Here is a 125,820-nt window from a genome sequence, read left to right on the forward strand (position 1 = left end):
CGGGTCAAACGTGGAATCTGAGATGAAGCGAAGTCTGCCGGAAGGCTGATGTGCCCCCTCCTCCTCCACCACCACCACCACCAGCACCGCTGCGGCCGGAGAGCAGTCGGCCGTCTTTCGTGTGGCACGCGGAAGCTTCACCTCTTTGCTAAGATTTAACCGTCTCTGTCAGGGTTTGCGGTGCTACACAACAGCACATCTCTCTATGACATCTCAATGAGGGGGTGCATGCTTAGATGTCAAAACAACATAGGAATGAGACAGTGAATGGCTATCCTTCTCTATTTGACATGTGAATGAGTGAGTGAAAGGCTGTATGTCTCTATATGACATTTAAATGAGTGAGTGAATGGTTATATGTCTCTCTCTCTCTATATATATATATATCTAATGTTTATACAATCTTCTACTATTATTTATTATTGTTAAATTTTTCCTCTTTTCTTGTAACTCTGGCACAACAATTACCTTCGGGATAAATAAAGTTGTTTTTATTCTTATTCTTATGTTACCTGTGAATGAAAGCGTGAATGGTCGTATGTGTCTATATGACAGGTGAATGAAAGGGTGAATGGTTGTACATCTTTACATGTCATATAGAGGTACAGCCATTTAATGAGTGAGTGAATGGCTTTTGGTGCGTGAATGAGAGAGTGAATGTCTCTATTTGACATGTGAATGAGCGAGGAAATGGCCTGAGGTGGTGCGTGAATGAAAGTGTGAAGGGTTGTATCCCTCATCTGGCGACCTGTCCAGGGTGATACCAAATGATAGTTGGGATAGGCTATAGACCCCCCCTTGCAACCCTTAGTGAAGATAAGCTTTATAGAAGATTAATGAATGAATGAATAAGTCTGTGGAGGTTCCCAGTCTTCTAGGATATGGTGAATTCTTATCAAAATCTCCTTGTCTTGGCAACTAGGCTTGAATTTCTTCCCTTGAAGACGTTTCACCCCTCACCCGCGAGGCTCATTCGGTTCTAGTGACCTATGGGGGGTTTCCGAATATAATTTCCGAATGTAATATTTTGGGCGGGTTTAGATTATGGTGGCTTGTTGTGTAATTAGAAGATTTGATCTGCAGAAACTGGGTGTAAGGGGGGTATGTTATGCAAATGCGGGTGTCATTCGTTTGAACAAAAGAGCAACTTAGTCGGATAACCTGGATCGTAATGTGAAAAGGTAAAGCTAAACAAAAGAGTGAAACCTGTTGGATCACGTAAACTGAGCCTCATGTTGACGTTGCCCTGGGCTGGTTCTGGCGGTGTGTCTGTCTTGGTTTTTTGGAGGGTGCAGATGTGTGCAAATCCATCTTGGTATTGATCCCAGTACAGCATTGTGGGTTTGTGAAAGGTTGTGTCAGAGGCCCCCTCCTCTGTTCAGAGATGTTTCTTCTGTTCTGACAAAGATGGCCTCTTTGACTCCTCTCTCGAAACATCTGCCTTCTCTGACCAGAATACAGACATTGCTGTCCTCAAACGAATGGACGTTGTCCTTCAGGTGTAGGTAGAGTCCCGTCCAGAAATGATGGCTCTCCTGTGTTGGGTCATCCGTGTTGTGCAGAGGTTGTTTGGTCTCTTGATGTAGACATTGTCACAATCCGCAGTGCAAGTGACAGCATACGCCATCTTCTCCATCTTGTGCCTGGGTGCTTTGTCCTTGAGGTGCACCAGTTTTTCCTTCAGGGTGTTGCGGGGTTTGAAATGTATCTGTATGCGGAGTTTCTCCGAAACACCAGCAACTTACGGTATGACGATGTTTCTTCGCTTGTTGTTGTCATCTTCCTGTCCTACGTTCCTGCATCCGGTGGTTTCTAATTTGCAATGAGAGAATATTTTGTCCATAATAACAATGTGGTCCCTCTGCAGTTATAAGGTCATGTACAGGTGCACGTGTGTTTTGCTATAGTGTTATCGAGGGAACAAGGAGAGGGAATTATGTAAATACCAAAGTAATAACATAAATATCATCTGATATATATTTGCCTATAATGGCCGAAGAGAACATGGAGACTCCACATAGAAAGGGGTTGAAATTGAACCTGTGATGATCTAAGGTTTGACACAGGCGGCCTCTTTGACTCCTCTCTCAAACCAGCCGCCCTCCTCCGGGTCTAGAAAGTGGACACTGCAGTTTCCAAGGACACGCAGACACAATGAAGGATCACGATGACCTCGATACTAGGGCAACCTCTGCACAAACACCTCCAATACACTGGAGGGGTCAGGATGCCACGGCCCACCGACACCTGAGGTACAAGGGCCGCTCCTTCAAAGGTACATCTACGCATTAGCCTTCAGACTACCTGATGAGGCTGAGACTTGGGGTAAGTACCCAAAATTCATGCTTTCATTCCCAAAACGACAGGCACATAACTACATGCATATTGCTAAGTACTCCCCATTCTACCCTGTTGCCGCACAACAACTCACTCATTGACATAATGGGCCCTCTTAACTTGGACCAACGACCAACAGCTATATATCACAACTTCCCTGGTAGCCTCTTGGACAACAGTTGCCATGACGAGAGTTGACATTAACTGTGACCTGAATAACTGGGAGCCTTCGTAGACTTGCGATCATTTTCCTGAACACGTTATTTTAAACATATACTGTGCTGCTGGGACATTTTCCGACCAGATCAAACTGGGAGGGTGAGATTGCGACTCGTTGGTCAATATGGCCGTTAGTTTGAAGGTTTTTAAGACTCGGTTCGTTACGGGTGAAAGGAATTCCACATTTCTGGAAAAAAGATCACAGTTGGGTAATCTCAACCAATCCATGGTCATCTTGATCATCTTTTATTTTCATATTATTCCAGTTTCACATATTCATAAATCAAAAACTGTCCGGATTCTAGAAAGTTTTATTTTATTTTTATTTTTATATATTTTTCTATTTTTCTATTTATTTCTATTCATTTATTACTATATTTATTACCATTGTTTTGATTATCAGTATTTTCCTGTTTCTTTTTGACATCTCTCGCCAATTCCAACAAATAATGTCACAGTAGACAAACACTAAAACCATGTAAGAGGCTCTCCAAGACTATTCGCAAATCGACGGTTCTTTGAGCGTTAACCAATTTCCATTATTAATATGTAATAACGTATTGCATAAGCATTGGAGCCGTTGGGCGATATGAAGATTATGGTTGTAAACGCTTCACATTTGCGTGGATGATGACTCCTGACCCACCGCACAAAGAGGGAAGCTTCAATTACATCCCGAATTATTCAGAAAAAAAATCTGTTTACTTGTCAATATACAAAATTTATAGCTCAGTTGTTTTCATTCTCCCCATTTAATGTTTTCCGACTTTTTCATCAAGGCCGGGGGTGGTCAGGGGGATAAGCTTGATTTGATTTTCACTTATATTCTCTCAATTATGTTCCCTTAATTATTTATTCTGCATTTTGTGCCCTCCTCCCCACCCCTCAATGCAAAAATGTGCAAATGCACCCAAAATCAATTAGCCTTTGAAGAAATTAATGTTCTCCAGTCTCTCGGAATAAAATGACTCATTATGTGTGTCTGTGTGTCTGCGTGTGTGTATGTGTGTGTGTATATGCATACAGTACATATATATATACATATATATATATATATCATTTATTAATTTTATTTTTTTCCCTCATCTTGACAGCAGCAGTGAGTTGAAACCGTGTGTTGTGTGTTGAATTAAATTGTTAATTCAACACAAAAGTTGGAGCTTCTGCCCTCCTGACAGGAATTTTAGTCCGGCCGTTGCATTTTATTATTAATGCCAGTTCTGATTTTGTAACTTTTGACATGTTTGCTATGGAGCTTCCTTTCTGTTTCTCCTTTATTTTTATTTGATTTATTTTTTTTTATTTTTTTTTTACGTCCTCGGATGATTTATGCGGTACAGATGTATATGTTCTTCTTTCTGACCTTTTTTTGGGAGGGGGCATCCTCTGAAGACATGAACATACCAAATATCGATCAGTGGGCTGTCTTTGCTCCGATGTACTTTACTGTATCTGATGGAGAGAGGATGGAGGCGGGGGTAATCCGTGGACATGCAGGTTTTTTCGTTTCTTTATTTTATTTATTTTTCAGCCTTATGTATGTGAAATGTAGATGAACTCACATGTTGAAAACCCCGTCGACCGCTGATGCTGTGGCCGACGAAGCTTCCAGGAAGGCGCCGGAGTGCCTCACTGTGAGCAGACCGGGCACTGCAGCTGCGAAAGCCGTCTCGAAAATATTAAAAGTTTTAAATGCTGGGAGGGGAAAAAAAAAAATTAATTGATTAATTGCTGCATTTCTCACCTTAAAATGTGCACAAAAAAAAACAAACCAAAACACCCCCAAACAAGCCAGACCAAATGGCATCTTGAATGGTTGTCAAGTGAGCTTTTATTTTAATCTTTAATGTCATGTTAGCTTTTTTTGGCAACATAAAAACAAGCAAACAACAAATAAATCAACTAATAAATGGACAAACAGGTAGATTGATAATACATTATCATTATGTAAATGAACGACAGAATGAATAGATAGATAGATAGATAGATAGATAGATAGATAGATAGATAGATAGATAGATAGATAGATAGATAGATAGATAGATAGATAGATAGATAGATAGATAGATAGATAGATTAAAAAACTTAAAATCCCCATGAAATAATTACCCACTCTGTGAAAGATTGTAATTTGACTTGAATGTTATTAATTGGTGTCACTTAATGCAAAGATTTCCATTAGCCATGTGTAATCACCCATTCCTGCCTCTTTTATTGACATTTAGCACAATACGCACCGGACCCCGAATATCAACCTGATGGATCTTATTAGCCACGTCCTCCAAACCAAGGTGAATTAATCAAAGCAGACGTGATTTATACACCCCACCCCTTACGTTCTACCCCCCCCCCCACACACACACACACACACACTCTCCCTCACACACATTGGCGCGGATTCATTTGTCTCGCTGATTAATGATGAGAACCGTATTCTCGGCAACACCAGTAAATTAAAAGAGATGGGGGACAGAGAGAAAGAATATCAGGGTCCATTCATCCCAATCAAATTTCACAGTTGGTCCAATTCATCCCACGCTTTTATTTGGATTGTCTCCTACCGCCCCAACACAAAAGGGAACGAGTCATTCGCCGCCCCCCCCTCCCGAGGCCTCGCGTTTCGGCGATCCGAGGAGGGGGACGGGGACCCCGCGAACTGGCAACCCCCCCCAGGTGCGCTGTCCTGTTACCCCACGTCTGTTTTCATAGGGTAACAGCTCACAAGCTGCAGCCATGCTGTCTATATGAGTGAGTTTTATAAGCCTTGCATGCACGAGTGTGTCCACACACACACACACACACACACACACTCCCTCTCTCTCTCTTTGTCTCGGAGGGGTTTGCTTCAAACTGGAGTTGCCAGATAAGATTGACCACTTCCAGCCGTGGTCAATAAAGAAACAGCACGCGTCTCGAAACCGTGCCAGACACCCGGCGTTAAGCCATAAAACCGCCGTGTCGTAAGCATTTAACACCCCGACAGCCGGGGGGGAGTGTCATATCATTATTTACAATTTGATAACAAATAAAACCAATTTAAATGTAGGATTATGGCTTTTAAAATTTGCATCGCTTAACTCTTAAATACATTTTTTACCCCTGTGTCTATCAAAGAATGATTGATTTCTTGAGCTATCTTTTTTATTTTATTATATTTTATTAATCCCTTGCAGGAAATTCTTCTCTGTATTTAACCCATCACAGATAATGGAACAGTTGTAGTACAATAATATCGGTTTTGAGTCACTGGTGCAAATGATATTTATTTCTGAATATTTTTATTTTATTTGATGCCACTACGGATGCCGCAAGCGTGTGCTGGGAAAGGCAAGAAGGCAGCAATATCTCAAAGTTGGACATTATTTATTGTTCATAAATGCGTAATCGATTGATTGATTCTTTCATTAATTATATTTACCACTTGTCCTGCATTTGGGGGTCACATGATGGGGGCCTATCCCAGCTCATTGGACGAGAGTCGGGGTTCCCCCTGGATTGATCACGGGGCCACATGTAGAGATTTTATGTCATTTATTTCATATTTATCTATTCACACAGGTAATTTAGGGTCTGCATTTTGGGGTGGTTGGAAACAAGAGAAACCACATGTAAACCCCCATGCTGGAAGTCCACCTTCGCCGTGCAAGAATCAAACCAGCAACCTTCAGGAAAAATATTTGGAGGATATATGTGGAGTATTACAATATTAGCCGTACTTTACGAAGCCTCTTACTCACTGAAGTCTCTGTTCGTGCAAACGTATGCGGCTTTAACTTCTCGGCTTTTTCCATCGATGCAGCTTGTTAAGATCAAATAGTTGTCCTGAAGTATCCACCCCGACTTTTCTGTTACAACCTGTTACCACGGCTGCCGATCATTTTTTTTTTTTCTCCCAATCACAACCCTCGGCGTCGGGCGAAAAAACAGGAAACGTCCCGAAAGTTCGGTCGCCCGGAGATCTGAGAAGGGTTTGGGTCGCATCTCCCTTATTAATGTAGCTTCCCCTTCCGCTGTTTCAAAATCAACCGCGGTTTCATCTCTTTCCATCGTTTCATCTCTCCCGCCGCCTTCAAAGTTGCCCCGGCCTCGTTTCACATCAAAAAAAAAAAAAAAAAAAGATCCGGGCGGGAAAACACGCACCTCCGCCAGGAAGCGACAGGAAGGAGCCTTTCCGAGGTTCCCCGACCTCCCGATCCTTGATCTGTGCGAGGGCTGTTGTCCGTCGGCGACTTCGGGATCGGCCATAAACCCGCCTAAACGTGCCCACACCAAAGGCCTTTAGCCACGGTGGATTAACCCGAGGCCGGATCTGCGGCGTCTGACGGTGGAGACGAAGTTTCCATCTGATTCCAGGTGAAGATTATTTTCTCTCAAAAGTTGAGCACTTAACTACTCCAAAGTATCCAGGCCAGCATTTGATTCACCCTCTCATATAGTGGCATACAACCCCTCACGAAAAATACATGAAGGGATGAATGAATGAATTTCGTGAATAAAAAAAGGTACTGAACAATACAAAGAGAAAGCGGCCATTGGTTTCATGGGCTGGAAAAAAAAGTGTGTGAAAATCCTTATTAAATTCTAATTTTGCCCAATGACATTGTAGCGTTTAATACCGCTTGTTCACTTCTCCTATAATCATACTTTCAATGTTATAACGCTATTGTTACATACTTATTACCGCAAGATATCATCTATCCATCTTTTCTAACCTGCTAGATGACAGTCGTAATTTTCAAGTGTCTCTAGATGCTCGGCTGCATTTTCAGAATATCACTTTTTTTTTGGTAATATGTCATATTTGGACATACTACAAGTAATAATGTTTCTTTATTTCAAAACCTGTTATATTTTATAGATAAAAGGGGGCTAAAGGGGATTTGAGGCTCCTCAGCTCCCGACACGGTCGGCTGGACACAACAACAACCCGTCGAAGACCCCAAGCTTTTTTTTTTCCGACGGAGAAAATGAAAAGGCATCTGATTTGGACGCGGGGAAACACAAAACAGGTCTGGAGAGTGTTTCCTCACGATGCCGCCGTCAGAGCGTCCACTTGTCGACCTCCCGTTCCCCCCGAAGTGAGCAAAAAAAATTAGCCACTGACAGCGAACGTCTTAAAAAACGCCCCAGATCGAGAGGCTGGAGGCAAACAGGGGTTTGGCCTCGGTGGGAGGAGGGGCCGTCAGAAGCGCTCTGAGACGTAAACGACAACAACCGACGATTCCGCGGTAGCTATTCCATCTGCTTCTTCACCTCGTTTTTGGTTCCAAAAAAACCCCACGAGGGGTCTCTTCTGACTCCATGTCCTTTTTCAAATCTTTTGAAAACAGCTGGCAAACGGCGGGGAGACCGACCATGCTGTCTGGTTTTACAGACATCGAGGAAAAGTGATGTTGAGATTCAACGGAGAAAAGAGACAATCGGGGATTCGTCCATTAGAGAGACTTCACATGCTAGACGTTCGCACAAGATATCGATGAATGAATGAACGGCCGAACGACTGAATGAATCTTGCGTGAGTAAAAAAGTATTAAATGATACACAGAGAAAGCAACCATTGCTTTCATGGCATGAAGAAAAAAAACTATTTAGTTATCCTTACTAAATTCTAATTTTTTTTTACCCTCACGTTGCACCGTACTACTCAAGTATTATATTCTATTCCATTCTAGTGTTTTAGTCCTCTCGTCACAAAAATGACACTGCAAGCCATACAATCCGCAACCCTGACTGGAGGATAAGTGCAGTTAGTAATGAATGAGTGAATGCACTTGATTTCGAAAGTCAAAAATATCGAGTAAAACCTGGTACCCTCTCGATGTGTGGAGACGACGGCGATTTTTTCTCTACAACTAACTTCCCTCTAAAGTTCATAGGTTTTTACTATATACACTGCTCAAAAAAATAAAGGGAACACTTGAAAAACACATCCTAGATCTAAATGAATGAAATATTCTTATGAAATACTTTGCTCTTTACACAGTTGAATGTGCTGACAAGAAAATCACACAAAAATGATCAATGGAAATCAATTGTATCAACCCATGGAGTTCTGATTAGGAATCACACTCAAAATTAAAGTGTAAAAACAAACTCCAGGCTGATCCAACTTTGATGTAATGTCCTTAAAACAAGTCAAAATGAATCTGTGTTGCTTCCTGAGTGGACACTATGATTTCACAGAAGTGTGATTGACTTGGAGTTACATTGTGTTGTTCAAGTGTTCCCTTTATTTTTTTGAGCAGTATATATATACATTTTTTTTTCATACTAAATATGCAGTTCTTTCTTCTGATGATGCCTTTGGTCAAAATTGCGCCTATACAACATTTAATTTTTAAGCCGTTCCACGATGAAAGGCCGTCTGACGCCGGGTGAATGTCTTTAAATGCCGAATTGTTTTGTTTTTTTGTATCTGACATGGGGTCGGAAAAAGTCCTGGCTTGAAACCGAGGTGATCTCAATAAGCCACTGATCTTGCCTCAAAATGAACCTGGCCCTTTAAAAAATTAAAAAAAAATAACTTGAGAATTTTTGTTCTTTGTACTCCATTAGCCTCAGGGTTGGTCTCCGTACTGCTGAAGGTCTTTTGATTTTTCAAAAAAAAAAAATTCCCAGCTTAAAGCCCCCCTGGTGACTCTCAGCTTAGAGATGTTTTTAATTTTTGCCTCTAAAATTAATCGAGCACGTCGATCATCTCTCCGCCATTATCTCGGATTCGGCAAAACCGGCAGTGTTGAAAGTGTCGCCGCATTGAAGCTGTTCCTGTCGGACACGTGACGTTCAAATAACCTTATTTCCCATTTTAAACCCATGCTTGTTACTCTTGACAGTTGCCTGATTTCATTTCCAGATGCCTCAGTCTAGTTTGTCGCCAAATCACCTTATATATTTTTTCTTTTTTATCAACATTTTTGGAGTGGATTTTTAATTTTACTACAGGTTTTCCCGGTCTGAACATAAATCATTAAATGTATTATTCAAATTATTTTCAAGGAAAAATAAGCATTTTCTAGGGTGGCGACCAACCAAAGCATGCTGTTCTGTAAACTGGACTCTGTTATAGCCTTTATCTCTGCATCTCCTGAGCAGAGCATGAATTAGCATCTCGCCTTGTCTTTTCACGCGGTGTTACTCTGCGCCATTGTGTTTCTGGGAATTATATGTGAAAGTTTTTAATCTAATCCAACACCTCCTATGAACCAAACCTTCTGCACCCTCTAAAATAACTGGCACTGAACCTTAGTAGCAGAGGAAGATGCTAACCAGGTTAATAAGAGTGTTGGGAGGGTCATAAAGCTTTAAAATATGTATAAATAACAAAATAAAAATATGATCGCTACTTTACGGCTTTTCACCTGGCCTCTGTCCCTGAAAATATATATTTTTTAGAAGCATCATCTGCCAGGTAAACGTTGCCACGGCAGCGCGACCCGAATGCACTCCGAATTGGAGAACTTGGCGGGCAAATCGCACATCATCGTCCACCCTGCTCTCATTTCGAATCATCTGGGAGCCAAATGACAGTGCCATACTCAAAGAGACATACTCAACAATGAGGCGTCGGTTTGTGTATATGTGTGTGTGTGTGTGTGTGTGTGTTGGGGTGGGTCACATTCTTGACATATTGGATTGACCCAAAAAAACACACAAAAAAACAAAAACACCACCGCCACTCCTGCCTCCAGCTAACGTCATTTTTTTTCCCAAATGCAACCCCCAGCCAGATAATGGGTCATAGATATTTAAAATAGATATATATATAAAATATATAAAATAGATATATAATAAAAATACTATTGCGACTTCGCAGATTTTCTTTCATCGCAACGTAGCTCCCACTGTGATAAACAAGGGACAACTATATAGTCCTCCAAAAGGAGGGGGAGATTGTATCTTCACCCGGCTGTCGACATTTATTCATGTTCTCGCCTCAAAATATATATATTTTTTAGATTCATCATCTTCAAGGCAACCGATGCGTCCGGTTCATGTTGCCACAGCAGCGCGCCCCGGATCCACACCCGGGGTTGGAGAATTTGGCAGCGGAATCGCTCATCATCAGGCCGCCCTGCTCTCATTCTGAGTCGTCTGGGAGCCAGACGACGCCACCATACTCAAAGCTCAGCGGTACAACAACAAGGCGTCGGTTTGTGTGTGAGTTGGGGGGTTGTGTGTGTGTGTGTTGGGGGAGTCACATTCTCAACAAATATTGGATTGGCGTGCAAAAAAAAAAAAAAAAAAAAAAAAAAACGCCACCGCCGCTGCTGCCTCCAGCTAACGCTATTTTTTTGCCAAATGCAACCCCCGGCTAGATAATAAGATGGCTAGCAGACATTTTGTCAATATTTTTCGTCTTGGCTCAGAGCGCCTGGCCGGCTGCTTACTGATTGATGTGTTGACTGATTTTTTTTTCTTTTTTTTTTTTTTTCCACTGGAGCTTTGACCCGCTTTGCCAGACTGCGAGAGGGCAAGTAGAGGCGCGTCTGCTGGGAGGCGAGAGAGAGAGCGAAGGCCTCACTAATGCGAAGCAGTTCATTAAAATCAGACACAAAGCATCTACCCGGGTCGGGGTGAGGAGGGGGAGGATGCTGCTAATCAGCGGCCCCCGCGCTTCGTCCGGCGATATGTAAAACGGAGATGGTACACTTCTCAAGTGTGATCTTGTCTTGGGAGCGGCGGCGGCGTTGATGCTAAGGAGGCCGTGCGGATGATTTGTTTTCCAGGAGGATGCTTTGAGACTCTCGGCCTGCCATCTGATTAGCATATGCGGCATTATTCATGTCATGAATATACAAGGGGGGGGAGGGGGGGCGCGGAACAAATAAATACTGACATGCATCCAGGAGCTGATAAATATCAAATGGTGCACACATGGCTTCAGATTTTACCATTTCATAATTCGAACATTCGTGCTGCGAGGTCCCCCCCGGCCGAGGTCTAACGTGGTTGAGCAGCCGTGTGAGGAGACCAGGACGTCTTTACAGGCATCATATTGGCTTCCTCACTTCAATAGAGTGAATATCGTAGTTGTGTTTTCCAGGATGGCCACCGAGGGCGGGGGGGGGGGGGTTCTTTCGTATGAATATGCTAGCGTTTCAAACAGATGTTCAGATACCGGCGCCGGGGCGCAACGAAACGGAAAAAAAAAAGCACATTTCGAACTCGTTAGTTAAACGAGATGAAATAAATTAATAGAGGTCAGTGCTTTTTTTTTTTTTTTTTAAATCATACATTCTTTGTCTTTTTGACAAATCAGTTCATTATTGTTATTGATGCTAGTGCACCAATCTATTCAGAAGTCTGGAATTGTAACATTCTCATACATTAATGCTGAATAACCTCTTCTCAAACACACTCACACTTAAACAGTTTCATACTATAGGGACTCTTTGCAGTTCCCAGCACCTTTTCAGGAATTAGACCGTTTCTTCGTGCATTCGGACACCAAAGGGACCAGGGACCTCTAGTCCTGCTCCGAGGCAGAGTCCTTTTACTCTTACAACGTAGGTGTTTGGTAGAACTCATAAGCCATTAATCAGCATCACAGATATACTGAAAATAACCGCTTTCGTCCGACTCAGATGCCATTCTTAGAACTACCCTCCTTCAAGGGAACCTTTTTTTCTTGCATTGATACAGGCGGTAAGGGACCAGTAAAGCATCTGCAACATGCACCTTTAGCACCACGCTCAAAAAAAAATGGTGATGAAGAAAAGGGAGTTGACATGGACAACATGGAGAGTAGAGTTGTCACAAGTTCATGTTCTGCATGGCTGGTATAAAAACCATGGACTATCAGATGGGATGTTTTAATTTTCTCCCTGTGCTGCTTCGCTTTGTGTAAAAACCTGTGCCAGTAGCAAAATGTGTACTTATTTTGAGGGAAAATGTTTTTTGATCCACCGTGAGCCCTTGAAACCCCTCTGTGGTGTAGCAGGCCAGAACAACCTGGACCTCTTTTTCAGTCAATTCTGGTCGCAAGAAAACATCTGACCAGTGACCACAGTAGTTTTTACATCATGGCACTCCACGGTTAGCAAGAAGTAATGGCCAAGAAGTAATTGTCTTGGGAGTTCCCCTGAGCACCTTTATCCTACGAGTACCTTCCTAAGACTGTGACTTGGAGTTGCAGCTAAACTTGTTCTTGTCACTGATGTCCCTGGTTCCTTTGCTGTCATGCAAACACATCAAGAGACAGCATAGTTCCCGAGAAGGTTCTGGGAACTGCAAAGGTTCAGTGCAGAAAAAATGCAACAAGTCCCTACAGTGCGGAAAAAAAGGACATCGGCACTTTGGATGCGATGAGTCCTACGAAAGATCACCTACTACAGGCTCCGGTCAAGTAAGTGGCTACACTTAAATGATCTGCGAGTTCATCTCTTCTATTAAATGTCTCATCAATGTACACTCTGTCCTTGGGCCGGCCAACTCCCACAAAAGCAGCGGGACTGTAAAACAACTGAAGTGTCCTCCACCCTCAGCTTGACACTCGCCCAGGGCTGTAGTCCAAATGAGCTTCATGACAGCAGTTATCCCAGAGCCTAAAGAGGAGCCGCGTCACTGGCCAAATACGGTCAGTGGCCCGAGAAAATAATTCACCTGGTCGGCGAATCCTGTGCAGCGCGCATATGGAAATTGAAGCACCACGGGGAACACGATAGGCCGCCAAGATGCTACTCATGGACTCCGCTTCAGCATTCGATGCTGTTCTCCAAAATAAACTAAAGCTGGAGGATGACCACTGGCCTCAGCGGCAAACTCTGCAAGACTTCCTCACTAACAGGATAGGAAACCTAACTTTAAAACCGCACCGCTGTGAACACTGGTATCCCACAAGGATGTGTACTCAGCTCCACGCCATATACTCTTTCTGCTTCAGCTCACAGAGGGACAGAACCATCCTCCAATTTACTGATGGCACCAAGGCCATCGTTCTGGTCGCCGGGGGTAAGGAAACACCAGGAAGAGGTAAAAAAGCTTGTATATACGGTGCAACAACAACAACAACAACCTCACTCTTAATGCGGAAAAGATCGAATGGATTTGATGCGAAGCACAAATTTAAGAGAACTCAAAAAAGTTTGTCTACAATTCACTCTTTTTTTCGAATCACCCTTTTTTTCGTCAAAGTCGCTGGGAGAGAAACGGGATGTGAACGACAGTAGTCTCAGTTGACGGAAGTGTTCTTGCTCTGCGGACCCACGGCGTAAAAGACCCGAGTGTCCAAAAATGACTTCACTTAATGCATCACCGAGCTGGCCTGGCGACCAGACAAAATCTGCCAATCTCATTTTCATCTGTCTGCAAATCTGCCACCCCTCCAACCACCACCTTCACCTGCCCCCGCCCTCCCTTCAGATGGATTTTCCAATGGCCTCACCCCTGCAGACATAGTCACAAGCAATTATGACAAAACCAGATAGGTATTCCCTCACCCCGTTTTGTAAATGTATAATGGGCAGAGCAAGTGAACTCGATAACCTGGATCATTTATTTATTTTCAAATGATGAATTAAAACTGACTTTGCTCTTTTGCACTGAAGAATCGCACGTTTGACGGCTCCCCAATACTCGGTTGCTGCATTCTGGATGACGTTTTTTTTTTTTTTTTTCATTTATCGGTATTGGCTGCTCGTCGCGTCCCGCCCTACTCTAATCGGTTGTGACGTCCGGGACGCCTTTTCCTCCGGTTGGCCAAAAGTCGAGCTTATTGTGTTGACAACGGTCTGAGGCAATTGTTATTGGCCCAGAAAATCCACTCCCATCCCCCCCACCCCCAAAAAAAAAGAAAATCAACAGACCACTAAGCAGCTTTTCGATGGAATGAACGGAGGCCCCGCCACGGATGGCGCATCTATATAAATCCATCACAAATCCATATAAAAAAAGAAAATTTGTGCAAGGGGGCGGAGTTGGAGGGGGGGGGGTAAAGCCATGTTTACCCCGTCCTCATTACCACCGCTGCCTTTGAGCAAGGCCCCAAAACCCAGGGCCCTCCGGTAAAGCCGCTCAGCGGCTGCAGATCAGACCCCGGGGTCGTCCTGACGGAGTGAGCCCCGGAAACCGTGGGAATGTGATTGAGGGCATTCCTTTAAAAAAAAAGGGGAGGCTTTCTCTCAGCGAGCGCACTCCGAGTAAATAAAGGCAAATAAATAAATTAAAAAAAGTCTAATTGGAAAGGCAGTCAGAGCAAATAGAGCCATTGTGATGTTGCTCCGTTACCCTTTGAGTTCACTGTAATGAGAGGGGTTGAGTTGGCGTTTAATGGAGGCACATCTGAGGCGGCGCCGGCTTGAAAGAGTTCCCCAACACCAGAAAAGTTTCACTCGACAACAGGATCCGTCTGAAACTCGAGCGAGGGACCAAAGGTAGAAACTATTCTGCACTTGTAGTGCGAGCGCATCACAGAGGTTATTAGCCCAAAGTCTGGGGTTGTTGCCTTTGAATCGTTAAGTAAAGGGTGAGTGTTTGAAGCTCCTTGATATAATGATCATTGGCAACTGTGAGAGTTCAAAGTAAATTGGCAAGGGTAAAAAAGGCTTTTCTGCCACTGAACAAAATAGAGAAATCAGCCAACTATGTTTAATAGAATATTCATCAGTGCTCAACCAGTCTTTCAAATGGGTTATCTAAGATAATGGCTGCACGGGTTCATTACCTCCTTGTCAAATTAAATTTCTTTTTCTCCTCCAGGCAGATTGGAAAGTGATTACAGATCTAACCAAAAGAAGCCCCCAACTTTTGCTCTGTAAAATCGGGAAAGGGCTACAATGACGGCAAAATTAGTCTATTTCATCTTTGGACCTTTTGTTGAAGGCTGATCTGTTTCCATCAAAGCAGATAATAATGCGGCGGCGCTGTCACATGTCTCGGTTTAGCTTTTGTTTTTTTTGCTTTTTTTTCTCTCCTTGAGTTGTACCATTGTGAATTAAGCGTAAGTATTCCTCCTGTCTTTTTTTTTTTTTGTGCGAGTCAAGCGGCGATTACACCAGTAACAGTGAGTCAGCATCTTTCGGGACATTGATTTGGCAGCCCCGCTGTTGGGGAAATAGGACGAAAAGTCATGACAGAGGCAAACAGATCAATCTATTTTCGTTCTGACAGGATGTACCGTTCGCCGAAGAGGCCAGGGTCCGTGGATGTTTACACGTAGCCCGGAATCGGGTTACCACTTTTATAAATGAGTGACCGTGAGGTTTGTTTGATCCGAAAGATGAACAAACCTTTCCTCCGCTCCTTATAATGGAGTGTTGTTCGTTGCCAGCGGTAACACCCATGGGAAATCTATGAGGAACACAAAGAAAAACAGACCACTCCACCTTTGCGACGATCCTGTGTGAAGATAGCATAGAGTCCGTGTCCGTCCTGTGAATGATGCCTGCGTCACACAGACGACAGCGGTCACATCGCCGTGTCGACTCCATCAGACAGATAAGCGCTGCGAATTAAGGATGAAGTACAATGAGGAATGTCTGGATAAAAGTAAATAACATATACATTTCTTTTGATTCAGATCCTAATCAATCATATTGTCAAACTGTTGCAGCGCAACCTCACATAGTGTTATTAATATCACAGTATCTGTGCATCAGTAATGTGTACTTGTGGACTCGGCAACTTACTTAGAGCTACATCAACAACGTGATTTGATTAGTAGCAGATTAACACCACCATCTTGTATTCTGCAGAGGAAATACTTTCTTCACTTTCTTGAGGTAGCAAGAACAAAGTTGGTTTCATTCATGATTTGTAAATGCGTGGCACCAAGACGGATTTATCTTGGACATGGATATCTAGTTATTTCTTTCATTTACTCCGGCAAATAGCATGTTTACAGCACCCTAATGTTTTCGAGTGGGCAAATCCAACAGAACCCTTGTCTTTTGGGAGGCTGGGCAGCAGGACACGGCAGAAACAATGCCGCTTTTGGCGTGGCTGCCCTGGAGGGACGGAGCCGGTGAACGTGTTCCAAATGGATTCGCTGTTTGCTGAGCTGCGGTAGCCCATGGGTGATTCTGCTCTTTGTGTGGTCTCTGGGATCAGGGAGGTGAGCACGAGGGTGTGCAGCCAGGTCTGGCCGGAGCACCGCTGGCGTGCCGTTTATCCACCGGATGGGGGGGAACCAACAGACATGCTTAATTTGATCCCGAACGACTCAACTGTGATTCTAAACTTGATGAATCTGGTCTACCGATGAAGTCAGAACTACCTCGCCCAGTTCGTTACATGATGACGGGGGGAAAACATGCAGCGAAACGAGCAACCAGGTTATGCAGAAGGTAAACAAAGACGGAAACTTTTTTTTTTAATCACGCAAAGGTCAAATTGGACTCAATAAACAAAATCAAAGGCTAATGCGGGAGGACATTTAAACACCAGAAGCGACACAGTCTCACTCCCAAGGCTGCGAGACCGAAAACAATTGACATTTCAAACTCAGACGCAGAGCTCTGGGGGAAGTCCTCACAGACGCCCCTCCATACGTCAAGCGCGCTAAACATCGGAGGGATTTCCCGGAAACAACAATGCAATAACAGCAATGCAACAAAAACAATAATGTTGGTGGTTGTTCCAGTTTCTAATTCGAGGATTTAGCCACTGCAGCCATGAGAGCAGAGCTGGGATCAACCTCCTCCCATCACTCTTCCTTTTCCTTACACACTGTCTGACCTTTGCAAATTTGTTATTGACACCCTTCACAACTGAAAACATTCAAGCACTTCTTTCCAGGAATTTGCATTCATTCATACACCTTACTAGATGTGTTAGATAGGTTTTCACACCTGGATGGGCATCGGCTGAACAAGGAGGACGATAAAGTAGAAGGAAGGCCGGTTTAACAGGGAATGCTTTTTATTGACACATACTCATTAACCGCACCAAGAGTTTCTCTCATGGTACTATCACTAGCTAACACAAACTCCGTCACCACTTTCATCCGTAGAAGTTACCCATCACTGTGTACATCGCAAAAGCGGCGATGACAAAACTGCTTTTACCAAAGCCCTTTTCAAACTCCTGACCAATCACACAATATTTCTCAGACACCGGGCGAGAAAAAGAAGTCCCGAACTCAGTTGCAAATTTTGTTCTCTGAGTATGCAGAGGTCTTGGGTACCCACGCGAAATTAAGTTCAACACCAGCTGATGAATTCTAATTTGGACTTTCTATTTCTGACTGAATCATGGCTAAATAGTGATATTCTGACATATGCGGTGGGATTGGGTTAACTTGGTTTTAGGGAAGACAAATTGACAGGAAGTGGGGGTTTTCAGCACTGATTTACCTAGGAGATGTTTTTTAAATGTGCTGAAAATAAGTACGCTGTTAGAACACGTGGCCATCAATGTAGAGCCGTAGAGTGGTTTGGCCTCCTGGGGGCGCGACAAAATCGGGCACAGAAATTTACCTTCAATATATTAATACCAGTTATTACTATTAACTCTTGAAATGGGAACACTCACATTGATTTAAATGTAGAACAATTAATATTTCTACAAATGATAATACTCTCCCTCCCCCTCTGGCTGATTGTTATCTGCTACCTCTTATTTACCTTGTATTTATTTATAAATCGTTCGGCACGTTATCTCATAAATTAAATACAGCGGTAAAAACAATGCGATTTGATTTTTTTTTTGTAAGCGTGTGGAAATCGCCAATGAAGTTGGGCGCCATCCAAAATCTCGCCCAGGGCGCCAGATCGGGTTGGCGCTCCATTAATGTAATGCTATCAATAATTTAATAATGTGACACTATCTAAGGCTCCATCACATAGCAGTTCATTTTAACAGGATTTAAACAACTGAATTGTAAAAATAAAGATATATTTCTAGGAGACCATGATATTTGCTGGACCAAGGCAGCCGAAAATACCAAATACCAAAAATAGTCCAATCATAAATATGATTTATGAGTAATAATCAAAGCACCAACAGCACTTACTGAAATCAGCAGAAGTGCAATGGATCTGATATTCATGAACAGACATGAAAGAGAGACAATAAACGTATAATTTAATCACAGGCTTTTCCTCCGACCATGATATGGTTTTGAAATGCTAGAAACTTGAAAATAAATTGAAAAAAGTCTACAATGCTGGTGCAATGAACAGACTTCCCAAACATCTGCAAACATAAAATGACACAAAATGGAAATGAATTACAGAATATTAAATACGGCAACATTATGCAAATCGACGAGGTAACCACCTGCTGCGCTGCGATGATGAAAACACTTACAGATTTAATGTAGAAATTCAGCCGTTGAGACACCCAAGATGTCACAGGCTTTTACCACGGCTGAATGAAAATATTTGCCAACTAATGAAGAAAAGAGTTCTGGCGCTCACACATTCATTAGTTACAAAAAAAAAAAAAACAACACACACAAACAGACCCACTTATTTTCAAAGGGTTAAGAAATAAGGTAATTAAGGAGTGGCGTGCTGCAAAAACCTGCTACTATGTGCGAGTCACTGCAGATTTAGAAGGAAAGAGCCCACTGCTCTGGAAACTACCAAATATTACAACTAATTTTTGACTAATGGTGCTCCTTATCTGAAAAAAAAATCTGAATTAATGACAATTAGTAAACAATAAGGTGGTAATCGCAAATGATTTAATTCATTTTCATGAAATTGTTCTTTATCTGAAAAAAAAAATCTGAATTAATGACAATAAGGAACAATAATGTGGAAACCGCAAATGATTTAATTCATTTTTCCTAAAATTGCTCGCAGTACGGGCGGCAAATTTCTGCCCAGTTAGAAGACATACCAAGAGACATCTTATTGTCTTTTCCAATTTAAAACAACAATTTGTAAAGTTCTAATGTAAATAAGGCATTATTACTGTATTTAACACACACATAAGGCGCACCTGACTATAGGGCGCGGGTGTATAATCCACGCCCACACTTTTCCCTTTAACATTCTCATGGTGTCCTCTACCACGTTCGCCTTACAACAACAACAACAACACACACAAGCATACAAGTTTGCGTATTTAAAAATAGAGCAGTTTTTGTGTCATTTACAAAGGTAAGAATATATTCAACCTTCCATCTGCACTGCTACTTGGAAATTATTGTGTGTGTGTGTGTGTGTGTGTGTGTGTGTGTGTGTGTGTGTGTGTGTGTGTGTTGTACGTTTACAATATATTCACACATACACTCACATGGTATATGTGTGTATATATACACATATATACAAGATATGTACTTATATTTGTATAGATACACGTATCAATTGAGTCGGATTTCTGACTGATATCATCTGGGTTATTTAGATTTTATGGACTCAAAAGCCCTGTGATGTAGGATTTGTTCAAAGTATGAATTTTGATGCTGGCTCACGCCTTTTTAAGAACACAGCAAACAAATATGTTTTTTTTTTTTTTTTTCTGAAGGGAGTTGGGTTCTGAACAGGTTACGGTGAAGCTCAACTCTCCAGAAGCTGTTTAGTTAAAGTATTCATCACACAAAGCTTTGGGCTTTTTTTTAACCATTATAATGTGCTTTTTATCACTCGCACTGGGATTTGATTCATGAAAAATGAAATGATTGGACTGTGAGCAGACTGTGTTGAAAAAAAACTTCTATATTCCCATTCACATGCCCAGGCACACATAGCTCAGTGTTTATTCAGACTTTGCCAAGTGTCACTGCTCTCCATTTCAGTTTGTTGTGACTGTAATTAAACAGGTTCTCTTTTTCTTTAAGCCTTTCCAGCTAGCGTGTAAACAAAACAGCACAAAAAAAATGCTGGAAAAAAAATACACACCAAACCCAAAGATGCAAAGTTTAACATTAGCTGTATAAACTTGAATCAGAAGAAGAGGAAAACTTTCTAAAGAAGGTGAAAGTAAACAGGTTTTATAAAAATCCACCTGTAGGGGTGTGAAAGGACCCGGGGGATTAAAAGTCAAACTGCAGGGGTTTCACTTTTTAATCTAATTTTATATCTCGGATAATTCGCTACTCCTCTGGTTTTTGCCATGTAGATTTATTTTTATATATTTATTATTTCAATTATTTTTATGATTAGATATTTGTGTAAATTATCCATGAAAGTTTTTCATTTACTCATCTGCGGAGGTTCTCTGTGATCCAGGTCATGGTAAAATTCTTCTGGCAACCGGATGCTGCCATAACAAGAAGATTTTTCGACCAGGATTTAAAATGTATTTCAACCCCTGCCATGACGCCCAAACCCTCTGCACCTTCTAAGGTATCTTGCATTGAATCTGAGCTGCTAACCGGGTTCATAAGAGTGTGGGGAGGGTCATAAAGCTTTAAAATACATGAAAAATACAATAAAAATATGGTCGCCCCTTCATTGGATTTTCGTTTATTCACAGATCATAACAGGACATACGGAAGTTAACGCTCCCATTCACATGTTTGAGCAATTTAGGGTCTCCAATGAAGCTACTGCATGTTTTTGGACTGCAGGCTCCCCGATCGAAATCCAACCCAGGGCTTTTCTTGCTGTGAGGTGGAAGGCCAAACCGCTGCGCCTTATTCATTTATTTAATTGTATTCCTACATGGATAGAGATCCTGTAGCAGGGCGGGAGGATATCTCCTGCGGTCCAGACTTAATTTTTTTTTTTTTCTTCAACTGAAAGGCTGCCGAGGTGAAACGAGACGTTCTCCATTCTGTCTTTTCAGACGCCGATAACGGCGACAACGGATTCATCGGCCTCATCCTCTTTCAGCCGGATTAAAGGGTAAAGCGGTATTGTGCTCTTCCTCAACCCCCCCCAGTTGAATCCCCCCCTATAATAAGAAGTATTTGTCATACATAAGGCATCGTCTCCCTGGATTTCCCTCGCCATGTTAACATATCAATACCCAGCACATTTTTTTTTTTTTTAAGTATTTGTGGAATCTCGCCCCCGGAACTGCCTCTTTTTTTAGGGGGAAAGTTTTGAATAGAGCGGCAGCCCGGGAAGGTACCCCCCCCCCCTCCTTTTGTGCAGGCACACACACATCTCTCAATCGAAGGGTGGGAAGCGCAGAAAATAGAAAACGGCGCCTCTCTCGCCAAGCTCCAGATAACCTGTATGTTCGTCAGCTCCTCACAAGTCAAAAACGGTGGATGTGTCACTTCAGCAAAGTGGGATCCAAAAGTGGGGTGCAGGCAGGGGAACGTTCAAATAGATTTGATTAACGTGCCGGGAGGGGGGTCGGAGGGTTGCCTCGGACGAATTGGGGTATTTTCATGTTTCTGCTCCATATGCGTCACCCGGGCTGCTTTTATTAGGGACATTAATGTGATCCAACGGCCTAAATTCTTCCACCTTTTACAAAGATAATAACGTTTCGGTTCAATTCCGCAAAGACCCCGTCGAGCGGGTGAAATATGGTCCCGATCTAATATATAAAGTGCAAGTGCCCTTCAAAACACTCCAAGGGACGCCGAGCCTTCACACAGGGGCTGAAGTTATTAGACTTCGTGGAAGAATTTGGACTTGATAACCCTTAAAACTGTCAGGAGAAAAGAAAGACCTGAATACGCAAATAACCTGACAGGGAAACTTACACTATCTATCTATCTGAAAATATGCACAAGAAAAAAAAAACTTATATATATAAATATACCGTAACTTTTCGGATGATAAGCCGCAACTTTTTTTCACTTAAACAACGATGCGGCTCATATATGTTTATGCTGCTAAAACACTTATCCTTGTCCCATCGGACCGATGAAATGATCGGGAAATTCTGAGTCTTTTCAACTCCAACACCGAAGAAGACGACTTTGGCGGATTTAGTGCGCAGGAGGAAGTCCAAGATATGCAGCTTATATATGTATATGTATATGTATATGTATATGTATACAATATAATTAATTACAATATGTAATGTTTAAAAATGTCCATGTCATGTTTAAAAATCCAAAATATGATGCATATATATAAAATGAGCAAAAATTATTTGATACTTACACAAAAAGTCACTTAATCTGAGCATATTTTCAGTATTTAAAGTTACGGGCCATATTAAGGACAAGACCAGGATGAATTTATTTCTTTCAACAATATTATGATTATTACTTTTGAGCAGACCTCTCATTTTTATCACCACATTGACCCCCCGTGGTCAATGCTGTTAACATAATAATACATCCCGACCGTGGCCCAGGGGAGGAAAAGTTTTGGGTTTACTCTCATACTCTGGGAACTTTCTGCAGTTCCAAGAAACTTTCCAAGAAGTAGACCTTTTAATGTGCATTGAGACAGCATAGGCAACATGAACCTCTTTTCCTTGAACCATTTCAGTCCCTACTCTGAGCACATGGTATTTTTACAAATCTATAAGAAGTAACTTCTCATGTCCGTTTGGCCTCTTCTCCGCCTTGGTTTGTTTTTGATTGTTACACCGCAAAACTAAAATGTTCCCCTGGAGGAGGCTAGTTCCTGGACGGAAATTCAACCTAGACAGGGAACCCTTCCGTCCAAAAGTAGCTAATGTGACCTCAGGGGGCGGCTGTTGCTCAGTTGGTGGACTCAGCCTCCCTTCCAATTAGAAGGTTGGTGGTTTGATTCCTTGCTTTTCCTTTCAATCTTCTCCCGGTGGCCTGGTTTCTCACCATTGGCATGTGAACAGATGAACAAAATCCAGAGAGCACTATATAAAGCTACCCATACATCAGAACAATTTAACAAGTTTTGGAAAAGACTCATGGAAAACGATCATCTCTCTAGCTCTCGATCACTATCACTTGCTCTCAACTAAAGACCAGTTTAGCTGCATTCTAGTCCCAGACTGAGATTTTACAAAGACTGAATCTTACAGGGTCAGTATTTACAAAACTACAACTAGATTCTTTCTGCAATTTTTCCCACCTTGCAATGTTTTCACTTGGTATTTGCAGAGCCTCTAAGTTTACATGCTCCAAGCCGGACTGTTCGGCCCACGAACCCACAATCCGCTTCTCTTTCTGGACGCTCCATATTGATCGGGACGTCCTTTGCTGTTCCCGTAAATCCATACCGCCGACAAATACCGTCTCTGCCAACAATACCGCTCGGGTAATTGTTTCCTATTTCCGGTTCTGTTGGAGCTCACGCATTGGTCGTTGATTGTGTTACATCTAAAACATCTCCGATTACCAGCTTGTACTTAACAACTGAGATGACGAGAGCGCGCTGTGACTCCAGGAAGACTGTAGTAAGACTGTCAGGGTTCACAGCTGATCCCCGTCGTAATCTGCGCCAGCTGCAGCAGATGCCGCTAATCGAGATCCCTATAAAGGGCAGCGGCACTCTCTGCCTGGCGCCGGGGGGTTGTGGTCTTCATGGATTACTGTGGGACCCTGCCACGACCCGGACCTCACCCCTGCCAACCCGGACCTCACCCCTGCTATGACCGGACCCCAGGTAGGACCTCCTTTCCTTTCCTTTCCCTTCCCGAGTCACGGCCGGGCCCAGACGGCCGGCGTGACCTCTGTTCCCTTCCCGAGTCACGGCCGGGCCCAGACGGCCGGCGTGACCTCTGTTCCCTTCCGCAACCCGTACTGTTGAGGCCCAGCCTCTGCCGTTCTGTCTGCAACTCGTCCTGTCTGCATCCCGTACTGTTCAGTCTGCCACCCTGCCTGGGGCCCGTCCCGTCTGCAACCCGTCCCGTCCAGTCTGCAACCCGTCCAGTCAAGGCCCAGCTTCTGCCGTTCTGTTTGCATCTCGGCCTGTCTGCAACCCGTCCAGTCCAGTCTGCAACTTCAACCGAATAAAAGCGCTTTCCACCCATCTCTGTCCCGAAGTGTGGTTCCCTGCTCGAGTCCGCCCCAGCACATCGTGACAAAGACTTGAGATTTCCTTCCAACTTTTAGTTTTAAATCTCTGTCTGCAGAAATCATAAGGTGTTAGCCCAGCTTAAGGTGGTAATCTGAGCTGTTCTAGATCAGTCTTTTCTTAGTCTCAGGCTTACAACAATATCAAACATGTTTAATATCATCACAAGTCTTTCAGTCCTTTCAGTGACGTACCACATTCAATAACCAATGGATGAGCTCTGACAAAACTGGAAATTTGGTGGAGAAACAATCTCCAGGACAGTATTGGCAGCAAAGACGGTATTTGTTGGGGTTATGCATGATTGGGAACGGTGAAGGACTTCTCAAATCCCCACTGGAATGAGGCGGAAGCGTCAGCATTCAATGGAGTCCCATGTTCTGAGCCTGGGCCGGACGCTTGGGTTGCCCCTTCTGACGGATTGGTGAGTGAAAAGGTCACCTAGGTCAGGCGTCTCCAACCATCGGGCTGTCGGTCATTTAGTACCAGGTTGCATCTTGAGCTTACGACAATAACAAACATGTTTGATATTATCGTAAGTCTGTCAGTCGGTACATTCACGTAACACAACCAATCAACAACCAATAGATGAACAAAGCAGGAAACAGGAAACAATTACCGGAGCGATATTGGTGGCAAAGACGGCATTTGTCGGCATTTGTCAGTTGTGTTTCGTGAAAGTATAGACTGACAGACTTGTGATAATATCAAACATGTTGGCTATTGTTGTAAGACAAAGATTTGTAAAAGACTGATCTACGACTTCTCTAAGATGGTAAAATTACTCACCTACACTTAACGGTCGAGTTGACAGGAGTGTGCCGGAACCCCGGTAAGACCAGATTTCCCTCCATCTTTCATTTCTAAGTCAGCAACTGTAAAAATTGTAAGATGAAAGTCCAGCATTACTTGCTGAAAAACCCCTTGAACCTTTGAATTTTATTCTGTCTTTGCTACCCGGCACCAAATGATCGACGGCCCGATGATTGGGGATCTCTGACCTAGGTGACCTTTTCACTCACCAATCCATCAGAAGGGGCAACCCAAGGCTCAGAACATGGGACTCCATTGAATGCTGACGCTTCCACCTCATTCCAGTTGTGATTTGGGAAGTCCGTCACCGTTCCCAATCATGCATAACCCCAACAAATACCGTCTTTGATGCCAATACTGTCCTGGAGATTATTTCTCAACTAAATTTCCGTTTTTTTCAGAGCTCATCCATTGGTTGTTGAACATGTCATGTCACTGTAAAGACTGAAAGACTTGGGATAACATCAAACATGTCTGATATTGTTATAAGCCCAAAACTGCGAAAAGACTGATTACCAAAAACAGCTCAGATTAGCACCTTAAGTTGGGCTTACACTTTATGAGTTTTTAACAGTCATAGACTTAAAATTGAAAGTTGGAAGGCAATTTGTTGAAAAGTTTAAAAAAAAGATAATAAATAAATAAGTTTGCACATAAAATCACGGCATCGCTTGTCCACTGGGAAGGTCCGGGGGTCCATTGATCCCAAGGTTCAGTGTTCCCCACTCATCCACTGGGAACATTAGAAACAGTCCAATGCCTCTCAGATACAGGGGCAACCCAATGAAACACAATAAAGGGTCCGGTCCCCTGACTCGGACCTAGTAAATCCTCTATGCCCTGGGAATACTAACATATCAAGAGTAGTGAACCTTGAGGACTCTGGCATGACTGTAACCAATCAGAAAGCACATGAACGAATCCAGTTCCAGTCTGGGAACTTCTTGATGACTGTCAAAAAAGGCCATAGAAAGAGGCCTCATAATGGAAAGTCGGAAGGAAATCTTAAGTCTCAATGGAGTCATACCAGAGTCGCAGCCGTTACGTATAAGGTGATAATGTGAGCTTTTTTAGATCGGTCTTTTCCTGCTCATAACAATATTATGGCAAGTCTTTCGGTCTTTACAGTGATGTAACATAATCATCAACCGATAAAGAGTTCCAATAAAACCAAAAACAGGAAACCTGGTAGAGGAACAATCACAAGAGCGATATTGGTGACAGAGACGGTATTTGTTGGCGGTATGGATGAGCATGGACGGCAAAGGATGTCCCGATCAGTGTGGAGCATCCAGAAAGAGGAGCAGATGGTGGAGCTGTGGGCAGAACAGCCCGGCTCGTATGATGTCAGCTCTCCAACGTATCACGACCGAGCGGAGAAAGAAAAGCGACGGATTGAAATAGCAGAGACTCTGCAAATAACCAGTAACTACATTGCGCGGTGGGAAAAAATCGCTGAAAGAAGCTGGTCGTAGTTTTCCACAAGACTCTTTTCAAGTGTTTAAACTTTTAAGATTGAAATTGGCGTTATACTTAACAACCGAGATTGCCGATTCGGTACAACGCCAAAAATGACCTCCCGAGTTTCAGATTTTGTCTGCGACGGTGAAAATCATCCTTCCATTTTATTCGGACTTCACCTTGTTTGCTTTAAATACGCCAACTTCCTTCGCAAGGATGGAACCGGAAGCGATGTCAAAAGCGTCGCCCGGAAGGCCGTCTTATTATCATCATCGTCCGGCGAACTGTTTCTCGAGTAGCCTGCATTCGCAGTGCAGAGATCGGGGCTGTGCAAGGTGGGTGCAGGGGGGGGTTGTTCTAAAAATATCCGCGCACTTTCGAATCAAACAACTAACACATTAAATGCAAATTGCCTTCTGGACACAACATGCTCCACCCGCTCCACTTTGATGATTAAAGTTCCCTCTTCACACAGGTGGCACCTCCATCTCTTTGAAGCCGGCTTTCTGTAGATGCTGCACATCCTGGGAGGCACAACCTGATGTAATTCTTCCGCAGAGGTAAAAAAAAAAATTTTTTTTTTTTGGAGGGTTGGTTCAATCGAGCTTTTCAGCAGCGTCGCCCTCCTTTGCCACTGAAGTCGTCGGCCGGAAACAGGTCGCCTTTAATCGGAGCTTTAATTTTGAGACTTTTCACTTAATGAGCGCCGTTCCTCTTTGATTCTTTCTGCTTTTTTTCTTTCATCCTGAAATGGAAATTTTTTGAGCGATTAAAAACATTTGTTTGTAACCGAAGGAAGTGCATCTGGGTTTATGAAAAACATTTTTTTTTCTTTTTTTAATGCAAGAACCACTTTGAACGCTACCGTAGTTGGATTTTGCCTCTTTCTTTATACATTTTGGATTTACAACCCTAATGGTTTTAACCCCCCATCCTCCTTCATGTTTTTTTTTTCTGCATTTGTTTTTGCTCTGTTTTAAAAAGCACATAGTTTGGTTTTGCCTCTATTTCTGTTTTGGTGAGGACCAAGTTATCACAGCGTCATGGTTACGCCATTACAAACCCCCCACATGTTCTCACCCCATGTCTGCGTGGGTTTCCTCTGGGTTCTCCGGTTTACTCCGAAAAAAAAAACAACAAAAATCATCCACACCTCAGAGAGCCTAAATTGCGCCAAACGTGTGAATGAACAAGTGAATGGTGGTACATCTCTATATGACATGTGAATAACGGGATGAATGGCTGCGTGTCTCTATATGTAATCATTTCAATTGTGTGAATGAGAGGGCGAATAGATGAACGTCGCTACTTGACGTGACTGAAAAAATGAGAAGGTCAAAAAAACTTAATGTCTGCAACTGCACTTTTTCTACTGCTGTCACTTTGAACAGTTCGGTTGAAATATAGAGATATACAGATTTTTTGATGCGGCCATGACGCTCCAGCTTTGGCGAAAAATTACATTTAAGCGGTTCTAATGTGTCAGGACGTGACACTAAGGAAGTGAGGTTCATGGCTGGTGAGGCACGGCTACCGTGACAACCCCCCCTCCTGAGTGCAGGAGAGGTTGTTTCGGGAATTAATGTCAGACCAGAGAACCCAGTTGATAAAGTCATCGGTTAATTTGAACCGCAGCAAACACTCCATTGGGCTGTGAGGAAATATTTTTTTGCACGGAAAAAGATATATAAAAATACAGATATTGCTTTTTGTTTGTTTTTTCTTTCGTCTTCTCCTTGTGACAGCCTGCATTCTTTCTGCCCCAAGCTCGGCTCGGCCTTAGAATTAATGACAGTCAAAGAGGAAACAAAAAGTTTGTTAGGAAATGCTAAAAAGTTAGAGAAGATAATTTTCTGTGTTATCCCCAGCTGACCTTTTGACTGGTCCAGAGCTGCTGCCGTTGCTGCAGACACAATCAGTGAAAGGGGCTTGAGACAGATTTTTCAAAATAAAAAAAAAATTAAAAAAAGACAAACTAGGAAGCTGAAACCGCCTTAGTTGATGTGAACTCAACAAACTTTGGTCGTCAGAATCAAACTTGAATGAAGCCCGAATCGCCCCGGAGCAAAAACACACTCATTTCCATTCACTTTTCAATTTATCGGATGGCAGCACAATTTTCGGGGGCGGGTCGATACCTCGAAACTTTCTATCTCAACAATCTTTTTCTCCCGTTTGCTTATTCATTCTTTTTTTTCCCCTCCCTTTTATCACTTCACTCCCATGTTTTGGATCGTCACTATGTGGCGTCGACAACGTTAGAGTGCCGCTGCCCAGCCGGGATGTTAATCCAACCTCACTTGTTAATTCACATTAAAATGGGTGGTTACAATAGATCGCATTCACCCGTTCACTTATGCACTTACAGCAGTAGAGCCGACAGGTAAGGCGTTAACCAGGAAACTTGGGGTTCAGTATTTACACTTTACACGGAAGGGCCGTGAATCCACCGACCGGCCTCTGTCGTGCATTGGCGTTGCACGATTACAGCGCGGGTGTGCCCAAGATCTCCGCGGCGACCCTCTATGAGGCGGCGATGGCAGAAAAATGTCCTTCTCTCGAGGCGCAAAATTCATCCGCTGTGACGGACAGGTTTGAAAAAGTGCTGCCCACGAAGGTGAGATCCGCCCATTTACAACGAGTGACATTCACACACTAATTGATATGATGAATAAGCAGTAATATAAATGTCCATTAAAGTGACTTCTGCCGGAAAACGAAACCGAGGCCGGTGAGATGGAAGACAACTCGCCGATTGAAGTCGATCCCCACGTTTCATTCGGAAAAAAGGCCTTTCAGAAGTTTATTGCATCCATTCAGTCGTTTTGATTTGTTTATTATGTGATAAACAACTAGACTGAGGTGGAAGCATCAGCGAGAGGTTTCAAAGGACCGCATTTGACGGAGTCCCGTGTTCTGATCTTTGTTTCGGACCCTCGGTTTGCCCCCAATGATAGATTTGTGAGTGAAAATGTCATCGCAGTCAAAGGTCCCTGACCCCCAGGCTGTGGACCATTTGGTACTAAGGATGTTTTTTTTTTTTCATTAATCTTCCCTGTATTTTCATTCTGGAAAAGCGTCCCTCCTGCCTGCGCCTCACTCATGCACTCGACTCAGTCAAAATGTTTTTCGGCAAGTAAGTCGGCAAGCTAACCGTGACTATTATTGTCAGCAAACAAATGTCACCGGGGAGCTTATTTGAAAAAGGGAGAATGAGCCAACGAAGAGAAACCAGAAGTGCAAACAGGGTAGCATTTAAAAGAAAATACCAAGAGTCCTACTTCAACAGGTCAATCTCATCCCCCCCAACCCCCGTCTGCAGAAAAGTTGTCCGCGATGAAAGGGGTCAGTGACGCGAGAAATGTTCGCTACTGCAAAACTCCAGCGAACAAATTACGTTGTTAGCGGCTTACGATTTATTTCTTCCAAAGAAAAAAGTGAGTAGGGGAGCTGGAACTAGTTTGAAACCAAACTGCTGTGGTGCAAGGTAACCAGTATATATTTTAAGTATGATATATGTATATAAACGTATGTTTAGCGTTTTTATTATTGATAGATCATTTTGTTTTCCAAAATTGGAGTAAGAGGGGAGGGAACATAGGGCTGCGTACGGGGATTTGGAAAAATAGGGCAAACACAGAAGATTTTATTTATTTGGGCCACCCACCTGGAGCTGGGATCTGTCCGAGGTTTCTGTTGTTTCCTCGTTGCTGTCTCCAAGTGCTTACTCATGGGGGAATTTGGGGATTTCTGTAAATACCTTTAAGAGTCAAGTCAGATTTTATTTACCTATTGAGCGCACCTGACTATAAGCCGCACCGGCTAAAAATAACTAAATAAATATATGTGTATATATACAGGCTGCACTTGTCTATAAGCCACAGTTGTCCATGTTGTAACATGAGATATTCACACAGAACCTTTATTTTTACTTTTAATTAAATACATACTGGTAACATCCACAAATACGTACTAGAAGTGCTTTTACCTTTAAGAATGAAGTCAGATTTTATTTACCGTAATTTACAGACTCTGAATATAAGCCGTACCGGCTAAAAATAACTAAGTAAATATATATGTGTGTATATACAGGCTGCACTTGCCTATAAGCCACAGTTGTCCATGTTGTAACATGAGATATTCACCAATAATTAATAATGATTAAATACATACCGGTAACATCCACAAATATGTACTGGAAGTGCTTTTTTTCCGAACAGTGCCTGTACCAGGCTGATGAAAAAGATTAACAATAAATAACACAAGGAAAAGTCCATCTATCCGTCTACTTTATATCCGCGATTTGTCCCACTCAAGCCGACAGCTATCTTCGTCTTCCTCCGCCGCACTCAAACCATTGAAGTTGTGTGTCAGAATTGAACAGCCTATGAATTTTACAGTAATTTAATTGGTCCGGTGTGACAAGGCTAAATGTTTTGGCTGCGTGAAGCTCCTCAGCCCCCCAAAAAAAGCCCTGCAGTGTACAAACCATGTGAAAAAAGTAGCGGCTTATAGTCTGGAGAATTATAGCATTTAGTGGAGAATCATACCTCCCTTGTCTGATGACGCTCTACAGGTGTGGACAACACTTGTGATAATCTGTGCAATGAGATCATTTTGGCCTGTCCCTCTCTCCTCCCGCCCCAACCGGTCGAGGCAGAAGGCTGCCCACATTGATCTGATCGGGGTTTCTGCGCTGTTAAAAGGTTAGTTGTTTCGCTCCTGTCACCAAGCACTGGCGCATAAGGAACTGTCAGGTTTCCGATCATCTATAAGGGTGGTGGTTCAGACCTGCTCCACATGGAAAGTGCCAAGAAAAAAGTATGTTATGATTTAGCACCATATTAGTAAAACGTGACTTGACTTAAAAATAACAGTAATGCTAACAGTTACATGCCAATAGCGGACATGATACAATAGCAGCTTTGACGTTCATTAAAGAAACAACCGTCTGGGAACATTAATGAGCACTGATGTATACATGGAGGTTAGCCCGCCCTTATTATATTCCCCTCAGTTATAAGGTGGTTAATTTATAACCTTTATTTTAATACCCAATGTAATTTTGCTTGAGCAACACAGGTTTTCATGTTGTGTCCTAACACACCTTTAAATCTAATAAACATCTGTTGCCTAATATCCACCCGAACGGTCTCAGATATCGATCACTTGACCACAATGGACAGGTTGGGCCCTCGAGTTGGAAGCCACTCTATATGCTAATCTGCTATTTGGTACCAAATTGAGAATAATAATAAAGAAAAAGAAAAAGAAGCAAATTATAGGTTAGCTAAGTATAGTGAATGTAACGTAAGTTCAGCCTTTTGAGAAATTGGTTTTGCTTACATCTGAATGGCCTCTACATACAGATGAAATAGAATAAAATACAAACCAAAAAAACTTTGCCAAAAGTCAATATGGGTGCTTTTTAAAAAGCAGTTATAAATGATCATACCGACTGGCAGCGTCTGCTGACATAGTCTGAGCTTTAAACCAGGACACAATTGTAGAAAGTAAATAGCAGATCAAAACCTTTTTACTCCGAGGGCTCCAAGCTGATTGAGGCCTCTTGTGGCAATTTAAGCGAATGTGTAGGGGCCGAAGGAGGATTCATTTTAAATCTTTGGCAGTCCCGGCCGGCGGGTAATATAAACATGATAATGAAAACGGATCAGATAGAAAATTGGCAGTGGCCACTACTTAAGAGAGAAAAAAAAAGAATGGAGGATAGATGAAGGCAAAGAAAAGAAATGGCATGAAGTAAAGTGCTATTTTTTTAAATTAATAACCGCCCTATAGTCAAGAAAAGTGATTTAAAAGCAGCATTAATGGCCGATTGTAAAAGCATATTAGATTTATGGAAATAAATGCACAGAAGACAGAGGAGAAAGCATGCTTTTTTAGTCAGGGGGGGATTTTAAGGATACAAACCAATAACTGCTTCGGCATGGTAATGAAGTTGTCTTTAACCTTTAAAAAAATCTAAAAAGATAAATCAATAAAAGTAAGGATTAATGGATGGCTATGATCTATATAATAATACCCCCGTGGCCTGAAATATGAGCATTAATATGCCCAAAATTACATTTGTGCTATCAGAAGAATATCCCCGCAGTGCCAGTGATCGAGTTAAACCCAGTGTGTGAATACAGTCTTTTGTCACCGGCCCGCTAGCGACACCTAGTGGCCGAATGAGTGTATAACACCCAAACCACAACTCAAACACGCCTCCACGATGCCTTTGGCTATTTTCTATTTGCCATTACTTTAGTCTTTTCTGTTTTTTTTAATGATGGACAACCAGTGATCACATTTTTTCAAAGATCTAAGATCAGTAAAATATATCAGAAAAAATTCATTTTTATAACATTAAAATTGTAACGCTGCTATGACAAAGCAATTTCACCTATGGGGATCAATAAAGCTTATCTTATCTTATCTTATCTTATCTTATCTTATCTTATCTTATTTTGTGGAGTGTGAATATAGGTCGACGAATCATGGATCCTCTTTCATATCAGAAAATCCGAATGCATTTCATATTTACTCAGAATGAGAATTTATGTTCAACCAGAAAGTTTTAACTATGAGGCTAATAACTTTAAAAGGGGGGCGCGGGGTTAAAGGACACTTTTTGTAACTTTAACTGAGGAGATCGTAAAGGAGGTCTGGACATCTGTCTATACGTTCTACATGAGACTGGATCACCTCCAAAGCGGATTTAAATATAAATTCGAGGTAGAACATGACTCTAATTCCGGGTTTGACCGGTCGGAGAGGCGCTCTCTGGGTGCGGGGCGTTCACTGCCCCATGCGGCGGCCCCGTCCCGCTATCGCCATGATCAGATCCGCCAATTGGCCAATGGGGGATCATAACAATCCTGCCGTGATCGGCAAAACGCGCGCCTATTGGATAGCTTTGACGTGACGTCATCTAATAAGTCCACAGTGATTGGCTTCGCAGCCGCCTTCAGTCACTGCACGGCCGGAGTACAACTAGGCAGCCGCAGGTACAGTTTGCGCCACAATAATAGATATATCGTAAAAAAAAAATATTTAAAAGCTTGGCAAATGTATGAATTGTGGTTGTTGTGAGTTTCCGAAGCTCCTTTTTCCGTCTGCCCACCCTGCTTATTCTATTTCTAACGCTGTTGAACGATATTTAGGAACAGTAAGCTAACGATTCAAGTAAATGTGACACAGTAGAAGCAGCTTATATGAATACATGTATATATACATATTTAAGTGTACTATAGTTTAAAGGTGTGATTCTGGAATGAAAAACTACCAAGAAAAGAGTGTTTGAATAAAAGTAGAAATGCAGATACAGTCTGGGTTCAATGTTTTTGCTAATTGTCAGGTATTTAAAAGAGATTGGAAAATACTGAGTTCTCGTGTGATTTCATCCAGATATCTGATTTATTTGTAAAGTGTTTCACACAGGAACTGATTTTATTTAATCATGGTACCTTTGGGGTTATTCATGAAAGACTTTTGAGTCAAGGCAGGGTACTATTGAAATAGTAGTGTTTACATTTTAACTTGCCATGGTTTGTCATTTTTACAAACAAACTGCACATGTTTATAGTTTAATCTCTTATCTCTTATATCTTACCATTTTACTTTGCCCACAATTTATTGACACATTTGACTTTGCTTTCTTTTTCCTTTTATCTTTTGGTTATGCCCTTAATGGCACTGATGTGGGACATTACTTTAGTTTTGTTGTGCTGTATGACTGTGAAATGACAATAAAGACATTTTAACTTCTCACTGAGATGATTTTACTGAATTTTCACCTGTGGTATTCACTCGATGGACTCTTATCGCCTCTACTCCAACAGAGCAGCCAGAATGGATCTCGTATTGAATATCGCTGACTTCTACGTACTCACGCCATATGTCTACCCGGCATCGTGGCCGGAGGAGGGTGCCTTGCGACAGATCATCAGCCTGCTGGTACTGACAAACCTTGGCGCTGCGGTGCTTTATCTGGGCCTCGGAGCCATCAGCTACTTCTTCATCTTCGACCACAATCTCATGAATCACCCACATTTCTTAGAGGTACGGCTGCCCCGGCTCATTTTATGAAACATCGATTAATAATATCATTGCAAATGCATTGGAGCAGCTTTAGAATACCCAATATGGATTATCAGTTATAATAAAGTGTACACACAACCCTTGTAATGTTTATGTTTTTAAAATTTGTAGATTCTTTTCTAAACTGGTTATTTGCTGGTTCAACTGTGATTTTCATTGTTTTAACGCTAAGTAAGTGCTTTCCATTTGAAGTAATCTGTGTTCATTTATACTGTTCACGAATGAAAACAATAAAAAGTAAAAGTCATTTTGTTTCATTGCGGTTTGAATAATGACCTGGATGTGTATGAGGAGTTTTATAATAATAGCAGACATTTGAACATCTGTTGTGGGTGTGATTACGGCATCAATCATGCTGTTATTAAACACTACCCATGCCCTCCACCCCCTTAGAATCAGGTGCGGAGGGAGATCAAATATGCGATGACGTCGCTTCCGTGGATCAGCATCCCTACCGTCGGTCTTTTTTTCGCCGAAGTCCGAGGCTGCAGCAAACTGTATGACGGCGTTGACGATTCGCCACTTGGTGAGCTAGGCATCACGCCGTCGGCAACTTTCATCTCTGCTGTGGCGTTTTTGCCCTTGGTGGTCTGACCTAGCCTGTGTACCGCAGGTTGGCCCGGCCTCCTCCTCAGCATGGTATCCTTTCTGTTCTTCACCGACATGTGTATCTACTGGATCCACCGCTTCCTGCATCACAAGCTCATTTACAAGGTGAGGAAGAACGACGGCCTTTAGACAAGGGTGATAGAAACTTCCCTAGAGTCAAAACTGAGTCCAATCCATTTGAGCAACCTTTGAACTGAAGTGTTTCCAGAAACAAATATTATAAAAATAACCACGGCTGGCAAACAGTTCCATGCAGGAACACACAACTGCTGCTTTTGGATAGAAAATTTCTAATGGTCCTGCTTGAATTTTGTTCTGGGAGCCACCCTCCTCTGGGGGAAACCGTTTTAGTTTTGCATTCACACAGGCAGGAAGGAACCCAACCAGTGTGACACAAGCATCTGTAACGTGCACCTTAAGTGAACAAACCACTGCGAAAAAAGACAAGGACGACATGGAGAGCAAAATTGCCCCAGGGTTTATTTTCTGCAAGGCGGGAATAATAGCCATGGACAATTAAATGGGTTGAAGTGTTTTTATTTTCTCTCTGCACTGCTTCGCCATGTGAAAAACCCCTCCATTAGCTCCCTCTATTTATTTTGGCAAAAATGTTCATGTCCCTCTACATGGCCAGGAAACCCCTCTGTGGAGCAGAGTAGTTTGGACCTCATCACCAGTCCATTTCTTGCTGGTTCTGGCCATTTTGTCGCAAGGAAACAGCCGTCCAGTGATCGCAATAGCTTTTGAAAATGGCGCTCTTCAGTCTGCAAGAAGTGTCTGATAGCAGCCGTGGTGTAGGAGTTCGGCTTATCGCCAAGCACCGAAGTCGTATGACTTCCTTTGGAACTGTTAAAAACACCCTGCTTTGGAGTAGGCGCTCAAATGGTTGTAGGAACTGATGTCCATGGTCCCTGGTTCCTCTGCTGTCCGAATGCTCGAAGTGGCCCAGTTCCTGGAAAGGTTCTAGAAACTGAAAGATTTCTACGGTGCAAAAGCAGCTATTGATAAGTGCTAAATGTCCATGTATCACCAATAGTTGCATTTAAATTTTCCCGCTAAAACTGGCCAAAATATAAATCTCGCTGTGCCACACTGTGATGCAATTAATAGCCGATAAATATAGTCAGTATGGGAGTCGTTAAACATTGATGAAGCTATGTAATGGACATTTACACTCTTGCAGCCGCCGAGTCAAAGCAATCAAATAAATGCTTGTCTTTGAATCATTTTGGCATCAGTTGCTACTCTGGTTAGAACCATACCGAGATTATATTATCCTTCAAAAAGTGATTAAAAAGAGATCCGCACTTCCTTCTGCACCCTTCCTCTCCACGTCTCCATGAGTTGATCTCTGCCCTTCGACCCCACCAGCTTTTCCACAAGCCGCATCATGTGTGGAAGATTCCCACGCCCTTCGCCAGCCACGCCTTCCACCCAGTGGATGGCTTCATGCAGGGGCTCCCATACCACATCTACCCCTTCCTCTTCCCCCTCAACAAAGTTCTCTACTTGGCCCTTTACATTTTCGTCAACGTTTGGACCATCTCCATCCACGACGGCGACTACCGCGTGCCCGGCGCCTTGACCAGCGTCATCAACGGCGCCGCCCACCACACCGACCACCACCTCTTCTTCGAGTACAACTACGGACAGTACTTCACCCTGTGGGACCGGCTGGGGGGCTCGTACCGCCACCCGTCTGCCCTGGTAGGGAAGGGCCCCAAAGACCTGCTCAGGAAGCTTCAAGCCGACGGGAAGTTAGGTGACAATGGCTTGAAGGCCAAAACGACAAGGTTCACGGCCAGAGACGTCACACGTAAGGAGGAGTAAATTGGAAAATACAACAAAACTGGAAAGAGAGTCATTTGAGTTCACGAACTTGCCAGAAAACAAGGTGGAGGAGTCGTCGTGGAAGGTGTGTATGAAAGATGGCCGTCCCCGGAGAGACATGGACACTTTCGGCGCCGGGGTTAAACATGTCGTTACCGAGGAAACAGCTGCTGCTTTTAAAGGAAAATCCCTGTTTTTCTTTTTAATTTTTCATTCTTATTCTGATCTGTAGCAGATCACTAATTTGTGGCTGTCTTCAACACACACACACACACAAGCGTGCCACATCAATATTTTCAAAATAAATCACACAGATTTATTAAACCGCAGCATTGATTTTATGTGTTTTTATGATTTCCTGCACACATTTGGGTTAACAGTCTTAAGAAGGACTCTAATTTTCGCAATTATCCGCCTGTGGAAATATTCCTTTAACCAATTACAATGACTAATACGTCTCATCCTGATTTTTTTGTTTTTGTTTTTTCTGTGAACGATTATCCCTTGTATTTCCCCCTGAGATGTTCTATGTCTTTTTTGTATGATTGAAAAAAGGAAATGTATGTAAAATTCACATCTTATTACAATAATAAACATGAATTTTGTCAATATTTTTTTTTTCCTAAGGATTTTATTAATGCAAGCGTAAGCCTGGATGTAAGCAGGAAAGTAACATTAGCTTTGCTTTTGATTTTAGACATTTCTGTTTTTTCCTTCTTAGATGAAATACACTAACCTCAATGACAAACATCACCGATTATTCAAGACATGCCTTCAATACAGAGTATGTGTGGATCATGCAGCAGCGTATAGCAGGAAATGTATCGTATTCACTTTTATAGACCACAGCTAGCAGCTATTATTAGCATCAGCAGGCATCTAGCTTTCCACCACTCACTGCTCTGCTTTTTAGTGCCAAAGTGGAGTGACATGGCTCCGCCCTATTAGTTTGCAAGCAGTATTGATTACTCACGAAGGATATCAAGTACAGCGGAGAGTATAAAAAAACAGGAGCACAGACATCACATGTTTTATTTTCAGAAGATACATGTTGGAATGACAACTTCGCCCTCAACACAGACAAGGAAGGTGAGAAGACCTGAGTGAAGACCTCACCCGGCCTGGCTTAGGAAGTTAGACATGTCCCCTAAGATCCTCAACAACTTCAGCAGCTGCATTTTCTAGATCATCTTGATCACTGTAGGGCAGTCAACTGTCACAGACCCTAAAGGGCCTATAATGAGCATTGAAGACAGCAGAGAAGATCACCAGGACTCCTCTCTGCAGAGCATCCACCTCCACACGAGCTATGGGAGAGCTTCCCCCATCCAACCTCAGCCATAAAGTACCTCAGACTACCTGTGAGCTTACATACTGTGCATTTGATAGTAAACACTTAAAATCCTGATAAGTTCCCTCTAGCGCTATGCAGGAATTCTGGAGAATGATGTCCATATGTGGAATAATAAATAATAGCAGGCATGGCTCATATGTACACACTTGTCCCTTTTGTGAGCAAACCAGACTAATGCTAACAATCAGTTCTAATGACACAGGAGGACAGTAAGCAGCCTGCCATTTGTGTCAAAGTTCATTTTCGCTCCAATAATTGGGAATTGCTATTGATCAGGCCTGGACTGTCGGACACGGAGAATTCCGATGCATTCCCTTTTAAACGGGATATTGGCATTTCTCCATTGGAATTGCTGGATTCTGAGTTCTCAAGTTGTCAGGACGACAAAAAAAGTGAAGGAAAACCATTGGCTAGCTGTGACACGCTACTATTAGCCCCTTCCACACTATAGGAACTTTTAGTTTCTTAAACCTTTTCAGGAACTAGGCTGTTGTTTTCATACATTCGAACAGCTCAGGAACCAGGGGTCATGTTCCTCTATTCCCTGAAGCATTGTAGTTCCAAACAAACTCGTATTTCGAAGTTACTTGGCACCGTGAGAGGAGGCAGCCAGCAGCAGCATTGTAATTTTGTAACGTGCCTTTTAGTAGTATGTGTCTTCTTTTGAATTCTTTTTCCTGATCAATAAACCCAGAGCTACGACTGGTCCAAGTTTTTCTGGTCCTCCTGTTACTTTCATTAATCTTAGTACATCTCATCTCATCTCTCATCTTATATGACAAAGGTGCTTGGTGATTGGTCGAACTCATAAGCAGCATCCATTACCAGATACTTCTTGCAGACCGCGAATTTTCAAAAACAAAACGGGCAGAACCTGCAAGAAACGGACTGACGAAAAGGCCCAAGCTCTTCTGGCCTGCTACGCGACAGAGGGACATGGGCATTTTTGCCTAAAAAAAAAGATGGGGCTAGCTAACGGCAAGGTTTTTCACTCTCCCAAGCAGGGCAGGGTGAAAATAAAAACACTTAAACACATTTGGTAGTCTGTGGTCATTATTTCCACAGAACATAGATGCAGCGGTAACTTCATTCTCCACGTCGTCTTCCTCTTGCTGATGGCCACCCCCCAAAAGAAATAACAAACGGTTTTAACCACCTGAAGCTTATAAATCAGAAAATGACCAAATCAATAAGTCAAAACGCCCCATGTCTGAAATGTTCCCAGTGGAACACAAAGCCACATGGGGGGAAGAAAACCAAATCATTTCCCGACTGTATCACATGGGGCAGGAATTTATAAGGAGAAAAAGAGGCACCACAATAATTGCATCAGCTCCTCTGAGATCTAACAGCAGGGTTACTGACAGCTTGAGATTATTTCTTCAATCCCATGCTGTTTAACCTTCATCAGACAATTCCAGACCCACTGACTCATCGATCTCAGGGGACAAAGCTTTGTTCCAATCATCCCCGCATCGGGACACAGATCTACTTTTTCCTCTCAAAAAATTAGCTCCAGCGATATAACAAGTGATATTAGGGCAGAAAAAATTATGATCACTGTTTGCTAAGTTCATTAATATTAGTTTTGATCGGGGGTTGCAGATCTGACACCGAGTCCAGCAGCTAAGAACCACACGGACTTGTGATAAAGCTCAGAGTCGTGCAGAAGTTTTCAGTTGACACAGCTGTCGTTGTCTGTGTCGGGAGTGGACGGGATGAGGAAACAGGAAATAGATCTAGGACTTGTGTCAGTAGAGGTTCTCAGTAATCCAGGTCATGGTTAGCTCTACCAGTGGCAACAGGACTTGATTTTTCTCTCTTAAAGACGTTTCACCTCTTATCCAAGAGGCTTCTTCAGTTCAACTAGACTGTGGGGAGTTTCCTAATAAATTCCCCTCGGGGTTGGGGGCTAAATTGCTATGGTTCGTTATGTCAATAGGAGAGCTGTTTTGCAGCAACTAGGTCAAAGGAGGTTGTTGTGTTAACAAAGGTACAACTTTTGGGGACTTACCCTGATCAAAATTTGAAAGGGTTTGGCCAAAATTTTCAGAACGTGAAATAAAGACAAAACACCCATCGGATCATGTGGACTGAGGCTCAGATGGCAGTCAATGGGGTCCGAACTGCTGTTGCTGTCCTGTCTGGTCATTCTGCCCTGATGCTATGCGGATCTTTAACTCTGCAGGACCAGCTCTTATCTGTATGCCTTTTACTAATATTCTATGAATGGTCTCTTAACTAAACTGCAGTTACTTAACTAAAGCTATGTACTGCTAGAACTTTATATTTCCCCCTGGGGATGAGTAAGGTACCTAGCTAACTCCCTCCCTCCCTGCCTGCCTTCCTACCCACCTACCTACCTAGGTAACTCCCTCCCTACCTACCTTCCTATCCACCCACCTACTTACCCACCTATCTACTTACCATCTACCAAGCTAACTCCCTCTCTCCTTACCCACCTTCCTGGCTGACCACCTACCTGCCCATCTACCTACCTAACCACCGAATTACCAACCATACCGTCCTACTTACCTACTCACCTAGCTACCCACTTACTTACTCACCTTCCTACATACCTATCGACCTACCTACCTAGCTACTAACCTACCTAAGCCACCTTCCTACCCATCTACCTATCCGGCTAATTACCTACCATCCCTTCCTTCCTAACTACCCACCTAGCTATCCACCTACCTACCTACCTTCCTATCTTGTTGAACTATTTGTTGAACAAATGACTCTGGTAAACTGTAATTTCCGGACTATAAGCTGCTACTTTTTTCACACGCTTTGAACACTGCAGTTTAAAAAATTATGCGGCTAATTTATGGCTTTGTTTGGGGGGGGCTTACAAGCTTCGTGCAGCCAAAACGTTAAGCCTCGTCACACCGGACCAATTAGATTATTGTGAAATTCGTAGGCTGTTCAATTCTGACACAAAAGAAGATGACTTCAGTGGTTTGAGTGCGCCGGAGGAAGACCAAGATAGCGATCAGCTGGACCTTTCCTTGTGTTATTTATTATTAATCTTTTTCATCAGCCGTGTTACGGGCACTGTTCGGAAAAAAACACCTCTAGTACGTATTTGTGGATGTTACCGGTATGTATTTAATTGAAAGTAAAAAAAAAAGGGTTCTGTGGGAATATCTCATGTTACAACATGGACAACTGTGGCTTATAGACAAGTGCAGCCTGTATATATATACACACACATATATTTATTTAGTTATTTTTAGCTGGTGCGGCTTATATTCAGGTATGCTCAATAGTCCGGAAATTACGGTAAATAAAATCTGACTTCATTCGTGTATGTGTATATGTGTATATATATGTATATATATATGTATATATATATATCCCAATTGGGTTCATTTATATGTGTGTGTGTGTGTGTGTGTGTGTGTGTGTGTGTGTGTAAAATATATATATATATATATATATATATATATATATATATACATATATATATATATATACTTTTTTTTTTTAATTCGAACTTTATTCAGTTTTAATTTTATTTTTTTTTGGCTGGCCCTTTTTTGGTCAGCTATGAATATTTCACAACAATGACTTTTTCCACTCTAAAGTCTTAAATATCAGAGTAGATCATCTGCAAAGACAGAACTAGCAAAGTGCAAAATTAATGCAGTGCATAAAGAATTCTGTAAATTCTGTAAATGATTGCATGTAAATTCTGTGTCGTATGTCCTGAAGAACATAGCAGCTTCCCTACATCAAATATGCTAAAGTGCACATATGAAAAAAAAAAAAATTGAGAATCAAGGGGCGTTGTCTGCAGATGGTCAAAAATGGCAGATTTGTCCCCATGCGTGCAATTGTTTGTCTGTTGATATCAGCAGAAGAAGAATGGCATCCAGAGGAAGGATCTCATGGCAGCTCCCGCTGCCAGGCCAGCCAGTAATCCCACTGCTAGATTATCCACAATGCCGTCATACGGATCCCTCTGGATGAGCACGTGGTGGGTTCCTGCCAAGAAACATGGAGCAATGAAAAAAGTTATCACACTACGTAACATTCCTCTTGGGTTGTTGAGTCATTAATTCATCCATTATTTATAGAGCTAATCCTTCACTTGGGGTTATATGGGGTGCTCTCGTCTAGGGGATCCCAACCCCCGGTCCCTGGACCGGTACTGATCCACAAAGAATTTTTTTTTTGGTACAAATGATAGTTTTTTCATGATCTTATTTTGAAAAACGACTGTTTCCGCCTTTGTCTTACTGCCATACTTAACTCTGTTGCGCCATTTCACATATCAGCTACTACAAGCTAACCCTTGAAAAAAATGAGCCAGACTACACATGCAGCGGAATCGATAAGACGTTTCTCACAATCTCATAGTAACATTAAATCAATAAAATAATAATAATAGAGTGGAAATTAAACAGTAAATATAAAACTATAAGATGAAGTGTGTGCAGATACAGACTGCTGGAAAGATGAGGTAAATTTGAATATAGAGAGTAGCAGCAGAGGTGTTTTTGTAGTTTAGTGCAAAATAGCACCATAATGGTATATGGTACAATCGCAGCACGATTTTTTTTTTTTTAATAATAGCAGCATGATGTTTTTTTCTGTGACAGTGCAAAAAAAAGTGGTACTATTGCGATATATTGTCAGAGTCCAGTATTTTGGGTGCTAGAGTCGGGGTGGGGGGTTCCTGGGTTGGGATAGTGGGGGGAGAGTTGAGCATCCTGACCGCCTGGTGTTGTGGTTGAAGACGTGAAAACAAGAAAAAGAAATCTAGATCACCTGGTCCCGGCGCTATATAGACGGTGTGATGGCCATCGAGGGGTATCGCCTGGTAGGAGTCATCATAGGGGTCGTATGTGAAAACCTGTGGAGCAAAAACAGATTTGAGCACTAGTGCGCGGCGCGCCGACCTCCTGGTTCCAGCCAAAGAACGCGCATCTCTCACCGGGCTCCGTCTCGTCTCCAGCAATGTCAGTTTCCATGCCCTGGGATCGAGACAAAAATAGGTCGTGAAGGTCAAAGAAGGTCAAAGAAGGCGATGCCGGCTACATAGAGAGGCCAATGCGAACGAGAGAGGTTTGGAAAGGAAACTTACACAGATTCATCCTCGCTGTTTGCACATAGGTTGACCGTGGAGCCGTCTCTCAGGTGGACCATGATCAGGTTCTCCCTCGGGTTGGTCTCAGGCGGCGTCACACCTGCGGTCACATGGCCGCTTTCAAAAAACACTTTCAAAATGGCCCGTTGAGAAAAATGGTCAAAGTCAACTATATCCTGATGATTCCCGAGTGAATATCTTAACAGGTTAAATGCTAGAATGAACCACTGATAGCGAAGCCAATATTTGCTAGCCGTCATTACGCAGGCAACGTTTTTGGCGAAAGCCGACGTCTATGTCATTAGTTTTTTTCTTCTTTCTCGCTTTAGACACCAGTTGTGTCCAGATCCAGCAAGGAACAGACTCCAAGTGCCCAATGATCAAGTTACAACGGAATAAATATGGTGCTTGGGCCACGTGAATAAGAATCGCCTGTATTTTGTTTTGGTTTTCAAATGATAATACGGTTGATTTATTTTTGGAAAATAAGCAGCGGAACAGATGGTTCCACGGTCGTGTTGAGGGTTGTGTTGGGTCGTATCTGGTTGATGAGTCTCCAACGCTAACCCCGTACCCATCCAGAAGTTGCTTTTACTGCAGTAGCTGTAATTTCCGCAGAGAGAAGAGGCTTAAATGCTCATCGAGAAAAATGGGAGACGTTTATATGTGATTTGTTTTGTTTGCCAATTTGACACGGTATAATACACCGGTGATGTGAAGTATCGTAAGGGCCCGGATCCTTGCAGCTAAAGCAGCTTTTATGGTGGAGCAATATTGAATGTGTGAATTATATTTAACATAGGGACACGACTGAAGATTGAGAGTAAAAGGCCCCTTTGTATGTACATAGAGCAGTTGTTGGTGATTGAAAACTGAATTGACTTTGGAGAGTACTCCATGGAAATGTGTTTTGATTTGAAAAGAGAATAGAGATGGTGCTTGAGGTAAATGCATACAAACGCGCAGAAATCAACAAACTGTTAAATGGTCCGCCGCCATTCCCATCTCACCTCCCCCTCCCTTTCCAAGGTGACATCACAAAGGTTAAGTGGCATCATAACTTCCAACGTCAAACTTCATTGCCTGCTATATTATATTATATTATATTATATTGTATTATATCTTGTCTTATCCTATTCTATTTTGTTTTTTTATATAGCAAGATGCTTTAATTGTCTGAGTCTACAACCATGAGACATTCATTCAGGTCCTTATCATTTGTTGATTTTTTTTATTCGCAATTTATTCCTGTTTTTTTTATGTCCCGTTAAAATAAGGGTTTTAATATCCATGTATTTCACTGCTCTAATCAATGTTCGCATTTTTTATTTGTTTTGTATTATATTAAATATATTTATATTATTTTTTTCATATTGCCCTTGAAAATGTGCTCCTTCTAAAAGCGGATGACCCAACCAATGAAATAAAAGTCAGCCAATCAAAATGCTACCTCCACACTCCAAGCCAGCACGCACGTCGATGCAGGTGGTCTTGAGGCCGATCCGATGCTCCAGCTCTCGCCGGTTGTCCGTCTTGTAGAAGCAGAGGCTCCCGTCGATCCAAAGGTCGCACCAGTTTAACTTCCAGCGCCTCAGGACTGAAGCTGCACATAGGATAGGATGGCGAGGAGAGATCAGTGGATTCAGCTGTGAGTGTGTGTTTGTGTGTGAGTGATCAATAAACATGAACGTCAGGTTTGCAGGTCGATGCCATTCATTAATTCATGCTGCTGGTAACGGACATCACATCGATTGCTTCATCGTCGAATTCAAAGCAGAAAACAAACAGGAGGGCTGTTCATTTATTCATCCTCCTTCCTCCATCATCAGCTTTTCTCTTTTCTTTGTAGTTTCGAACCCAGAGACTGAAATATTGACTTCGACAGCGCCCCCCCACATGACGCCGTCGATTTCTTTTGCTGTATTTGTTTTTGTCAGCTCTGTTTGTACATTTCAAAAGGAACCGCTGATAAATCATCTAAAACAAGGAGCATGTCAGATAATGAGTGAAGAAAGAAACATTTAGAAGAGACTAAAATAAACGCAGAATATGTTATTTTTTTTAACACTTTTATCACCTGTGTTGTTTATTCTCCCTTGTGTCTTTTTATTCATTCATTATCTGTACCGCTTATCCTGCACTCAGGGTCGCAGCGGGCCTATATCAGCTCTCATTGGCTGATAGGCGGACCTGTCAATCACAGGGCCCAATACAGGGACGTGCAACCATTCACTCTCTCATTCACGCGTCATAGAGAAACATTCACACATCATTTAGAGACATGCAACCATTCATCCTCTCATTTACGTCATATGGAGACATACAACAATTCTTTGTGTCTTGCACGTCCTGTACAGGCATTCCACTACTCACTCTCTTATTAAAAAAGAAAAGCGTTCACCCTCTCATTCACAAGTAAATGCCTCCATATCCCATGTGAATGGACGATATGGAGGCAGACTTTCTCAGCACCCTGACATATTGTTTGCCCCGATCTTCATTGAATTAATTAACTGAAAGTACTAAATACTGAAAAAATAAATCCAAACCCAAGATAAATTAAAAAAAAAAAAAAAAAAAATCCTATTCACTGTTTATCTCGTGAACGTTTTGCAAAAGAATAAAACACATACTGCTCTCGGTGACTGATCTAGTTGTTGCATGTTTCATGTTTCCATGGCGACTGTGATTGTTATGGATACACTGATGTTAGCATTGGCTGCTTCATAGAGCAGCTAGCAGAAGTGAACACATATTTAGCATATATCCAAATTTGTATTAATCGCAAGCTCAAAACCGCAAAACATGAAATAACAAGAATTTCCATTGTAGAAACAGAAATGTTACTGTAATGCTGGATTCTGTTATAGATTAAGCTTTCCATAAAGATTATGTTCATATTGCAAATAAATTAGTTCAAATTTTTGAATAAGGATTTTTGCCCATTTAAGACTTTAATGTTATCGTATTGGTTTGTTGGCCTTTTAGCTTCCAGCTAGCGTGGCTGAAGATAGCTCAGAGGCTTCATGCAGGTGCAGATCGGAGAGGCCCCGTAAGCCACTTACCATCCAGGCACTGCCCAAGACAATTAATGTGATTATGACATGTGACAGGGTCGGTTTCATAATGGACACAGATTTCACCGTTGAAAACACAGGCTGCTGTTTACGCTCGGGATCACTCAATTTGTGCAAAAACAAACAAACAAACAAAAAAAGACAACATACATTTCTCCATTGCAGAATCTCCTCATTTTAAGCTAAAATAAAATGTTCAATAATGCATTTGTTGTGAAAATGTTGTGTTTGATTATACTGTGATAGCAGATAGCAATGACATTGTATCTGTTGCTATGTACACAGTTACCATAAATTAGAAATAAAATCAGTTTTAGTTGCATAATGAATGTTTTATTGCTATGCTCAAAAATGTATTTATTATAGTGTGATTACAAAATGTATGTATGTTTTATGTCTTATTCAAGTACGTTGACTGTTTCATGGTTTCATCGCCATCAATTGTATTTTATTGTTATCAGTTGGCCATTAGTTAGTCAACAGACACTATAGGCAATATTGTTCCCTCTTTTTTATCACTGAGTATCTTATTTAAACTTATACAGCTTACCTCTATTTTATCATTTTTATCATAATTTATTGCCAACAGTAAAACAGTGCTCACTGATGACTGATCTGGATAGGTGAGTAGTAGCAGTAGGTTACTGCAGCTTGAATGTCATGCCAGAATTCAAAAGTTATGGTGTTATTACTACAGTGTAATGAAACATTGCCTATACATACTGTAACAAAAATGTAGGTTTTTATTTAAAATAGGTTAAAATTATTTAAAGCTATAACTTATTTGTGGTACCAATACGTAACAAATGTATTTTCATATATGCATTGTGTACATGATTTTGTATAACCTGTTGCAGATCTATTAGCAAAAATATTAAAGGCACTAGTTACACAGTATAGTTTACATGGTTTTAAAATTAATCCTGTTTTTTTATGTTTAGATGAAAAATGTCGATCAGTACAAAATATCTTCAACACCGTCTTTTTTTTAATTTCTATCCACAGTTTCCTGCCTTTAAATTTTTCAGTGTCATATTTTGTGTTTGTTATATGCAAAAATGTATACATTTTGTTCTTGGACCAAACAAAAAGTAAAGCATAAAATACACTTACTTTGTCTCCACAACCAGCCTGACCTCAGGAGCGCCATGATGCTTAAAATCCAGGAAAATCAAGATATAATGAGTAAACCAGCTGATTATAGCTGCTCTGCATCGGCTTGTTTGACCTGCTCCTCTCCTGTTGACATTCTTTCTTTCACAGACAGGGCAATAATCTGGCTCTGGGATATCTGAAGTGAGTCAGTGGATTATTACGGATTAGGAAATGTTGGCGACGCCCACTATCTTAATTTCCCTCGATCTTTCTGGGTCCATTAGACCCCAGGCGATGTCACACTGAACGTGATAATGCTGAATATTAAAACTATTATGAGAGGAAAGTTTTTTTATGTACTCTGATTGAAATGCGTATTTTATATAAAATGTTAATCTGGACAAACAGTGTGAGGATTGACCAAATTCAGTCGTCAGAAGGTCAGTTATGAGAGACTTCAGGATTAACAGTCAGAAATTGGCAGCCAAATGTGCTTTTAAAGCACTTGCATAAGGAAGGAGAGAGAAAAAAAAACTGACTAGAAAAAAATAGACGCGATCAATAAAAGAATAATGATGAAACCAATTTAGAAGATGAATTAACAATCATACAAGTTTAGAAAAATCAACGAAAAGTAATTGAAAATCCATGAGTAATAAATGTTTGATTTGCTGTAAAAAGTTTGCCTCAAACAGGATAAGAAAAAACAAAAACACTGTAGTTTAAGTTTAATAGGCTATCTATGAAAAGAAAAGGGTACCAAAAAAAGAACAAGAAAAATGTGATATATTAGTCTTTGTCAAAATACATTCTTATATTTTCCGGACAGGACCGGCAACCTGGCCTGAAATGAGAGATTGTAATTTTTCCCCAAGATATCAGACCAAGAATTAACAAATTTCCTCAAAATAATTCCATCTTGTGATGGACTGTGATATAACAACTTTTTCACTGACAAAATATTCTTGTTTTGGTCCAGTGTTCCTGTCATTCTCCATTAAAGATGCCACGCAACATTTTTACACGACGCTTAAAAATCCAGTTGTATCTCTATAACTGTCTTACTCAACATGCAGAGGACATTGACATTTGTGCTGACCCTTGTTTACATTTATACATTTTCATAACTACAATATTTTGAAACGTCTTTCACCACTTTGGAAAGTAAGATTTACAGTGGTCCAAGCCTCCAAATGCAGTTAATCTCATGTTACTCATCACTATAAACAATAATAATAATAATAATTGTTATTATCATTGTACAATAATAATGATTTTTATTATTATTATTATTATTATTATTATTATTATTATTATTATTATTATTATCATTATTATTATTATTGTACTACCAATAGTGATAATAATAAAAATAGTTCCATCATTACTACTGTTGATGTTATTTTTGTTGTTATTTTGTTTTGGTAGCCGTACACACGGTGGAACAAGACTCAGACATTTAAACTACGTCACTTCCGGGAAAGTGGGCGTCGCTTATTTTGTCATCTAACCGAAGAATAACAAAAACAAACATAGCGGCGAGGTGATTCGGGAGTCGGTGAGTTCGATGGACTGCACGTTTGTAGCAGCGCTTTTCGAAATATGACGTTTGCATTACTTCGGTAAAGAAACGTCGGTGGCGAGTCTTTAGCAGCAGCGTAGGTCTCCTTACCGAATATTATTGTGTGTAAAGTTAGCATCGGCGCTGTGCGGCGAGCAGCCTCCAAAGACTTTTTACGGGGTGACAGCAAGATTGCCAGCCGTAAAACTATTTTATATTGTAACATACGATGCTTACATCGCAGTTTTTAATTTAAAGCGCGATCATTTTTGCACAATATGAGCCATTTCCAAGCTGCTCTGGGTGCTCGACAGCCACCTTAACGAGCCGTTCATCTGGCCAGAGGAACGTCTCAGCCAAACTCCGTTGAAAAATACACAAGTTAAACACTCCCTTCCATTCTTTCCAAACTGCTTTAACAGGAATTGAAATAATCTCGACATATTCCGAAGCGAAGTAAACAGCCATGATGATCGGCCTCCACGCATCGCCTGATGCCGCTTGCTATTTACGAAATATAGTTATCTTATCAGTTCAGCGTTTGGTTACATTATCATGCCGGATGGCTAGAGGCAGCAGAGAGCAGCTTTGACGCCTTTAAAGCAAGTGGAGGTGGGGGGTAAATAGTTTGCACTATTTGAATCTACTTTCAGAAAAACCTTACACAAATCGCAAGGAATGCAACGGAAAAACCTGACATAAAGGTGCATAGTTTAGAGTATCATGGCCGGATGACACCTGTTCACCTGACTGCATGAAAGGGGGCAGGAGGCCACCTGTCACTGATACACGACCCTCTTAATTATCAGAAGACCTTCATGAATCTGCTAAACTGCAAAGTGCAAACCACATCACGATGTTGAGATTGTGGAAGACGATTATTCAAACAGTCAACAGGAATTGAAGAACTGGTGAAACATCAGTCAGTGATTCCACCTTCATTATTTTAATCCCTGTCATGGATCTTTATTGCTTCTTGTAGAGAATGCGCCAGATCTCGATTCAAACCTTTAAACCCGCACTTGTGCAGGATTTAATCGCCAGGCTCCGACTCTTGACACTCCAGTAGCCAGAAAAGAAAAAAAAAAACTAACCAGGTGTTGGGGGAAGGGTGGCTCATCGTCTCACACTACCCGAGCAATGGAGTTTAAACTCTCCCGGGTCACAGCCAGCAAAATTAGTGTGGAAGAGACTTCTGAAAAATCGTTAAAGCTCACAAATGTTCCTTTCCCATTAATGCTAGATTTTAATTATTTTTCTGTTCTCAAATTTTTGGCCAAGTAATTTTCTACTTCGCTAGAATTTTTTGAAATATTTTTAACTGCTGTCTTCTGCATTATCGTTTTATATTTGATTAAAGCTCTTTCAGTGTCTTGTACGTTTTCTTCCTGATCTTAATCTACTTTCTTTTAACTCTATAAGAGAGTTTTAGTTTAATTATTTCTGCAATTATTTGTAGTTTTTTTATATATCAACATTTTTTTGCACTACACATGTTCAGCTAAATTTGAAACTGCTTATTTCAATGAAAAAATGAATGATAGAAATTGGGGAAAAAAAATAATCGTAAAACGGGAATCATAAGTATCTTATGCATATTTTTATATTATACACATTTTCATAATCAACACATATTTTATTCATATTTTATTTTGTGTTTCCGTTGTGGCTAAAAAATCTGTTTTTGTTCATTTTTCCCAGGTCCAGCACCCCAATGAGCCTGCTTGCAGGACAAACGGTACTGGCAACCTACAAATTAACAGTTTTTGTCATGACTCATGAACAATATTCATGAAATATCTGGCAACCTATCTGTTGAGGATACTGTGCATTACCTGCTTCATTTTGAGGCTCCTCTCCCTCAACGTTCCCATCGTTTTCTCTCAGCAGGCGGGAAGAAGCATGTGATCGGACCGAAACCAGCCGCCTCCTTTGGTCTCCACTTCATCAGAGGTACATTTCCCGTGAAAGCAGAAACCGTCTCTGACAGGAGCATCAGAAACGGTCCGTCATCTCGGCCGCCGTTTGACGCGATCAAGCCGCTCATGTGAAACCGATAGGACTGATCGGGCCCAGAGCGCTGAGAGCCGACCCGGTTTTGCTGCAGATGTAATTGATGTCACGGCTTCAGATTGCATCTGCATAACCCATCGGATAATGTGACTTGACTTAAATCCAGAAGTCTAGTTTTCAGTGGATAAGAGGTGAACTGAGTCTGAAGGAAAAGAACTATATCCTTGTATATGTCATGGGTAATTTCCATATTTGGATTGTCCTGGAATTGTCCATGTTTTAGATAACTCCTTCTAAGTGTACTTATGTATGCAGGTGGGTGGCGCAGTGGTTAGTGCCTCCACCTCACATCAAAACAAAGAGAATAGAGAATGAAAAAATGAATGCATTAAGGCTCAATTATGCTCACGTTACGTACGTAGATAGGTACGCCTGTTTCAAACATCATCGCCCAAATTTTTCCTGCATGTACTTTTGTTGCCATGGTTGTTAAGCAGAGCATCCGCTAGCTGTCCAGGGCAGTCCAGAGTTCCGAGGTCACATTCAAAGAGAAAGAGAAACAAACAGGCGGTGTAGGAGACAACGGCGATCTGTGCAGCCATTAAATCTATGTTTGCATGTAGATGGAGAATAATTCTCTCTTGTGATACTAACGCCATGATGTCTTCTTCTCTATCACCGTTTCTGGTCGCGCAACACTGCTCCCGGTGACTTCTAGTGGTACTGCGCCGTTTGCCGTGATTAGCTTTGTATCCGCTACCTCCCCCAAAACAGAATTGCTCACTAAATGAACGGAGAGGACAGTCAGGCTCCATCCAAATGTTTATTGTAAATATGTAACACAGTTTTTTTTAACTATTTAATGAAAGACAGGTGGAAATTGGGTAGATAATTGTGCAACCTCTTTCCATTTTTTAGCAGCTTTTGGTATTTCTCAAATAATTTAAGCACACAATTAGTAGATTTGCTGGCCCCCATCCCCCCGCCACTCAGACCCTCCTCAAGATTTCGTCCTTCATGTCTCAGTCAGTGGTTCCCAGGCGGTTATTTTTAAACCGTCTTATCCAGCGGGAGAGTGTCAAGCGATTGCGAGTGAAAATGCACAACATGCTTGACAGGGATCTAAATTTGGTTGGCCCCGAGGACAGCCAGAGCGGATACTGATGGTGCACGTGCTTGCGGTGCATTAGCCATTGCTCTACCAAGGTTTTATGAAATCAGGTTTACTTTCCCAGTTCATTTAAAAAAATTAATTCGTAAATGAACACAACTTGGCCCAGTCTCCTGCCTCCTTACATCCTCAGACTTTCTAATTTTCTGGCTGCATTAATTCCAACAAACTGACAGTGTTTCCATTTCATAAATGTACACGCTATTTTTAATAGCTTACCTTTGTATATACAGTGGCCCCTTAAAATATGAATCACCTGAAAAAAAGGAATTTTTTTTTAAGATGTGAAGCACGATTTGAGCAAATTTTAATCTTAAAATACAAAATAATATCATCATAAGGGTACAAGAGCAAGAAAATCAAACTTTGAAATTTCTGCAGTTTGCGCCAAGTGAATTCCCACAACTTGAATACGCTTCATGAGGCCGCCAAAGCTTCCAGCATCCTTCAGCTACTTCATCCTAGTTGTTAATACAGTACAATTTTATATCTTGTGCTTATTTTGTGTATGTTTTTTTTATTATTTATTGTGAGTTTTGGGGTGTTTGGAACAATTTAATATGTTTTCTGTTATTTTAAATGGGGAAAATTCATTTAAGATATGAAAAAAATCAACATATGAACCATAGTTCTGGAACGAATCAAATTTGTATCTTAAGGGACCACTGTATCTATATTTATTGTGCAGATACATACAACCACTCATAAGAATAAGAATAAGAACAACTTTATTTATCCCGAAGGAAATTGTTGTGCCAGAGTTTCAAGTAAAACATAACAATAATAAATAATAGTAGGAAATTGTATTAACGGTAAAAAAAAAAGGGGGGGGGGTAAGAAATACAAATAAAACTATAAAGTGTATATCCACCTTCCTGTGTCAAAGTCAAGGCTAAAAAGTGTTTTAAGGTCTTCATGTACACATTTACATCATAGAGACATGTTGTTTGTGGTGCAGTGCGATGGTTAAGTCTGTGGAGGTTCTCAGTCATTCAGGTCATGACGAATTCTTGTCGTAATCTACTTGTTGTGACAAATGGAATTTAATTTCTTCACTTGAAGACATTGCACCCCTCATCCAAGAGGCTTCGTCAGTTCTTACGATCTGTGGGGAGTTTCCAAATATAACTGCCAGGGTTTTGGGCAGGTTGAGGTTATGGTGGCTTGTTATGTAAATGTAAGAATTGATTGGCAGAAACGTGGTGTAAAGGGGTAGTCATGCTAATGGGGGCAAAGGAACACCTTTTTTGGTATTACTCGTTTTGTAATGTGAAAAGGTGAAGCCAGACAAAGCAGTGAATCCATTAGATTACACGGACTGAGGCTCGTGGAGTTTCCGCTGGTTCTGGTGGTGAAGCTGGCAGTCGTATTCGGTAACTCCCCACAAGTCATTAGACCTGAAAAAGCCTCTGTGATGGGGGGTAATGAGATGAGATGATGAGATGAGAACAACTTTATTAATCCCGAAGGAAATTGTTGTGCCAGAGTTTCAAGTAAAAACATAACAGTAATAGATAATAGTGGAAAGGAGGAAGAATAAGAAATATAATGAAATATAAATTGTCTTAGCTGTTAGCAGTAACTACAAAGATTGAAGATTCCCTACGGCTGAGGGAAGAAAAAGTAAAGTAAATTCAAGTCTAGTTGCCACGACAAGAAGATTTCAACAAGAGTGCAGAGGTTTAGCACCTCCTCCTGAGTCCTTCTGTTGAGGTTGGACTCATGGATGCGTTCAGAGCGCACGGCAGATCCTAGTTACCGACAATCCGTGAAGGCTCAAAAGCTATAACTTTTAGCCTCGCTGGTTGCCGGGTCATCCACGACCATCCTCGCTCCATCCGCGCCACCCATATTAATCGCGCTCACACTCGTTTCCGTTTCCCTTGCTCACCTGCATCCCTCTCCCGGTGATGTAAACCCGTTGCATCTCGCATGGCGGCCAGTTCCCAGATTTTGTCCAGGTTCTTCCCCCTCTTGCTGGCGTACGCCAACGCCACTCGTCTCGCCGTGACTTTCCCTCCTCAATGTACGCTATCACCTTCTGCTTGTCTCCCGAACGGGCTTCCCTCAGACTTGCTTAGAAATCAGGAGCCTTGTCGACGTCCAACGCACAGCCCCAGTTTCCTGTTCCAGCGTCTGCTCACCTGTTCACATACCTTTTCTCCGAACACTATCTTTTCTGGTGCAGGGTCTTGTTTTGCCGCCTGTTGTGTGGGTTTCCTCCAGGCTCACCGCTTTCCTCCCACAGACCCTGAATTACCCAGACATGTGAACGAGAGCGTCAATGGCTGTGCTTGTCTACATGCGGCTCTGCGATCGACTGGCTTCAAGTGCCACCCTAAAGATAGGATAAACAGCAGATTTTTAATCAATATGTAATCAATTATTTGTTTCGGTGCACATCAAAAACGTCAGTTGGATCAAGAGTGATGAAGAGATGCAATAACTTCAGACTCACTCTTAAATATGATATATTATAAGGACTTTGTCTTTATCAACGGGGAAATGCAAAGGGGAAGTGGCAGTGTCCGTCGGCCAAAACTGTAGAGAATATAAATACTGTTACGAGTTCAGACAGCTTCTGGTAATTGTGTCAGCATGTTCTCGCCGCTGATGGAAGCGGGTCAAGCTTTAGGGCTGAAAACACTAAAATTAGATTGTCTGAGCTCTCCGATTGCGATCCACTTTATTAGCCCGCGCAGGGGGACTCCAAATTTTTTTTAAAAACACCCTGAGATAAACAGTAATACAACACAGAATCAAGCCGCAGGAAATAAGAGTTCATAAAACTAGTCAAATAAGGCAAAAAAAACAGATGAAATGCTCAAATTTATGCCTGCCCTCAATAGATTACAGTATTTCAAAAGATTCTGGTGTATTTTTTTGGATGTTTTGCTGATTGTTTTATAGTTTTAAACCAAACACAAGAAGGGTGCGTATAATTCAAAATTTGAATACATCCCTTCTTTCTGGCTCAGGTCCGGAGTGATGGAGTCGTCCTCTGATGAAGAGGAGATCCGCACCTTCGTGCACGTCCTCAGTGAGAAGTACAACCCCGAGAACTTCCCCTACGGCCAAGGCTTGGGTGTGGTGGTCCTGCCGAGCCCCCCGGGATCCCCTGTCAAAGGTGAAACTAGATCCGCCAGATGAGGGTTAAAAAGTATTTGAATATAGAGGCCACGTTTAGGTATGTCCATCTGTTATGGCCGCCATACTGGGGGGGGGTCACCGTTTAAGTCAGTGTTTCTCAATTATTTTCTGTTTCCCCCCCTTCTTTGGAAGAAGAAAACATTTTGCCCCCCACTCTCTGCCGCGACTATAAATAGCATCATTAGCCGATAAAACTGTGATATGTACGGTCATGGCCAAAAGTTTTGAGAATGACACAACCATAGAAACATCTGGCAAACACCTAAAAACCCTGAAGGAACAGACTTTGTGAAAGTGTTATTCACTAAACTTTTGGCCATGACTGTACACCTTTGCATAACATTGTATCCTTATTAACTTTAAAGAAAAGAAAAAAGAAAGAACTATAGATCAGCTTGCAGGAAATAATAACTCTATTCACATGGTTTTTTTAGACTGTAACAGAAAGTTTTTAAAGTCCATCAATTTGCCTGAAATAAAATCGTTATTTAAACTCTAAAATTTTGATCACAGGATGATTTTTTTTACACACAGTAAACACACCGGTCTTTCCTCATCTACCAGCATAGTAATAGTGAAGCCAAGCGCTACATACGCTACCTATTTCCTCATCTTAGCTTCTGGGTGACTTTCGACATTATTTCTGTCTCTCATCGTCTTTCTTATCATCCTTGTTAAATATTTTTCTATGGTGTCTCTTGAAGGTTTATTCACCGCACTTCATAATTCATAATGTACTGTGTGCTTGGTGCAAAAAACACTTTTACATCATAGATCTAATACTCTGCGCACACTCTAACAATGAAAGTGCCACTGCCACCTGCTGTGGATGTGCAATTACAGTTTATTCTACCACAGCAAAAATAAGCATGTTCCCCCGGGTCACACGTGCCCCCCTGGCATTGCACCCCACTATTTGAGAAACAATGGTCGAAGTTAAGGTTTGAGCGGATGATTGTTTTATTGTAGAAGAGAAGTATCTTGAAGAAAGACTTCGAGACCCCGTTACATTTCTCGGGTCCCGAGTTATCGCCACCCCGTGTGACGTCTCGTCTGTCCACAGATCGGCTGTTCCTGCCCAGCGCATTGGTCCTCAACGGCTGTGGAATCAACAAGGCGGGCAACAGATCGGACATCGCAGCATTCTGCGGCCACGTGGTGGAGTTGGATCTGTCCTACAATCAGCTCAACGACTGGGGAGAGGTGGGGTACCCACAAGGCTCTTTGATTGAAGATCTTTTAACCACGTCAGTTAAGCCCAACTTTAGTAATTTTTTGAGTGATTATGGATTTCAGATCAGCATATTCCCACTTCACACTTGGACGCTTTTAAGTGCAGACCTGCTCTAATCTTCCCCAAGGGCCCTTCAATGTCACGAAATCCAGCGGTCGACGGAATGCTGATGTCCGCCAACTCACACATGTACAGGAAGTCCCATCTACTACAATGTTTGCAAAAGAATAAAACTTAAAAGTGGTTTTAAGGGAAACTGTTAGGATTGGGCTTGCGGCACTCTTGCGCTTTTCCCGGTGCGCGAATAGCCATGCGTTGGGAGCGAACCTCTAGCGCTTGTTACCGGCAATGAAGGAGAACTCAAAAGCTGGAGCTTTGGTCTCCTTGGTTGAGTTTGTCGTGCGCCCTCAAAACTCGCTCTTGTTCCGCTAGTTCTTGTGCTATCGATTGCTTTCGGTCCTCTGTTTCCAGTTCTGTCGCATTCACCGTTAACGCCTTCCTCACGCTTCTTTTTACACACCCTCTGTCTCCCATACCACTCTTGTCTTGCCTGTTGGTCAAGGTCAATCATGCTGAGTCTGTATGGGGGCACATCCTTACATCCCTCATCCTTCCCTCTCCTGTCGATGTATGCCAGTGCTGTTTGCATGGCCACCTGTCCCCCAACTGGGTTTCTCTCATCGTTGCATACCAACGCCTACAAGCCTTGTCACCGCCAGAACCCTCGCTTCACCAGCTGCTACCCAATATCTAACGCCTAGGCGTGTAACGCCACCAGTGTCCTACTGGAACCACAGCCAGGCATCCATCTACCTAGCTTCTTGTTCCTGCCCTCTCCTGTGGGAGTAACTGTTCTTCTACTATTCACCTTTTTGAGTCTCCTGTCCCGTCAGAGGATGCCTGTGTCGGCCCTGACCGGGCTCTCGTTCCGGTCTTCCCCTGTTCAAGTAACTGTTCGTTCACTGCTGCCCCTCTAAGTAAACTGTTTTTTGGGACCCTCTGTTTTGGTGTGGAGGCTTCTGTTGGCGCTGGGGTCCGACCCCAGTGCCACAACAGAAACACAAAACTCCATCCATCACAATATGAACTGAAGATAAAACATCTGATGAGTCATTCAAAGCCAGTCGAGGACTGTTTGATCATTTTAAAAAAAGGAGCGGCGTTCAATCTATGCCTAAATTAAGCTTAGTGATAGTGTGGCATAGTGTGCAAGTTACATTTATCAATATAACATAGCATTCAGTGTGTAGTAAGTTAACCGATCGAGCACAAAATGAAAGAGTTCCCAAACTGCTGCCACTGACGTCTTTGTCCAATCTTCAAGATAAAAAACACCTAATAAAACAAGTTTTATCTCTTTACATCCTCTTCTATTACATATTCTTTTTTATACATTATTTGTTATCAATAAAGTACATTTATCTTATTTAAAAACAATCGAGAATGGAGGGCTGGAATGGATTTCAATTCAATTCAAGGGGGGAATTTAATACACAAGCAAAATGAGTTTAATTTGTTCGTTCACAGAACAAATTAAATGTATAAATCTAGGTATTCCTGTATTATATTTTGATTGCACCCTATCTGTCCACTGTTTTTTTTTTGCATTACACTGTTAAAGAATATAAGTTTCATCCCTCTATCTATCCCACCATGCAGAAAAAGTAGCGATGGTGAAGGAGAGCTGTGTTTACTGGCACTTGGATAGATTTGGAGTGCATGATTCAATGTCAGTGAAGGAGTTTTACATACTTCATGGAAACAGTATCAATCCTTTCAATGCTGGACAATATTTAATACCAGCAAAAGTCGTTAGCTGTGTAGTTTTATGGATTTCATTCATTTTCTGGATAATCCATGTATTATCTGCAATAGTTGCAAGAAAAGCTTCAAAAATATGTACCGTAATTTCTGGACGATAAGCCGCTACCTTTTTCACGTAAACAACAATGCGGCTAATATATGGACTTTTTCGGGTGGGGGACGCTAACAAGCTTCACGCCGCTAAAACGTTTATCCTTGTCACATCGGACCGATGAAACGACCGGGAAATTCTGAGTCCGTTCAACTCCGACACCGAAGAAGACAACTTTGACGGGTTTAGTGCGCAGGAGGAAGCCCGGGATAGCGATCGGCTAGCTGGTGCGGCTTATATTGAGGTGCGCTCAATAGTCCGGAAATTAGGGTATTTATGTTTGTAGATCAGTGATGTCTCATTTGGCTATTTATGAAAATTGCATTAAAAATGTAGAATTTATTATTTTATAATTTATAAATTATAAAGAGTTATCTTTGTTTCTTGGTTTGATCCTGGTCTTTGCGAACAGATCTGCTCCATCGTGTCCAACATCCCCCATCTGGACTTCCTGAACCTGAGCATGAACCCGCTGAAAGACGTCCAGCTGGAACCCTGCATGGCCGACGTCTTCTCCAGGATCCGGCGCCTCGTCCTGATCAACACGCACGTCAGCTGGGACACCGTGCACACGCTCACCCGGAACATACCGGAGTGAGTGACCAAACAACCTGATTGGTTGATATTGACGAATGCGCATCCCGAAAGCAAGTCAAGTCACATTTTATTTGTTTATAGCACTTACTTTTAACGCGGAGAATTCTCTGACAGATTGCCGCTCAATGTGGGCGGCCTTCTGTCTCGACCAGTCTGAATAAAAAGACGGAACAATGATATGTTTAATAATCATAAAAAAATTGCAGTGGTGGACGCCCCACCGAGGCCACCATGTCACATTGTGATCTTTGAAATTAGAGAAGCAGAACGGTTTCCAGGATTTTATTTTCAAGCCAATGCATAAAAGTTGCCTAGGGGTGTGCTGAGAAGCCTCAAAGAAGCAGACTAGATAAAATTGTTTCTGATACACGCCGGTTTTCGTTGTCTAGGCTGGACGAGCTTTTCCTGTGCCTGAATAATTACCGCACGGTGACGGAGTCCAAAGCATCGTGCCCGTCGCTGCGGCTGCTGCAGATCACAGAGAACCACCTCCAGGATTGGGCCGAGGTCAGGAAGTTCGGGCTGATGTATCCCGGCCTCGCCACTCTGGTCCTGGCTAACAACAGCGTGGCTTGTGTGGACGACACCGGCGAGACCCTGCAACGGCTCTTCCCCAACCTGCGAAGCCTCAACCTCAGCAACTCAGGTCGGAGAGGAAGAACTGCAGATCGTCGATATCCGATGGCGCGATATGAATTCGACTTTGTTTTGTGATTTAGGGCTCGGCAAGTGGGAAGACATCGAGAGGCTGAACTGTTTCCCCAAGCTGCAGGAACTCAAAGTAAAGGGCATTCCTTTGCTGCAGCCCTACACCACCCATGAGCGACGGAGTCTCCTCTTAGCACAGTGAGTCCGGGCACATTATCTGCGCCTTAACAAAAAAGGACAATAGCATTTTTCCTCCTAAACTATTATTTCTAGCTAAATCTGAGCGGCTGTGGATCAGTTGACAGAACAGGTATGGTGGCAATATGAGAGTGGAGACGAAAATTATCGTGTGATTGATTTGAAGTGGGCATAGTTAATGCAGAATGGCATAATGGAAGTGTTACTGACGCTTTTGCGCTAGCGCGGGGGGTTTTACAGTGATGGATAATTGTGAGGATCCGCTGGTTGGGGTGGTGAGGAAGTGTGAAAATCTATCTAACACATCTGGTAAGGTCTATAAATTTTCAAGATTCAAAGCGTTTATTGTCACATGTTTCCCTGTACAGTGAAATTCCTACTTTGCTGTCCGCAGTACATTTGGATACGTATTGATAAGAAATAATGATAATGTTAACATTATTATAAATATGAACAGTGTTGGCAGTGCAATAAGACATTTGAGAGCAGCTTGGTGTGTGACTCACAAAGTGCAAGGATGTGTGCAGTTTAAATGGGCAGTAATTACATGTGTGAATGAGCGCAGCACTGGCTGTGCTGCATGTAAAGTGCAGAAAAAGAAGAATGTGTCAGATGTTTAAGAGTCTGATGGCAGTCGCGTAGAACGAGTTCTTTAGTCGTGTCGTTTTACACTTCGCACTCCTGTACATCCGACTGGAGGGTAGGAGTGTGAACCGTCCATGTTGAGGTTGGGCCTGGGCCTTAGCGATGGAGGCAGCTCTCCTATGGACTCAACGGTGGTAGATGCTCTGCAGAGAAGGCAGCGGGGTTTTGCCGATCATCTCTGCAGTCTTTACCACTCGCTGCAGGCGTCAACGTTCCAGGACAGTGGTGCTGCTGTACCACACAGTGCTGCAGCTGGTCAGGATGCTCTGGACAACGCAGTTATTGAAGCTAATGAGGATCTGAGGTAACATACCAAACCTCCTCAGCCTCCTCAGGAAGTACAGCCAGTGTTGAGCCCTCCTGACCGTCTGGGTGGTGATGAGGGACCAGGTGAGGTCCTCGCCTATGTGGACACCCAGATATTTGAAGCTGCTCACCCTCTCAACCTCAAGACCTTTGAGAAACAGTGGCTGATGAGGTCTCCTCTCCCTCCTCCTTGGTCTTGTCCGTGTTGAAGGTGAGGTTGTTGTCCTCACACCACTTCAACAGACTGGCCACCTCCATCCTGTCGGCTGTTTCATCTCTGCCGGTGATGCGTCCTATCACTGCAGTGCCTTCTGCAAACTTCAGGATGATGTTGTCCTCATGGGAGGCGACAGTCATGGGTGAACAGGGTGTTGAGGATGGGGCTGAGGACACATCCCTGAAGAGTGCTTGTGTTCATGGTTATGCTGGCTGAGGTCCTATAACCTATCCTGATTGACATGAAGATGGCTGGCAATACTTGGAAATATCGAACTTGAACATTGTTCACAAAGCAGGATTTGCATCACAAAAGATAATGATACCATCACAACAAATTTGCAAAGGCCAGCGGTGCGCTATCGCTGAATTGCTGTTGTATCAGTCAGAGTATGCGTGACCTGTCCGCCAGTGGTCGGGGCCTATGAGGACTTCCTAACTATGAAGAGTCATGGCATTGTTCTCGCCACCTCAAGAAGAAAAACAAATTTCTCACTTCCTGTTGAGGACATAGAGGCCTTGATCGTGTTTGCAACAGTCAATCAGACTTCAGTTTTGTTTTGTCATTTGTTCAGAACAATCAAATGGAATCAGCCTCAGGTGTCTTAAGATCTCAAAGAAGAGCCTTATTCAGAGTCTGAGTCAATAGGTTTTTTTTATTTTTTCATTGTCTAATGTGTACCTGTCTACAGGCTGCCGTCAATCCTGGTGTTGAACGGAGGCGCCGTGTCTCATGGAGAGAGAGAGGACGCTGAGAGGTTCTTCATCCGGTACTACCAGGGCTGCCCACAACATGAGCTTCCAGACAGGTAAACATCATGCATCTACATTTAGTTTTTTTTCTTATATAAATCACTTTTTTGACCAATTACCAATTTGACTAATTACCAATTGACCAATATTTCTCAAATTGCATCAGATCATAGCAAAAAATACACTTTGTTGTCATTTGAAGTTTTGTTTTGTATATAATCTCTCTAACCAACTTTCAGTAAAACCGTCTCTTGTTTTCATGTTGGGCAATCGTGTCAGAATATCTCTTTAACATGATATTTAAATGAAATGGAAAAGAGAGAGAAAGCAAAACAAAAATCTTAGTCGAATACTCAAAAAAAAACACAAAAAAATATCTAACTGTTAGCCTGCAAGGATAACATGAACTACAAAATACACAACGTTAACAGCACTGCTAACAACTACCACTCCCTTGCTGGTATTCAGCCACTGACAGATCTACACTAGTAGGGTTTGACTGACTTTGGTTTTGGGTTTCATGATAGTCTAACTTGTACAGTAAATAAAGCTAAATAGCAGCTAGCTAAAGGGTACGCTGATGTTTGTATACGTATTAGTCAAACTTATATTTCTAAGAGTGAACTTTTCCTACAATCCAAGTTTGAATGTTTAGCCAGGCCTTCGTCTCCCACAGCAGCTTGCAGGTATTTGCGTTAAACCACAAGCTGAATATATTTCTATATTAATTGTTGTTTTTTTTTTGTTTGTTTTGGTGACAAGAGCTTCATGCCAATGTATAATGACCGTTGACTTCAAATATCAAACCAGCCTTTAATATCCCAAATCAGGCTACGACACATGATGTCTCGAGGAAGACCAGAGAGAAGATTTATAGACGTAGTGAGAGAGGATATGAAGGTAGTTGATGTGAGAGAGGAGGATACGGAGAATAGGGTTAGATGGAGAAAGTTGATTCGCTGTGGCGATCCCTGAAGGGAAAAGCAGAAAGAAGGAGAAGAAGAAGGCTATGACACATAAGGGAGCCTCACCTACGGCTTTGCAACCTTTTGTCTCTGGCATTATGGCAGCATGTGATATCATTTTTGAGAAAGCACTTCTTTGGTACATATTATTGCCCATGTTTTGTTTTGTTTTGTTTTGTTTTGTTTTGTTTTGTTTTGTTTTTCTTACAAACCACATTCCACTTAACCTGGGCAGAATGCTGGGGAAGGATTTGCGAAGGAAGGTGTCCCTCACTGGGCGCTGTGGTGGTGGTGGTGGTGGTAGTGTTGGGGGGGTCTAACCTTTGAGAGACAATGCCACCAGTCTCTCACTGCTCAATGACTCCTTTGTGCGGGGAATTCACTTGATTTGAAAAGTGATACAGAAGGTAGCAGGTTCATTTTTTAAAAAAGTATAAAACCTACGGTATCAACCGCAAACCTCAGGTCGGGGGATTTTGCTTCCCGTCATCACGGCCCGTGATGTTCTCAACCTTAAGACGTCAAAACAGTCATGACATTATGCATGTGAGGATCCTGGACATGTCACAACATAAAAGATCATGCATGAAGCATCAATCTGTGCCTTGCTCCTTCTAAGCTGCGGTCTTGGTCCAAGGCCAGAACCTGGGTGCAGGTCTGAAGCGATGGATCGCCGTGACTGCGTGCGGGTGTTATGGGGAAGTGTTGATACTCCGGGTAAGAGGTGAACACGCTGCTATCCCCTTTCCTCTGCGAGGGAAGTGGGGTGGGCAGCAGTGGCCCTGTTATCCCAGAGATCAGAGCTAGCAGGGCGGGTCACAGCCTCTCAGGTGAACGGATCAAACACCGCCCAGCTTTGAGTAACAATAAATGCAAACCATAAATCCAACAGATCGCGACCAATTCACCCATCATTGCCTGGATAAAGGCGCAACATAGAAAGTACCTCCCTTCATTTGTTATTTGAAGTTTTTAATTCTGCAAACAATGAGGTTTGTTCATTTATCGGATAGAACGCGGTAGTCTTGCATGGAAAGAATTGTGTAAATGGGACAAATAGGAACCGAAAGGTCAAAACAAACCACAGACTGGGATGTTGCTCAAAATCTGGCTTCGACAGGTTCACGTTCAGTCCCAGAAGTTTTTTCAAGCTCTGGGAGCAGACATGGCCTGAGGCTTTTTAGTACGCTGTTATCTCTATCTTTTGCGCTCCGCTTTTTTTTTTTCCCGATAAGGTGCTCCTGATTTCTCCCATAATCACCAAATGGAAGTTCGCTGTCACTCCAACATTCTACGTAAACTCATTGATCAGTGAAGAGTTTGACTTCATGCATGTCCCATGACTATCAATACTTTATATCACAATCATCGTGTTAGCGGGGAGTTCAATCTCATCTCATCCCTTTGCCATCAAGAGCCATGCCACGGTGAGATGGGTTGAAGTTAACCTGACCGTATGGTGATTGTCACTATTCTGAAATAATTTGCTGTCCAGAATGATCTGAGGTAACTCAAAAGGATAGGATGAATTATCAGTATACATTCCCCCACTGTGCTCCATCTGAAGAAAACACGGCAACACTTACATATGCTGACGATTGTCTGATATACAAAATCTAAAACTAAACTTCTTCAAACTGAACAAGATTGAAGTTGCATTGTTGCATTTAAAAGTAGTCGTTGTAATCCGGTGTTTGGCTGTATGGCAGAGGCATGAATTTGGGGCTCAATATTGAGGAATTCTGGTGAAGAATTGGAAATATGGCGTCTTATCACCTCTATTTGCCCCATTATGCCATGCTTAGCACCGTAAATGAAGTCTCTTAGCTAAGTGGCCCCTGTTTAGAATGGCACTTTGTCTGCTCTGGCCTGAGAGTAGAATTCCCACAGGGGGGCCTGCAAGTTTTGGCTAGAAACCCAAAGCCGGGGGGATTGGCTTTGTGGCGAAGTTTTGGGCAGGGTAGGTAAATTGCTTTGATTGGCCCAGCTGTTACAGCGCCTTTGAAAGCACAGACCTTTTCTCCGGGATTTTATTTTATCGTCACCCGGTCCTTATCTCAAGCACGCATTCCCCTGAGGCGGCTGAGAGCTTTCTCACGGCAGGCAAGAGGTAGAGAACCCGGTGTGTCTTTGCCGTCCAAACAAAAGTACACCTGTTATAATGGCCCCTTTTTTTTCTTTTTTTTTAATTAGTGCGCCAATTTTAAAACAGAGGGAAATCTTAAAAATCTTTTAAAAAGCACAAAGAAAACCAGAAGAAAGCGATCTGTTTGTGTGACTCTGTTAATGTTTCAGCTTTTCGCTTAGGTAGATAAAACTTATCATGCTTCCACTCAGCGTACAAAAGCCCCCATTGTCCCAGAAAGATAGAAAATAGTTTAGTGGCAACACCAGCGGTGTGTGTAACCTCAACTCTGTGGTCGCGGTAAGATGCAAGTCCTGATTTTGAGGCTCCGATATCACCCCAGTCCATATTCTCATCTCAGTGACCGAAAATATCAAAGGGCGCAAATGTCCTTATCAAAAAAAGGAAAAGCCCGGCCGCCCCTGCAGCCCCTCCAGAGTTTAATTCTCCCCCCTCTGCCAATGAAAGTGAAGCTTTTCCATTTCACAGAGGATAAATCTAATAGCATTGAACTGCAGTCAAAAACGAGGTTGACGTTACAATGGGGTGCGGTCGCAGTTTGTCTGGTGATTTGCGAAGCATTAATAGATAGATTATAGAGACACCTCAGGCGTGTTCATCCGTATGTTCAAAGCACCTCTGTTTCATATCTACACACACTCTGAGGAAGCTAATGTCTACCAAAGTCGACTTCTGGCCTCAGTTTACACGACCACGTCCCATTGCATTTTCAGTTGTTTTAAAACAGTGCTGATGGAAATCATATCTGCGCACAACAAGACCGAAGGGAACACCAGATACACTGTAGTACTCTTGCCAGGCGCATAGTTATGATTTTTTGATGAACTACAACCTACGTAGAGACACTTCCTGTTTCAGCCCAACAAGAAGTCTCGGCACTACAGCAAGTGTAAATATCAACAATGACGAGCACCCTGACAAAATATGGGCTGACGATGGGGTTCTTTCTTGGAGTGACCCTGAACTGTAAGGTTTGGGTTTGTGATGAACTACAACCTATGTAGAGACACTTCCTGTTTCGGCCCAATAAGAAGCATAGGTATTACAGCAAGTGTAAACATCATCAACGGCGAGCACCCTGGGACATTTGGGCCAACGATGGGGTGGAGTTCGTGCTTGGAGTGACCCTGGATGATAAGGTTGGTTAATTCCAAGAGAATGTAGACTGGGAGTCTTGCCACTGGAACTAATTTGGAGTCCGCCATTGGAGTCCAATGGCAACTGTGTGTTTTCAAAGTGTTGTGTTTTCCCTGTCCACACGGAGACGAGCGCATTTTCAAATCTTTCCACTCTGGTGCTTATTTCCTTCTCGCTCCTTTTTTAAGTACTGCAGCGGTTCTCGCGTAGACACCCGGCCAGAGCGCAAAAGAAGTTTAGTCGTTACACCTAAAAATGTTGTTGTGTAAACAGGGCTCCAATCAACTTTCAACTCCTGTGCTGGAGTAGACATCAACACTACTCCACAAAACTAATTCTGCGTTTCCTCAGGTACCACATCCTGGTGTCCAAGTACGGTCAGCTGGCGCCCCTGGCTGAGGTGGACCTGAGCCCCCGTTGCACGGTGGTGGACGTCCGCTGGGGCGAGAGGGTGGAAGCCGTCAGCTTGCGCCTGGAGCAGACGGTGGGCGACCTCAAGAAACAACTACGAGCGCTGCTGCAGCTGCCCACCAACGGGATCCGGCTCTTCTACATCAACCGGGAAATGTGTTCGGTCTTGGGACCCGAGGAGCTGAAGTGCGGCTGCAGAGCCCTTCACTCCTACAGCATTCGAGACGGAGATGAGATATTAGTCGTTCCCAAAGTCAAAAGCCGATGCAGCTCCTCTGACTGAAGTGGGACGTAGTGAATATTTACCGAATGCCAAGCCCTCAACTTGAGCCCCTTTCTTGTTAAAACGGGAAAATTTTAACAAGCTTGAATGTAAGAGTTCCCATAGTATTGACAGATATATCCCACATTTGCACAGAGCTCTATCACATTGGAAATAAGAAAGAGTATGATGAGATAAGGCCAATTTATGACTAAATTATGTGTAATGTTATGCAAAATTAGGGCATGAAGCTGTTGGATGGAACCAATGGCAGATTGCACTTATATTTAAAAGAGAAAATAACTTTATATGAAGAGTATCTCTCCCATTGGATCCAAGATCTGATGTAAATCTGAGAATGTAGTCCCCGTGGCCTCTATTAACATTTATTTCCAGTGATCTTGAAAGGAAGAAAGGAAAAAGAAAAGGATAATTTTAGGAATGACTAGATTGCCTTTTGCAGCCAGCTTTTCACTGCTGAAGTGCGGCTGCAGCACATCATGGGAGTTGATGTTGAGTACATTGCTTTGCTGTGAGGTTAATTATTCACAGTGCTGAATTATTGAGGAAACAGACAATTGAATTAGTAATAATTGGCCTCAATACGCTATGGTGGGTTGCCAATACATATTTGTCCGACCCCACTTTGTATTAGTTGGCCTCGTGGTGTCTTTACTTTGGCGCCATCTTGCTTCATTTGTTACAATTAAAGCGTCAAAGTCGAGGTTTGGACCTTCTCCAAATGACTAAATCTCTCTGAGCAGATGCATCTGGCAAACGTCCGCCATTACAGGGCAGCAATGTGAATGAATGGGCCATATTTGATGACAAACAATGCTTCCCAACAGCTAAATTGGAACTAAGCGCCCACTCGCCTTTTATTTATCGGACGAGAACGACAAACGTAATGGCGCATCATTAGTTTTGCACACAAGCGGAAATAATTTCTCTTTTTGGCAATTAATATACTACCGTCAAAAAGATTTTCTCACTGTTGGCATTATTGTGAGATAAGAGACAGATGTCCTTTCTTTCCCCTGCCACTTCATCGTGGAACTTTAAAACACATCAGCCGTTCACGATTACAGATGAGAAATTATCGGTCGTTATGAATTACGATGCCATGCAATGCCAGAGCTATTTCAGATGCTGAAGTAATCTCATGGTGATGTTGATTTGGTGAAAGTTGCCAGTTCCCAATGTGTCACATCCAAATGACAGACAAGGCGTTAACTTAAAAATTCAATGGTGCACTATGGGAGGCGCGCTTTTTGCCCGGCCGCCATTGAAGCTGTAACAAATTTATTGAATACTCCTCTTCGACTGACTTGAGGCTTAACTTGAATCCTGTAAGAGGTAGAATATCCTGGCGTAGCCCTCGACCGTAAAGGAAAACCCGGACCACAACGACCCCTCTAGCAGAAAGCCGAGATGGGCCTGAGGCGAAGCGCTCGGAGCCGTGATGTAGAAACGGAGCGTTGACGCTCGTGTTACCGGGGAGCAGCGGCAATCGAGAAAAATCGAGGCCCAGTCCGGAGGGTAACGCCACACCGGCCGCTGTGTCATGGACACTTCCGCCGCATTTAGGGTTCACCCACCAAGCCGCTGCTCCTTCACCCGGCCACCCTGGTATCTCCTTTACATCTTCCTCACAAACCTGACACTTCCAGAGGCTGCCGTTTCACAGGACACCAGGTCTTGAACTTTCCCATCGGCTTATGCCGGCTTCGATTTTCAAAAGAAAACATTTGACAGAGAAAGGCGCCCTGCCTTCTGAGAATCCTTGTACAGCAGAACTTTTTATTATTGCTGTGCAAATGCCATGTCAAGTTTACTACAAAATATGTGCCGTGTTGTGTGGCTATTATTAAGCAAAAGCTGGAATGATTGTGCTTTAAAAATTTTTAATTTTCTTTAAAGATTTGTCATTTAGCACAACAAAGAGGCGGAAGTGTGGTCAACCGGTGCAAGATTTAAAATGCAAATTGTTTGGTTTGAAGATTTCTTTGATTCCAGTGGAGTAGGCTTTTGTTCTTCAATATCAAAATATCGAGAAAGAGATGAACAGAAATGTACATTTGGATGAAGAAAGACCAACGTGACAATGTACAGCTCTAACAGATGATTCAGTGCGTAACTTGTATAGACGATTTTGTTAAAAAAAATCTGTATTGCAAGGTTTTTCAAGCAGCTGTGGATGACTGAAAGGGCACTCAGCTAGTCTACAAGTGACACAGACCTTTCCGTTAAAAAGGACATTTTAAATACAGACTTGGCTCTTGTTCGCTTAGCACGAGTGTAAATCTGCCTCCCCCAGAGGTCATAAAAACAATTTTTTCATAAACAAATATACACATGAAGTGACGATGTGAAATCGCATGAGACAATTTGAAACAACTAAAAGTAGGAACTGCTTCCGGGTTTGGCGGATGGGTACAGATCAAATCTGAATCTCGCGAAACTTGTTCTATCTATTTGTTTACCTAAAATTCAGATGGCTTAATTTTTTTGCATTAACAATACTCAAAAATGATAAGAGTCCCAGCGTGGATATTGGTGTGTCATATATATTTTACCCTTATCAAAGGGACCATTACAAAAACTCTAATTTCCCAAAACATGCCGCCCACGAAACGTGACCTTTTGGATGTGTCTCCCTGTAAATGTGTCGCGCCCGCTTTGCGCAAACAGCGCCGAACTTTGGGTGTGTTGGACGAGCATGATTTTTATTTTTTTTTCAAAACAGAAGGGGATCTAAGTGTCTTAAACGCACTGGAGTGATGTGATACCCGAACCGCAGAGGGATTTGTAGGTCAATAGGCGGAGAGGTTCGAACTGCGTTAGCTGCTTAAGCTAACGTATTGATACCATTTGTACCGCGAAGCTTGCTCTTGTTGCCGGGAGTGTGTGGAGGTACCGCAACCCCTCATTGTGTCGTCGATAACTGGAGATCCCTCTTGAGCGTTTCTGCCCTCGCCCCAAACTTACTATATATCATGACTGAGTAATTCCAAGGGCTGGTAACAGATGTGAAACACTGAATTTCTTAAAAGTCCGCGAGGTGTTGGTATTCGTGTTATATTCTCTTTAAATGTGATTTGAAATGTGTGTATTTCAATGGGAAAATCGTGTCAGTTGGTTAATTTTGGCGTTTTGAAAAAATTCTCAAGCCTGTCACTTTCAGTGGAACCAAATACAGATTTTATTTACAGAGGTTAAAAAAAAAAAAAATTGCTTATCCTTCGTCGGTTGGTGTTTAGTCTGATATTTTATTTATATCACATTTGCTTTCTGTAGTTTCATGGGATTTTTTTTTTCTTCTTTCTTTTCTGAGATTATAATGCCATTTCCTGTATGTTGGTGCTTTCTCTTATTCCACACAAATAAATTATTATTATTATTCCTGTTACTCCTTTGATATGGACTGGAAATTACACCAGGGGTCAGCAATCTTTACCACTTAAAGAGCCATTTTGACCTGTTTCCCTCCAGTAAAGAAAACCGGGACCCTTTTGAAATTTAACATGAATTAACATGGCGTATGACGTTATTATTTTGCCTTTATGCTATGTATAAACAAAGTGTGTTCCTTTTTTTTAAAAAATCAATGAACAAGTGTAGAAAAAACAAAATAACATTTCTGCATGTAACAAAACATTTTGAACTCCAAAAATGACATAAGGTTGAAGGTTACTTTTAAACAAAATTCTAAATGTCTATCTAAGTCCTTCTTATATTTATGAAAAGTTTCTGACTCATAAGTCTATCTAACGTTCTTTTCACCTCAAGAACATTCCTAACAAACTCCTCCTCCAAGATAATTCTTACTTCATTTGTCTTCCTGTCAATACCATGATAGTACAACATTAAAACCTGTTCCTAAGCTTCTAGTCTTACTACCTTTCCACCTCTTCCACTCTTGCCTTTCCTCTTCTCTCTCTGCTTCCGAACACGCCTTCCTCCTCTCCTTGTTCGACTAACAGTAGCCCAATTTCCACTGGTAACCTGTAGGTCATCGGTACCAATGGCGGTCGTCGTTTATTCGGGCCTCAACCAATCCGGTATGAGATCATTAGGTTTGATTCACATGTTTTGTTTTGGGAAAAGTTTAATGCCAGATGCCCTTCCTGACCAGACACTCTGCGTTTATCTGGGCTTTGTGGCCTGTGCCACCCTGAAGCTGCATTTCTTAATTATCTTAAAAAGATAATTTAATAATCCCACATTATCATAATTTTGGCTACAAATTTAAGCTTTGCTTGTTTTCTGTCTGATTTTTTTTGTCATTTTAATCCTTGAAAAAGAAGTAGTCATCTAGACGTTCAATTTATTTATTTTCGAATAAAAATAATCAGCACAGTGAAGCCTTTCGAAGGCCCGTCGTGCGAAGCTGAACATGAAAACGTCTCAAACCAAATCACCCTTCCCTGCATTTGTTCTGTCTTGCGGTCTTTTTTTTTTCTTCTCGGGCGAACTGCGAAGAAACCAATCCATATGTGTCGGACGGTGTTGCGTTACCGGGGCATTCCCTTCATTTCCCTCTTTCTCCCTCCAGCAGCCGCGGCCCTAATCCTGTGTGGATATCTACACCTCCCACCCTACCTTCCCTGCAGCACACCATCACCAGCAGGACCCCCCACTCACCACCCCCACCTGTCTGGGACTGGAGATTCAAACCACTCAGTCACAAAGGTGCTCTTTCTCTTTCATGTCTAAGCTCATGTGAATGATGGAAGTATGGCTTAACTTCTCATCAAGTCCATTTTCTCATTTCCAAGCAGGAATATAACAGCTGTAACTTTTTTTCTACTACCTTTATGAAGCTTGAGACAAACCGGATCATGCTTTCGATCTCTGTCCTCTCTCTCTGTTTTCGACCCTTCGAGTTCTGCATTGAGTTCGGAGGGAATGTCAGATTTTTGTAGATCATTTTAAAGAGTGCCGGTCCAGACGCGCTGTATGTGGAAAATGTCAAATAACTGCGATTTGTGATTTGGCGCCGATTTGACTTTACCGGCATCATGCAATGATTCGGACAATCAGGTCAGACGAAGCGTAAAAAAAAAAAAAAATGATAAGGACACAGTTGTAATCACGGGTTGAATTTTTGTCAACTGAATTGGGTTGTCTTTCCGGTCATGGCATTTCACACTTGGCAAGAAACTCCAGAGAAGTCCTCACAGGCCCAGCCCACTCTGCACTATGCATTAGCAGGGTGACAATGACAGAGTTTGAGACAGTTGTGTTGGTGTGCACGTCATTTGGCCAATGCAAATTCGCCGAAAATGTATCACCGGTTTTTTTTTGTGTGTCTATATATGCCTTACCAGATGCGTTGCAAAACTATTCATACTTCACACTTTCATCTGCGCTGAAACGCGGGAAAAACAGCACTTCTGCTTTTTCTCCGTCAGCCACATCCACTTTAGATTTCTGACCAATCGCACAGTAGGTCTTGGACAAAGTGAAAAAAAAAACAGAAGTCCATGAAAACCAGTGGGATAATAAAAAAGACATTGTCATTGGCCGGTATGTGGGACTGGTGTCCAGTCCATCACAGGGCCTCATGTAAAGACATACAACCATGTAAAGACATACAACCATTCACATGCAGAAAAAATCGTGTAGCGTAAGAATGATCAATAGATGCTTCCCTGGACTACGGGCTCTTTTTCTTGTCTCTCTTATTTCACGTAGCATCAGGTACCCTAGCCCTCGCTTTTCTCCCTTAAGTGCCGACATCTTGACCCTCAAAACATTCCTTAATGGCAGATGGAGCCCCATGCCACGAACAATACATCATTCCAAGAGGGTCCGATCACTTTTATTGAGCTCTGAGTATCTTGCTAGTGCGTAAGGTACGAGACGGATGGGGTTCCACGGCCTTCATCGCGCCTTGTTGCATTAACAGGACTTGGGAGTGCAGTCAGGACTCTGATCTGCTCCGTTGCATTATGAAGTGTGGTTGCGGGCAGTGGGAAGGTGGAGGGTGAACAGAGCCTATTGTGCCCTGAGGTGAAAGAGTCATTGGGGTAAGGAGGTTTGGGTTACTGCAAGGAGCTCCAGTATTGTAAGGGGGACACACAGAGGGGAGGGCAGGGCAGGGCAAGGCCAACCGCTGGGCACAGGGGTTGAATTGGAGTGGCCCAGTTCTCGGATTGGGTGACTCCAGAACAGAGCTCACCTGGTTCCCAGTTCAGGACTGTCTTTGTGAAGGTCAGGCTTGATGGATTCTCCTGACCATATTCCCATACACTGCCTCCCTGCTGTTGCCTGGGCGGCATCGTGATTTTCTGTGTCCTCTAAACGGAAATATACCCACTAAAGTTGCTAATGAGAGTCAATCCACTCAGAGATCCAGGAGCATCCAACCCTTCAGAAGTGTAAACAGAGAATCTAATCTCTTTTCTCAGCATCTGTCTCCACAAGAACATCTCTTTCTTCTCCGCTCATCACCGCATGGTCTATCTTGTACCTCTTTGCAGCATCAGTTTTCCCATGCTCTCCTCAAAAGTCGAATTCCCAGCTGTTTCTCGATGTCCTTCTAGAAGGTACTCCAAAACCCTGATGATTGGATACCTATTTTTCTCCAGAGGCCTTGCCGTTGTGTTGTCTTCTTTGTTTGGGACTACTGGGTGCTCTGCTAGCTTGCTAGCCCACGCCATGCCCTTTCGTCCGTGTCACTATTCCCCATGTAGAGTTTTTCTTCTGGACTCAACACATCACTTAATTCTGTCTTCTAAATTGTTTGTGTGTCTATTTGAGACTTGATAACCGGCCTCGGAAAGGAGCTTTGGCTGCCTTTTTACCCCCAAACCCTCCGACCAGTTCACACAATAGGATGTCCTTTCACAGCTCCGGCTCATTGGATCAACTGATAATTGTTCAGCGTACCGGTTAATGGAAAAGTGATAGCGTTGCATCAATCATATCGGCCGATCTTGATCTTTCCTGGCTTTTTAAAAAAAAAAAAAAAATCTTTGCCATTTCCCAAAACACAAACTCCTGTTAAGGAAGCTCCCGTGGCCCAGTAGGTCACCCGCAACTGTTGAATTTTCCTTTTTTTTATTTTTTTATTTCGCTCGTCTTTGTACCCGGTTCTCTTTCACGGCTTGGTTAAGAGTACGGGTCCATTCACTCGGGCAGATTCGGTAGGTATAGGACGCGTCCGCAGAGAGCCTCGGTGCTGCTTAATGGAAGCCCAGGGTCTGCCCTCGGCCCCTCCGCCTTTCACACATCCTGCTCCCCACCTCTCCAGTTACGTCCACTGTCCTCTGGCAACAAAGACCCGACTGACTGCCCTCTCCTTCCCAGACCCTATCAGTGTGGATCCACCTGAGATTTCCCCCTTGCTATCTTTCCAGCATCTATAGAGATTATTTGTCTTGTGTAACCTTGTAAATGAGGCTTTTCCTAATTAAAAAAAAAGGCAGCTCACAGAGAATCCCAAGTGACTCATGTTAATTCTGTAACTCTACCTTGTGCTGGGTTGGAATAGCCAGCTCTCAGACTATGTGTTTGTTTCTGCTTTTGCACGTAAATGCCCCTCAGGCAAGAATGAACTTGTGAGTGTTACGTGCACTGATTGAACCCCGGGTGGTTCCTGTGATGAGGGTTTGATTCACCTGCTGTGAACCCATCCGATATGCAACGCGGGGAGGACAAATATTCCCGAAGCATACAAAAAAAGAAAGGTATGCCGATGCAACTTTTGGGTTACAATTGGAGTATCTTCCAAGGCAAAGTGGGAAAACACAAATCTGAGGACAAAAGGGAATCTCAGAATGATTTCCAAAACTCCAATCAAATATAACGAGATTGATGGACCTTTTTTACCCATAATTGTTTGTACACTGTCGGTAAATGTCCGTGTTGTATTGGGTATTATGTGTTAACGTATTAATACCATGTAAGCTCAGCAATTTGCATGGTCTCTGGGGGACAAACAACTTGTAAGTTTAGGATAAAATAACAAAATAACACAGGATGGTATGTTCCCACCAAGGTAACAGGCTGAGATGTCAAGAACTCCAGCATCTAGAGAGAAAATTACAAATAAATACAAAAAAAATCAGGTTTTGTGTCTTCTAATACACTGTTTCATTCACCTTAATTGAGATACAGTGCTGATAAAGTGCTCACTTTCTATTTTTCTCTTTCGCTTTCTCTCGTTCTATCCCAACCGGTCGAGACAGAAGGCCGCCCTCATTGAGCCGCAATCTGTCCAAGGTGCTGTTTCCCTGCCGCTGCCACCAAGTGCTTGCTCGCTGACGAATGTCGAGCTTCTGTGAATCATCTGAAAGAATGCTGGTCCAGACCCGCTCTACGTGTAAGGAGTCATGTGACAGCTGTATCGTCATTTTGCGCCATATAAGCTTCAGTGCCTTTTAATGCAGAGATGCGTCTTATGTATGACCTTCATTAAAAAAACAGGGAAAAATTAACATGTCCGTTAACACAGGTTGATTTTCTGTATAATAAGGCTAATCTGAAATAATCAAAATTGAAAAATATATTATAAAATGGATACATTGAGAGAAAAAAAAAAATGTATATGTATATGTGTGTATATATATATATATATTACATTACATTGCATTTGGCAGATGCTTTTATCCAAAGCAACTTACAATAGAGGACATAGGGACTGCAAATGCACTTGCAAATACACGATATGTATATATATATATATATATATATGTATATATATATAGAGGACTGTCTCAGAAAATTTGAATATTGTGATGAAGTTCTTTATCTTCTGTAATGCAATTAAAAAAAACAAAAATGACTTTTTCATGATATTCTAATATTTTGAGATGGGATTTTTGAGTTCTCTTAAGATGTAAGCCATAATCAGCAATATTAAAATAATAAAAGGCTTGCAATATTTCAGTTGATTTGTAATGAATCCAGCATGTATGACAATTTTGTTTTTGTAATTGCATTACAGATGATAAAGAACTTTATCACAATATTCTAATTTTCCGAGACAGTCCTGTATATTTAACTTTTTTTTTTCCCCCACAAAGTTTAACATTCAGTCACAGCTCATTATTACTGTAAGGATCATTTGTGTGTCTAGCGTGTAGCAGCGTCCAGGTGAGCCCTTTTTTTTGTCTCATTGCACCATTTCCCGCTCCCTCCCTTCCCGAGATTCCGTACCTCCCCCTCAGCTTCCCCTCCACTCCCCACCCCAGCCCCTCACCAAAACACCGATCCCAGACGAAGTTGAACACCATCCTGCTCAAAGTTGCACTTGCTGTTCGGGGAGGCAAAGAGCTCAGCTTTGAACGGTCTTCTCAGTCACGGTTCCAAACACCCGACCCGATGCGGAGGATTTTGTCGGGCTGCTGATATCACTGCACATTTAGGGGTGTCTTCTATCCGGACGTGCTCAGCACTCCTTCTCTCCATCACTGCTGCAGACGCAGTTGGATGGTCCCACACTGGATGGGATTCCTGCCTGGTTAGAGTGGTTTGGTGCTCGATGTCCATCTGTAAAAGGCAGGTAAGTAACACTAAAGTAACCTGGATGCTTCTCATTGCATTTTTTTTTTTTTTAGCAATTTCAAGAGAGACAACACTTGTATTAAAAATGCGGTCCAATAAATCATTTGCAGCAATGTAATCAAATTTGAGTGGCGCATCGGATGGTCCACTTCACTTATTGTGGTTACTCTACAACTATTTTCTTTAAGTGCTTCTTATAAGTTTGCTTTTAATATTTTTGCAAATCATGTGCAATGAGGATAAAATTATGATTTTTAATTTTCTGGGGTTTTCTGTTTGAATTTGAGTATTTTTGAAATTATAACTAGTCAAAATTCTATTGTGGTCATAAATTATGGCCCATCTCTGATTAGAAAAAGTAAGTATTGTATGCTTATTCTTTCTGAAAGGGTCAAACAACTAAAAGATTCAAATGAGAATCTTTTCAAGTGACAAGTGAAAGCCTTCTTGTTTGAAACCACTCCATTGTTCCAAATCCAATCTTAATCGTGCGGCTGAAACATACCGAGACAGCGCTGATCAGATCGGACGGGGAACAAGTCCAAGAGGCGATAGAGGTGGACCGCCCCGTCAGCGGTGCAGGACGACCGGCTGCTGACGCTCCAGCAGGTGTCTCACAGCGGACCCCTGCCAACCTCCACACACCTGAACACAATCCATCCCTCCGGCCGAATCGCATGCCGATGAAACCTGAGATCGAGGGGAAGTATCGCGCTTGACCCCCCCAGTGTCTCGGTTACACGTTAACAAGATTGCTTTGTTTTCCAGACAATGCGTCTTTAGGTCGAGGGTATTTAACGTTGAAATGGTAAGAAAGGCTTCAGAACTTACTTGTTAGTTAGTTCGGTAGTTCAAGCAGAGATCACGGGGATAAGCTACTGTGGATACCCGTGTCTCGCCCCCATTTCTCAGCTTTGGATGCATTAATAATCTGCTCTCCATGCAGCAGGTTCTTTGCTGGAGCAATGGAATGGTTTCTCCCTTGAGTTCTCTCCCAATTAGGACCTTTAGGCCATGTTGTTATCTGCAATCCATCATCTCGACTTGTATCGTTACACTTGTCGCAGCTGTCGCATGAAGAAACCTGGTTCACATCCTTTTCTCAACTCTGCATCAAAGCAATAACTATTACAGAAGGCAAGATGTTGCCTGAACCCTAGATCAGCGAAATGATTCTGGAAGTGGTTACTGGTAATAACACATGTATGTCCCATCCAACCGCCCAGGTGGGGTTTGCGCCTTTTGAAAACTGTATGGTAACGGTGAAACTACCTGATGTAGCTTCCTGATTGTCGTTAGTGACAAATATGTTTGGACACATCCTTCTAGAAGGGTAATTCTGATAATTTAACAGTTAGTTCAATGTGATGTATCAAGGACCTGCCAACTTGTCTTGGGAGTGTACTTTGCCAATTGGTGGCTCGCCAAGCCAGGCTCCAAACACCCCCTCCCCTCAAAAGAGCCACTCGAATGACCTTGGCAACCCCAGCCCACTCACTTAAAGCCATTAGTGCTCCAGTGTTTACACTCATATCCCTTCAGCCAAACAAGGCCTGGAAGGGCTCCCGCGCTGGGGCGGCGACAAGGCCTTGAGTGGACTCGCGTTTTCAGACACAGCGGCGCTGGAGCAAAGCAGGCCAGTTCGGTCAGCCGGAGGGAACCAAAGCACAGAGGGGCCCGCTGGCACCTGATCACGTGGGACCGCAAGGCAAATGTGATCCTGACACATTGTTATGGCATATATAATGGGGTCTTTTCAAGGCTCCTCTGGGGAGGCCTGGGAGCTCGATCTTAAAGAAATACTGTGACGTTGGTCTGATGGTTCTCTCTCTTCCCCACTGTTGTCAAGCAGCTTGATATATGAGAGGCTGTACTACAACGTACCAATGGCTACACCAGCAATACTCCTCAACATAAAGCTTAAGTCTACCTTTCCCTTCTGTTTGTTTCTAGAATGATCAGACCACACGGTAGAGTCATTCTGCTCTGCATCTTCAGCATCCTTGCAGGTGGAGGAGGTACGAGACATGTATGCATATTTGGTACATGGCAGTAAACTACGACTGCAACTTAACATACAAAAACTCATTCACGGGTATTCTTTTGTGAAATATCAAGGTACCAAGGACCTTTTTTTGGCTGACCAAAAGCATTTACACGTAGCTCTCTGTTTAGTTAGCATTCAGGATATCCTGTATCCATTTGGACCCGCTCAGAGAGATCTGGAGACCCCCAAAATGGATGACGGGAGTTCTCCTGAAATCACCTTGCTCATTCCGTTTATGTTTTTTAATATCCCCTATCGCTCCATCTATGTAAGTCTTCCATTCCTACGTCTTTATCACATTGATTCTATTAATATTGACAACTTGTATGATTTTGAGAGACTAATCTGTGTTTTGTTTGTATGTTTTTTTTTTTTCAGGTCAACAACAATGGTGTGATTTCCTTCAACGTGCAGGTTAGCCAGTTCACCCCGGAGGCTTTTCCCCTCAGTGACAGCAGGTCGTTCATTGCCCCACTCTGGGCAGACGTACACAACGGTATCCGTGGAGATGTTTACTACAGAGAGTCCACTGAACCAGAAGTTCTAGAAAGAGCCACACAAGATGTTCGGAAGTACTTCAAAAACATACCAAACTTCACAGCGACCTGGGCGTTCGTTGCAACATGGCACCAAGTTACCTTCTATGGAGGAAGCCAGACAACCCCGGTAATATCCCAACCCTACTTCACCTATTTCAGTAAAAAGGACTGCAATTTCTTCAAAATTCCTGTTAACCTAAGACTTTGCATGGAATGCGAAACGGCTAGAATTTGAATAGAAACTACTATTTTGAAAAGGAGTTGCAAGAAACTACTTTCCTGGCAGGATCTTGAAAATTCAGTTCTGAAATTAAAAGTTCTCTCTCCCCCTGAAGGATCAATTTGTACAATTTATTGAGCTTCGTTTGTTTTTAAGTCCATGTCAGAAGCCCCTTTTTTGCGTCAATTCTTTTAAACCGAAGCAACACATGGCCGCACTGATGAAATGCTTTGCTGTTGCATAACAAACCAATTGATTCCTCAACTCGGCTATTCCCACGTGGGAATTCAGTCATCAATCGTTACAAGTCATGGGCAAGGCCCAAAAATACATCCGAGACACCCAAAAAATGAAATGGTACGACAAATAGCTATCATTTCAACATCTCAAGAAAGAATGTTTAACTATTGCACTGCAAAGAATGTCTCTGTTACGCTAAATAAATAATAACGGTCAATAAACAGCATCCCTTAAGCATCATAGTATCCAATCCTCAATGTGGTTTTATTTCCAGGTACTTTCACAGCTTTGCTTTTTTTTTCCTGCACCTTACAAACTTCCCTTTTTTTTTTTTTTAAATTCTATTTCATTTGTATTGTAATTTTGGAATTTTTTTAAATTTTATTTTGGCTTTTGCTCTCACACCTTTGTGTTGCTCTCTGTGTAAAACTGTGTTAATCCTCTTGTTTGATTGAAAGGTGAACACATTCCAAACTGTGCTAATCTCAGATGGCGAGGCGTCCTTCAGTATGTTCAACTATGGAGAGATTACGTGGAGCACAGGCACGGCCAGCGGCGGTGATCCTTTAACAGGACTGGGCGGAACAACAGCTCAGGTTTTCTCACGAAGTCTAATTGATCCATTGATTTCGAATTGGAGATCATTTTCTTCCCCTGCATTACAAACATGTAACGGCGCATCTTTCCGCTTTCCAGTCAGGTTTTAACGGCGGAGACGTGGGTCACTTCTTCAACCTGCCAGGATCCCGATCAAATGACGTGGTGAACATTGAACAGACAACTAATGTCAACCTCCCCGGGCGATGGGTCTTCCGCGTGGACACGGAGCTGATCGATCCGGCGAACGGCTGCAGCTACAACGGCAAGTTCACTGCCCCCAACGTGGCCACCGGTATTTTTGCTTTAAAAGTGTTTCGAAATGTAATTGTTGTCTTTTCTACGTCTACTTCAGGGCGATTTTACAGGCGGGGGGAAATCTTCTGGCTGTCAGACATGTGCTCACAACGATGCCGCTGTCTTGATATAGACAATGATGTGCAGTGCCAAGAGGCTCCCTGTGGGAACCTAGAGACCTGCGAGCATCAGGAGGGAGCCTTCTACTGCCAGCCGACTCGCACCAGCACCTGCGTGGTGTTCGGTGACCCCCATTACCACACTTTCGACGGCTTCCTCTATCACTTTCAGGGAACGTGTTCTTACCTGCTGGCTCGGCCCTGCTGGGAGGTGACCGGGCTGCCCTACTTTAGTGTGGAGGCCAAAAATGAGAACCGTGGGTTGTCCTCTGTGTCCTGGCTCAGAGATGTAACAGTGGAGGTGTACGGTCACAGAGTCACATTACCCAAGGGCAGTCTGGGTACAGTCCAGGTGAGTCAGTTATCCCTTTTTATTTTTAATTACGGACTCACTGCAAAAGCTGACGTGTCTGCGCAAATTCACGATTTGGATTTTGTGGCTTGATTCCCAATTTCCTCCATAACCATATTAGTTGAACATTTTAGAAGGAACCGTAATGGTCCTTCACACTCCCAATTTGATTTGGCCATCGGTGATCCATGTCCATTGTACAAGCTCAAGAAAAATTCATGCACATTATCATGAATGCAGATGGCAGGACCAAATCAGGACACATATCGTCCTGGTGGAATAAGTAAAGAAGAAAGAGTGAAGAAAATGAACAGCAATTGGCCTTTGGAAGATTGTTCAAATTGGAATACGTAGGCTTATGTATTTAACGGTGGCCTGTGTTCAAATTGAAAAGATCAGATTTCCTATTGTGGAGTCAGCTTAGAAGGTCTGCAGCATGAATGCATCCGGATTTACTAATTTATTAGAAAAAATTAAGATGAAAATTGGACAATTCTTGATCTGCAATACCTTGTTCTGATTTTTGTTTCCTCCCCCAGGTGGATGGCTTGATCAAAACTTTACCGGTCCAGCTTCAGCTTGGGGCCATCAGAGTGTACCAGTCCGGAGTTTCTGTCGCTTTAGAAACAGACTTTGGCCTTCTGGTAACCTATGATGGCCAACACTACGCGTCCATCTCCCTACCCAGCTCCTACTTCAACAACACTTGTGGCCTCTGTGGCAACTACAATGACGACCCGGCCGATGACCCCGTTTTACCTGACGGTTCCATTGCGGAAAGCGTGGTGGAGTTAGGCGGCGGCTGGCGTGCGGAGGACACCGACTGGAGGTGTACGGACGGCTGTTCCCAGAACTGCAGTGTGTGTGACCCGCAAACCGAAGCCTTTTACTTCCGGCCGGATTACTGCGGGCTCATCAACAAAACGGATGGACCTTTTCGGGACTGCAGAGGTGTGGTGGACCCAACGGCCTTTGTGTACAGCTGTGTTTATGACATGTGCAACAACAGGGATAACATCACCACGCTGTGCCAGGCGATCCAGGCTTATGCTTTGGCTTGTCAGGCCCTGGGTGTCACCATACGACCCTGGAGATCTCGCACCTTTTGTGGTAAATTTGACTTTAATTCGGTTCAAACAGATCATACATGTTACAGTACTTGAATCTTGTCACCTGATCTTTCCTCTCTTACTGGCTCCAGCTTTGTCATGTCCGGAGTTCAGCTACTACCAAGTGTGCATGAGTGCCTGCCCGGCGTCCTGCCCGGACCTCACCGCTCCCCTGTACTGTGCTCACCCTTGCACCGAAGGCTGCCAGTGCGATCCGGGATACGTTCTAAGTGGCAGCCGTTGCGTTCGGCGTGACCATTGCGGCTGCGAACACAATGGCCTCTATTACCCTCTCAATGACACTTTTTGGGTTGGCCCTGGCGGCGAAGACGGTGAATGTACCCTCCGCTGCACCTGCGGTGCCGCAGGAGAAATCTCCTGCTTCAACGAGTCTTGTAAGGATGGCGAGGTGTGTGTGGCGGAGGTGGGCTTGATGGGTTGCTACCCTCGGAGGGAGGGAGTGTGTTCAATCACCCAGAACTCTGTGACATCCTCGTTTGATGGCACCTTCCTGCTGTTCCCAGATGACAGCTCCTACTACCTGCTGAAGCTGTGTGGTGCTGTACCCGTTAATGGTTCAGTTGTGGAGGTGAAGATAGGCAGACGGCTGGTGAACAAAGGCCCTTCTTGGATAAGACCTGTTGTAGTTACAGTGGCTAACCTGGAAGCTCAGATGGGAGGGATGGATTTTGAAACAGTTAAGGTTAGTATTGTCCAAGCAAAACCAAAGCTCTTCTGAAGGTCACCTGACAATCACTGAAATCCAATAGTCACCTTCCCACTTAAGGGTAAATAGGGTACCCATAGAACCAGAATGATTGTAGAACACACTTCACCTTTGGCTATATCCAATTTGGCTGCTTACTTGAAGGCTATTATAATCTGTGTGCTACAGGTGAACGGCGAACAGGTGGGGCTCCCATATCTTCATCCTCTCGAGACAATGATGATCTACAGAGCACCGGGTAATGCCACAGTGGTGGAGTCCCGAGATCTGCTACGGGTCCAGTACAACCGCCAGGGATACCTGAACATCTCACTCTCCACGATCTTCTACAACATCACTTGCGGACTGTGCGGCGTGTTCAACAGCAACGCCACCGATGACCTTCGCCTCCCGAACGGACGCTTGGCGGACTCTGCGGAGCAGTTCGCAGAGGGCTGGCAGTCACTCGCAGATGACCTCACCTGCAATGGCGATTGTGACGATTTGTATCGAACGTGCACGGACCTGCGTCTGTACCAGAGTCCCTGGATGTGCGGCAATATCAACGACCCAGGGAACAGTTCCTTCCTCGCATGTCACGCAGTGGTCAACCCGTCACCCTTCTTCAGAAACTGCCTGTACAACATGTGTGTAAAGCAGGGGAACCGCTCAGCTCTTTGCTCTTCACTGCATGCGTACGCCACGGCGTGCCAGGATGCCCAGATAGGCCTCACATCCTGGAGGAGCATCACCAATTGCCGTGAGCACCAAGCTTTACTGTAACAAACAACCTGGGGTTATTTCCTGCGAGCCAAGTGACTTCTCTGTTGGTCTTTCACCTGTAAATCTGTTGTATAAAAGAATGGCACGAATATAAAGTGTTGGATGATTTGTATCAAGAAGATACATATCATCACTATCCAGCTTGAATTTGGTTCCTGGAACTAGAACTCCTCCGGGGGCATTTTACTTTTGCATTCTCAAAGGCAGTAGGGAACCACAGTAGGGACCGGCATGCAAACATCTGTGATGTGTACCTTAAGTACCGCACTCAAAAACCAACAAAGGGAACAAGAGCAAGACATGGCTAACATGGAGAGCAAAAGTACCAGTGTTCATGTTGTGTATTGGTGGGGAAAAATAACTAAGGACTATCAAATGGGTTTAAGTGTTATATTCACCGCTTCATCTTGTGAAAAAGCCCACCGTAAGCTAAATCCATACTTATTTAGAAATTGCGATGGGCATGGCTTATGAGTTCCATCAGTCACCAAGCAGCTACGTCATATGAGTTCCATTGGTAAAATCAAGAGACCCTACTTTAGAATAAGAGCTGAAATGGTTTCAGTAACCAAGGCTACCGTTCCCCAAAAATCTTCTAGGAAATGCCAAAAGTTCCTACAGTGTGAAAGGGGTTCTAGCCATTGGGACAACCAGTCTTGCAGTGACATGTTCCAACAGAAGGTCACAGAGCGAAAAAGACATCATCAACCATTCCTGTGCTTGTAAATACTTGCAAATACTACTTTCAACATTTTCATGTCATTTTAGTTTGACCTAAATTTGCTTTCCACTCTTCCCTCTCAGCTCTTCCCTGCCCGGAGAACAGTCATTTCGACGAATGCACAACCGCTTGCCCTTTGACCTGCTCCAACCTGGACGAACCCGAGGACCCTTGTCCCCTGCCGTGCCAGGAGGGTTGCCGGTGCAAGGACGGCTTCGCTCTGCGAGATGGGCTGTGCGTGGCTCGTAGCGATTGCGGCTGCACGTTCCAGGGGCGCCAGTTGGCCACCAATCAGACTTTCTGGACGGACTGGGAGTGCCAGGAACGCTGCCACTGCAACGGCTCAGACAACAGCGTGTACTGTCAACAGGCGTCGTGCCACTCCGAGGAGTACTGCCAGGAGGACGACGGCCTGTATTTCTGCCGGCCGCGCACCGAGGCCCTGTGCGTGGCCGCCGGTTACGGACATTTCCTTCCTTTTGGCGGCGTTCCATTTGAGCTGCAGAGCTCCTGCGGTCTCAGGATGGCCAGCACCGACTGCGGCGGCGCAGACGGGAACCACGCGGCCAATGGAACCTTCCCGCCTTTCAAAGTGTCTGCTCGTAATGAGGAGAGGGACACTGGCCAGGCAATTTGGGTAAGGGGTTTTGTACTGGAGATCTACGAGTATGAGATTGAAGTGTCTCGAAGCTACAAAAACACAGTGACGGTGAGTAAACGGATCGAGATCGACTTTTAGATTCACACAGATTGATATATTTTGCATCTTAAATCCATTATTTTTTCCATGACTCATGTAGTTGTTCCTATCATTGGATGCATTATTTCCAATCGAACTGACAGAATAACAGGTCCAAGGGTGAATTCTTCTTTGATTTGGCTTAAGGTGGATCTAATTTCAATGGGCGTCTTTTATCGGGCTGGATTCGGCTCAGACGAAACATTGACCCCGAGCGACATTTGGACTGGTTTCTCAAAGACACTGAACAATCACAGGAGGAACAGAAGTAAACCACCACTTAGACACATGACATATTGTAACACACAAACACACACCTGGTGTTCAGCTTTAAACTGCCCTGGGTATTTTATCCCGATCACTTCTTCCCGGTGTAAAAGGTGATACCATTCTAATGACAGTCTAATTGCCGCTCTCTTTCAGTTTCAGCGTATTGAAGGTGCTTTTTTTCTTGATTCTGACTTTTACCCAGTGGCTATAAAACACCCAAGGATGATATACCCAATACAAAACACAGTTACTTTGCAAGACGCATCATTTTGTAATATGTAATATGATGCTATAGAAATTCTATGTCCAACATGGTAATGGTGTCAAGTGATAGCAAATTAGCATCATCATCTGTACCTATATCAGCAGCTCATCAGGAAGCAGAATGATATTTCTGCAACTTGCGATCGTTATCTCAATGATGAACACGAATTGAGGTGGAATTGAAAAAAAATTGAAACAATGTGCACAATAGTAATGTTGTCCATGCTCTAAAAGATACAATACACAACTGCAAGTGATTAAAAATAACATATATAATATAGGGCGGATTTAATACAGTTAAATGTTTTACATGCAGTTGGAATTGTTAATGTCTTGAATTTGTTGTCGGCGTGTTGTGGCTGCTTCTCTAAACACTGGAGAACACTGATGCCTCAGCCTCCTGCAGCCACTACCTTAAAAATGACCCATATATCAAGAGAATTCTTTGATAATAAAGTCACGTCAGATTTTATTTACAAAGCACAAAATCATAACACAGTTTGGTCCTGACATTTTCCATGTAGAGCATACTCTTTAACATGATTTGCAGAAGCAAACGTTACCCCATGAGCAAATAGTTGGTGACCGTAGGGAGCTCAAGGCGGGCGGTTGTCTGTATCGACCGGTCGGGGTAAAAAAAGAGAGAGCACAGAGGTAAAAAGCAAGAGTGCGATAAAGTTGGGGGGAGATATGAGGGTTGGGAGAAACAGGCACAAACACTAACATACCGAAAACAACATAAGTGCTAACAAGGTTCTGGTGACATGATACAATAATGGCTTCAATATTCATGAAATGACGGTGGTCGCCTGGCAGGAACACCACAGTAGATCAAGCTATGGTCTCTTAGAGAACTGGAGAAGATATAAGGTTTCTATCATGCACAGATGAAGGTGAGAGCAGACGGGATAGGAAGAGTGGGAGCAGTGAGAGAGGTGTAAAATGGGATATCCCTCCGCAGAGTTAGCGGTATGACAAGGTGCTAGCCTAGCACTAACTATACGCTTTCTCAAAATGAAAGCTTTTAGAGCATTGGCAATATTTCCTTGTAATTTCACTGAATTGCATCTTCCTCTTGGCTATTACCTCAAGAGATAAAACCTCAAACCTGTTTCTATAGTTGCTAAATTTTGAGCTCAGGGGTCTGAATTCTACTCTTTCAGGTGAACAAGGAGCGGTTGTACCTCCCTCTGAAGCTCGGTCCAGGAAAGGTCAGCATCTTCACTCTGGGCATGCACCTCCTCCTGGAAGCAGACTTTGGTCTGAAGGTGGCCTTTGACTGGAACACGCTCCTTCTGCTGACTCTACCACGGGACCTCTTCAGCACCTCCTGCGGCCTCTGCCAGGGTGTGCCTTTACCCCCGCCGGCTCTGACCACCACCGAATGGGGCATGTCCTGGGCGGAGAGGGACACATTCTGCCAGGTGGGCTGCGGAGATTCTTGCCCGCTCTGCGGACTCGGGGATAAAACGGCGCTGAGCGACGACTCTCTGGCAGCGGCTGATTCTGACTCAACCGCGGAAGATGGAGCGAGCGTCAACACGCGACTGCGGTTCCACATCGGAAACGGGCTGTATGTGTTCGTAGAACCCGAGGCCGTCAGGCTGTGCGGGCTGATTGTGGACCGCGGAGGCGTCTTTGCACGCTGTCACAGTAAGGTGGCGCCGGCATTCTTCTATCAAAGCTGCCTTCAGGACACCTGCTTGGACCAGGGAGCTCAGGATACAATCTGTAACTGGCTGCAGGTTTACGCCAGCACCTGCCAGATTCAAGGAGCGTCCGTCAGCGGATGGAGGAGCGAAACACCGTGCGGTAGGTACAAACCCTGACCTTACCACGGTCTCACATGACCCACAAGAAGCCAAGAGGATGCTTTTGATTTTTGACCCCCTGATCATTCTTCTGCCCATTCTGCTACTTCCCGCTGTTACAGACATGCTAAATGACCGTCTCCAAACAAAGGTTCTCAGTTTTGCATCATCACTCTAACAAGCCCCCTCATTGTTTTTTAGCTGCTTTTCTCTAAAGGAAGTACAAAACACTGCTGGCAGCACAAACTCTCGTGGAAAGGCCCTTTGAGTACATTACTTGTTGACATGACTGTTGAGTTTTTGCCAACAGGCCAAGTCAGGCGGCATGTTGGTTGATGTAGTGGTTCGCGCTTCTGCCTCACAGCAAGAAAGTCCCTGGTTCATTTACTTTCTATGGGGTTTGCATGTCCCACCAGTGTCTGCCAGGGTTTCCACACATAGTCCGAATGATGCTTTAGGCTAATTGGAGACCCTAAATCGCCCAGACATGTGAATGAGAGTGAATGTCTCTAGATGTGACACTGTGATCGACTGGCCACCGGTCCAACATGTAGCCCGCCTCTCACCCAATGATAGCTGGCATTGGTTCCACTGAGTGCGGGCCAAGCAAAACGGAAAAAGGATGAATAAGTCAAGTCACATGTCTCTAACACGCATAGTGTTGGTTCATCTCCCATGTGATGCTAAATGTGTCCAACCCAACTCCTGTTTGGTCAATACATCAGAATATAATATTCCAAGCATGCATTGCATTTGTTCTCATTTACTCGAGACCTTAATCATGACATTCATAGCACACATCATCCCTCCCAGATGTGCTGGTCCAGCCTTCTCACCACCACAACCCAGCTATGCTCGCCTTTTACATGAATTAACATCTACATCTCCTGACCGTTGCCATTGCAGCCGGATGAGCCATAAAGACTGTGACAGCCAATTGGTGTCTATAACTTGACATTTTCAAATAAAACGTTAAAAAATTGGAAAGTGTTTTCAAACATTTTTCACGGCTTCTGATATAGGTTTAACTCTTTTTAGTTTCATTAAACACGTTCATATCGATTCTCTGGAAGACCAAACAATCACTATTCCCCAAGATATTAAAGTAATGTTTTTCATAGAAGAGGCTCTAAATATGGCCGTCGAACACTTTACTAATTGTGCACCTCTAATTACCCCCGGGAAATCAACACCCTGTTATCGCACGCACGTGCTCGGCACGATCCGTAGCTAATTTTGTCGCCTGCTTCCAGTCCAGAGCTGCCCGCCCAACAGCCACTACTCCAGCTGCACGCCGGTCTGCCCGCCACAATGCGCCCCCGCCCGTGGCCAGAGGGACTGCAGCCAGGACTGCGTGGAGGGCTGCCAGTGCGACCAGGGCTACGTGCTCAACGGCAAGAGCTGCATCCTGCCTCAGAACTGCGGCTGCTACACTGATGGCAAGTACTACGAGGTCAGTCGTACATTTCGGCACTGTGTCGAATAAACCTCATCGCATGTGACGCCAGGACTGGGTTCTCGATGACTTGTACACTTTCCGTCAAGACAAACTTGTACAGATTTTTTTTTTGCATTATTTTGGGATCCTGCCAAATAGAATAAATGACAAGAGCCAATTGTTTTTTTTTTTTAAATCAAACATTTGGGGTACTTAATCCTCATATTATGTTAAGGGTCAATTTGACCTATTTCACCCATTGACCCAATGGGTCAAATTGACCCTTAACATAATATGAGGGTTAAGAGATTGAAGCTAAGGGAAAGATGTGCTACCTTGAAGCTAACTTGAATCTGAATGGCCTCTGATGTATCTGACAAAACCGGATTTATAATTATGAATATTTAACATCCCAAACAGGAGTGTACTATTTTGACCAATCACTTTGTTTATACTTTGCTTTTTTACATTACATTATTAGGATACACAATGGTAGGCGATAGTAAGCTTCAACAATCTGCTGTATATCAATATCAGTTTAGGAATAAATATCGAATAGATATTCATAATATAACAGTGATCCAATAAAGTCACAATGGTGATTGAACAAAAGAAAATGATAAAATGAGGAAACCCATAAATGCTTTTTATATAAATCTCCATTCCAGCCCAAGCAGCTGTTTTGGAACAGTGACTGTAGCAAACGCTGCCAATGCATCGGGCGAAACCTCATCCAGTGCGACCCGAGGCGCTGCAAGGCGGACGAGGAGTGCACCTTACACTACGGAGTACGGGGCTGCTTCGCCAAGCGCTCCCAGCACTGCGTGGCGTCCGGCGGCGGCGTGTTCAGGACCTTTGACGGAGCACCGCTGCGCCTCCCGGCTTCCTGCTCCTTCGTCTTGTCTACCAACTGCCACAAACTGCCCGACCTCTCGTTCCAACTCATCGCCAACTTCGACAAATGGAGCACCCCCAACCTTACCACCATCTCCCACGTCTACCTTTACATCAACGAGGAGAACATACTCATCTCGGGCAGCACCATCAGGGTGAGAAAAGAGCTCACGCTTTCTAGTGTCAGTGGTTTTCGATGGGGAAATATTTCAAAACATGTGTAAAGCTTTAAAAAAAAAGCACCTATGCACTGTTAACTCCTCTAATTTCCTGTTTATTTCTGGAACCTGGGTGTTTTCCCTCTGCAGGTAAATGGTACCCCGGTATCAGTGCCCTTTGTTACGGGACTGATGACCCGTCTGTCCACATCGGAGGGGTTCCTCGTCATTGAAACCCCGCAGGACATCCAGGTTCGGTACAACCGCTTCAACACCCTGAGCATCACGATGGGCCAGCGGCTGCAGAACAAGGTATGCGGCCTGTGTGGCAACTTCAACGGTGACCCCGGCGATGACTACATCACCTCCAGGGGGAAGCCGGCCGTCAGCGCGCTGGAACTGGCCCAGAGCTGGAAAACCAACGGTATGCAGAACAGGTGGGTGAGAAGCGACACAACCTGATGATCCTTGAAATGCATTCGGACTCTTCAGTAAAACGCAACACAGTGTTGCAATATGCACAAGTTGTATGATTCTTCTTCTTTTTCTTCTTTTACTTTCGCTTACTCCCTTCAGGAGTTGCCACACCAAATTAACTTCCTTCATTTCACATTTGTTAGAGTAACTTCATGTCCTCTTTCACCACATCCGTAAATCCTCTCTTCGGTCGTCCTGGAGGCCTCCTGCTCGGCAGTTCCAATCTCAGGATCCGTCTGCCAACATATTCACTATCTCTCCTCTGTCCATGTCCAAACCAGTCTGACTTTTTCTCCAAAACATCCGGTGTCCCTCTGGTGGGCTTATTCCTGATCCTATCCACCCTCCTCACACTCAAAGAGACCCTCAACATCTTCATATCCGCTACCTTAAGCTTTGCTTCCTTTCTTTTCCCCAGTGTCACTGTCTCCAAACCATATGACATCCCTGGTCTCACCCCTGACTTGTACACCTTCTTTTATTCTGATGTTCTTTTATCACACATCAACCCGACACCTTTCTCCACCGGTTCCAACCTGCTTTTTCACCACTTTTCCACACTCTCCGTTGCTTTTGGCTGTTGACCCTAAGTACTTAGCAGTCTCCTCCCACTTCATCTCCTTTCCCTGTAGCCTCGCCATTCCACTTGGGTCCTTCTCAGTCACACACTTATTTTCTGTCTTGCTGTGGCTAACCAAATTGTATCCTTAAACCGTTGTTTTAACTTTGCGGATATTGAGAATGACACGTGATGAAATTGCATAGCGGGTACAATCTTCTAAACATTGTACTGTCATCGGGTCTAAGTTTATCGATATCATAGAAAGCAAAATCTGTGTTCTCCCTCAGTTGCGATGAAACCCAGTATGTGGCACTGGCGCAGTCATGTGACAACAGCGCAGTTTTTGCGCTGCAGGGCGAAGACACCTGTCAGAAGCTTACCCAGCTGAAGGGCTTCTTTCAGCCTTGCCACGGCCTGCTGGACCCCCAGCCTTTCTACCAGTCCTGCTACCTGGACGGCTGCTACAATCACCGAAAGGCCCAGGTCTGCGGCTCGATGGCGGCTTATGCCGAGGCTTGCCGCTCCATGGGCACCCTCACCACCAAATGGATCACTCAGGAGAACTGCTGTAAGGACACCGTGAGGCACCCGGCCACAGATGTCAACAAATTTTGGCTCCCAGATGAACTTAACTTTCAGTCATAACTCAATTTCCTCTAAAATGAAGTTTCTTACGGGCTCCGAGAAATGTCTCCGATCAGTCCGGAGCTTGCACGGTGAATTAAATGTAAGTCTTATGTGTGACAGTTAACATTGTGTCGGGACATGTCTTTAGCAGAATGGATCTATGACCCCTGCGCAGGAGAGATCTGCACAAACTTCACCTGCGAGATGGAAAACGGAGGCGACCTTTGTGGATGTCCGGAGCTACCAACCAGCTCTGGAAGTAAGTGCTTTGCCTGGCTTTGGGGCGACACCTGATACTTAACAATGGGAGCTGCAGTAACACCAGCGTTTTTGGATGTCATGACGACAGCCGCTGTAAAATCATATGGACATTGGGGACAGTGCCTCTAGATTAGCAAACTGGTTGGTGGGCCCACTTCTTAAAAAAACAATGGGAGATGGGAGGGAGTGATCCAACTACAGGGGGATCACACTCCTCTTCTCTAGAAAGGTCTATTAGGAAGTCTTGGAGAGGAGGGTCTGTCGGATTATTGTATGTTGCATTCAGGAGTAGAACTGAGCACTGTTTTCGTCCTGGTGGTGGAACAGTTGACCGGCTCTACACCCTCAGCAGCGTCCTCGATGCATGGGAAGTATGGCCAACCGGTCTACCTGTGTCTTTTGAACTCTGAAAAGGCATTCGACCATGTCCCTCCGCTTCAGGGATGAGGTCCTGTCCCAAGTGGAGGAGTTCAAGTATCTCAGGGAAAAATGCAGCAGGGAATCGACAGGCGGACGGTGCGGCGTCAGTTGAGATGCTAACTCTGTATCGGTCCATTGTGATGAAGGAGATTTACCAGTCGAGCTACATTTCAACAAAGATCTCTGGTCAAGAGCTATGGGTAGAACGAAAGAATGAGGTCACTGCTACAATTGCGCAAAATTAATTTCCTATGAAGGGTGTCCGAGCTGAGGAGCTTGGACATCTGCGAGGGGCTCAAAGTAGAGCTGATGCTCTTCAGCATCCAGAGGAGCCTGATGAGGTGGCTCGGGCATCTGGTCAGGATGCCTCCTGGAGGCCTCCCCGGGCGAGGACTTCCAGGCACGTCCCACCAGAACGAGCCCCCAGAGCCGACCCAGGACACGCGGGAGGGACTTTGTCTATTGGCTGGCCTGGGAGCGCCTCGGTATTCCCCCGGAAGAGCTGGACAAAGCAGCCTCGGAGGGAAGTCAGGGCTGCTTCAGCTGCTGCCCAAGAAACCCGACCCCTGGTTGAGCAGCAGAAGATGGATGGATGGATGGATGGATGGATGGATGGATGGATGGATGGATGGATGGATGGATGGATGGATGGATGGATGGATGGATGGATGGATGGATGGATGGACGACGACACCAAATAAACCAACAACCAAATAAACTCGTCACTAAGACCATTCATTCTCTCACAGCACTCACAACTGTCTGTTCCCGGCAGGTGACGATGACATCATCCAGGCCGAGGTGACCTGTAAACATTCGCAGATGGAGGTCTCGATCTCCAAGTGTAAGCTTTTTCAACTGGGCTTCGAGCGGGAAGATGTCAGGGTCAACGACGAGCGCTGCGCCGGCATCGAAGGGGAGGATTTCATCTCTTTCCTCATCAACAATACCAAAGGGCACTGCGGCTCCATCGTTCAGGTCTGTGAGCCGGCATTTCGGATTCACGGCAGGACTCCTCCTTTCGTGCACGGCGACTTTTTGCTTAATAAACGAAGTAATTCTATCATGAATTAATCCGTTCTAATTTTCATGCTAAATCCCAGCCAATCTTCTGCCATCTTTTTCTTTTCTTTCTCTCACTAATCATATTAAGGCTACTGAGACTGTTGACTTTAGTGACCGAGCACCGCGCTGATTATTCCATTCACTCGAGTATCAATAGTAAATCTAAAAACAGCAGGAAGACGGACCTCTTAGAAGGCAAATTGATTTTTCTCTGGAAAAGTCGAAGCATTTTTTTCATTGCTTAAATCGCTCGGATTGATATCGATTGACGGCAGCTCAATATTTTCTTTAGGTGAACCGAAGCCAAATAAGTCCACTTACTGAGAAGACTCAACGCTATTATTCGGTATTACGGCTTGATAGTTACTGGGGTCTGTTAGTTCCAGCTTCCAACCAGGCATGAAATCAGTCACTAACGGACTTCAATTTATCTGACTATCCATCCATCAATTATCTACCGCTTTTCCTGCTCTTAGAGTTGCAGGACCGCTTGCGCCGATCCCAGCCGTCACTGAGCGAGAGGCGGGGTTCTGGACCGCCAACTAGTCATCGCAGGCTCACATATGAAACATACAAACATTCACAAATCATAGAGACGGAAAACCATTCACTCTGTTATCGCTCTTGAAAATAGTGCCAACTTTATTGATCATCGGTCATTGATTGCTTCGGTCCGGTCACGGCAATCGGCATCACTGTAGCCTGAGAAAAGTATGAAACATGATTTAGTCTCATTTTCACGCCTTTTTCGCCAAAGATAGCTATTTCTAGTCGGCGTTGGTGGCTCTCGAAACAGATACAATGTGAGAAAATCCGGCTCCAGACCTCTGTCTACTTCAAGTAACCTATCGAAATTTCAGGACTGTTGAGCAGACTTGAATATAAGCTGCACCAACTAAAATTAAATACATATATATGTGTGTGCATATATAGGCCGCACTCGTCTCTAAGCCGCAGGTGTCCGCGTCGTAGCATGAGACATTTACACAAAAAGATGTTACAAAGAAACACGTTTTTTATCTTTGATTGAAATACATACCGGTAACATCCACAATTACATACTGGAAATGCTATTTTCAGAACAGTGCATGTACCTTAGAAATAAATAACACGAGAAAAGTCCATCCATGCATCCATTTTCATTCCCCATTTTGTCCTAGTCCAGCTGATCGCTATCTCCGTCTTACATCTTACTTTGCACTAAAACCATTAAAGTGGTCCTCTCCAGTGTCGGAATTGAACAGCCTCAGAATCATACTGTAAATTCATTGGTCCAATGTGACGAGGCTAAAGGTTTGGCCGGCACGAGGCTTGTTATTCCCAAAAAAATTCATAAATTTGTCGCATCATTGCTGAAGCCACAGTGTCCAAAGCGTGTGAAAAAAGTAGCAGCCTTTAGTTCGGAAATTACGGTACTTTTTTCTGAAGGTGTATAAGGGTCTCTTTCGAATCGCTGTCCTTGGCAGTCCAACGGCACACATATCATGTACAAGAACACCGTGTGGATCGAGAGCATCAACAACACCGGGAACATCATCACCAGGGACAAAACCATCAATGTGGAGTTTTCCTGTGCTTACGAGCTGGACCTGAAGATCTCCCTGGAGACCGTCCTCAAGCCCATGCTCAGGTCAGACACCCCAACGGTTGCACTACCTACTTCCTGAAAAGAAAAACGCTCAATGTCTTTTATCGTCTATTCCTGTTTCGTTTTCCCCGCAGCGTGATAAACCTCACCCTGCCAACCCAGGAGGGGAACTTTGTAACCAAGATGGCCCTTTACAAGAACTCCTCATACCGCCACCCGTACAGGGAGGGGGAGGTGGTCCTCAGCACGCGGGACATCCTTTTTGTCGGGGTCTTCGTGGAAGGGGCCGACGAGAACCAGCTCATCTTGATCGTGAACATGTGCTGGGCCACGCCGTCACGCTTCAGCAGCGACCGGCTGCGATACGTCATCATCGAGAGAGGGTAGGCTAGGAATTATTCTCGATGGCAAAACATGGCAGGAGTTGACGGTTTGATTGCATGTTGTTAAAAAAACATTTAAAGTTACCGGACCATGTTTAGATACAATAAAGAGATCTCAAATCTAGGCAAACTACCCTTATAAACCAAGAGCAAGAAATATGGCAGTACAATACTCCCCTTGTTTATCCCTATCAATTAGCGGCCATATTTTTATTTTATTACTTATATACATTTTGTAGCTTCATGACCCTCCTCACACTCTTATTAACCTTTCCTATTCGCTAATAAACACTTCTTATAATCTTAAACAAGTAGCAATCGCACGTCAATGTGAAACACAAGATGCTGATTGCGTGGGAGACACAGACAATTAGGCTATTGCAGCTGAGCCAATCAGAGCCCAGGATACAGAACACCATGGTCTGGTTGGTTGTCACCTTAGAAATTTTTACCATAAAAGATATTGAAATAATAAATACATAAAAATAGATTTATACCAAAATATATATAAAAAAATGATATATATATATATATATATATATATATATATATATATGTATATATATATATCAAATATATATCAAAAACCTGTGTCATAGTGAAATATCTGCAATGTAAACATTGATATTGAAATGTATCAATCCTACATTGCAGATCAAAATCCAAATTTTTAATCAAGGATCAATGGTATATTGTGGATTTTTTTGCTTTAGTACAATTTTTGCAATGTTTTTATTGCGGATATTTTATCCACGATACAGCGAGGTCGTGAAAGGTGAACAGCGATACGGCGAGGGACTACCGTATATAATACTATTTTAATACACTAGGTTGCTTAGTGACGACACAAACTGTACCGTTAAACGTCCCAATCGCAATTAGTCATCTCTAGCAGGGCAGGATTGATTTCAGGGCCGGGACGGGAATGCCTGTTTGCCACGCGAACAAACATGCCGCTAGCATGCTTTGCATTTACAATGAAAATGCAGCATGGCAAAAAAAATGTTATAGATCGTTTATTTATGTATGCATGATGATTTGTTACATCCATTTCTGGGTTTTTGAGTGACGTCCTCTCCGAGCAAAGAATCCCATGGGCGTTGAAAGAAAAATGGCGCCGGCCTGTCACATTAGGGTGATCAGAAATAATCTGGTGGATTATGACAAATGGGACTGGGTTGATTTTCTAGCTAATTCCGCACTTTTAACCAGTCGACCCCTCCCCGATCACAATATCCAGGTGTCCGAACATCAAGGACAACACCATCGGGATGGCAGAGAACGGCGTCTCGCTCACCTGCCGCTTCCATGTCACTGTCTTCAAGTTCATCGGGGACTACGACGAGGTCCACCTGCACTGCGACGTCACGCTGTGCGACTCGGAAGCCAGCGCTTGCAAAGTGGTGAGAAATGCCAGCTGAGGAAATCGGGAGGGTCGAAAAGTGTATTTTCCATGTCAAGAGTGTCTATTCATATTTATTTTAGAATACAGTCATTTTTTATTTATTCATTTTTAATCATTTTTATTTTATTTTTATTAATTACTTTTATTATTCAATGTGTATAATCAGATATCATTATATTTATATCACATATATATTTTTTATATAGGATTCCTTTTTATTTCTATAACCATTCCCTGCACACAGCAGTCATATATAAATCAATATAAGAAAATTAAAAAGATTACATTTTATTTTAAATATATACATTTATTTAAAATGTGTTTGGATATTCTTTCTAGTATTTCCATTCGCCCACTTTTCAATAGTAATTATTGTAATACTGTTGTGAAAATTTACTTTCCCCAACATGGGATCGAAAAAGTCTATCTTATCTTACCTTAATTATCTTAAATCCAGAACTGTCCGCACAAGAGGAGGACGTACTCGGAGGAGGGTCACCGCAGGGAGCACATCCTGACTGTCGGGCCCATTCGGAGACAAGGTAACGGAAGAAAGGAATAAAATGGGCGAGCAGAAAGCTCACGCAAGGTCAAATATAACCCGTGTTTGGTGTCTCCTCAGAGTTGGACTGGTGCGAGGAGGACAACGGCGGCTGCGAGCAGATCTGCACCAGTCAAGGAAGCGGCCCAATGTGCAGCTGCGTGACGGGGATGTTGCAGCAAGACAGGAAAAGCTGCCGGGGTGAGAACTACCATGGGGCTCTCATTCTAATGTCTAATGTTTGCAGGAAATAGGTGCATTTTATTTAATTTTAATTTATTTTAAATAGATGGTATTTATTTATCTTTTTATTTTATTTTATTTTATTTTTCTATTTTATTTTATTTTATTTTATCTTATTCTTTCCGAAATGACCATGAAGTCAAAGCAGAGCGAAGCACTAAAATCATTAAAATAGTAAAGTAAATAATTAATTACATTTAATGACAAGTAAAATGACAATGATGACAATAAAATAGCGTACAGTTTCATTATTTATCATTTCATTCTGCTTTTTTTTTGATTAATTAAATATTCATGAAATGATATATACATTTTAATAGGCGTCTGGTAACACACTTCCATGTGGGCATCCCATTTTTCATTAGTTTATCAATCCAATGATTGTTTTATTACTTCATCAGTAACATCTACTGTTCACCTTATATTATTCATTGTTCATTCATATATTTTTCTCTGAAATATGTGTGAAATAATAATATACAGTATAAATATCAAAATGATATCATATTACTTATTTATATAACTTTGCTTATTACTTAATTTATTTCCTCCTCTGCCTTTCCCTTATTGAGGGCCACATAATTGTTTGGGTTTTTTTTTTAATTCTTTTTTTTGTTTGTTAAACTACACTTGATGGTAATATCAGTATTTCACATTGTGGGTTTTTTTCATTATTCAATATATATATTTTTATTTCTGTACATATATATGTGTATATATATTTTAAACTTTGCACACATCCAGGGTCTCTACAAAAGGACTATTCCAGGTTAAATATTTAAATAGCTTTAATTTTAATAAGAATAACATAAACATTTACTTGCCTTTTTGTTCTCATTTTACAATTGGAAAGAAGTAAAACAACAAATCAAGCATGATAGCAGTGTCATTTTCAGAAGTTTGAGGCAATTTTTTTAGCTTTATTTATTTCATAACAGCTTATAATTACTATAATAATATTATAGTAATAAATGTAATTACATATATGATTACAAAAATAACAATTTTATTGCAATTTTGCCAAAGGTTTTATTTACCTACGTTGAGTTAAATTAAATAGAGCTAGGTTTTATTAATTCAGTCATATTAAGGATAAATATTTAGATTTGGGATTTTTTTTTCCTTTTATTTTTATTTCATTTTAATGACAATTTGTCCCCCCCCCCAAAAAAAAAGATAAATAAAATCAATGAATATCCTGTGTTTCGTGACCAGGCTCCAAATCAGAGTACTCAATTAGCCAAAAAGTCCATCACATATTTATTACAGGTGAAACAAATGAATGAATAAATAGATAAATAAACCCTTCTGTTTGTTCCTCCTCCCGCAGCGATGAGCTCGAGCCGCCCTCTCGCTCCTGTGGTTCCTCTGCTCGCCGTGACCTCCATGTACCTGGCCTGGATTCAATCCCTTCTGTCCTAACACACACACACACACACACACACACACACACACACACACACACTCACACACGCACGCGCACACAGAAATAGAAAAGACTCAAAGCACTGACACAGTTTTTTTTCCTTTTCTTTTTTTCCCCGAATGAAACGCACCTTTGCCTTATTCAGTCCAGTTATTAACAGACAATAACTAAGTAATAGATAGCGTGATCGTGTAGCAGCTGGTTAGATGAAGGCTCACCAACCCGGCAAACCTAAATCGCTTTGTGGCTTTATTTCCTGAGGATTCCATGCAAGCAAAGAACAATGAACATTGAAATAACCCAAACATATGCTTAATTCTGGATAGTTTCTTCTTTTGTCAAACTTAATTTGTTTGGTTTGTTTGTTTATCATCCTGAGATGTTTTAAAAAATCCCGAGGCGAGAAGGAACCACGCCAGGATCACCTTTTGTAATTTATGTGATTTATTTCATTTGATGGTTAAAATAATAATTATTATAATTATAAAAATTACAGTAAAGATGATGCCTTGATTTTTGTCATCGTTCTACTTCCTGCATGCCACCACGAAGTGATGGTAAAGAGACATCTTTCTGTGTGTTCTTTTACCCTATTTTCTTATTTCTTATTTTCTTCCTGCGTTTTGATTGGTCAAACATTGAGGTCACTTCAATTAACATATATCAATGCATAATCAAGCATTAACCAGGTCCGTGTAAATAAAGGGATTACTTCATACTTGTAAACATAGTTAAATCAATTTATCGTGAGTCATGGCGGCAGTAATTGAAAACAAGAATAAGCATTAAACAAGTATATATTTAAATATTTTAATTTGATACAGAATCTCTTACACATACTGAAATGTGGGATCCTCCCAATTTTAGAAATTAAAGAACTTATTTTATTTTGTAACCCCATCACCCTGTTTTAGTTGTTGACATCTCCACACAAAATAAATGCAAACTTAAGGCTTTATTAACTTTTACTTTTACATTACTGTTATATTCGGATCTCCCACATAGATAAATGAGTGATATGTGACGTGAGGTATTATTTAATTGAGACTGCCTTGACATTTTTCATGACCATCAGCTGCAATTTGTAATTACCAGCTGGACATGTTATAGCATGGTAATGCAGTTGCTATTACAGATGCATCATTGGTAATAACGCAGGTGATAATCGAACATGTTACCTGGTAACACCCAAGATAGACAGATGTAGTGAACTTCTTTTTTTTTTCCAAAAACAAAAATATCAGTCTAAATTGTAATTTTCATTTTGTAATGAAATGTTACAACACAATTATCACCTTGTATTTCGTAAGTGTATCGAACCCTTTTAGCACAAATATCAGGGGAATTTATGCCATAATGTGCTCAAGCTGTTTATTACAGAAAACTTTGCAAACCAAACAAAATTAATTTACATATTATTACCATTTTTGTCAAGTTGTTGCATCAAGTGTACTACCTGCATCACCAAATAAGGAAATCATTTTTATCACTGTTAGGTTTTTGCTTAGTGCAATACAAATAGTCATAAGAGTAAGCGTGCAAGTGAATATTAAGTAGTAATTATCACGTAACAAGCGACTGGATTCTCCAAAATCTTTGGTTCTTTGTAAAAAAAAATATGTAAACAAAACACACATCCAGATGTACAGTTCCCTGTCACACCGCTGGGTTTATTTGTTGGAGGGGGCAGCGAGATCCACACACCGTTTGGAAGAAATAAAGAAGCTCACAAAGACTGGAAGAGTTGCATCCATTCAGTCATCCTCCAGGGTCAGACGGTATTGATCCATAACAGCGGCGATTGATCGATCAGGGTTTATTTTTTTTTGCGTGCAAAAGAGTCGAATTAGAAATTGAAATAATGTGGCCGATGCACACATTCGAATGCGTTTTATCATTTTATCAATCCATTATTGCGATTGATTTTTCAGTATATTTAATGGCTTTTAATTGTAGAAGGCATTGAAATACTTGGAAATTCCAAATTTCAATTCCGGGATGTCATTGGGAAGTTAACGAGACCTCTTTGCTTTTGTGACACTTTGAAAAAAAGAGAAATAATTCATGTAGAAACTCAAGTTCAACAAAGTTACCAACTACGGTTCCCTGAGTATTCAAGAGATACTCAAAAATGCAAAAGGAACATGTATTTTAACATATTTACCGGATAAATTATTGATTTAAATAATTGATATTTATTTCGCTTATAATACCAGAGTTATTTATTTCATAATTTTCTTAGATCTGATCAATCGTCACAAAAGATAATTCCACTTTGACATAAAATTTCTTCAACAGCGGTGTTTTGCCTGCAGGAAGTCGAACACGTTCATCTCTTCGTACTTCGTAAAGAGCAACACTCGGACCGAGGATCGGTGTGTGATCGGGAGGCGGAACCCCTAAGAAAATTAAAAATATGATGAAAAGAAAAAAAAAAAAAGGTAATTTAATTCTATCAGCCACTTCAGATTAATAACGACAGTTAATTACACAGTTATGCTTCTGTTGTTTTTTTTTTTTTTTTTTGTTTATATCAAATGATCAGGGTCACGTTAGCAGTCGTGTTCAAATATTTTAAAAGCTTGAAAAATGGAAGCAGAAAGAAAAGGAGCGAGGAAGCGCCGAGCCTCCGCCAGGTATGATCTGAATGCAGAGGGCGCGGAGGCGGGTCACATGACCCACGCTTGACCAAGCCTTACTTCAAAAATCCTAAAACTTCCTATTTGATGACCGACTCAACTCTATTGATTCGAACAAAAGATTTTTTTAATGGTTTGATTTAGTCATGTTGCCACGACGATACATGCATTTTTCAGGCCCAGAATCCATGACCCGCTTGAGATTTGAGCCTCCCCTTGAAGACTAGTTTAGTTAAACCCGAATTAACTGGTTTGGTCACGAAAAATCCTGAGTTGGTTTCAGGCCGACGATGCATTCATGCTCACTTGAAGAAATCTAATCATTTAATTTGTTTCATCAGGAGTGCATGTCACCTCACACACTTTTGCAAATTTACACTTCGGCTGTTTAATAAGAGTGAGTGTCATCACATGTAGGGCAGCAGGGCTCACACACACCCACACTCACACACACACACACACGTACACACACTTCGAGTATCCTGTTGTATCCGGAAACAATATAAAACAACGAAGTGCCCTCATTTCCTGACGTTGTTGTGTATCTACAGTTATGTAAGTATGTGGGTTTGAGTATAAATATGTGTGTGTGTGTGTGTGTGTGTGTCTGTCTGTCTGTCTGTCTGTCAGAACTGTGATAAATTCTTTTGTATTTTTGAAACACGTCACACTTGATATTTAATTAACTATACATGTCATTGTTTTATGTCTTTTTTCTGTTCCAGTTTGAACAAAAAAGGCTTTTCCTAATCTTGATCTAATCCTTTTTTTTAAGTCACATAGATACATAGATATATCTACGTATCTTGAAATTAGTTGTTTTGATGTTTTTTTTTCAAGATATCTAGATTAATGTTTAATGAATGAGTGAATGAATGGTTGTTTGTCTCCATATATGGCCCTGTAATATCAGCATATTAATCAGCCAGCTATCTATAAAAAAAAAAGTCTATTATATAAAATGTGGAAAAATCCAGAAAAAACTTTTTTTCAATTGAGCAAAAATCCTTTTCATATAATATTTTGTCACAATTATGCAAAAGAATAGGCAGAAAAGAGGATTCTGTTAAAAATCTATCAAAAAACTGAAATCAGATTATTTGTATATATATATATTTTTTATCTTGATTTTTTTCCACGCCACATGTTGTCATTTTAAAGGCGCAGAGACCTGAAACTATGGCTTATTGTTGTATGTGGCTCTGCATTCTGCATTCATATCAAATTTTTATGTTTTTTTATGTATATGTGTGCAAGTTATATGCATATGTGTGCGCTATTCATTCTACGGTATTTTACACAAATTTTCTGGAGGAAAAATCTCATTGTTGAGAACTGTCTCAAGTTTTCTCTCAAAATGACAGGGAATAAATACACAGCAATACGAAACAAGGTAGTTTGTTTCCAAGAAAAGTTTGGATAATGTTTTCAAAGACGTAAATCTGATAAAAAGCAAGTATTTTTCAATGAGCAAGTAATAAAAAAAAAACAGTTATAAATTTTTGATACTTAATAATAGGTGGAAAAGAATCTGTTTTTAACCCAAAGAGCTGTTGTGAATTATTATGTTTTTGTTTGTAAACTTGGGTGAACTTAGTTGGTTAATTGCCATCATTTGTTACTAAAGGTCAGGGGTCCCCAAACTTTTTCCTGCAAGGGCCAAATAACTTTTCCCTTCTCTGACGGGGAGCCGGACCAGTTTCTAACAAAACGTTTGACGGTCGCAGGGGCGTCTAAACATAAACATTTATTGTTTTCCAGAAAGCCACGCGTAACCAAAAATTAACCCTTTCTGGGATCTTGACAGGAAAAAAAAAGAAAATAGATAATAGAAAATAAATAATAACATTATTAATGGCATAAATAGCACTAATTATGAGATAAATAATAACCAAAGAACCCTTTTCAAGTTTGTACACAGATAAAAAGACCAAGGAACATTAACTTTCTTGTAGACACAACTGTTTGCAGCTCTCTCACTTCAAATTCACTGTGAGAACCAGAAAGCAAGCAGGCTATGAAACTGAACTGATAACAACATCTACCAAGTTAAATACACCTACCAGGTTAAATAAACTACATTCTGAATCTATTCTCTCTTACCTAATCTTTTCGCCATTATTCTGTGTTATTTGACAGGGGGGTGTCCAGGATTTTTTCTTTTTTTGAGGGAGGGGTTTCAGATGAGGCACAGACTGCAGAAGGGCAGGATAGAATGTTACATTCTATGTATGTACAAGTCACGATTACATGGCCAGAATTAAAAAAAAAAAATCATAATTCATCTCTTGTATTGTTCAGGGCTGGGCAAAATATGGCGGCGGGCCGTATCCTGTAGTTTGTGGACCCCTGCTAAAGATGATTGTTCATAGCACCCTTGGATGTACCAGCTTCAATCCATGCTAACGTTGTTATTATCAGGTCTTTACAGCGGTGATCAATAAAACCTGTCAGCTCTGTCACAAGGCTAAGTGTCACATCTAATCGTTGGTGATACGTCCAACAGTCAGGTTGCATAACGTATCGGTTTTGCTTTCTGTCAGTCTTTTTGTTTGGTTTGGTTTTGTTGGTATCTGAGATACAGTAAGATTGGATGGAACCCGTCCCAAGTGCAAAACATGTCAGATGAAAGCATCCATCAATCGATCGATCGATCGATCCATCTTCCCCTGCTTATCCAGAGTCGGATCACAGGGGCCACACGGTCCAGCTCCTCTGGGGGGACCCCAAGGAGTTCCCAGGCCAGCCTAGAGTCACGGTCTCTCCAGAATGTCCTGGTTCTTCCACCTTGCTAATATTGTATATCGGCAAGGGTATCGCTAATATTGCATATTTACATTTCTTGAATACATATTTGTATAAATATGTATATATGTGTCTGTGTGTATATATGCGTGTGGTGTGTTATTTTTAGCTTCTGTATATATATATATATATATATATATATATATATGTGTGTTGCTAATATTACATTTACATAGTTCTTAAATATGTATGTGTGTAGATGTGTGTATATACTGTATATACAAACACTGGATGATGCTAATTTTATATATACACAGTTCTTAAATATGTTATCATACATATGTTTATGTATGTATAAATACACATACATTTTGTATTTATTCACATTTTCATACCAGTTTGTCATATCATATTTTGATTCTCATTTTCTGAAAGTGCTATGTAGCAATTTATGAAAAGAAGTTACAGGAGTTGAGATTGTATCCTTTGGCTGTTACTCTGGAAACATCTGTCCTATATCTCATTCGAAAGTGACATATAAAGCAACGCATTACATGTCATAAAACCCCAATTTTATTTTGTTTTTTGCGGACTTGTAAAACAAACACACTCGTTGCCCAGGAGGTGCGTTTTACGTAACCGTCGGACTTCGGCCAAGGACTCTCGCGGCTCCATTCAAGGACGTTGAGGTTTAAAAGGCAGGGATCAAAACTCCTTATCGTATTCTTTTCTGCTGCGACATTAAAATTTCTGAAAACTGTCGTCCAAAGGTCAGCGTGGAGGTTGGGATAGGGGTGGGGGGTTGAAGCAGATGAAAAAAACACCAGACATCGAGTAAACTGTGTTTGTGAGCAAAGAAAATTTGAATTTAAAGCAGTGAAAAAACATGATTTCAAATAATATGGTTTTGTCTCCAAAGGTAAAGTTGGTTTGAAATGCTGAATAAAAAAAACTTTACTCCAGACACAAGGACACACTTCGAGTAGCATGGCAGGGATCTTTGAAATCCCTCTATGTCAAAGTACAATTTACACACATACATATATATATATATATTTACTTTTAGTAAAATTTTCAAAATACATTTCTATCGTGTGCGTGTGAGGCAGGTTTAAAGAAAGCAACTGAAAGGTCGATCTTCTGCACAAACTTTTTCTTTTACACTTAAAATATGCTGTTTATATATATGGAATTAGCAATACGTTGAACAAATCATTTAATTTGGATTTAATCATAAAAATGTTGGACTTTATACTTTTGAGTTGCAGAAAAACAAAAGTGTTGCCAATACATGTATGCATGTGAATATGTGAGTATGTATGTGTGCGTGTGTATACATATATAAAGGTATTTATACTATATACATATACATTATATATGTATGTGACTGTATGAGCCTGAGTGCAGCTAATGTTAGGAACTATGTAGGCTATATAGTCTTTAGGCACATACTTAAATAAAATATACATGTCTGTGTATGTACAGGCAGTTTATTTATAAATAAATATATATGTATGTTTTGTGTCTATGTCTGTGTATATAAATACAAGTGTGTCGGTGATGTTAAAATTGATGAATATATATATGTTTGTGCTGCTAATACTCGGAACTGTATACACCATGTGTTTGCACCATGTGCATCTTCTTCTTCTTCTTTCAGCTTTTCCCTTCAGGTGTCGCCACAGCGAATCAATCTTCTCCATCTAACCTTATTTTCTGTATCCTCCTCGCTCACACCAACTACCTTCATATCCTCTCTCACTCCATCCATACATCTTCTCTTTAGTCTTCCTCGAGACCTCTTGCCTGGCAGCTCCAATTCCAGCATCCGTCAAACAATATATTCTCTCTCCATCCTCTGTACATGACTGAACCATCTCAGTCTGGCTTCTCTGACCTTCTCTCCAAAACATCTAACATGTGCTGTTCCTCTGATAGACTCATTCCTTATCCTATCCATCCTGGTGTAATGTCGTTTGCATATTATATACATATATATTTATATGCACACACACTAACTTTTTATATATATATACACGCACATACACATATTTACATGTATATCTATGTATGTGTGTGTGTGTGTATGGTTATACGGTGTATATATGCAGATAGATATATGTTTGCATGTACTGTATTTGTGTGTGTGTGTGTGTGTGTGTGTGTGTGCGCGTGTGATTATACAGTGTATATATATATATGTATATATATATATATACATATATATATAGATATATGTTTGCATGTACTGTATTTTCGTGCGTGTAAGTGTGTATATGATTATACAGTGTGTATCTATATAGATATATGTTTCCATGTGCTGTATTTTCGTGTCTGTGTGTGTGTATGATTATACAGTGTGTGTGTGTATATATAAATCTATATAGATAGATAGATAGATGTTTGCATGTACTGTATTTTCGTATGTGTGTGTATATGATTATACAGTGTGTGTATATATAGATATATGTTTCCATGTGCTGTATTTTAGGTGTGTGTGTATGATTATACAGTGTGTGTGTATATATAAATCTATATAGATAGATAGATAGATAGATAGATAGATAGATAGATAGATAGATAGATAGATAGATAGATAGATAGATAGATAGATAGATAGATAGATAGATAGATGTTTGCATGTACTGTATTTTCGTGTGCGTGTGTTTGTGTTTGTGTGAGTTTGTATATGTGTGTATCGTTTACACATTCAACGACCGTTCATTTGCAGCGCCGTTCACAAAGTGTCGACATTTCCCACGGCCCCAGAAGGCGGCCTCCCGGCCAGATGGGCGGAGACGTTCACCGGCAGCAGGAAAATCAGCCGCGGGTCACCTGGACTTCCTCACTACGGCATTGACTCGCCCGGTGGCTACAGGTAGCCCTCCCTACTCCTCCGCTTTCTACCCGCCATGCCGTCCCTGCGTCACTCCTACACGGTCACAGCAGCTCCGGGAGAGCCGAGAGGACCGGGGGGACCGGGAGGACTCCAGCCCGCCGATAAGTCCGACGTGCGGCGGAAGAGACCGTCCATCTCCCGGTCCGCCCTCGTGTCCTCGTTCCTGGGGCTCATCATCAACCACGACAAGGTGCGTTTACCTGGAGCCCGTGGTGCCTTCGGAGAGAAAAAAAATAAATAAAAAAAAATCGTGTCATCCTGCAAAAATAGTACTTTTAAAATGTTTGACATAACTTTATATGATTTGGGAAACGTCAGTGTTATTATGGTCTGTAACTCCTGAGGCCTGAAGCCTATCTATCTATCTATCTACCTATCTATCTATCTATCTATCTATCTATCGAAAACAACCATGAATACACACTGAAAAAGCCACAATTACCTAATTTCTGCGTATGTGTCTATTTAACTTCGTCCTTGACTAACTAACCAACTAACACTAAACATTTTTTGCATAATTCTTAAATTGATTGCAATTGATCCAGTTGATTGTTATATGATTATATTTTAACTTTTTTGTTTGTTTGTTTGTTTTTGTTTTTACGGTTTTTGCAGCAATGTCCAAGTGTCAGACTTTGCAAACTGTATTTGACAACTTTGGAGATGTCGAATTAGCAAAAGAGGCAGATTGATAAGTTCTGTACGTTCAAAGCAGAGATAAAACTTACCTCAAATTTTTAGAAATTTGTGGAGGGCACCAACATGGCAAGATTTGCAAACCTGAGTTTAACAATTATTATAATAGTAAAATATATAATCACATTTGATTAAATGTTTCGCCTGGAAAAAGAAAGAAAGTAAATTGCTTCAGTTAGGACTTCAATCATTTTGTACACATTGAACTCATTCAATAGTAGAAATATGGCCAAAACATTGCCATAAAATTAGAAGGAAAAAAAAGTCTAACTTGAAATAATCTAGAAAATCATGAGGAAATTGTTTTTTGAAAACCGAGAACTTTGTAGAAATTGACTTATTATCCGCAACTGGCAAGACTTTAGAAACGCTTTGGTGAAAAACTAGCCTAAGAGAAATGAACTGGAACATAAATATAAAATAAAAATAGTTATATAAACATAAAGTTAGAATAAGTTGAATTTATATAGTGAGAAAAGGTGAAGAAAGCATCAGGTCACAAAAATCTGAAATTCATATAGCTATTAAAATCCAGTGGACCGCCTCTTAAATATTCTTCAGTCTGAATATCAAATTAAAAAAATTGCAATGATTAAGGAAACGTAACAATGCAACAATTGCACATGTGTAGCTGTAACACAGTGATTACTTTGCAAAAGGGAGAAAAAAAATGCTAATATGCCAATGACGCACTGTTTTATATCTATCCTATTTTGCCATAATCCTTCTGAAACACAAAAAGTAGATGAAATTAAAGTTGCTGGAGTTTTGTTTGTTTTGTTTTCGGTTGTTTCATTTTTTAAACTGTTTTTGAAAAGATATTTTTCCTAGTGTGTTTGGATCTGACATGTGTAAATATCAGTGCGAAACTGCATTCATTTCACATAGTTGCCGCGTCTAAAATGGGTTGCTGTCATCTTTGTACCCGTCTGACTTCTGGGATCTCATTCTTTATGCCTCTTGCATAACACAAAGGAACGCTGCTGATAAAGAACATGTTATCTTTTGGAATGCCGTGCCAACGTTGTTACGATGCCTGCAGAACTGCCGTGTCCTTGCGCGGGGTTCTGCTGTCAAGAACTAGCACCTCAACCCTGTCAGAGATATTATAGTATGGACAAAACCCGGGAAGGATTGTAGTGTTTAAATCAGACCTGGGCATTTTACGGCCCGCGGGCCACATCTGTCCCGTTTTTCTTTCTTATCCGGCCTTATTTTTTCCTTTGTAATTTTTTTTTCCTTCAATTTCTTTCCAAAATAATATTGGTTGGTACATTTATATTATTATCAATGATTTTAAAATTGAAATAAAATGCTGAAAAATTGAAATATTTAAATTGGAATTTTCATTTTGTTAACCTAGTTGGCCCGTGCATAAAAAAATTAGATAAGAAATGTGGCCGACCAGCCACATAAGTTCCTTATACTCAAGGTCCTTTGTACTAGCTAACATTATAAAACTGACTTGATAGATTATCAGTGGATATGATCATTAAAGCATAGAATGTCTGCTCTATGATTAACCATTCAATCAAATCTAATCTTCAGTCAGTGTTACTTTTAATCGCAACTCATTGATTGATCTATTATTTATTAAACTGTTATGTGATGTAATCCATTAAGTACATTTATTTTACTATTTTTTAATCTATTTATTTTGTTATTCACTTGCTTTACATTAAGTTCTATGCACCTATTAACTCAAAAAAAAGTCAAGTCAGCTTTATTGTCAATTTCTCCGCATGTAGTGAACATACAGAGGAATCGAGAAGATGCTTCTCACAATCCAACAGTGACATGAAATTGACAAAATAATAATAGCAGAGTGCAAATCAAACAATAAAGTGCACTATAACATTAAACAGTAAACATTACACTATAAGGTATAAAGTTTTAAGTATAAAGTGCATGCAGATACAAACTACTGGTAAAGTGAAAAAAAGACATCTGACGGCATGACAAAGTTGCAGCAGAGGGTTTTTTTTCTACAGTTTTGTGCAATCTTTTGATTTCACTAAAGAGAAAAAAGATTCAATCTTTTTTTCATGACTTTATTATTTACTATTTCTTATGAATGGTGCAAGCAATTTCAGGCAGTCACGATAATGGAAAAAAATGAATGTTTTTCCAAATTACCTGTCGGCAGCTGTGGCTTGAGCAGGCAATTTCTCCAATCAGAAGATTGGGGGTTCGATTTCCCGGCACCTCTGCTTTGCATGTGGAAGTGTCTTCGGCCAGGAAACTAAACCCCCATGTTGCTCCAGATGGTGTGTTTTGCACCTTGGAATTGCAGCTCTGCCACCATCAGTGTGTGTGAATGGGTGAACGCAGTCAAGTGTAAACAATGTGCCTTACGCAAGATGGTAGAACTGTCATGCTAGGCGCTAACCAGGCCATCGGGAGCTGCTTCTTTGACCCAAGGACACTTCGGCATGCAGACAGGAGGATCATGGGGATTGAAAACCGCCAAGCTTCTGATCGGTAAAATGATTGGTGATAAATTGTTTTTTAAAAGATTGTAGCGCCAAAAAAGTAGCACTTAATTCCAAACCCAAGGGAACAATGAAGAAAACCAGGTTCAGACAATGTGGGTTGTCTTTATTATATAAGGCAGTTTTAATGTGGAGCCTGTCGGCCCCTCGGCCTCAGTGAACCGGAACCTTCTACGGTCACCCAAGTTACTGTCTTACTCCTTAAGTAAACAAGCTAGTCGGTTAGTTAGACTGTTGCACAACGGCGTGTCACGCATCGGCTTACGTCAGCACGATTGACGGCCAACTTCGTAAGCGCTATTCACATCAACTCATCTGCAATCAGTAACAAGCCATAACTAGGAGAGCTTTTCTAGTATTATGTTCCTTATTTTCCCATGATTTCCTTGATTGTAATTTCTTGTTACCTTTCGTGATAAACTCCATACCAGCAGGTGTATGTTTGATACATGAAAAAAACTATATGAAAAAGATATTTTATGTGTTATGTTTGTTATGGAATAATTGGATGATTTAATTAGATGAAAATGTCCTTGTTGGTTTTATATTGTACCAAAATGTCACCAAACTTGCTGATTTTTGTGATCATTTATTGCTATAATTTGTTGCTACTTTGAAAAGCTATTTATTTATTTACTGATTCCTTTTTAAGAATCTTTTGGATATTATTAAATAATGGGTTTTTTTTTCATTATTGTGCTGATTTGCTGTTTGATTCCTTGATTTTCTGCACTTCTTTGCTTTTATTTTTCACATTTTGCAGAATTTTGAATGCCTGAATATTTATATATTTATCTTTAAGTATCAAGAAAGCCTCGCCTACTTTTACTCGATTACTTTTGGCTACTCGTTTTTTTTTTCTCAATTTTTCAAGAACATTCAAGCTTATCTCCTGTCTGTGTTGCTTTTTATCAGTTTATTTATTTACTTTGGCTTTTTTTTTTTTGCCTCGTGCAGAATGATCAGCTGATTCATCCATTCATTTTCTATGCCCCTTATCCTGCATTCAGGGTCACAGTGGGATGGGGTGGAGATTATCCAAGCTTTCATCAGGCAAAAGGCGGGACTCATCCTGGATCCATTACAAGGCTACATATAGAGACATACAACCATTCACCCTATCATTCACATGTCTGAGAATTTTAGGGTCTCAAATGAAGCCGCTGCGTGTTTTTGGACTTTGGGAGGAAGCCCACATAGACATAGGAAGAACATGGAGAATCTACAAAGATAGCCCACCACCCCCTCCCACACCCTGAACCAGGGAACATCGCAACATTTAGTTTGAGTTGTTAAAAACCGCGCCACCTGTTTAGCTAATTTCCCAACAGATGATTTTCTGATTCATGCAATTTTTGTTTCTTTATTTTGTTTATTAAAAGGATTGCAATTTATTTGTTTAACATTTATAATATACTGGTTATATCAAAAACGGCGTTAAGTTAAGAAGTCATTTTATTTGGATTAAATTATCAATCATTTTGGTCTTTCTGCTTGAACGTTGCGTAGAATAAATGTGCTGCGAATATATGTGTATCTGTATCAGAGACTTCTAAAAAACAGGAGACGTTCATCGTTTTGGAGTTGAAAAGCCTGAGATCCCATAGGGTTGATCCTTATTTTGTGTACTTAACATCAAAATGTGTCACCAGACTGAAACCTGTTTTTCTCTCTGGGAACAGAAACAGTGTCCTCAAGGCCTGGTGGGCCTGAAGAACCTGGGAAACACCGTGAGCTCCTTTTCTCTTCCTTTTCCTGTTTTTTTTTTTTTCTTTTTTTTTTTTCTTTTCTTTCATTCTCACCCTTTGGACACCGACAAAGGCTTCAACCCCTTCTGTCTCTGCATCCTCAGTGTTTCATGAACTCCATCCTCCAGTGTTTGAGCAACACGCCAGAGCTGAGGGACTACTGCCTGAGGAGCATCCACCGTGTGGACCTCAACAACAACTGCAGCAGCCGGACGGCGCTGACTGAAGGTGCGCATTCATGTCACGCCTTCGAGTTTTTATTTAAGGCTTTAAATTTTACAGCATCTGGACTTTGACCCTTAAACCACTCACCTCTTGGAAAAAAAAAAACCCTTAAAAGGCCATAAACTCATTACATAAGTAGAGCAGGTCACTGGAGCTATTTAAAAAAAAAAGCCTCTTCCTTCTCTTATAATGATTCAACACATTATAAAGCTATAAAACTAAATGCTTGCATCCGAGCAAGAGGTTAGCGGTTTGATTCTGACTGGGGGGCTTTTCTGTATGGTGTCTACGTGGGTTCTCTTCGGGTTCTCCAGTTTACTTCCACAGTCCCAAAAATTTTCTGTAAGTTCAGTGGAGACTCTAAATTCCCCTGACAAATGAGTTTGTCTATAGAATGAATGAATGAGAGTGAATACTTGTATGACAAAACATATCCGAAATTGCCCCGAAGTGTGAATGAGAGAGTGAAATTCCTGTAGAACCTCGACTTACAAATTTTATTTGTTCTTTGACTATTCGCAAACCAAAATGTTCGTGAACCGGATCGATGTCTCCCATTAAAATTAATGTAAACCCCATTGATCCATTCTCCAGCCACAAAAATCATACTGTACTCTTGTGAAAATTTTTATGGTTTTATTTGTAGCAAAAAAGGAATTAAAGACCCTTATATATAGCTATTTTTGTTTTGAAGCGTTCGTACTTGCCGTTTCCTTTGCTACAATGACAAAAGTAAAGCCTTCTCACATATAAACTAAAGCTAACGCTATCTCCAGCAAGCTCTTTCATTCATCCAAACTAACAATAAATTTGCTTTGTTAACGCAAATTTAAAAAGTTAAATAGTTACCTCTTTAGCCACATCAACTGTCTTTGGCACATCTTTGTTCTTCAGGATTGTACAGATGGTTGACCTCGCCATGTCGTAGCGCTCTGCAAGATCTGTAACGCGAACACCGCTCTCAGGTTTAGCTATTTCCTTCCTTAGATTGAGTGAAGTTCCTAACTTTTTCTTAACACCACTAGCACTAGCTTTTAATCTTTTTGGGAGTCATATTGAGGGCTGATTTACTGAAAAAAAAGCACAAAAACGCATTGTAATGGTAGAACACAACAAGTGATGTAAACAACGCGGAGCACGACTGCCGCTACACTACAATGCCACAACGCTGAAAGCAAGTGAGTTTGTTTGTTTGTGTGTTCAGTTCAGCTCAGTTCAAAATTTGATTGTTAATTTTGTTCATTGGTCGATTTGTTTGTAATTAGAGGCGAGTGTGTGAATGGACGTGATTGTGATCAATCCAGGTTTGAACCCCAACCTCTCGCTCAGTGACAGCAGGGATAAGCCTTCCTGCAACTATGGCTTCAGGATAAGTGAAATAGATAATGAATGAATGGCACTATATATTTTTGGGGGAGATTTCTGCCCTTTTTTATTGTTATAAAAAGGGCAACAAGTGAAGTTTCCTGAAAAAGTAAAAACTGTATACATGTCACATTATATAATCAGTTGGATTTTCTTTTTGAGGGTGCGTTTCCTGATCAACACGACTTTGTTTCTTCTCATCCTTCAGAGTTCGCCAAAGTGACCCAGGGCCTCTGGACGTCCGTCAATCATGAAACCATTAGTCCGTCGGACTTCAAGAGTCAGATCCAGAGCTACGCTCCCAAATTCGCCGGATGCAAGTCAGTGTCCACCTCATAGATCTTTACTGAAACAGACATAGGAGTGAATACTTGTCAGTGAACTGCTTGATTTCAAAGAGTTCTCATTTTCAGATAAATATTTGTTTATTGTTATTTGGTTTGTCAAGTCTTCTTCCACTGGACACCAGATTACTGCTCATGGTTCACCCATGATGGGTTAATTGCAGAGAACAAATAGCCCCACGGGGATTCATAAAGGTTAAATTATTATTATTATTATTATTGTATCTTTAGAAAGGACAAAATATAAAATTCTGATTTGTCAGCATTTTCTAATCAAGAAAATAAGTAAAATGACCTTACTGTTAACATATACTTTTTTAAAAGTGATAAAATTGAGAACTTGGGTATTTATAAGAATCACAATAAAAAACATTTTGCCTGGAAAATAAGAATAATTAATAGGAATGCAGAAAAAAAACATAAAATTGAGATAATAAAAGAAAATGTAAGTAATTCAGAAATAAATATTTTTTAGAGAATTATATTAGGTAACTGATTTGAAAGTTGTGGGTTAATTTAAAATTATGTACCAGGTTTTGGTTAAAAAAAAACCTAAAGAACCCCCCCAAAATAAATGCCAATACTTGTGAAGTACCTGAAAGTTAATCAAAATTTTATTAAATTAATTCTATTACAATCCCAATCAAATTCTCTTTCAGTCCATAAACTGATCCATGGGGGGAAAGGGGATTCTCTCTGGTGTTAAATAATCTCAAATGCGTGTGTGTGTGTGTGTGTGTGTGTGTGGTCAGTCAGCAGGACGCCCAGGAGTTCCTGCGTTTCCTACTGGACGGTCTCCACAATGAGGTGAACAGGGTGACAGTTCGACTCCCGCCCACGTCCGAGGACTTTGACCACCTGCCGTAAGTTGCTGCTTCACCTTTGACCCCAGTAGAAGTTCTCTCTTCTCCACCCAGGTGTTATTATAAATATATATGATGGGTAATTATCAGTGAATAGATAGGATACAGCAAAAAAAAATCATAGAAAAAAATCATGTTAAAAACAATTTAAATTGTTTTGACTTTCTAATGTATTTATGGTTTCATATTTGGGTCAATTTTTTATTTTTTCCAAAAATCTTTTGAATTCACACTAAAAAATAAAAATGCAATATACAACAATATAAAAACAGGCTTTCGAGATCAAATCTTGACTGAAAATAAAAGCAAGATCTTTTTTTCTTTTTATTGGCTTTGCAGAGAAGAAGAAAAAGGCAAGCGGATGTGGAATATGTATTTAGAGCGGGATGACAGCAAAGTAGTCGGTATGTGACCTTTGACCTTTCGCCGTCGATTTGAAAAGACCTATCATTGAACTCTCCACCCGACATTCGTTTTTCTGCAGATCTATTCGTCGGGCAGCTGAGGAGCTCGTTGACCTGCAGCGTCTGCAGCTTCCGCTCCACTGTTTTTGACCCTTTCTGGGATCTTTCCATCCCCATAGACCAGGTCAGAGAACACTTGCTTGCAGGTACTCCCTCTAGTGGTCATAGCTGGGATTACATGCGGAACAATAGTTCCCTGTCAATGCACAGATCGAACAAAGTTCTATAAATCTGACAAGATTTTGATTTGGTAAATATATATTGCAGTTTTTAATACTACATGCTCATCAGTTGTTTTGTTGCAAAAAGCAGTTTCATTAGAATTGGGCATTTTAATTTTCAGTGGGTTAATCATTCCACCGGGCTTTAAAGTTTTCTTTAATTTTCCGTTGATTTGTTTATTCATCGAGGTGGTTTATCCGATATTATTTTCTTCTTAAAATGTGATTTCTGAGTAGTCTGTCAATCTGATTCATTCCGTAGTCGACATCGGGGAGCGTGACGCTGAAAGACTGTCTGCGGGCGTTCACGAAGGAGGACGTGCTGGACGGAGATGAGCAGCCGGTAAGAAGGCTTCCTGGCTCTGTGGGTCTGTAACCCTGACGAAGATCTCACCGGCTCTCTCTCCATCTGATTCAGACGTGCACGCGATGTAACGCCAGGAGGAAATGCACCAAGCGGTTCAGCGTCCAGAAGTTCCCCCGTATTCTCGTCCTTCGTATCCTTTTCCCTGCTGCCACTTTCCGCCCATCACTGCGGAATTCGACTCCCGGCAAATGCAGCTTTTGAAAACAGGGGTCACTGGGGCTCATTCAATTTCTGCATTTTTGAGAAGGAGCAAATACGTTTCAACTCTGAAATATATAGTACAGTGATCCCTGGCTGTAACGCGGTTTACTTTTCACGGTTTCGCTACGTCATGGATTTGCATCGTGCATTGTGTTCTGCATTCTGATTGGCTAAAAAGTCACTCCGCTTCTTCTCTACCTGTGCCACAATAACGTTGCAGTTTAATATGTACACGTACGTAAAACAGCTTGCCAAATTTACATTACGTACGTGCAAATTCTCTTGCAATTTCAAGTTTCTCTAAAACTCATAATGTTGACAAAACGCTCTGGACCGGCAAAAGCACCTTCGGCAGGGCCCAAAAGGCAGCGGAAGATGCTATCTATCGCAGATAAAGTTAAACTTCTGGACATGCCAAGGGAAGGTAAAACCTATGCAGCTGTAGGTCGGCATTACGGAATTAATGAAACAACCGTTCGTTCCATAAAGAAGGAAGAAAAAACATGAGGACGACAGCAGCAATAAGTTTTAATAAGGATGCAAAAAGGGTTGCAACTGTCTGCAACAAGACCATGATAAGGATGGAGTCTGCATTAGCTCTGTGGATTAATGACTGCATTAATTGTATAATAATTGTAAAAAAAATAAAGGTTTCTACTTCACGGATTTTGCCTATCACGGGTTCTTTTTGGAATGTAACCCCCGTGAAAAACAAGGGTATACTGTATACCAGTAGCACTAACAGCTGCATGCTTATAGCTGACAATGATAGCTTGAATATTCATACAATAACAATGATTGACAGCTGGCGAGATTATAAGATCAAGCCACGTCCCCTCTGAAACCACAAAATTGTGTAATGAGGCTCATTAAAAGTAAATAAATTAATGTCTTCAAGGGGGTAATTTGTGTGGAAAAATAACCTGAAATATCACAGATAAATCAGTTTCTCTCCAGTGTTTCCTCCTTAACTCGCTGCCTCTCAGACCTGAAACGTTTCTCAGACTCCAACGTCAGCAGCAGCAAGCTGTCAACTTTTGTGGACTTTCCGCTGAAGGACCTAGACCTGCGGGAGTTCTCCTCCAGCAGTGACGGTGCGTGCGCACGTCCATGTGTGTGTGTGTGACATCAGATGCTGTTCTTAGCTTTTTTTGAATAATCCGGATTTTTTTGTCCTGGTAAATAACCTTTATTTCACACATTTCCTGATTAACCTTCATTCAAAATGTCCATTTATTAATTAACAATTTTGAAATATAATGAATTATTATCTTGAATGGAAGCTTCTGTGATTGTATGTACCTGTATGATGTGACGGTGAGTAGCTTGGTACTTTTTGTCGCTCCATTTATCGCTGTTTTTTTTTTCAACTCACATGAAAACAGCTCACCAGTGAGCACAGCAGTTTTTAAAAATGGCGCTTCGGACCCACAAGAAGTATCTGGTAATGAGCCTGCCTTATGAGTTCTACCAGTCTCCAAGCATTGTACGTCACATGTGTCAAACTCAAGGCCCGCGGGCCAAATGAGACCCACTACGTCATTTTATGTGGGCCACAAGAACATCTTAAAATAAAAGTCAAACGTTTGCATTGACCACAAACTACATTTCCCACAATTCATACCGATCATGTTACCCCCAAAGTGACAACATCCCACCATTAGATTGCAGTGTAACTACATCAATGCCATTTTCAACAAGTGTAATTGAGAAATACAAATGATCCCTAAAAGTTGATGCAGATGGAAGGCTGGTTTCAGTAAGATAGGAATGCATTATGTAACATTTTGGATTTGAATGAGTAATAAATTCAGAGTTATTCAACATTACAGAGGAGTTATGTTTATTTTACCTCAGCTTACATTTAGTTACATTTCTACTGTTTCCGTTACATGTGGCCTTTTGAGGCCAACCATTATGCTGATGTGGCCCTTGGTGAAAATGAGTTTGACAGTATTTGATGTACAATCATATGAGTCCCAGTGGAACCGCAAAAAAGACCCTGCCTCGAAGTACGACCTAAAATGGTTCTAGGAACTGGGTTCTATGGTTGCTAGTTCTTATACTGTCTAAATTCACAAAGAAATGGTCTACTCCCTGGAAAGGTTTGAGGAACTGCAAGAAGTTTATAGTAGAGAAACCAAGCTCAGTTGCCATGATAAGATCTGACAATAGTTCCTACTCTTTCCACCCTCTTTATTCCTTGTTTTCATCCTATATCTATGTATATTTATATATGAGAAATGAGATGTACTTTAATGATCTCATGATTAGGAAATTGTTTTGCAGCAGCAGCAAAACACACAAGGACAAGACAGTGACAAGCTGAAAATGCATGTAAAAAATAAATAAAATCAATTCTAAAGTATGAAGTATAATCTTAAAAAAAAAAAAAAAAAAATGTATCTCCATATTTACCAATATACAGGAATAAATAATGAGCAAAGTGGCAATGTGAAGTAGCACAGTAACTGTGAGAGTGAGTTATTGTATACGGTTATGGCACGGGGTAGGAAATATATATATTATATAATTATCTAAAGAAAAGTTTCTTTGAAGTATATTGTTGTCTCATCCAGCTCATTTTGTCCCCCCGCAGAGCGAGCCATGTACAACCTGTATGCCGTGTCCAACCATTCGGGAAACACGTCAGGCGGTCACTACACCGCCTTCTGTAGGAACGCAGCTTTGGATGAGTGGTACAACTACAACGACTCCAGGTACTGAGTCCTGTCATTTTTCCAAGCGCTCGAGTCATTTCTTAAAGGTTTATTAATCTTTGTATTTTTTTCTTTAATTTAAAATTGAATTTAATCTATTGTAAACAAGACAATACATTGTCATCACGGTGCACTGTTATCCTCTCGTTAACGATAAGTCACTGTTCTCACTGTGTCATTTTCAGATCATTCTCTTGCAAGTTTTATTAATTGCAAGGTTCTTCATATATATATATATGATTTATTTTGTTGTTTAACTTTAAGGTTAATTACTTGTTGAGGGTTCTTTTTCAGCTAATTTTCCCTCGAAATTTCTGGCAACTCTTATACGATTAGATTTCATGTCGATAGTACCAATGGTCATTACCATTATTATTATTTATGCACAGAGAGCTGTGTACGTCACATTGATCACCATACGTTGCCTGTTTTTCCCGCAGGGTGAGCCCCATATCAGCCAGCCAGGTTCGCAGCAGCAGCGCCTACATCCTTTTCTACGAGCGCTCTTCGTAGCATCTAACCAGAAACCCAAGGTCGGAGAGGTCTCTCTAGTGGACACACCTGTAATTGCACTTACAGACTTTCACGCGTATACAGGTATATATATTTTTTCCTTGTTTGTTTTCGGGGCGAACATGAAAACCGGGGCTTCAAACCGGATAACCCTTTCGGGATGCCGATTCGTGGATTTTCTCCGGAGATGAATGCGTTTGAGACATCCTGCTGCTGCTCCTCCACCTGGAATGAAATCTTTATTTGTTTTGTTTTTGTTGCACTTTGAGTGTGGACTGCATACATCGGACGTTCCGCTCGCAACTTCACACCCGGGACATCAATGAATGGAGCCTTATGGATAACAGAGGTGTTTTTTTTTTTTGTTTGTTTGTTTTTGTACAGTATTTATCAGATACGCAAAGGAATTTAAAGTATGTTGGCAGGAGGGCAATGGGAAAAACACCTATCTCTCAATTCTGTTTGTAAGGCAGTTTTCATTCATCTTAGCTTTGAGAGATGAGTTAAAAATCATATATTTTTTTAAAGAAGACAGATAGCTGTTTTTTGAATGTGAAGTAGCTCCTACAGGGCACCAAGTTTATTTCTCCAAAGTGAAAACTTTACTTTCTGACGCCAGAAAGCGGTCATTATCCAAATAAACAACAAATCAAAATCAGGGATTTATATCTACCGCATGTTGGAATATTGCACTTCACTCACAAGATGATCAAATCGCCAATGAAAAAATTATGGCATAAAAATTGGATGGCCTCATTTGAGGACACAGAGCTGCAAGAGATTAAATGAATAAAATTGACAATGTGACATGTTTGCGTTTTGTGTCTGATTTCTCTATTTGAACTGTACCTGCAGGTAACAGCTCTGGTATTACTATTTCGTTACTATTTGACCAGGATAAATATGTTTTAATGCACAACTGAATCGCACTGAGAAGACATTCGAAAAGCACATAAAACAGATTACTCCCCTCGGAGAATGGCTCTTTTGTTTGGACCTCAATCAGAATTTGAAGACTCGGGATCTGAGCTGGTACTACTTTTAGTTTGTCTTTTATACTGACAATATTTCTGTGTGTGTGTGTGTGTCTGTGTGTGTGTGTGTGTGTGTGTGCGTGCATGCGTGCCTGTTTCAAGAATAGACAGTGTATTTAGTTTGTTCTGAAGCATGGAGGTTTTTTTTTTTTATTTACTTTTATTCTCTTGTGGTTTTCATTTTCTTTTTTTATTGTATGTGTATTCATGAAGTTTATTATATATTTATTAATCATGTTTGTGGATCATGTTATTTCAGTAGATGTGAAGTCTCGGATATCCAGATGTCTTAGTCGGATAATGTTGATATTATTGCGTGCCAAAAGAAGCCGTGTTTAAGGCAAATTAAAACGCTCAGGACAATGAGATTAAAGTTGTTTTGATAGTAAGAGAGACTTTGAATGCACGGTGGAGATATTTCACTGAAAGCAACCTTTCCAACAGGTCCTCCATGATCTATATTTTCAGCGTTTTTGCTTAGTGATGTCACAGTGTACACAGAGGCCCGATTTTACATTTCTAAATAAATCATCAAAGATTACATTACATTTGGCAGACGCTTTTATCCAAAGCGACTTACAATAGAGGACATAGGGACTGCAAATACACTTGCAAATACACGATGCACAGGAAATATACAGAATAGTAAGCTTGGGTTAGTGATTTTTCTTTTTTTTTGACAAAGACATACACAAATGTACACACACACACACTACATAGCCTAACTTGCTGTCTAACCTGATCTGGGGCATCAGCGCAGTAAAAAGTCCTGAAAGGGTAAAGTTTTTATTTGTTTCTTGAAGGTTGAGATAGATGATGCTAGTCTTGTTGCTTCTGGAAGTTTGTTCCACCACTGAGGTAGTAGAACTGAGAACAGTTTTGCCTGAGATCTCTTAGAGCGAGCAAAAGGTACTGCTAGTAGGTTTGTACTAGAGGAACGCAGCTCTCTGCCGGGAGCATAAGGTCTTATCATTTCGTTCAGATATGCTGGACCTGTTCCTGAGGTGGTTTTGAATGCCAGGGTCAGGGCCTTGTGCTTGATCCTGGCAGCTACTGGTAGCCAGTGCAACTGGATGAACAGAGGTGTAACATGAGCCCTTTTGAGTTGAGTGAATACCAATACCAAAGATATAGGGCGTCACGGTGGCACAGCCGTTCGCGCTCCCAGCTCATAGCAAGAAGGTCCTTGGTATGATTCTTGGAGTGGCCTTTTCTCTGTGGAGTGTCAGTGTTCTTCTCCTGTCTGCACGGGTTTCCTCGGGGTTCGCCGGTTTCCTCGCGCAGTCCAAAAACATGCAGGATGTTCATTGGAGACCCTACGTTGTGCAGACGTGTGAATAACAGGGCGAGTGGTTGTATGTCTCTATATGTGGCCCTGTGATGGATCCAGGGTGAACCCTACCTTTCACCGAATGACAGCCAAGATAGGTTCCAACCCCCTCCTGACCCTGACACAAATTGTTACTCAAATTGGTTGTATATTGAATTACATTTCCGCATTAAAATGAACTGAAAGGCTATCAATCCGTTCCGGCCCTCTGTTTTTGGTAGGTGTTTAAAAATAAGAAAAACATACTTTGTAAATAACAAATGTCTAAAAACAATTAGAATACATTTGAATATAAAGAATGGTTTTATTAACTGTATTTACTTTGAAGAAGATGGACGAAGATGCTGGCGGACGAGGTGTTTTTCATTTGGTGCTCTGTCACTTAACTTTCTCACTACACACTTAATGCTACAATGTGTTGCTAAATTTAACCTGCACACTTTGCGACGCTTTATTGCTAAACTTAATTTAGCGATGGAGTGAATGCCAGTCCTCTTTTTAAAATGATCAAACCATCCCCGACTGGCTTTCATTGACTCTTTTGATTACAGCGTCTGTTGATGTTGCCGCCGTCTGCCGCACCAAATCTCCCGAAAATGTCTCTCTCACAGATCATGCTATCGGTCTAGGTATCTCACAAACAACAACTTCACCATCTCTTCATGAACAAGTCGGCAACACGCACACCTAACTCGTGTTTTTCCATAACTGTCTATAGGCCAACTAGCAGTCCGTGGCTTGGCTTGTATCGTTAAGCAAAAAATCGGCCAAGCGACTGCTGGTATCTCACAAAATCTGTAAGTTGATGTATTTGTTCAACAAAGTTCCACTATTTATATACGTGGGGGGAGATTTAACATTGTATTTGTCCTGGGAGCTGAAGGTGTGTGTGTGTGTGTGTGTGTGTGTGTGTGTTGACCCAGATCATCAAACCTGTTATTTCTCACTGTTACCACTAGAGGGAAGTAGATGCTTGAATTAATTATCTCTTGTTGTCGGTGCGTAACTGAGGGACAATTTTCTACTTTTACTCATATGGAAGATTAAATTTACTTTAATTAAATCAAAAAATACACGTCTGCAAGAGATCTTCAGCTCAGGAAATCTTTTCTTGAGTTAATGAATACATTTTGATTAATTACAGGCCAGTCATTTTCCAACAATCATATTCTCTCTGTCCTTATTTACAACAATCAAGAGATTGTATTACAATACGCGGCCTTGCAACATGCCACAAGAAGGTGTTTGCGCTCCCTACCGCGCACTGCACAATCTCGTGGCCAAAGTTGGAAAAGCCATGACGCCTTGAATCTTATCTCACCTGTTTACTTATATATAGATATAATGTGCATGATCAGATATCGAGTCAGTAAACTAATATTGTAATAAATTTAATGAGGGGGGAAAAAAAGACACTTTTTTTTTTTTTTTGATGAGCAGTGTGCATCAAACATATCGGAAGGGAAAATCATTCCACAGATTGGGAAGATTGTCATTGTAAATTTATATTTAGATAAGAAGTTAGAAATACTGCACACACACCGAAAAATGGCCCGTACATTTAAAAAAAAAAACATACCTGAGGATTTTTAATAGTATATTCTAAATTATGATTGGTTGACCTTGGAAAAATTTACTTGTTTAACATTTTACATTTTTTATTGAAGGAAATAGATATTTTAAACCCTTACCATGTCAAAAAAAAAAATGTGTCTGAATGTTACTCCCTTTTTATCTTATTTTTTCCATTAAAGCTCAATCCATTTGTTGCTTCTTCCTGCTGTAAACCCTCAACCATGACACACCTATCAACACCTGATGTGCGTATGTGTGCTTGCTGTGTGTGCAATTAGGTTTTCTGGTACTCCGGCAGATAATCCATTCGTGTCAGGGCGGAAAGATACAGTTATCAGAGCAGCTGTGACACTAGCTGCCATGCTGGGAAAGCCAGGGCGTAGACCAGGGGTGGGCAAACTTTTTGGGTCAGGGGTCGTATTGACTTTTAAAATTTGACAGACGGGCCGGGTCACCACAAGACACGATACATATAAAAAAAAACTAAAAAAAAAAGGTTTGTTAACAGTAGGTATCAGACTCGTCTGACATTTGCTTTGAAAATAAAACCAGCTTGGTTGCGAAGACTCTGACGTTTGCTTGCACAAACCAGTTTTACCTCTTGTGTCAGTATGTCAGTATGTCCACAGTAAAGGCTAAATCACAAAGCCAATATGTGTCATTCAGCTAAGGAAAATGTGTTCTCAAGGAGCTCCAAAAATGAAATAATCTCCTGTTTGAGCTCCCACGTTCATTGATCCAAACATTCAATCATTCACATCAAGTATGAATCTGTACCAATCTTTGGCGGGACGGATTAAAAAGACCAGCGGGTCGGATTTGGCTCGCGGGCTGTAGTTTGCCCATCCCTGGCGTAGACGGTAAAGTCAAATGTTAGTCATATAGAGCCAAATCACCTCACAAGCTTTAAGATTATTTACAGAAACCTGACTTCCTCTATGAGCAAGCACTTGAGGACGGCGGTGCCTCGGACAGACAACCAGCCCAATGTAGAGGACCCTCTGTCTTGACCGCTCATAGTAGATAGAAATAATGTCAAATAATCTCTTACTTCTGACACAAGCAGCACTGACAGTTACATGGTAACGATTGCAATATTAAATTAATGGCTTGAATATTCATAAAAGAAATAATAATGCAGCCTCGGAGGGACGTGGGCCAGTCTCTCCCTTAGCCAGTCCCAAGCCTGGATAAATGCAGAGGGGTTCATCAAGAAGGGCATATGGCATAAAATGTGTGGCAAAACCAAACATGCAAATTAAACCTAAGAATCTCAGACCGGATCGTTCAAGGCCCCGGGTTAACCATTGGTGCTGATAACCTACAGGGTACCAGTAGAAATTGGGATACTGTGGATCAAAGAAGGAGAGGAGGGAGCCGTGCTTGGTAAAAGAGAGATAAGAGAAAAGGGAAGAGTCTGGAAGTGAGAGTAGGGACTTTGAACATTGGGCGATGACAGGAAAAGGTAGAGAGTTGGTTGACATGATGCAGAGAAGGAAGGTGGGATATATTTTGTGTCCAGGAGACCAGGTGGAAATGTGGTAATGTCCTGGTGGTGGAATGAGGAAGTGCAGAAGTGTGTACAGAGAAAGCAGTTAGCAAATGAGAATTGGGATACTTAGGGGGCTGGATAGAAGAGACAGGAGTACAGGGAGATACAGAGTAAGATAAAGATAGAGGTAGCAAAGGCAAAACAAAGGGTGTATGATGACTTGTATGCTCAGTTGGACAGTAAGGAGGGAGAGAATGACTTATACAGGTTGGCAAAACAGAGAGGTAAAGATGGAAAGGATGTACAGCAGGTCCAGGTGATTAAGGATAGAGAGGGAAATGTATTGACAGGTGGTAGAGGAGTGATGGCAAGATGGAGAGAGTACTTTGAGGAGCCGATGAATGAGGAAAATGAAAGAGAGGCAAGGGTAGAAGAGGTGACTATTGTAGACCACAAAGTAGCAGAGATTAGTAAAAGTGAAGTGAGGAAGGCACTGAAGAGGATGAAGAGTGAAAAGGCAGTTGGTCCTGATGATATACCTGTGGAGGTATGGAAGCGTAAAGGAGAGGCAGCGGTAGAGTTTCTGGCTAGATAATTCAACAGGATCTTAGAGAGTGAGAAGATACCTGAGGAGAAGAAGTGTAACGGTGCCCATTTTTTAAGATTAAGGGGAATGTGCAGACTTGCGGTCACTAGAGAGAGATAAAGTTGATGAGCTATACGATGAAGTTATGGAAAAGAGTTGTGGAAATGAGACTAGGAGCAGAAGTATGCATTTGTGAGCAGCAGTATGGCTTCATGCCTAGAAGGAGCACTACAGATACAGTAATTGCTTTGAGAATGCTAACAGACAAGTACAGAGACGGCCTGAAGGAGCTGCATTGCGTTTTTGTAGACCAAGAAAAAGCATTTGACAAGGTGCCAAGAGGGGAACTCTGGCAATATATTAGG

At 41.8% G+C, this 125,820-nt stretch overlaps 5 protein-coding genes across 8 annotated transcripts; 4 read left to right on the forward strand and 1 right to left on the reverse strand.

Moving 5' to 3' along the window:
* Nucleotides 1-33,602: 33,602 nt before the first annotated feature.
* sc5d (sterol-C5-desaturase) lies at nucleotides 33,603-37,783 on the forward strand. The gene is made up of 5 exons (XM_086160897.1): nucleotides 33,603-33,640; nucleotides 34,475-34,694; nucleotides 35,127-35,259; nucleotides 35,347-35,447; nucleotides 36,714-37,783. The coding sequence occupies exons 2-5, from the start codon at nucleotides 34,485-34,487 to the stop codon at nucleotides 37,170-37,172; spliced, it is 903 nt and encodes a 300-aa protein (XP_086017023.1). The 5' UTR covers nucleotides 33,603-33,640; nucleotides 34,475-34,484; the 3' UTR covers nucleotides 37,173-37,783.
* Nucleotides 37,784-42,018: 4,235 nt separating this feature from the next.
* Nucleotides 42,019-47,953, reverse strand: plekhb1 (pleckstrin homology domain containing B1). The gene is made up of 6 exons (XM_086160899.1): nucleotides 47,812-47,953; nucleotides 45,072-45,224; nucleotides 43,619-43,721; nucleotides 43,469-43,508; nucleotides 43,303-43,387; nucleotides 42,019-42,516 (listed from the first exon to the last, which is right to left on the reverse strand). The coding sequence occupies exons 1-6, from the start codon at nucleotides 47,846-47,848 to the stop codon at nucleotides 42,383-42,385; spliced, it is 552 nt and encodes a 183-aa protein (XP_086017025.1). The 5' UTR covers nucleotides 47,849-47,953; the 3' UTR covers nucleotides 42,019-42,382.
* Nucleotides 47,954-49,288: 1,335 nt separating this feature from the next.
* On the forward strand, nucleotides 49,289-70,521 carry LOC147226350 (tubulin-specific chaperone cofactor E-like protein). 4 transcript variants are annotated; one of them, XM_086160463.1, is made up of 11 exons: nucleotides 50,008-50,058; nucleotides 50,164-50,276; nucleotides 51,056-51,092; nucleotides 51,245-51,307; nucleotides 55,517-55,665; nucleotides 56,752-56,891; nucleotides 59,250-59,431; nucleotides 59,824-60,080; nucleotides 60,154-60,280; nucleotides 62,140-62,256; nucleotides 66,800-70,521. In XM_086160463.1, the coding sequence occupies exons 5-11, from the start codon at nucleotides 55,527-55,529 to the stop codon at nucleotides 67,140-67,142; spliced, it is 1,305 nt and encodes a 434-aa protein (XP_086016589.1). In that variant the 5' UTR covers nucleotides 50,008-50,058; nucleotides 50,164-50,276; nucleotides 51,056-51,092; nucleotides 51,245-51,307; nucleotides 55,517-55,526; the 3' UTR covers nucleotides 67,143-70,521. The 4 variants fall into 4 exon arrangements, with proteins under 4 accessions (XP_086016587.1, XP_086016586.1, XP_086016589.1 ...); XM_086160461.1 differs by lacking the exons at nucleotides 50,008-50,058; nucleotides 50,164-50,276 and adding an exon at nucleotides 49,289-49,351; XM_086160460.1 differs by lacking the exons at nucleotides 50,008-50,058; nucleotides 50,164-50,276 and adding an exon at nucleotides 49,304-49,351 and having other exon boundaries at nucleotides 51,242-51,307.
* An 8,067-nt stretch (nucleotides 70,522-78,588) lies between these two features.
* tecta (tectorin alpha) lies at nucleotides 78,589-99,468 on the forward strand. Its single transcript, XM_086160668.1, has 23 exons — nucleotides 78,589-78,652; nucleotides 78,810-78,949; nucleotides 79,060-79,347; nucleotides 80,139-80,276; nucleotides 80,377-80,542; nucleotides 80,633-81,045; nucleotides 81,585-82,155; nucleotides 82,247-82,857; nucleotides 83,050-83,620; nucleotides 84,448-85,073; nucleotides 86,801-87,449; nucleotides 88,702-88,901; nucleotides 89,555-89,935; nucleotides 90,089-90,375; nucleotides 91,265-91,545; nucleotides 91,753-91,863; nucleotides 93,061-93,263; nucleotides 94,817-94,980; nucleotides 95,073-95,321; nucleotides 96,562-96,724; nucleotides 97,184-97,268; nucleotides 97,349-97,468; nucleotides 98,841-99,468. The coding sequence occupies exons 1-23, from the start codon at nucleotides 78,589-78,591 to the stop codon at nucleotides 98,930-98,932; spliced, it is 6,573 nt and encodes a 2,190-aa protein (XP_086016794.1). The 3' UTR covers nucleotides 98,933-99,468.
* A 7,749-nt stretch (nucleotides 99,469-107,217) lies between these two features.
* LOC147226352 (ubiquitin carboxyl-terminal hydrolase 2-like) lies at nucleotides 107,218-120,485 on the forward strand. Its single transcript, XM_086160498.1, has 12 exons — nucleotides 107,218-107,409; nucleotides 112,090-112,137; nucleotides 112,260-112,383; nucleotides 113,954-114,065; nucleotides 114,842-114,952; nucleotides 115,292-115,356; nucleotides 115,437-115,540; nucleotides 115,900-115,980; nucleotides 116,056-116,134; nucleotides 117,192-117,299; nucleotides 118,805-118,925; nucleotides 119,366-120,485. The coding sequence occupies exons 1-12, from the start codon at nucleotides 107,233-107,235 to the stop codon at nucleotides 119,436-119,438; spliced, it is 1,203 nt and encodes a 400-aa protein (XP_086016624.1). The 5' UTR covers nucleotides 107,218-107,232; the 3' UTR covers nucleotides 119,439-120,485.
* Nucleotides 120,486-125,820: the final 5,335 nt, after the last annotated feature.

The sequence above is a fragment of the Fistularia commersonii genome, chromosome 15, assembly GCF_037954325.1.
Source record: "Fistularia commersonii isolate RoL2024-O1a breed Wild chromosome 15, RoL_Fcom_v1.0, whole genome shotgun sequence".
NCBI lineage: Eukaryota > Metazoa > Chordata > Actinopteri > Syngnathiformes > Fistulariidae > Fistularia > Fistularia commersonii.

What these genes read in the sequence shown, in the direction of transcription:
- sc5d (XM_086160897.1), top strand. Translation starts at nt 34,485, where the DNA reads ATGGATCTCGTATTGAATATCGCTGACTTCTACGTACTCACGCCATAT. An exon ending in ATCACCCACATTTCTTAGAG is followed by an intron (nt 34,695 to 35,126) that starts GTACGGCTGCCC and finishes CCACCCCCTTAG; the next exon opens with AATCAGGTGCGGAGGGAGAT. An exon ending in ATCACAAGCTCATTTACAAG is followed by an intron (nt 35,448 to 36,713) that starts GTGAGGAAGAAC and finishes CGACCCCACCAG; the next exon opens with CTTTTCCACAAGCCGCATCA.
- plekhb1 (XM_086160899.1), bottom strand. Translation starts at nt 47,848, where the DNA reads ATGGCGCTCCTGAGGTCAGGCTGGTTGTGGAGACAAA. An exon ending in TGCTGGCTTGGAGTGTGGAG is followed by an intron (nt 43,722 to 45,071) that starts GTAGCATTTTGA and finishes ATGTGACCGCAG; the next exon opens with GTGTGACGCCGCCTGAGACC. An exon ending in TGGAGACGAGACGGAGCCCG is followed by an intron (nt 43,388 to 43,468) that starts GTGAGAGATGCG and finishes TTTGCTCCACAG; the next exon opens with GTTTTCACATACGACCCCTA.
- LOC147226350 (XM_086160461.1), top strand. Translation starts at nt 55,527, where the DNA reads ATGGAGTCGTCCTCTGATGAAGAGGAGATCCGCACCTTCGTGCACGTC. An exon ending in CCCGGGATCCCCTGTCAAAG is followed by an intron (nt 55,666 to 56,751) that starts GTGAAACTAGAT and finishes GTCTGTCCACAG; the next exon opens with ATCGGCTGTTCCTGCCCAGC. An exon ending in CCTCAACCTCAGCAACTCAG is followed by an intron (nt 60,081 to 60,153) that starts GTCGGAGAGGAA and finishes TTTGTGATTTAG; the next exon opens with GGCTCGGCAAGTGGGAAGAC.
- tecta (XM_086160668.1), top strand. Translation starts at nt 78,589, where the DNA reads ATGATCAGACCACACGGTAGAGTCATTCTGCTCTGCATCTTCAGCATC. An exon ending in GAGGAAGCCAGACAACCCCG is followed by an intron (nt 79,348 to 80,138) that starts GTAATATCCCAA and finishes TTTGATTGAAAG; the next exon opens with GTGAACACATTCCAAACTGT. An exon ending in ACCAACGGTATGCAGAACAG is followed by an intron (nt 90,376 to 91,264) that starts GTGGGTGAGAAG and finishes GTTCTCCCTCAG; the next exon opens with TTGCGATGAAACCCAGTATG.
- LOC147226352 (XM_086160498.1), top strand. Translation starts at nt 107,233, where the DNA reads ATGCCGTCCCTGCGTCACTCCTACACGGTCACAGCAGCTCCGGGAGAG. An exon ending in TGGACGGAGATGAGCAGCCG is followed by an intron (nt 115,981 to 116,055) that starts GTAAGAAGGCTT and finishes CATCTGATTCAG; the next exon opens with ACGTGCACGCGATGTAACGC. An exon ending in CCCCCGTATTCTCGTCCTTC is followed by an intron (nt 116,135 to 117,191) that starts GTATCCTTTTCC and finishes GCTGCCTCTCAG; the next exon opens with ACCTGAAACGTTTCTCAGAC.